At 46.3% G+C, this 116,974-nt stretch overlaps 3 protein-coding genes across 28 annotated transcripts; 2 read left to right on the top strand and 1 right to left on the bottom strand.

Annotated features, from left to right (window-relative positions):
- The first annotated feature begins 256 nt into the window (after positions 1 to 256).
- Positions 257 to 83,170, top strand: FBXW4 (F-box and WD repeat domain containing 4). Of its 18 annotated transcripts, none has more exons than XR_013525090.1 (11): positions 414 to 1,227; positions 17,825 to 17,920; positions 18,163 to 18,228; positions 20,593 to 20,778; positions 21,215 to 21,347; positions 25,921 to 26,015; positions 68,508 to 68,573; positions 78,273 to 78,375; positions 81,396 to 81,536; positions 82,116 to 82,257; positions 82,475 to 83,170. XR_013525090.1 is itself a non-coding variant. In XM_078346339.1 (11 exons), exons 1-11 carry the CDS (start codon positions 422 to 424, stop codon positions 82,592 to 82,594), a joined length of 1,932 nt encoding a protein of 643 aa, XP_078202465.1. In that variant the 5' UTR covers positions 414 to 421; the 3' UTR covers positions 82,595 to 83,170. The 18 variants fall into 18 exon arrangements, 16 of the variants coding, with proteins under 16 accessions (XP_054099237.1, XP_078202465.1, XP_078202466.1 ...); XM_078346339.1 differs by having other exon boundaries at positions 78,295 to 78,375; XM_078346340.1 differs by having other exon boundaries at positions 78,295 to 78,375; positions 82,116 to 82,325.
- An 810-nt stretch (positions 83,171 to 83,980) lies between these two features.
- On the bottom strand, positions 83,981 to 106,394 carry DPCD (deleted in primary ciliary dyskinesia homolog (mouse)). Of its 2 annotated transcripts, XM_035268861.3 has the most exons (6): positions 106,322 to 106,394; positions 99,143 to 99,223; positions 92,665 to 92,789; positions 92,187 to 92,320; positions 84,698 to 84,800; positions 83,981 to 84,277 (listed from the first exon to the last, which is right to left on the bottom strand). In XM_035268861.3, exons 1-6 carry the CDS (start codon positions 106,383 to 106,385, stop codon positions 84,173 to 84,175), a joined length of 612 nt encoding a protein of 203 aa, XP_035124752.1. In that variant the 5' UTR covers positions 106,386 to 106,394; the 3' UTR covers positions 83,981 to 84,172. The 2 variants fall into 2 exon arrangements, with proteins under 2 accessions (XP_035124752.1, XP_009008433.2); XM_009010185.5 differs by lacking the exon at positions 99,143 to 99,223.
- A 79-nt stretch (positions 106,395 to 106,473) lies between these two features.
- POLL (DNA polymerase lambda) lies at positions 106,474 to 116,766 on the top strand. Of its 8 annotated transcripts, none has more exons than XM_035268854.3 (9): positions 106,474 to 106,520; positions 107,356 to 107,492; positions 108,874 to 109,168; positions 109,551 to 109,713; positions 110,100 to 110,417; positions 111,808 to 111,981; positions 112,553 to 112,681; positions 115,065 to 115,233; positions 115,851 to 116,766. In XM_035268854.3, exons 2-9 carry the CDS (start codon positions 107,378 to 107,380, stop codon positions 116,213 to 116,215), a joined length of 1,728 nt encoding a protein of 575 aa, XP_035124745.1. In that variant the 5' UTR covers positions 106,474 to 106,520; positions 107,356 to 107,377; the 3' UTR covers positions 116,216 to 116,766. The 8 variants fall into 8 exon arrangements, with proteins under 8 accessions (XP_035124745.1, XP_009008434.2, XP_035124740.1 ...); XM_009010186.5 differs by having other exon boundaries at positions 107,332 to 107,492; XM_035268849.3 differs by having other exon boundaries at positions 107,288 to 107,492.
- The last annotated feature ends 208 nt before the right edge of the window (positions 116,767 to 116,974 follow it).

The following is a 116,974-nucleotide window of genomic DNA, read 5'->3' as shown; positions in this document are numbered from 1 at the left end:
TCACTCATGCCAGGACTATGCTTCACGGCCTGTGAGAACCTAAGCTATGGAACCTGCCAACTTTTAGGGCTGCAGTGTCGCTGGACCCCCATAGGTGGCCCGTGGTAAGGGGGCATCACTCGAGGAAAAGGAGGGCTCCTAGACGGGGAAGGCCACCCAACTAGGGGCTTCTTGAGGGCCGGTGCTCCAACTGGCCGCTTCCTGAGGGCAGCCGGTCCTCTGGTGGCCTTAGGCAGGGCCTCGAAACGGGGCACACGTGTTTGCAGCACCAACTCTGGTGTTTCCACCAAGCGCTCCCGGGGATGCGGGTATGGTGTCAGCGCCCCGGCCCCAGCCCGCTCCCTGAAGTGGATCCAAGGCCGCAGGTGTGAGGGGCGGGTCCAGGGCTCGGCCCGCGCCGCCCCATGTGACCCGGTCCGACATGGTGTCGCCTCCTCCTGGGGCAGCGGCGGTGGCGGCTCGGGTTGGGCTCCGCGTCGGGCCGGCCCCGCGGCCGCTCATGGGCAGCCAGGGCCGCTCGGGGCCCCCCGGGAACGGCGGGGCAGGCGAGGGCGAGGGCGGAGAGGCGAGGAAGCTGCAGGAAGGGAGGGTCGCGAGGGGGAAGCGAAGGAAAGGGAAGGGGAAGGGAAAAGCGAGCGCAGGGCAAGGCGGAAGAGGAAGCGGGGCAGAAGGGAAGCCCGGGCCGCAGACGGCGAAGGAGGCAGCGGGGCCAAGGGCTGAGGCGGGAGCTAGGGCAGGCCCGAGGGAGGAAGCAGAGGGAGGCGGAAGCGTGGAGGAAGGGGCGAGAGGCATCAGGGGAGATAAGGAGAGCGCAGGGACCGGGAAGGAGGCGCAAGGAAAAGAGTATGGGAAGAAAGAGGAATGGAGGGTCAGGGCTAGGCGGCGGGAGGGCGCCAGGCCGGGAAGAGCACAGGGACGAGGGGGCCAGGCTTGGGCCGACATCGCGGGGACTGGGGCGGCCATGGCGGCGGCTGCCGGGGAGGAGGAGGAAGAGGAGGAGGAGGAAGCTGCTCGGGAGTCCGCTGCCCGCCCGGCCGCGGGGCCTGCGCTCTGGCGCCTGCCGGAGGAGCTGCTGCTGCTCATCTGCTCCTACCTGGACATGCGGGCCCTCGGCCGCCTGGCCCAGGTGTGCCGCTGGCTGCGGCGCTTCACCAGCTGCGACCTGCTCTGGCGCCGGATAGCTCGGGCCTCGCTCAACTCCGGCTTCACGCGGCTCGGCACCGACCTGTAAGCGTCCGCTCGCCCGCCCGCTCCCTGCCCCGGGCCGGCCCAGCATCCCGGGAAAGGGCGGGGCGCCGCGGCCTGGTGGGCCCAGGGTCGTGTCGCACCCCTAGTTCCGAGGCCTACACCTGGCCTCCGCCGACACCCTTTCCCGAGCACTCTCAGGGACCCCACTGCCCCTCCTCCCCAAGGTCTCCATCTGAGGCAGCCTTCCGAGAGCATCCCTCAGTGGGTACCCTCCCCTATGGGCTGTCCTCACAACTAGTCATCTTAGGCACTCTTTACAGCTTTCCGTTGTGTCTTTTTGCAGAGGTTTAACTGCCCTGGCTCCTTAGCCCCAGAGGAGCCAGGTTGGTCTATGTGGTTTCTTCGTGCTTTGGACCACTCCCCCCAGTCCAGGTCTAGGACCCAGGTTCCTTAAGTGGTGTATCATCATATTTTTGTGGACTTTGATCTTCCATCCTCCCTACCCTCTTCTAAAGGTTGTTAAGCTTCAGGTTTCGGACCCTAATGGAAGGCCCTCCGTCCTAGTGTTCAGCCATAGTTTATGACTCCACGCGAAAATGGGGGCCTGCTTGAGGCAGGAGGCTGGAGTTGGTCTAGGCTGTGTACAAGACATGGTATTGCAGTTTGGCCTGTTTTTGGTAGGGTCTGAGACCTGTGAATTAAAAACTTTCCTCAGCCACTTAAACTGTTAAATAGGAAGAAAAAACCTGTAGGGAATTGAGGGAGTGAGCTTTCAGATCGCCACATATTCCACTCATGTTTTTAAAAAGGTAGTTCTTTCTAGCACATTATGACAACATTAGAGAAAGTTTTTAAAAACATAAAAAGCTATAATACCATCACCTCTAGACAATTATTTTCATTTAAAAAACTTTTCAGGTGCAACATAGTTGCTAACTTACCGATCCTAACAGAATAGATGCATAGTAAATGTTTGTGGGCTGTCCCATGAGATTGAACATCCCTCTGCTATTAAACTTACATGTTGTGTTCAGCTTTTTACTATTAGAGATAATGAAATCACGCATTTTTGAGTAACATACTGAAGTATAAGTCACATGTCATACCATACATATTTAAAAAAATTAGTTCCTTAGGATAAAGTCTCATGGAGGCATTATAGCAAAGGTTATGCTTTGCAGAGGTGCTGTACCAAGTTATAGGGGGATCAGTACAGAGTGAAAAAATTTTATGTGAGAATTTAGAAAATCTTTGCTACTTTGGTGGGCATTTAAGGTATCAAAGTTGTGTTATTTTGCATCTCTTTTACCACTGGCCGGGATAAATATTTTCCCAGGTGTTTGTTTCACCTGCGAGACTGTCTGTTTCCACTCTTTGCCCATTTATTACTGGGATCTTTGTGTTTTTCTTATAAGTTTGGAATCTTTGTGGGTCTTAGATGTTAGAATCTAGTCTGCTGTCTTTGATCCAGATAGTTTTCCCAGTCAATTGATTTTACTTTACTGTTTTGCACTTTATTAGGCTCTGTCAGTCTTTTGTGATTTTTTCCCCTCTTTTTCCCCCATAGCTGACAAATTTACAATTCCTCCACAGACCTGATAAATCTGTTTTCCACTGGTTTTCTTATAATTTTATTATTATTTTTTGAGACAGTTTCACTCTTGTCTGGGCATAGGCTGGAGTGCAATGGCATGATTTCAGCTCACCACAACCTCTGCCTCACAGGTTCAAGCAATTCTCCTGCCTCAGCCTCTGGCGTAACTGGGAGTATAGGCATGCACCACCACACCCGGCTAATTTTGTATTTTTAGTAGAGCTGGGGTTTCTCCGTGTTGGTCAGACTGATCTTGAACTCCTGACCTCAGGTGGTCCGCTTGCCTCGGCCTCCCAAAGTGCTGGGATTACAGGTGTGAGCCACCATGCCCGGCCTAATTTAATTTTTTTAATAGTTAACACTTGCATCAATATCACTTTTGGTGCAATAGGTGAATTCAACTTACTATTTTTGTTACATAGCCTCAATGACTACCAAGTTATTACAACTTTGTTAAGTAATTCTCTTTCCTTTGTTTTGGAGAGCTTATTTTGCTATATGATGTTTATATATACGTATATACACACATACATATGTGTGTATATTGGATCTATATCTGAACTTCATTTTGTGTCACTGATATATTTTTCCATTTCCATACCGTTTTAAATATTGTTACTTTTTGGTAGAGTCTAGTATCTGTCAGGGTAAGATTATCCTGTTGGATTTATGTGTGTGTGTCACCTTTACACTTCTGTTCAACTCCCCATCAAAAAAAAAAAACAAAACATTCTGCGCTTTCCCAAGAACTTTTGTGGTTTTCATGATACAGTTCTCACATATCTGTTGTTGCACTTACTCCTGTGTATTTCTAAATATGTTTTGCATTTCATTTTTATTGCAAATATACTCTCTTTGGCATGTTTTCTGGCTGGGTATTGAATATAGAAAGTGTCTATAAGTAAATTTTGGATTTGTGGTTTTTAATTTTATTCTAGGATGATTTTGTTCATGATAATGATTCTTTGGGACTTCTTGGGCATGCAGTCTTGTCACCCGCAGAAATAGTTTGTTATTCTCCTTCAAAGAATATTAGCAGTTGACCTATAAGAGAAGTTGTCTAAAATGACTGGAACTCAAGCCAGCCAAGGCAAAGTTTGGCTTTCTTTCTCTTTACAAAGGGATTGAGTGAATAGCTGGGCGCGGTGGCTCAGGCCTGTAATCCTCGCACTTTGGGAGGCTGAGGTGGGTGGATCGCCTGAGGTCAGGAGTTCAAGACCAGCCTGGCCATCATGGTGAAACCCCATCTTTAAAAAAAAAAAATTGAGTGAATAAATGAAAGAAGTTGTGTTTATTTTCAAATGCTCTAAAAGAGAGATATTGGGAATGAGTCTACATTCTGTAGCAGTAATAACAAAAGAATGAAAATGAATTTATGAATTTATGGTATAAAATGCTTTGAGATTGCCAAATGATATGGCTTTATTATTTGACCCTGGTAACATGTGTGTTTTGATTTCTTGCCTGTGTCCTTGGGTAAGGTGTCCTGGCCTTCTAGGAAGTTGTTTTACCATAGCCCTTGATAAAGAGCAGGGTCACTGCTTGGGTTTTCTGGGTTAAGGGAAGAAGTTATGCGTATTACAGCAGGTGGAGAGAATGTTTACCAGTGTGGTCTGTTTCTGGACAGCTGCAGCGACTTAATAAGCCACTGAGAGAGAGAGGTGGTTGTCATCCCTGGAGGGAGAAGGCATATACCCCAGTCCACTTAGGAAGTCAGCGAACCTGATTCCAAAGTACAGCAAAAGTATGACTGGATGGTGGCAGAGCTGTCGTTCGTGCTTTGGACTAATTAACTGCAGACTAGATAAGTCAGATGAGTTTTTATCAGCATTACACAAAACTTGATTTTATCAGAAGCCACATAACCTCACTGGTCCTAGGTTTTATTATCTGTAAAGAATGGGAATAACCTTGCCTGGTAAAATGAGGCTTAAATGTAGAATGCTGGCTAGTACAGCATTAAGCAAATAGTAAGCACTCAATAAATTGTAAAATGGGACTTTTTAATTGCTTGGCTTCTCCTCTAGTTAGTCTGTATATAGCAGAAGTGGGGCTGATTTGACTTAGAGGTGCTGCCTAAAGACAAAGGGGAAAACACGCACACACACACACCCTGCTTGGTTTCTTTCACCTGTCCTGAATGTCTTTGGAAATATGACAGCAGAACCTGTGGACTTGGGGCCTGTACTCAGGGCTGAAGAGCCCCTTGATTCTCAGAAACACAAACTGCTAAGGTTTACTGACCTTCCGGCCCAGGGCACGTCTTATTCAGTTTGGCTGTTCCTAACTGATCATAGCTTTGTTGAGTAAGATGAACTGCTTTGGTTCTTTGTGATTTGCTAATGGTCTTATACTTGTGCTTGAAGGCATTCTGGACACTTTAAAACCACAAACAAATAATTTGCTTCCCATTAGGCCTCTTGCCTGAACAGTGAACACTGGCAGGTATCCTAAGCTTTTTTTTTTATTTTTTAAGGGACACAAAGATAGTTTGAGTCAGTCATCTGATTTACAATCAGTTTTGTTTGGAGATTTTATGAAGCCTAGGGGAGTAGAAATATCCTGAATATAATAATAAAAACCAAAGAAATGTTTCATACGGCAATCTTTCAAATTTTCCCTAAAGAGTAAGAGGACAAACTAACCTGTTTCAGTTTACAAGAACAAAACAGTACACAGTATGATGGGGGAAGAGCAGGAGTGCTGTCTGCAAATTCTGATACTGAAAATTAACAAACACAAATAATAGAAAAAATATTTCTGTGTAATGTAAAGCTATTTTTAAAAGATACTATTGCCAAGTCTTATGTTAAGGAAAGCTTACTTAATCCTCTTCCTCCTGAATTAAGTGCTACATATTCTCAAACAGGAATTTTATTTGAAATAGCCTTTGAGCAGTTCCTGGGTGCTCTCTTGCATTTGCCTATGATAGATTTGCCTGGAATTAACAATAGGTGTTTAGGGACTGAGGCTCCTGAGGTGTTTGTCCTGGCATGTACATTCATTCCTGTGGAGGGGTCCTATAGCCTTGGAGCTCTTTGAGGCTGGGGGCCTGGGGTATCTATTTCAGTGATGATTAACGTCCAGAGTGGTGAGATAGACACAGATAAGCAGAGTGTGTTTATTTGTTTTAAAATGATTGTGCTTAAGAGCATTTTCTTGACCCAGAAAGCATATAGTTTCCTAATTCTGAATGGAGATGGTATTGCTAACTGGTTACCTTTAAGGCCTAAACTGTGATCTTCAGAAAACAATTAACAACTCAAAGTAGCTTAGGTTTTCTCCAGTTTTCTGCCTTACCCAGGGAGGAGAGTCACCTATTTGTTCTCTAGTTCACTGAATGATTTCATATATGGATGTATTTATTGTCTTTAGCATTTGGAAAGGTCTTATTTTTAATGGTTTCTATGAGTTAATAAAATAGAGTTTAGTTTACAAGTTCAAAATAAAACAGTACACCTGTGGAAGCAGGGCATGCTCTAGTGCAATCACTACCTCCAAATGCAAACTAGAAGAATGGAAGAGGCCTTCTCCTCTAAGACCATGAGAATATAGAAGCTGTTTATATTCTTTCCAGGGGCTGAATTTTCTAGCTTTCAAGGCAGAAACATGGAGAAACCCAGTGTCTTCACAGTCTGTGAGATGAGCAATCTGTAGTGTGAATTCATACTGGAATGAGAACTCTGAAAATATTTCAGTACTCTATACTTTTCAGCTTTTAGCACCTGGAACCTTCATCTAAGGTAAAGATTGTGCTTGAGCTGCTGAAATCCTCAACTGACAGTGAGGTCACTGAGGAAGTATACAGGTTTTTTAAAAAATTATTTTTGAATATGTGACTTAGAAGAATTACTTGTGTGTGACAACTTAACCTTAGCTCTGGGTTGACCCTGGCACTGGATTAATTTTTGGTCCTTACATGTAACCATGGAACAGGGAGAAATTTAGGCAGATTCTTCCCGAGACCAGGCTCCAAAAATATTTGAAAATTAAGATGAGATCAACTGTTTGAAAAAAAAGAGGAGAAAATTGGGTTTTGAATTTTCAGTGAAAATTGGCAGACTTCCCACTTTGATCTGCAGAAGCTGACTTTTGCTAAGCTTCAGAATTTATCTCAGGTGTGTCAACTGAATCAAGGTTGAGAATCCAGAGATTTGGTTTACTCTTGAGGAAAGTCCTTCCTATTCAGCAGTCTTGCTCAGATGGAACTCCAATTGTAATCAGTTGAATCAAGATGGTTTGGTAATTAAGAATATATTGATACACCTTGAATCATGTAAATATGTGAGCTTTCTTTAAAACTGCGTATGAGACTATGTGGAGAAAGAATTTACCTCTTGTTAAGGGTTTGGTTGCCTTGTCTCAATTTTGAGTCAATTCTTCATTTTATCCAAACTGTCCACATTGCCCTCCCTGGAAGTCTGGGCCACCCAATGGGCCCCTGTGCCTGCTGCCCCTCTTTAGCCCACAATTAATTGCCAGCACATTCTTTCTTCTTCCTCTTCTTTTTTGGTATTTGACATGAGCTCAAATTGCTGAGAAAGGTGACAACTGTGAAATGAAGACAGGGCTTGGAGACACCTTAAAAAATACATGCAAAGGCCACTAAATGACAAGAGCAGACTGCCAGCCTCTTTCAAAACATCACCATGTCTGTTGACTTTCCATTCCTTGTCCACAGCACAAAATTGGAGGTCAAAGAATCATAAGAGTTAGAGATGGAAAAGACATTTGGGGTCAGCCAGTTCATCCCTCCGCCTTCTCCTGCCCCGATTCCAAATCATTCCTTACATTATATTTTCTCCCCCAGCTCTTGTACAGTTTTCACGGTCTTCACTCAACCCTGGCTGTCACCTTTGGGGAATGATGCTGGAGGTTCTCTTTAGTTTCTTCTCGGCAAAGAGAGACATTGCCTGTGCCCCCAGTTGACATTCGTGAACTTCTTTGTTGGTGGTCTTAGCTGAGAGGCTGAAGGATAACTGGATGTGTCTCTGTTGCCTGGTGATGGGGCTTTTTTAGACAGAATTGAAGCGCATTTAGTGTATGATGATATTGGGCAAGGGATATTGCGCAAAGCGCTGGAATGTAGGGTAGCCATTGATGAATTTGTTCCTTGACTTTTGTTGTGCGAGTCTCTTGACCTGGAGGAAGATTCGTATTTGTATGAAGTGTGTGGTATTGGGACAGGTGGGCAGAGATAGGAAATTACAGTGAATAGGAGTTTGATAGGAACCCTAACTTGATAGAATAGGTTGATTGATAGATTAAACAAACAAATAAGAAATACTGGTCTTGTGTGGTAGTAGAGGACTATTTTTAATCGCTACATGTTAGGGGAGAAATAGGGTGGTGGTTACTGTACAGAAGCTTCAGTTTAGAGTCATATTGAGGAGAACAGATGTGCTGGAAGTAAGTATTTTGGATTAGGGTACACTGCTGTTTTTGTGATCTCCCCTTTAAGAAAGTAGAGAAAGGGAAGTCTTATGCTTACTGGCTGTGTGGGTTGGAAGGGGGAATGGTCATTTTTAGAGGCAGCTTTGGAGGGATACCCCCAGCTCCCCCGTCTTGTTCCAGCAGCTGTTGGGAGCAGTCCGAAGGGGGTATTATGTTTCTTCTGGTAACTCTGCCAAGAATGAGAGGAAATCCACAATCTGTGGGTTTTGTAGCGGGGATGAGGATGGGGTGGCAGGTGATGGGACAGGGAAATTAAATTGTTTTATAGTAAATATGTTGAGATACTTTTCCTGGAAAGCTGTTTCACTGAAAGGAATGATATTTCCCCTGCTCACTAACCCTGTAATGAGTTCCTTCTCTTTAAAGAAAGGAAAGTAGTCTTTGAGTTCTTCTTTTTCTTTTTTCCCTGTAGTTCCCACTTTGACCTCCCATGTTTCTTTGAGTTTTTCTTTAGAAAATCTACCTTGAAATGTTGAATCAAGGTTCAGATATGGATGGTATGTGTGTTTGTCCCCTCTAGAAGTGAGTTGCTAAGGGAGAACTTCATCCTTATCTTGGGTGCAGTTTGACTTGATCATAATGGCCTAGAAGCTGGAGATGTAGAAACTTTCTGGGTGACGTCTGGTTCGTATTCTCCCTATCCCTTCATTCAGCCTGGAAGGGCACTAGGGATTTTAAAGTCTGGTCACTTGGGTTGAGAACCTGTTTTGATGATTAATATAGAACACAGTTTCATGATTAAAAACAATAAAAACTCTGGGAAGCAGAGCAGTGTAATTGTTTCTCACATTTCAGATAAGGAGTCTAGGGAAAAGTCATTTCGAGGGTATGAGAACAAAGTCTACCTCTTAGTTTGCTAGTGCCTAATTCATGTCTCACTTAGAGGAAGGCCTGTTCACTTACCCTGCCCCTTCTCCCCAAATTGGCATCTTTCTTGCCATTGTTCATTTTTAGAAAGTACTAAATCAGTCTTTCCAAAAGTTGTATTGTGGGATTCTTGAAAAGCTAATTTTGTAATCAAATTAGTGGGGGAAATGCTATGTACCACATTCCCTCTCCTGGGGATCACAATGCCCATTGGAGATTAAAGGCACTGGCAAGTCCTGTGATACAGGGACCTGTTTAATTTTGTTTCAGCCAGCATTTTGCAAATTGTTTTGACCATAACATTCTTTTTTTCACTGCTGAATATCTCTTTAACATCTTGCAGAACACACATACTGATTAAGTGCCGTGCAAATACAGAACCTAACCAATGCCAGGAAGAAAAGGATTGAACACAGTCAAGTTCTGAATCTTAAGCTCGTTCATATAAAGGACCAGTGTTATGCTTAGTGCTTCTGAAACTGTCTAGACATCTTTGACATGTGGTTGCTGTGTTAAGATACTTTATCTGCTCAGATTTCTTTCCTTGAGCCTCTCTAGAATAAGAATTTGGAGGCTTTGGTTGAATTCTTGAAGATGTGGTATGTTACACATTTTGAGAAGGGCCTTTGGAGCTAAGGTATTGTTACAAGTGTGACTTGCCAAAGGGAGAACCACGTTTTGGAAACTCTTGCTTGAGCAGTTCCAAAGCAATATCTATCAAAATACCTATTATGCTAGGACCATGGTTCTCACTTTTTATGTTAAAAACTTAGTTTTGTATGATGTTAGAATTTTTGATAGAGGATTAAAAGTGAATGTCATTTTTTTTTTTAAAAACAAATTTCAGAAAATTGAAAAAGTTGTTCATGATTATTTACACTATGTACTTGTTCACTCTCTGGTGTGTTAGTATTTGAACAGAATTGTTTGTAGCCCTGACCTTGTCTTATATCCTTTGAGGTAAAGTTCATATATGTTCCTCTGAACATGCAATCTTCATTTTATTTTCAGCAAATTGTATCATGGGCAACATTTTGGCTTAGTGTTTGATAGAAATCCCTGTAAAAGTGTGGATTGTCAGTTGAACAAAAATAAATTCTATATATTGTTTAAAATTTGATGGTGCACTTATTCAGGGTTCCTGCTATTCCACTTGTCTGCACAGTGATGGTTGAGAGCCACTTTTAGAAGCATAAAGTGGTTTAAGACTTGATCCTGTGGAATTTATGACTAAATTAGACAAATAAGATGTATAGCTGTGAAAAGCTAGCAATGCCTAGGTGTATGGTAGGTTCCATCTAACAGTTCAGATGATGTGGAGAGGAATGTTTGGAAGAGTCATGGAAGTAGAGGCGCTACCAAGATTTTAAATAATGGATGAATTTGACTAGTCCCCAGAAACATTAGTCAGGGGCAGAGGTAGGCTGGTGCTGACAATGTCAGTGAAAATGTCGATATATGAGTGAACGTGGAAGAAATCGGCTTGGTGGGAGTTCAGTTGCATAGTGTGAAGAATGAAAAGTGAGTTGAATGGGTAAAGTGGGTTGACAATTGGGGGTCTTTCAAGGGAGGTGTGGGTCAGTTCAGTCAGCTCCATGCCCTCTTCATGCATGGTCTTGTCCTCATGCTGGCATGTTTCCTGCAGTCTTCCTTCACTCTGAATTTTGGGGCTATTCTCTATTCCCTGGCTAAAAGGATAAGTAATTTAACATGATATAAAGATTTTTTTTGAACTTTAATTATAAACCTCTGCTACTGAGGCTATTGGAAGATCCAGGCTAATGCAAGCATAAATGAAAAGTTAGAAGGTTCTTGTCTGGGGAGGAACAGCACGGTTGGGGGGAGCGGGGAGGTTGGGGAGGGCTAACACTGGGAGAAATGCCTGATGTAGGTGCCGGGGGTAGGGGGATGGAGACAGCAAACCATGGCATGTGTGTACCTATGCAACAATCCTGCAAGATCAGCACATGTACCCCAGAACTTAAAGTACAATTAAAAAAAAAAAAGAAGATTCTTGTCTTTAGCTACTTAAATACTTTACACTAAAGCCAAGTTCTTAGCATTGATAGGAGAACTGGTGAGTACAGGAGGCAATCTGGGGGAAGATCTGGAGAGGAAGAGGATAGGAGAAATCTAGAGATGGTGTTAATTTAAAATTCCAGGCCCCAAGGCTGGGCGTAGTGGCTCACGCCAGTAATCCCAGCATTTTGGGGCCTGTAATCCCAGCACTTTGGGAGGCTGGAGCAAGTAGATCATTTGAGGTCAGGAGTTCAAGACCAGCCTGGCCAACATGGTGAAACCCTGTCTCTGCTAAAAATACAAAAATTAGCTGGGCGATAATAGCGTGTGCCTGTAATCTCAGCTACTTGGGTGGCTGAGACAGGAGAATTGCTTGAGCCTGGGAGGCGGAGGTTGCACTGAGCCCAGATTGTGCCACTGCACTCTAGTCTGGGTGACAGAGTGAGACCCTGTCTCAAAAAAATTAATTAAAATTTTGTGTAACTCTGTTCTCCCCTCCTTGGCCCATGCCCCTTGACATGGCCTTGCTCTACATTGTGGACACTTTCCTGAATTTCCATCCACATTAGTAGGATGTTATGGAAATCATGCCATCCATGCAGTCGGTCAGCATTAGTGGCTTCCAGGGGAATCAAGCGGCGAGATAGGACAGAAAGGAAAATTGATCTGTGTTCCAGGAGTTTTCTGATCTCGGAGATTATGTAGGTTTAAGACTTCTTCCATATACTTATACTCCCCCTTCCTTCCCTCCAGCCATTTTTCTTCAGAGTAGGTTTTTTTATTTGCTTTTGGTTTTGGGGTGTGAGCAAGGAGAGGGGAAATGAAAGGTCATTCTAGATAACTGCCTAGATTAATTTCTGTCCCTCTGGACTCACTTGCCAAGATTTTAAGGGGCCAGATAGCTTACTGTGGGTGCACGTTGTGTTGTTTTGTTTAAAATAGGTCATGTGCCCAGGAATGCAAACTCTAATGGTTACTCTAATGCAAACTCTAATGGAAAGCTGAGAGGGAGGGGCCTGGTGGAAGAATGAGCCTGAGGCAAGAGAAGGAGGGCTGGGAACATGGCTGTTCAGCCAGGCCCACGGGCCAGGTCCTCCATGTGTTAACCAGGCATTAATTTTTTTGAGAGGAGCACCCTCACTTTACATTAGTAAGCAAGTGGAGAAATAGCCGGCCAGAAGCTGCTTCAAGGCTGGGAGCAAGGGTCCAGGGTGAATTCCAAGGGGCATCTGCTCCTGTCTTCTCAGGTACTTTTCTTCAGCTGCCTTGTTCTACTGACCCCCTTTGACTGGACAGTGACACATTCCCACAGGGAGGGAGGGATACCGGTTTTCAGAGGAAGGAGATATTTTTAAAATTCCTTTAGATTTTTCAGGAGCTGAAGCCAATGAAAATGTAGATATGATTTGGCCAACAGATAGGGAAACTGTAACCATTCAAGATGGTTAGACAAAAGAGATGAAAAATCTGAGTTGTTAAGTTGTTTTTAAAGAAGTAGAGCTTTTTCAAGTCTAAGCCAAAGAGAATTTTTTTTTCAAAGTCTAAATTTGAAGGACTACAGCCAAGTATTTTGATTATGATGTTCATCTTGGGAGAGGATGCTTGCACCCGCTGTTTGGTAGCAGCTTCTAAAGTTCAACTTTGAAAGGTTCTCGGTGCTATGATCAAGCCCTCAGGGGAGTGTTTTGACCCTTAGTAAATTGTCACATGGCAGTTAAGTGACCAGGGAGATGAGAGAAGTGCTGTCCTTATTCTAATTCAGGAAATATGTCCATTCTTTTGCTTTTGTTTTCTCCCTGCTATGATCTAGAATATTCCCTTTTTAGTTTCATCACCACTTATTAATTTTAGACTAAATTCAAGAAAAGAGGTATAACTGTAAGCAGTCTTTTCCTTTATATCTGGGAGGGATTTGCAGATAAGAGTAGACAGGGAAGTCTTTTTTTTTTTTCCATTGAGAGTTCAGTTCCTTTGACCCATCCTGTTAAGTATCTTTTACTGTCCTCAGTAGTTTGGTAGTGTAGGTAGCTCTCTAGTGATTTAAAACCAGGGGCTACCTTCACCCATTAGAAGAATTCAGTAAAAGATTTTAGCCTTAACATGTGTATAGCCAAATCCTAATTGTTCAGCCTGAAAGATAACGAATGTTTGATATTGGAGGAACAATTTCTAATAGTTATAACTAAACTAATTAGAAGAAAAATGAGTGATTATTAGTCATGTTAGTGATGACACCATTAGTGGCTGTTATCTACTACTTATATTTACGTAAAGATAATTAACCTTTTTTGTAGCGATTTATAACATATTCTATACTTTGCTTTAGGTGTCATTTTTAAAAACAATCGTGTGAAATATTATCCTCATTTTGTAGGTGAAGAAATGGATAATTAGAGAAGTTAGTTACCTGTATTGTATAATTAGTAAGCTGTTAAATTGGGATATAGATCCCAGTTTCCTGAGTCTGCCTTCTATGCTTTTTCAATTTTATTTAATCTGCTTTTTAGTTAGAGGTAAATAGGAAGACATACTATCAACAATTATGTGATATATTTTCAACAATTGCTGACTTAGTAAAGTACCATCTATTAATTTCTTTAGACCAGTTATTATTATTTCTTTTTTTGAGACGGAGTTTTTCTCTTGTCACCCAGGCTGGAGTGCAATGGTACAATCTTGGCTCACTGCAACCTCTGCCTCCCCAGCTCAAGCAATTCTCCTGCCTCAGCCTACCAAGTAGCTGGGATTACAGGCACCCACCACCATGCCTGGCTACTTTTTGTATTTTTAGTAGAGACAGGGTTTCACCATGTTGGCCAGGCTGGTCTTGAACTCTTAACCTCAGGTGATCCACCTACTTTGACCTCCCAAAGTGCTGGGATTACAGTCATGAGCCACAGTGCTTGGCCTAGACCTGTTATTTATGGAGACATAATTTTATGTAGTGTCTCCTCACCTCTACCTTTATAAATTTAACTTAGTTTTAAAAATATCATTACTTGCTATAGTTGTTGCCAAAATGTTTTGCAGCCCTTTCATTTGTCATTTCTAATGGCAGTATATTCCATTGCATTGGTATACTATTCTCCCCCACAGACAGACCTTCGGGCTATTTCCAGATTTTAGCTCTAATATATAGCTGCAGCTATAAATACCTTAGTAAAAATTTTTTCTTTTGAATTATTTCTTCATGATACAGTGCTCAAAGTAGAAATGCTAGCACATGAACTGTCACTTAATGAATTTTGTCTTAAGAGAATTCCTTTCTGAAAGACTGTACCAGCTTAATGTGCTATAAGCAACATGTAACCAAATCCACACTCTTCTATCAAATTAAAGCTAGTGTCAGTTTTTTCTGCTTATAGATGTGAGGTGGTACTTTAAAAATTGTTTTAAGGTCCAGGCCTCTAAACTATTCTTGTAGGATGTTTCCTCCAGTGTTTTACCATGAGTGAACACTGTGTGACTGTCCTTATCCTCCGTCAGACATGGATGATAGCTCCCTTAAAGTTTCAGAGATAAAACTTATCTCTATAGTGTTAGTTAAAAATTTTCCCCTACTCTGTTACTCTGTCTTGCTTTTAATCTTTTTTCCCTTTAGGGTAGCATTTCAAATTTAATAGCACTAAACTCAAATACTTTATAATTAATACATTTCTATTGTTTCAATAGAATAATTTCTATTCCATTTCAGTTGGGAAATTATCTCTGCTCTTCATTGAAATATATATATGTTTTGTTTTCTTCTAGTTAAACTTTTCACAATCATATTTTTTGGAATTTATTATATTGTGGTATGAGGTGGCAGTCTAAATCAGTTTTTTGCTCTATTGATATTCAGTTATCAACAGCATTTATTATTACTATTTTAATGAGCATTTGAATATTACTCAGCCATAAAAAGGAATGAAATAATGTCTTTTACAGCAATTTGGATGGAATCGGAGGCCATTATCCTAAATGAAGTAATGCAGGAGTGAAAACCAAATACTGCATGTTCTCACTTATAAGTGGGAGCTAAGCCATGGGTACACACAGGCATACAGAGTGGTGTAATAGACATTGGAGACTCAGAAGGGAGGAAGGTGGGAGTAGGCAGAGTGATGAAAAATCACCTATTGCATACAATGTATGCTATTCAGGTGACTGGCATACCAAAAGTCCAGACTTCACCATTATGTAATTCATCCATGTAACCAAAAACCACTTGTACCCCTAAAGCTATTGAAATTGAAAAATTTGAAAAAAAGAAAATTAGAAAATATGTAAAAGCATAAAGGAAAAAATAGAAACGCTCAAAGTTGGCTATCCACAGTTAACTATGGGTGTTTTATTTTATCCTTTTGGTGTTCTTTCTAGCCATGCATATTATTCCCTCTCTCTTTTCCTTTTAATAAAGTCAGGAACATGCTTTACAAACCTAATAGCACTTATTAAAGTGATTTCTTTCCTTGGTTTACAGTTTTCTGTTTGTTATATCTTAAATTCCTATCAGTTTGGGCCATTTCTTGCTTTCTTTTTTTAAAATCAAAAATAGTTACTTATTGCTTATTTCTGATTGAACAGAATATACTTCCTAGAAATGCACTTATTAGAAATATAATTCCCACCACTTTGGGAGGCTGAGGCAGGCGGATCACGAGCTCAGGAGTTCAAGACCAGCCTAGCCAATATAATGAAACCTAGTCTCTACTAAAAATACAAAAAATTAGCCCGGTGTGTTGGCAGGCGCCTGTAGTCCCAGCTACTTGGGAGGCTGAGGCAGAGAATTGCTAGGCGGAGGTTTCAGGGAGCTGAGATGGTGCTACTGCACTCCAGCCTGGATGACAGAGCAAGACTCTGTCTCAAAAAAAAATATATGTATATATAATTTATATATATATATATATATAAAATTGCCCTTTATCAACACTTATTGATATGCATAAGGTATTGGGCAAATGAAAACAGTGCCTGACATATCGTAAGCACCACATTAAATGTTGGTTAAATAAATTATAATTGGAATCATGATCCAGAGAGATTTATAACATTCTATATCATTTAAAAATAGTATTCAGTTGGCCAGGTGTGGTGACTCATGCCTGTAATGCCAGCACTTTGGGAGGCCAGGGCAGGAGGATTGCTTGAGGCTGGGTGTTGGAGACCAGCCTGGGCAACATGCATGTATACTTATCTACAGTGAATGCATAGTTGCCTCTAGAGAGGGAAAGAGTCTTGGCTGGGGTTTCGAGAGACTCACTTTTGCAGTTGTTAAACTTTCATACTATCTGTGTGTTTTTTTATCCTGTGTATTTATTACTTTATTAACCAAAAATAATTCTATACAAATAAATAACACTGGGGAGGCAGAATATTATTTAGCTAGAAGTAAATTAAGTATCTTCTCTCTGCCTGCCAAAATCATTCTTTCTAACCTGTGTCCGTTAGAATCTTGAAAGCTGGACTTGCTTGCTGGCTTTTAGTAAAAGGTGGTAAATGTGAAGGTATAAGTAGAGGCTGGAAGAAATGAGTGTATCTCTCCCTGGCCAGCGAATTTCCAGGCAGTCATGGCAGTTATCACTCTGTGTCCCAAGCAGTGTACCTTCTTCTCCCTATTGCCTATTAACCCATCCCCAAATGGTGCTATTCCTGCTGCCTGTGTGCTCTCTTCTCCTATTGCTGTTAATTCAGTTCACCCAGAAAGTACTATTGACACTCGCTCTCCAATGTTTTAAAGAATTTAAAACGCGTAGAAAAGTTGAATGAATTGTACCATGAACACTTACATATTCACCACCTAGTTTCTATGATTAATATTTGGCTATATTTGCTTTATCATGCATTTCAAAATAAGTTAAAGATATCAGAATATTTACCCCTAAAGGCTTCAGCGTGCATGTCTATCATTGACTAGAGCATATTAGTTTATGGGTTTTTTTTTAAAGAAAAAAAAATATATATATATACACAATGAATTTATATTCGTGTGAACTGCACAAATCTTTTGTATCTTTTGATGTATTTCTTTTCTCTTTTGTATTTTTAGAGAGGGGGATCTTATTCTGTTTCCTAAGCTGGAGTGCAGTGGTGGAATCACTGCTCACTGTAACCTCAAATTCCTGGGCTCAAGTGATCCTCCCATCTTAGCCTCCCAAAGTGTTGAGATTACAGTTGTGAGCCACCACATCCTTCACGTTTGATGCATTTCTGACAAATGCATATATATTTTTATAACCGAAACCGCTTCAAGACTTAAATATAGAATATTACCTCAGAAAGTTTCCATGTGTTCTTTCCTAGTTAGTCTCCATCCCAACCCTGGTAGTAATCACTGTTCTGATTTTTTCACCATAGGTTAGTTGTCTCTCTGGCAGCTTTATAGTATTAGATTTTAAGTTTATGATCTGTTTTGAATTACTTTTCCTGAAAGGTGTGAGGTAGGGGTCAGGGTTCATTTCATTTTTTTTTCCATCTGGATATTCAGTGGTTCCAGGATTGTCATCCATTCTCCATTAGAATGATTTGGCATCACTGTGTACATTTTTAATAGTTTAAAGGACAGGCTTTTCTCCTTGGCTTTCTTGGTTAGTCAGGTATGGAGAGAGAACAGTTACTCCTTCCTGGTCTCCTAATCTGTTTACTTGTATTCTGAATGCCCTGAATTTTCTGTGTTTGGCAATAAGTTGTAGTGATTGGATTATCTGTTCTGTCTGGACATAGGATGACCAGTGTCCCAGTGAAGGAACGGGTGAAGGTGTCTCAGAACTGGAGACTGGGGCGCTGCCGAGAGGGGATTCTGCTGAAGTGGAGATGCAGGCAAGTAGCCTCTTGACATTTTTAAAGCTACCTGGGACATAAAAGCATAATGGAAAGTAGAAAATCTGGTCGTACCTAGAGGCTAATGGGGCTATCTTGGGTGGTGTGGCACTGGTGAGCCTTTGAACACCACAAAGGGGGCATCAGGACAACTTTTTTTACATTTCAATAAGGGAATATAAGAACTGTACTTTAACAAACAACATTTTTTATGATTATAAATAAATCAATGTTTATTGTAGAAATCTGAAGAAAAAGAAAATTCTAAAGAAGAAAATAAAACTAACCTGTAACTCCACCACTCAGAGGTAACCTCTGTTAACTTATACCATCAAAGGAAATAAATGAAATCAAGGTCCCAATTCATCTTATTTTATGAGTATTTTTCTTTAAATCTTCTACTTTATGGAGTTACTTCTTTATTCTTAGCTTCCTTGAGTCCTCTCCCCTACTATATTAAAAGGAAGGGTAGGATCTAAAGGTTTGGATACATATGTTACAGGAGTTAGAGCTTAGAGCAAGTGTCAGGAAATTTAGAAAATGTCCGTGGCACTGCTAATGCCACCAATTTTTATGCTTCGTTGATGCTAAATGACTTCACAGTTATTATTTGACTCCCTACAAAAAATTACTTCTTGTTGATTGGTTGCAGTGGTTAGGGAAAATTGGGAGTCCACATATCGGCATGACCTGTACCTGTGCTGAAGACACAGGCAGTCCTCCTCATCTGATGAACTTTTCTTTCTTGCTTGTGTCCGGTTTCCACTGGTTTCACTGGCATCAGATGCTGTGAATTGTGTGGTAATGGGTAGTGGTGGTGGTGGTGATGGTAAAGAAACTACAGGAGAGAAAGACGGGTTTTTATGATGACGGTCTTTACCCTCTGCTTCCCACATTTGCCTTTTGGGGCTAGTTTCAAACAGTTTGGCAAATAAACACAGAACAGTTACCAGGCTGCCCTGGGATTCTCCACTGTTCACCTGGCATGAACCTGGTTTCTTGTCCTAGGCAAATGGCTATTTACCAGATGGCTCTAAACACAAAAATTCCCACCCTCTCTGTTTGCTGCCCACCTGAGTGTACCATACACTCACGCAAGGGGGTGTTGAAGAGGAATGTGCATAACGAGTGAGAAAGCAGGCATCTGTACACACTCTACACATGTTCCATGTAATATATGCACACACTTGTAAAAACATCATGAGCAGAAACTCAGTTACTACAAAGTCTAAGCTGCATTTAATGGCCCGTCAAGTCAATTTGCAGAACTTTTCCACATTCCCATGACGCTTGTATTGAGTCTGGGGAAGAAACACAGCCCAGTTTGCTCAGACAGGCTTGGCAATAGGAGATGGTGGCTCTGTTCATGGGGATGAATCAGCTGTCCTTGTACTTTTCTTGGGACCTGGTAACTCCAGGACCCTATGTAGAATAGGATGGGTGGGATGTCCGCCTTGGGAAAGAGGCTTAGTTTCCACCAGAGAGGCTAGTATCTGACAGAGTTTTCTTTCTTCTTAAGGCTCATTCCCTGCCACAGGACTTGCCTGTGGCTTCTAGCCTTTCTTTCTCCTGTCAGATTGTAGAGGGAATCTTTAACTATTTGTGGATTTCTCTTATCAGTTGCCTGTGAGAGCTGACTTTTTCTGTAGCCCCTGAACTGTAGCAGAATGCTCTGGGGCTTTGTTTTTCCATTGCCACACTTACTCTCAAATACAGAAATGTAGATATCCCTGTGAGGATCTGGGTATCTAATCAGTACATTAGCATCCTGTCCTAAATGGCTTTATTCCTTTCACTTATAAATGGCCCTGTAGCTCTAACAGAACAAGAGAGTGGGGCTTCCCAGGGTTTATTCTACTCTTTTCTCCATCATACTTTAACTGATCTATTGTGAAAGAGGTATGTATGGGAGTCCTAGAACCTTGAAACTTCCCACTTACACTTTAAATCAGTGAAGATGCAGAATGAAAGAAAGCTATTTCACCTGGCTAGGAGATTTTTCTTTTCTTTTCTTTTGCGGTAGAGTCTCCCTCTGCTTCCCAGGCTGGAGTGCAGTAGTACCATCTTGGCTCATTGCAAGCTCCGGCTCCCGAGTTCAAGTATTCTCCTGCCTCAGCCTCCTGAGTAGCTTGGATTACAGGTGTGCCATTATGCTCAGCTAATTTTTGTATTTTTAGTAGAGACAGGGTTTCATAATGTTGGTCAGGCTGGTCTCGAACTCCTGATCTCAGGTGATCCACCTGCCTCAGCCTCCCAAAGTTTTAGGATTACAGGCATGAGCCACTGTTCCTGGCTGAATATTTTTTTTTTTTGACTGTTCTTACCCCTTGACCATTGAATTTTGTAAGCTCTGTCTACCCATGAGAAGTCCAGGTAGCCAGTAATTGAAACATTAAGTATTCTCCAATTAAAAGTGGTATTTAGTTGGTCTTTCAATTTTGAGTATCTTTTAGAAAGTCCAAGGAAGATTAGATCACCACAAAACTCAGTTACTCTAGTTTTCTGAGGGTAGCTGAGGGTTAGGTAATTTTGAAGGAGAGTATCAAGTATAGATAATTAGCCTTGTTGGTAATCCTTGCTAAGTTGGGGATTGACTAGTCTGTTCAAAGATTGGAGTTGAGTTTTCATACTGTATCTTGATAACTTTTAAATTTTATTTTCCATCATTTCAGTCAGATGCCTTGGATGCAGCTAGAGGATGATTCTCTGTACATATCTCAGGCTAATTTCATCCTGGCCTACCAGTTCCGTCCAGATGGTGCCAGCTTGAACCGTCGGCCTCTGGGAGTCTTTGCTGGGCATGATGAGGATGTTTGCCACTTTGTGCTGGCCAACTCGCATATTATCAGTGCAGGAGGGTAAGTGCTGCAGGTTTTTCCTTCCACCCTTTTCCATCTTATTCTTCAGGGACATTCTGCCTGCCTCTGACTTTTCTGTCTTAACTCCAAAGAAGTGAGGAGACCAGAAGGGTTTTCCATTTAGAGCAGAGAGATTTTACCAAAAGCAGTTAATAGGGTTAGCTGGAGAAGGAAAACAGTAAGAGCTTCTAATGAAAAGTGAAGCTGGTTTTGATCTTCTCCAGGGGAAAATTTATTTTGTCTTTCAGCTCTGTTCAGCCCCAAGTGTGCTGAAGAAGTAAAGGTATCTAGAAACTCAGCATCTTACTGAGCTGAATTGCCTAATGCTTAGCAAATTTGGATGTCATTGGAGACTTGGGCTGTTTCTGGAGAGTTGTTCTCTTCCTACAGAGAGAATAATTGGTTTTTGGGGGTTGGCTCCTTATTTCTCTCCTAGAGATGGGAAGATTGGCATTCACAAGATTCACAGCACCTTCACTGTCAAGTACTCGGCTCATGAACAGGAGGTGAACTGTGTGGATTGCAAAGGGGGCATCATTGTGAGTGGCTCCAGGGACAGGACGGCCAAGGTAAGGTGGTCTCCCCCTTACATACTATTACTTCCTCCTGTCTATAGGAAGTGGGGTGGATGGAGCCCTGAGTCCCAGGATTGGCTGAGAGCATTGGCTGGGGGCAGGGGAGAAAATGACACAATAAAGGACTCACTTATGTGCCTCTGGCATGCAGCTTGCCATGCCAATCGTCCCTGCCAGCTGGACTGGGAAAGGAGTGGACAGTGGCTGGGAAGGTTGCCACTCACTTGCAATGTGGCGTGAACTCAAAAACAGAGGACCTGGCAGCTTTTCCTCCCTGAGTTGCGTTTCCTCAAGTTTGTGGGTTGAGTTCTGACCCTAATATTTTATTTTAAAATCTCCCTCCTTTTGCTTGCTCTCTGTTTAGGGAGGTTGATTTTTCACCACCTTGTTTATAAGCAATCAGGCTGATAATTAAAATGTGTTTTCACTGCTTCTCTGGAGAGTGATGTGGTCAGTAAGTAGTAGAGACGATGAGAGAGGGGTGGTGTTTGTTGCATCTTTGCCAAATTGCCCGGTCCACAGATATCCACCAAAGCATAAAAGAAAGTGAGGCTGATAAATAGCATGACCCTTACTTCATGGACTCCACTATGTCTGGGTCAGATAGGCTCCCACCTGGGAGACAGAGAAGTCTTTCTCCAGGCCTGAGTCCAACAGCCCTAGCCAGGGCCTGCACCTTTAGGGTTGCTGCAGGAACTTTGCTGACAATTCAGTTGGTGCCGGAGGCCCAATAGTATCTTGTGTATTTCCTAGTATCTAGGTTCCATAGTGCTAACAAGGAGCAAAATGCTTGCTGGTGTGTCAGCAAATGGGCCTCTAAAACACATAGGGAGAGGACTCAGGAGAGGGAAATTGCAATCTTTACTCAGAAACTTATCTGACTACATGTACCCTCTGGTGATTACACATCCATATAGAAATATTGCTAATTTATATAAAAAGAAGGGCTAAATATGTTCCCTTCTTTTTATGGAAGTTTCTCCTCCTTTTACTATTTTCTTCCTTACTTTGTACTCTGTCAGAGAGAATGAACAGAAGCTCAGAAGGCTTGAGAAAAATCCAAATCTTTTGAACTAACACGAAACTGAATTTCCTGTCACTTGCTTCCTATTACCTTTCTTCATACTTAGGCTTCTGATTGATTGGTCACTGTCTTTGTACCATTCCTTGAAAAGATCCTGGCCTAAACCTGTTTTACTGCTTAAAAGTCAATTTGCATAGAAATCTTTTGTGGCATGTGTGACCTAGGTATTCCTGTCTTATTCTAGCATCTTCCTTTCATGGCTTCAGGCTTCCCCAAGGTCCTCCTTTTCAGTGACACCTCTTTCTTCTGTTCTCTGTGGTCTGATACCCAGGGCAGTATAAAACCAAGCTTTATAACCACAGGTAGCAATTTGAGGGCATGGACTGCTTCCAGGTGAAGAATAATAGCAAATTTATTTGAAGTATTGGGTTAGTTTCATGTTTAAGTACTAATTTAGCCCTATTTAGTATCTTAGATTTTTAAAAAGATCTAACATAGATACTTCCTTCTAAAATTGTCACTGCAGTCCATCTTCTTCCTTCTGAGGATTTCTTTTAGGTCAGTGACAGAATCCTCTTCTCTGGTCCTGAAAGCTGGTCAGCTGTTTTGTGGCTCCCCTGTGACCTCTCTGCCAGCTCATCTTTCCTGGCTCTCCAGATGCTGCCTGGGCTTCCCTACTCTCTGTTGTTATCTTTGCATCCAGCCACCTTTGTTATCCTGAGCCATTTTCACATTAGTGTACTCAGTTTGTCTTTTATAACTGAAACATCATTTCTTTTCAGTGACATCTGAAATTCTACAGCTGCTTCTCCAGGCTTCTAATACACCTGAACCTTCATAAGAATTACAATATTTGCCTGTAACCATCTATTTTTGGGGAGTTCCCCGAATATGCACTGTATTTTAGGAAAGAGATTTATTTTATGGGGTAAAGGAAAGTAAAACAATCTCTTTGCAAGACCTCTGAGCTAGGGACTGTTCAGAGAACCCTCTTCCTTCCCCTGTCCACAAGCCCAGTTTCATATTTACTGTGACTTACTTAGCTTGGATTGTGTCTCTGGGCTTTAGTGGGGCCAGCCCCATCTTGAGATATGAACAGTTGGTAACTTATGTTCTTAATGAGCCTGGGCTGGTACTAACCATTCCTTCATTTTCTCCTTTATTTCTCTATTCTTTCTTATGAGTGACTACTGTGTGTGAGGCACCTGGCCTCTTCAGAGGTAAAGAAGACACAGCCTCTTATCCTTAGGGTGAGATGAGATGTGTGTACCTGGCCATGCAGCTGATTGGAAGCTCTAGGGAAGGAGCCAGAAAGTTTAGAGGGTGGAGAGATCAGATTACATCTGGCTTAGAAGGGAAGATTTATTGTAATAAGAACCACCATTATTGTTTGCCTGATACCTACCAAATACGGTGCTGCTGTGCTAGATGCTTTATACTTTTCTCCTCTTTTCCACACTATAACCCTGAGATAGGCATCATTTCCCATTTGACACATGAGGAAACAGGAGCTAAGAAGTTATCCCTAAGATCAAAGATAATAAGTAACAACTAGGGTTCAAATCCAGATTGGTCAGATGCCAAAGCCTATGCATGCTTTCTCTGCAACTGCAGGCTGCAGGTAATATTTTACCATTTAGGTTTTTCTTTGTTTTAGGATTATTTTCTTAGGATAGATTTTCAGCGACAAAATTACTGAGTTAAAGGCTTTGGTCATTTTAAAGCTTGTGATGCATATCACCAGTCTGCTTTTTAAAAGAAATGTACAAATGTCTACTCCCACTGAATCTTTTCTAGGGATGGATCTATTTTGAATTTGGCCATGGAGGGCAAAGATAGGATCAGCATATTGTTGTCATCTCCTGTCCCTCCGGTGCCAGGATGGAATCTCATGTTTCTTGAGGCTGATGTGCTGCTGGGCCAAGCCAGGAGGGCCACTTTCCTAAGATCATGCTCAGAATTGGTGGCATGCTTCCTAAGCCACTCCTGGAGACCAGGAACCTTATTTTGTGGTTTGCAGAATTTAGGAATCAGTCTTCCCTTTCCGTGGAGGACATTAGTGAATTCAGGCCTAGGCCGTCCCCATAGATTTTATAATCGGAGTCCTTAGTGTCTCCTCACCCTTTCAGCAAGAATCTGCCTCCCAGGGAGTTTGTGTCAGGGAAAAGGCAAAGCTCTCTTCTTAGCTGGGCTGCCTAAAAGAGAGTACATTGAAAATGTATCTAGTTATTGCCAAAGGGGACTGACTATGGAGTCCAAAGAGTAGGCCTGAATCGCAGCACCCCGGAACAGTTGTGGTGTTTACCTTTGTTTTCTGCCCCTCCTCATTTAGGATATTCTTGTTACATTTATTTTCTTTTCACTGTGTTGGGAAAAGTAACTCACATAATCCTCCCATCCCCCACCCCATCATACACACAAACTCTAAGAAACACTTTCTCCTTTCATAGGGAAGAGTTATCATGTGACCCTAAGAAGGCAGGACCACCCCTGCTCCATCACCTACCCTTTAAACTTGAGGAATGTTTTCTTTAAAGTTCTTCCATCTAAGGTCCTGCCTGAGTTTTGCGTGTTCCCCTTATAGCACTGCTGGGACCTTAAGAGGTCATTGATCCATCTGGCTGCCTCTGGATCCCTCTGTGGCTGCTGTCTCAGGATACTCCTGTACGTTCGAGGTTTCCTTTCTGTTTGGTTAGAGGCTTATGTCCCTGTGTGTGTCATCTAGGGTAGGGTGAGGTGAGGGGGAGCCCTGTGCTTAATGGGAGATGTCTAAATGCACTGACTGCTGAGAGGGCTCTGTGAGTGTTGATTAGAGTTAAGCCCAGAGTGGCTGCTAATGTACATTCCTGACTGATAGGGACCAGATAATGTGCTCCAAGCAATATTTTTAACCTGTAGGAGATATGGAAGCTTAACAGAGTTAAGCTTTTCTGCTACTTTTGGTGACACTAGGTGCTAAATTCCCTGCTGACGTGAATAGTATTGGATCCTGGGCATTATCAACAAACAAACAACAACATACCACCTTCCCACTTGGAAGTCTCTCTTCTTCCATTCTTTCCTTACCTTGCATCTTTCTTTTTACTTCTCTCTCTAATTCTATTGCTGTCCCCCCAAATTGTGCCTTGATCTTCCACCCTCTCCCTACTTCTCCAGAGTAAAATCTTGGTGAGAGACAGGAGAAAGGAAAATCCACAAATATAGGAAAGCAGCCAAAAGAGGCAAGCCCCACCCACCCACTTCTCAGTCAGGTCTCAGCTGAGGAATGTGGAACTTCTGATTCCCCAATATAAAGTTGGCTGGTAAGTAAGGGCTGTCAGTGGAAGTAAAAGAGGGTTGTTAAGATGGAGAGCTAGGGCTTCTCTGGGTGGGTAGGTGAGCCAGAAGCTGCAGAGGGCCCTCTGCTGATACCTGAGCTCTGTGTGTGCAGGGCAGGAAAGATGCCCCATTTCTCTACCTCCAATAGTCACCCCTCCCAGAGCACCTCTCCTCCCCACTGATCCCAGGCAATGCCAATGAGAGCATCTCCTCTCCTGTTTCCAGGTGTGGCCTTTGGCCTCAGGCCGACTGGGGCAGTGCCTACACACCATCCAGACTGAAGACCGAGTCTGGTCCATTGCTATCAGCCCATTACTCAGGTAAGGGAGACATATTTGGATGTGATTTTCTCTTGTATAATAATGCTTTTATTTTACTAGATCAGATGAGCTAGAAAATCTTCCACTTGTGTATTCTAGGTTGCTTTGAGCCACTGTCTTGGAGATTTTTTAATCCTCCAGAGATTTGAGGTGTTTAGGTCACTTTATATATGCGTGGGATTGAGATAAACTTTTAAATATGAATTTCCTAAGCATCTAACCTCAGAAATATTAAGGAAATAATATAGGAATATATGAGAATATGACAAAGAGTCCAGCTGTTACCAGGAGTGTCCCTTCTGAAACAGTTGTCCTCTGGTGTTGTTCCCAAAGCAGAGGCCTCTTACCACCCCTGGGAGCTGACAGCATCCAACTTGCTCTCACAACTCATATGTCTGCTTTTTTCCCCTTGGAAAATGTCCTCTGGAGTATCCCTTACAGACTTAAGTCATCAGGAGAGGCTTGGGGCCCAGATCCAGCTGTGTCCTCAAACAAACACATGTGTGGAGAAGTAGTGACATTGATTATTGTAGCAGAAGTGTGAGATTTTGATGATGGATTTACCCTAGCCTTTGGCCTGACAGTTATTTCTCTCTCTCTCTCTTTTTTTATTATTTTATTTTTTGAAATGGGGTGTTTCTATGTTGACCAGGCTGGGTTTGAACTCTTGGCCTCAAGTGATCCTCCCATCTCGGCCTCCCAAAGTATATGAACCACTGTACCTGGTCCTGACTGTTAGTTCTCTAACCTTACCTATGAACAAGTTAGGTTTGCATCCGACTTCCACTTTTGAGGCCCTCTGGAACCAAGACAATCCCTCTTCTCCCCAGCGGGGTACATAGACTTTGCTGTACCTGTTCTACCCCAATATTTTCCTAGGGTCTTCATCCACTTCCTTTACCCCTCACTCCCTACTCACATGGAAATGTGAAAGCTGTAGGGCTGCCATCCTCCAACACTAGGTTTAAGTCACTCGCTTATTTTATAAGAGACTTAGCCCTACCCACTTTACTTAGGCCCTTCAGCTTCTTTCTCCTCACCTCATGGAGCCTGCACCCCTCCTCCTGCTCCCTTCCACAACTCCCTTTCAAATTTTTTTCTTCCTAAGAATTAGAGCCGATTAGCCACGTCATTAATTCTTCAATTTGACGGCTGATATAGCAAGACCTGAAACACATTGCTGACCCCAGAGAATGGAGACCCCGTTCCTTAGCATATTGACGATGGGAGAAGTTAATTAAAATTCCACAGAGCAGAGGTGTTGGCTAACCTATAAACCTGTCGCTGTTCAAAACAAATCATTCTAGCAATCGTAGGAAAGAGGGAAGGAAAGACCAGCAGGGAGTGGAGAAGCTAAGTGTGTGGGAGCAGTGGGTGGAAAATGGAGCCATCGAGCTTTGTCTCCTCCTCATTTTCTTCCTAATGCTGCCCTTTTGAAAGCCAATTAGCCAGACCTGGGCATCCATGGGCTGGATAGAAGGAAAGTACTACGGCCAGTGAGAAGTGAAAGGTGTGCTAGTGACTTTGTCTTAATGGTTGCGGTTGCTTGTGGACTTCTGCTGGTTTCGGGAAACTGGAGTGGAGGTGGTGGTTGAGAGCTCTCAGGGCTGGAGATGGTCCATGTGCTTCCTGCATATGGATTGAGGCCAAAGAACACAAACAGGCTCTGCCCTGCACCCCTACCCTACATTTCTCTATTCCAGCCTCCTGATCTGGAATGTTAGGCTACGTCTTAACAGAATAGGGCACAGCAACTATTGAGGATGGTGTCAATTAAAGATTGAGGACAGAGTCTGCCCTCATCATTGGGAAGCATTTATGATCACAGTAAACTAAGCTTGGGTTTTTGGCCACAACTTGGAGACTGGCTTTGGGGAAGGACCTAGCTTTCTAACATTACTACTGCTACTATATGACTGCTGCTACTACTGGCAGCTAACATTTTCATTTGCTCTGTGCCAGACCCTCTGCTAAGTCCTTGATGTGTCTCATCCTTGGTGAAGACCTGGGCTTTATGTTTTCTTCACAATCTTCTTCAGGGTCTTCCTGTCTTCTTCTTGACCCTGGGATTTTTTTTTTTTTTTTTTTTTTTTTTTTTTTTTGAGAGGGATCTCACGATGTTGTCCAGGGTGTTCTTGAACTCCTGGGCTCAAGCAATCTTCCCACCTCAGCCTTGGGATGATTCTTCACTCTGTCAGCTCCTGACTCACAATTATTTAAGATGGCCTTCCCCTAACTCCATAGATGAGATCTTGGACTCTTTTAAAAAATAGTTTGGGTTTGAGATTCTGTCTTTCCACTAGATGACCAGAGTATATGCCAGTGTTATCTCTGCCCCTTTTTCTCTTACCCAAAGAATATACTGGGGTAGGTTTTACCTCATTATTAGGTCCATTTCTTCTCAATGTGACCATGAATTTGAACCTTTCAATAAACTAATCCATTTTCTCAGTCTTTAAAGACACTGCCTCCCAGCCTCAGGGTCTGTTCTTTAGAGCAGTCTAGGAGATGAGTTCTGCTTTGCCTTCAACTAGCAGTGTGGCCTCAGGCAAATCATTCCCTCTCTCAGCCTCAGTTTCTTCATATTAAATATGAATACTCTTTCCTTTACAGACCTTACTAGGTTATTGTGAAGGTGATCTGAAATAATCTATATGAAAATATTAATACTCTGAAAAGCTAATAGGGCTATAATATATGTGTGTTGTGTATATTGAGGCAGGGTTTCACTTTATCACCCAGGCTGGTTACGAACTCCTGGCCTCAAGTGATCTTCCAAAAGGGCTATAACGTAATGTCAGCCAGAATCCTCTCTGGCCTGGTGTAGCATTTGCTTAGTGTCTTCAGCTGCTGTTGAGTCTCTACCCTTTTCCTGGGCTCCTCCTGGCCCCAGGGAGTTTCCCTGCCCTTTTGCAGTCTTCTTGAGGTGGGTACGCAGTAGGATTCTCTCTTCCCTATGTAGTGTTCCTGCCCTCAATGACTGCCTTCAGTTCCCCTCCCTGCTACCATTCCTGTTGAGTATGGTTGTCAGTGTCACTAATGTGATAGGACCCTCAAGTCCTCATGGAGAACATGAGGGAATGTGGGCAGCCGGTGTTCTGGCCCTAGAGCAGTACTTCTGGTTTACCTGCCAATTTCTCAGCCCCTTGTTGCTCCCTTATGCAGTTAGGAGGAACCTGGACAGTTAGGAGACCTAGCACAGCTCTTTTCTCAATTTACCTCTTTCTTCTATTTAAAATAATTTGTCAGACCTATTCATCTTATTTATCTTTGATGCTGGGACTTTTCTACCTTCTCTTCTTATGTATCTACTCAGGTACTTGTGTGAAACATGAAACTTCAATCCAGAGGCTTAATTTGAGGTCCTTGTGACTGAGAGAAAAGCAAGTATCTGTCCTGTGTCCAAATATCTGCTTTCCTTCCTTCCTTGACTTTGAATTCTTGATTTGTAAAGAGTCATGGAGGATGATATTTAATACTGGTTATGTGCTTAGAGCCATGTGTAGATACTCAAAAAACACAAAAGGAGAATCAACATGCTGAAAGGAAAGTGGCAGGCAAGGACCTTTTCTTCTGCCTCCCGCATACTCTGCTACCCATTTTCTTGTTCAACACCGGTAATCTTGTTTTTAAGATTCCTGACTCAGAAAAGAGGAGGTCTCACCTGGAGTTGTTGGTTGACTGATAGAAGGATAGGTTAAGATGGCCCAGGAATGAGATGCGGGGAGTCATGCCTGGGGTGGAGGGGCATATGTCTGAGTCTAATTGTGGGGCAGGAATACCTTCAGCTCACAGGTCTCAGAGATACAATCTTCTGAGGTCACATGGAATTCCAAGCAACTTCCCATGAGTAACACATAAAAGCAGACTTTTTTTTTTTTTTTTGAGACAGTGTCTTGTCTGGAGTACGTGGCACAATTATAGTTCACTGCAGCCTTGAACTGTTGGGCTTAAGTGATCCTCCCAGCTTGGCCTTCTGAAGCGCTGAGATGACAGGTGTGAGGGCTATGTCTGGCCAAAAAGCAGATTTTTAAAAATGTATAATATGTTTTATCGCCATTTAAAAATTATTTCCAGCTGAATACGGTAAATACTAAAGTGTAAGGAAATGTAGAAATAGTAAACACTTAGCTTCATTCCCTTTGACTTTCCCTCTCCCCTTCTCACCCTTTTCACCTCACTCCTTGCGTATTTACTGAACACTTGATACATGGCAGCTTCCCCAAGGATCTTATTCAGTGGTAGGGATACAATAGACACATGGCTGTAATGATTGCCAGACTATATACCAAGTGCCTTAACCTAGACTGTCCCTGGTTGGGGAGGAAGGGGGAGTGTCATTCTCTTCTGGGCAAAGGCAAAAATTCAGGCCCAGGGAAGATCGATGCAGGGCCATATGTGGAATAGGGCAGAAGAGGCAGTAGTTTGTACCCAGGTCTCTAGCCTGTTGCCATGTCCTGTGTGCTGAAGGAGGACCACAAGCAGGCCTCTGGTCATTGCTGTGCCTTATTCACCAGCATCTTGGATGGTAGCTGTGGCCCATGAAAAGCTCTGTGGGGATCTGTGAATATTCTCTCTTCCTGGAGGCCAGAGTTGAGACAGGGAGGAGTGGGAGAAGGCAGCATACAATTGAGGCTTGGACTCACTCAAGTAGATGTGAATGCTCATAAATCTTCAGCTTTCAGGCCCCCTCCAAGCAAGCCACGAGGGCCATGTGGTGAAGTGGATCTGTAGACGTACCTATCCTGTTTGCCTGAGGGGAAGGGAGAGGAGCCCACAGCTTCTCCTTCCTCTGCAGACACCATAGTTATTACCCTCCAAGAAAAAGAAGGTGCTCAGCAGAACCCTTTCCCCATCTCCAAAGGACACTTGCTATCGTGTGAGTGAGTGTGGTCAGGAAGGCTTCCCATGACACTTGGGTTTTAATCTCTTCTCTCCCGCTTCTGTCATTAGGGAAATATATGAGTGGTATAGGTGTAGAAACTTGACTTAGCTGTTATTAAATATACAATATAATTTTGTGTAACTTTGCTTGCTGTGGTGGCCTGTTTGTTTTTGGGGGGATTAGTCCAAGTCTGCATGAAATGTACCGATTCAAATTTGTAAAGTGAGTTGCAGCCTCTGGGGGGTTTTGATGGAGGAGCTGCCCCTTCTTGCTTCATTTCTCCCAGAGGTGAGGGAGAGTCTGGAAGGAAAGCAATCACTGTGTACTGTTTGGTAAGGGGGTGGGTTTTGAGCAAAGGAAGGTATTTGTTCCCAGTAGCGACAGCGTTTACTGTGTGTTGTGTGTGTGGTGGACGCATATTCACCGGCCCGTTGAAATACATCTTTCTTTAGTGAAAGGTAATTGTATCTGGTGTTTTCTCTGACAGAGAGGTTTGAAAGATTGGAAAACGAGGCAGCTAACTTGCAGTTCAGATTTTTTTGGTTCCCAGTGGTGTAGCAGTCCTCTGGCTCTGGACTTTATAACTCACTGAATGCTTCTAGGGGAAGAAGAATCAAAAGTAAAGGTTGTGCCTCTGAGTTTTTCTTTTTCTGGCTGACTGTGGACAGCTGGGTGTAAAAGGGATGCCTGATCTTGATAACCTGAGGAAAGATTCAGGTGGATGATTGTAGTGCTCTGCATTCTAGTTGATCCTCCTGATGGCGTGAACTGTAGCTGACCTGGGACCTCTCTCTTCTCCTTTCCCAGGGTCAGGGCAGAGGGGATAGTTTCTTCTGGATCTTGTCTAGGGAAAGAAGACCTGAAGAGCTAGTCATAGAGTGGCTTGATGTCCCCCTTTGCGAAACTGCAGAGTAGGGGAGGGAGCTTCCTGCCTGTGGTGCCCTGGATGAGAGAGTCATAGGCACAAAGTCACCATGGAGGGCCCCAGGGCTGGTGTGGGGCTAGAAGGGGCTTCACGACACCCAGAGAAAGATGGAAGCTCCAGGTAATTCTAGGTAGGCCAGCTGGTTCAGTTGGCAGCAAGCTAAAACTGGAAAGGGATCAGTGTGGGGATGTCATTGAATTGAAGTCAGGTCCTGCTAAATCTCAGTACAGTGCCCTCCATCTGGAGTTCATTGCTCATGCATATCCCAGCCTCTCAGGCAGTCATACCCACCAGTAGCAAGGACCAAATACCACAGGGGTGGGTTTCAGTTCCTCAAGACCCTGGATTTCTACCATTACAGAGGGCAGGATAGGCACAGGGAGGCTCATGTGCTGAGCTGCTGGCCTGAGACCAGCACCCTCCCAGCTCTGGCTGGCCCAGAACCCATTTGTGGGAGCAGCTCCTTCCTTGGCCAGCACTATTGGCCTACTTGTCAAGAGCTGACTTAAATGAAACCCTACAAGTAGAAACAGAGGCTGCTGCAGACAGCTGAATACTGTGGATACAGAGTCGATATGTCCAGACTTGGCCCCCTGCTAACAAGGATGCATTTCTATCCCTCAGTCTAGTGTTTAAATTCTTTCTTTCTTGGTTTCTGTCTCCCCCTCTCTCTCCTTTCTTCTTTGATACCCACCTTCCTCTCTTTGTCTCTCTCTGTTCAGATACTGCTTAAGCATTACCATGTTCTAGTCACTAGAGAGACAACAGTGAACTAGACAGCATAGTCTGATGGGAGAGACCGACAAGTAAAATGGGTAGTAGAGTGTGGTAAGTTCTCTGATGGGGTTGAGACAGGGCCTTGGGAGCACACTGGACCTGTCAGTCGTCGTTCCCTTCCTCCCACTGCCTACACCTCCTGGCTCCAGTCCCCACCTGCACCACTCTTTCTTCCATTCTTTGCTCATCAGGAAGGGAGAAAGGAATTTTCTTGCTTTAAATGCTGCTGATTTTTCTGGGTTGTGTGTGCAACGCGCCTGTGTTTTTCCACCTTTGATCACTGTTCTGCCAACAGATAATTTAGCAATCACATCCCAAGGTGGAAGCATGGAGTTAATGTTAAAATTAGTTTTCTTTTTTTTTTCTCTCTTTAAATTTCAGTGGGTGATGAGGCAGAGAGGGAGGCAGGAGGGTGAAGGGGAGCCATAAATTCTGTGGCTGGTGTAGCTGTTCTCTGAGCAGCCGGGAAGCCTCTGATGTCTCCATAGCACTTTCATTAACATTTAAATTAAGGGTTTGTTTTTCAGTCTGTTTTATAGGCAGGGACCTTTCATGGCCTGTCACATGCAGCATCCCCCCCAACCCCTTCCCAAGCAAGTGTGTAATTGTAGCCACTGCTCTATCCTAACTGTGTTGCAGCCGGAGGTTCAAAGGGAATTCCTGGAGCTGGAGCTTTGGAGGTACAAGATGGTAATAGTCAGGATGTGGGTGTTACTCCTCAAATGAAGGTGCTGTGTAGGAGATTTTTTTCCTCTTATCTGACCTGTGCTTTCTCAGCTCTTCCAGGGGCACACACTTCAATCTGACTCTGACCCCTCCTACCTTCCCTTCCTTTGGGTGATGGGGCAGGTGGGAAAGGGTACAGTCCATTCAAGTGACTTCTTCTTATCTTGCAAGGTAGAACCAGGGACAGACTATTCTAAGATATGGATTTCCATGCTTATCTTCCTCCCTATGATGATGATGATGATGATGATTATTACTGTATTTTAGCCTCACAAATACTTCCTCCTACTCCACTGACTCTTGGAGAAGTAACAAAATAAATGGGATTACCATCTGAGAAAAATTTATAATACAGTAGGGTCCTTTGGTCCTAAAAAGTGCATTCTAACATGAATATGCATATACATATCATACTTATTCACTAGCTCTGCATGTACCTATATTGGAAATAGCTTACTTATTTAGGAGATAATTTGACAAAGCTATTCTCCCAGATCTATGCATTCAGAAGAAACTCCACTACAACCTCAAGGAGTGAATTTGTTTCTGAGCTTCCTTTCACACAGAGATACCTGGCAGCATTTGGGGATGTTTTGAAAAGATATCCCTGCTCTGGTCTCCTTCCCATCAGTACCCTGTTGATCTGTAGATAACAAGAATGTGTACCAAACACATGAAGCATCTTATTAGTTCATAACCTCTGAGGGCTTAGTTTTCCCACTGCTGGTCTCTAGGTAGCTTTCTTCTCTGGACAATGAAGAGAGGGGCATTGGGACTTGCCTCTCTTTCTGTTCAGAAGCTGAGAGTTTCCTTTCCCTTGGAGCCTGGACTTTACTCCAGGAGTCATTGCATCTTTCCTCCTTCCTCCGCTAAGCCACTCAAACCATCCATGTCTTATCTGCAGGGTTCAAGATGGCTAAGTATTTTGCCCTTCTGTGCCAGGTAACCTGTGAACAGGTGGACACCCTCATGCCGTGGGTCTTGCCCAAGGGGAGTGAGGGAAGTGCTGGGGCAACCCCTCTGCAGGTGCTGCTTGGGCTCAGATTGCAGGCTGGTGTCCAGGCCCCCCGCCTGGTGGTGATTAATCTGGGACACGGGCCGACAGAGGCCCAGCCAGGGCTGCTTTGGTCCCTCACTGTGAAGACCTTTGGCTTGGAGACTGAACTGATCTCTATAGCCTGCTTCGGCTTGGGGTTTGATCTGTCAAGGCTAAAGAGAAACCTGATGGTAGAGCGGAAACTTCTAGCCCTGTCTGACTTATGGCACTGATCCGTTCCAGTGGCCTTGTCATGATAATACTTGTATATTTAAGAAGATTTCCCCACCTGTTAGCTGTAACACTCAGATCAGGCAAAAGGGATCTTTGTGAAAAATCTGTGCTTTTAGTTTTTTGAGCCAATGGAGCTTACTCTTAAAGTAGACTAGGGGCTGTGTGTGTGGGGGGGGGATTCTAATGAGCATGAGTGAAAAAGGCAATAATGATGGTATGGGTGGATTAGTAGCAGAATGTATGTTTTTATGTGAAGGGGGCTCATATCAAAGGTGGAAAGGTCACCCTGTCCTCCTGTAATTAGGATGTTTTCAGGTCACTTGCGGCAGATTTCAGATTTTGGTATTTAGAGTCAAGTCTTACCTTCCTCATTTTCCTTTTCACTTCAAACCATTTTTACCCCCAGAGACAGAGTCTTGCTCTGTCATCCAGGCTGGAGTGCAGTGGTGCCATCTCGACTCAATGCAACCTCTGCCTCCTGGGTTCAAGCAATTCTCCTGCCTCAGTCTCCCAAGTAGCTTGGATTACAGGCAGGTACCACCATGCCTGGCTAATTTTTGTATTTTTAGTAGAGACAAGGTTTCACCATGTTGGCCAGGCTGGTCTTGAACTCCTGACCTCATGATCCACCTGCCTCTGCCTCCCAAAGTGCTGGGATTACAGGCATGAGCTACTGTGCCTGGCCTCAAATCATTTTTTTTTAAATGGGCCTCCCCCTCCCTTTCTACCTACCAGAGTCCTGATCCACAGGACTTCCAGTCAGCAGTCCATGGTGCCAGCTGTATTTCTTCTCTGAGTTCAGGACAATCACACATGACTCCACTTGGTCATGGACTTAAGGCCCAGGAATAGGAATTCTGTTGCCCATGACAGTTTCTCTGAATCAGTGAGTCTTAGTGAGTTTCATCATTACAGTAGTTCCATTTGGCAGTTAGAAGTTTGGGATCAAGAGTTAGGACATTTTCCTCATACCATGGAGAGAGAGAGTAGGCACCATATGTCCACCAGTAGAATATGTTGAAGTTGTTCATGTGGGAAACTGACTGTAAAGACTCTGTAAATCATAAAGGTTGTGCTGATTCTGAATTTTGCTTTGCTGGCTAGAATTTTACACATGATGACAATAAAGAATACGTTTATGCATCAGTAGAACAATGAATATTTTTTGGCTCTTCCTTTAGGCCAATACTGAAAGGTCTCTGTGTGGATTAGACATCTGCTAATCCCTGTGTCTCTCTAGCAGTTTCTGGAACAAGACTCTTCAGAAGTTTCAGATAGTGAGCTTTTTTTTTTTTTTTTTTTTTTTGAGACAGAGTCTCACTCTGTTGCCCAGGCTAGAGTGCAGTGGCGTGATCTTGATCTCAGCTCACCACAACTTCCACCTCCTACAAGCAATTCTCCTGCCTCAGCCTCCCGAGTAGCTGGTACTACAGGTGAGCATCACCACGCCCAGCTAATTTTTGTATTTTTAGCAGAGACGGGGTTTCACCATGTTGGCCAGGGTGGTTTTGAACTCCAGACCTCAGGTGATTCATCTGGCTTGGCCTCTGAAAGTGCTGGGATTACAGGCATGAGCTACTGCACCTGGCCAGATAGTGAGCTTTTGGAAGCAGGGGTTTTATTTCCTGTCTCATGTAAGAGTTATGTGCTTGCATGCGTCAGATGAAACTACTGTGCCTCTGGGGTACCCTAGTAAGAAGATTACCCTAGAACCTTGCCTCATTTCCAAGCTTGTTCTTACTCCTCTCTTGGGCCAGGATGTTTTCCACAGGGAGTAGTGGGTAACATGGTCTTTGGGACCCTGTCAGATAGACTTGGCTCAGGCCTATCTCAGGTGCTGACAAGAGCAGGAGCATTGGAGGGAGGAGGGGAGTGACTATGTGCATGCAGAAGCCATGGTAATTGCAAAAGGAATATTAGTCCAGGAGCTGCTGGCCCAGGAAATTGCTTTCTGTAGAAACCTTCCTTTTCATAGTTTGCAATGCAAATTGAAAACATAAATGGGCACAGAAAAGTGTAGCGGGGACAGGCGGGGTGCCAGTTGGGATGTGATAACATCCAAAATCTTCAGCAGGGTCTTAATTTGCAGAAGAGAATTTCAAGTAACAAGAGAAAATATTTATTTAACATTATTAAATAAAATAATGTTAGAGCATGTTTTGCTGTGACCTCCCACCCCCATCTTTTCCATGTCCTCATGTTCAGGCTCATCTCTGGGCCTGCTCAGCTTCCTCTGCTGCCTCTTCCTCTGCTCCTTCCTGCAGCAAAGCCCTAATCCAGCTTTTAGAACAATGGCCATGGTAGTCATGGTATAGTATTTTGGTTTTCACAGCAGGCTGGAAAACAGTAGCCCCATCCAAAGTCAGTGAATTTTAGAAAATGTGCACATTGGTCCTGGGGACTGGAGCCTCCACATGTGGGCCAAAGAACATGCCTCTTGAAGGCAGGAGCTTGCCTGCTTTGAGAAGGTATTAAAGCCAAGGCTCTTCATTTTATGCATTCTCTCTTAAGATCAGCAGGTAGCCTTGATGAAGTAGAATGTGAGGCCACCAGGCCTTTTTCCTCTCTTAATTTTCCATGCTTCATCTGCCCCTTCTAGAGAGGTGTGGCTTTCTGGTTCCAGGCCAGAGACACTTATGTCTGTGTTGCCTCTGGTTGCTTTGGGGATACTGGCCATGAGGATAAGCATGGGGTGGCCACCACTTTGATTATGTTGGCATAGCAAGTGAGCAGGTGAGAAGCTTCAGACTGGCTTCTTTCTAGCTGCTGAGCTAGACAAGAAGACAAAGGATAAAGTCCTAGGATCAAGAAAAAAAAAAAAAGGAGACAAAGGAGGCTAAAAGGCAGTGTGGAGGGTGAGCTTTTCCAATGTAAATATACCCAAGTAGTAGAGAATACTACATAACTGTGGGGGCTTCTTCACTTCCTCTTTGTGGGGCTTCAGTGCACAGGTGACATGTATTAGCTGAAAAAAGCTGAGATGTGTGGGGTAAAGTGAAATGTACCCTTTCTGTCTGTTACTGCCATGAGTGTTCCTTCCTCGCTTCTTCATTGATTGGGAAATTTTGAAAGCAAAATTAGCTCGAATCTTGCCCTGGGTTTGAGCTGTGGTGCCTGGTCAGAACTTGAGTTTCAGGAGCAGTCTCCCACTAGGATGCTGTCCACATGTAGTCAGCCACCGCTTAGCACATGCTCCTTACCCCAGACTTAGAGCACCATGGCCTTCCAGAGCTGGAAAGGGTCCAGCCCACAGTACAGGACTCACTGTCTCTTTCTCCTGAGGACTAGACTTGTGCAGGATGTTTCCTTCTGCTATTTTCTGCCTTGTTGCAGCTGCAGCTTTAGCTGTCCTAGAGAAGCCTGGGTCTTTCCTCCTGTGCCTGAAAGGGAAGAGACTGAGTGAGTGATTAGGATGAGGTCCTATGGTAAGTGACCCAAGAGAAGGGTCAGCTGGGCATGATGGTGAGATTTGTAACATTTGGCAAAGAGGAAGAGACACATGTGTTAATGCCTTTGAAGTGTTCTTTCCCTGCCAGTTGGACTCTTACTAGTATCCAGGGTGAGCTGTAATTGAGCGTTTTTAAAAAAAATTAATAGGAAAAAACCCACAAATTATTCAAAGGATTCTTCCAGATGTTAGATGTCTTTGGCCTAGAAAATCCTTCTTTGTAGGCTTATAAGGATGAGTTCAAGAATATAAAGAGGAAAAGTCAAGAGTTTTTAAATTACATTAGGTTGGCAATGAGTATCAAAATAAAAACATGAAAACCTTTTGACACAGAAATTCCACTTCTAGGAATTCATCTTAAGGCAATAACTGGACAATTATGCAAGATATAGGTACAAAGACTCATATTAAGAACACATAAATAGACTAGGCATGGTGGCACATACTGTTATCCCAGCACTTTGGGAGGCTGAGGTAGGAGGAACACTTGAAGCCAAGAGTTCAAGACCAGCCTGGGCAATAGAAAGTGAGACACCATTTCTACAAAAAAAGTCTAAAAAACTAGCCAAGCATGGTGACATGCTCCTATAGTCCCAGATACTCAAGAGGCTGGGTGGCAGACTGCATGAGCCCAGGAGATTGAGGCTGGAGTCAGCTGAGATCATGCCACTGCACTCCAGCCTGGGTGACAGAATAAGAGTCTATCTCAAAACACCAACCAATGAACCAACCCAAAAGAAACCATAAATATCCATTAGTAGAGTTCTGGTTAAATATTTTATACTACATTCCTTCAATAAAATGCTATGTAGCCATTAAAAGGATGATACAGATGTACATGTATGGACCCCAAAAGACAAGCAGATTGTGGAATGAAAAAAGGTCACAAAATATTATGATAGTTTATTTAAATATCTCTTCAAGGTTTTTTCTTATATGGTGGATTTCTGTTGCTATTAATTACTTTTTACTTTTTTGTATTTAAATTTTTTATAATCCTGTTTTATAATTAGAAAAAACAAATTACATTTAAATGTCTATTTTAATATCAGGCAGCTATGGAGAGAATACCCCTTTTTTCTCACATAATTTTAAAAATTAAGGATGCATAGACCTTTTCTATTTTTAAACAGCCTTACTGATGTATACGTATCATAAAATTTACCCATTTGTACAACTTAATTGTACAATTGATCATTTTTAGCAAATTTACAAAGTTGTGCAACCATCACCACAATTCTATTTGAGAACATTTCCAACACTTTCAGAAGATTTTTCCTTACATTTGCTTTTGCAGCATTAAACATGGTTTCATGCTTGGGACCTTTTTTGGGGAAAGAAATAAGTAAACATACTAGAATTGTTTTCAAAGGATAATATAAGCTTTGGAAAAAAAAATTTTTTTTGAGACAGTCTTGCTCTGTGGCCAGGTGCCAGGCTGGAGTGCAGTGCCACAATCTCAGCTCATTGCAATCTCCACCTCCTGGGTTCAAGCAATTCTCCTGCCTCAGCCTCCTGAGTAGCTGTGACTACAGGCGTGTGCCACCACGTCCAGCTAATTTTTGTATTTTTTAGTAGAGATGGGGTTTCACCATGTTGGCTAGGATGGTCTCGATCTCTTGACCTCGTGATCTGCCCGCCTCGGCCTCCCAAAGTACTGGGATTACAGGCATGAGCCACCACACCCAATCAGGAAAAATTTTTTTGTAATACGTGTCTCCCAGCACCTGTCTTGTGGATGTTTTGAATGCTGCTGTGTGCAAGATCACGTGGGAAGTATGAAACACAAGAGACTGTTCTTACCGTGTAGGAGCTTATAGTGCAATTGGGGAAACAATGCACGTACTCAAATGACAGTTTATTTGGTTATATATGCAGTGTAAGCGCTAGCAGCTACTGGAGTTATTGAGAGGAGATCAGAGGAAAACTGTAGCCTTCTTATTAAGTCAGAAGAGTTTCCTGGATGACATAGAAATTGAAGTGGGACTTACATGATGCCCGTATTGAAATTGCAGAAGGGAACTTCAAGCAAGGGGACTGGTCTGAGTAAAGGCATACAAAGAGATGGGGAAGCTAAAGGTAGGTTTGAGAGTTCAGAGTGGACAAGTCTGGCTCGCTGTAGGGGAAATTTCAAGTCTAGTTTTGGAGGGTGTTGAAGAGCAGAGTTTGACTTTAACTTGAGGAAAATAGAGAACTATGGACTGTTTTGGGCCAGATTGAAGGAGTTAAATGAGAAGACTGAATTTGTTTTATGGGATAGTCAGGTGGCAGTGGCCAAAGATAGCCCAGGAATGGTTTCGTGGAGCTCAGACATGGGGTTGAGATGTGGAAGGCCTCAGCATAGGACAACAGTTGAAATAATGTGAGGGATTAGCACCAACGAACAACTCAGAAATAAAGACAGCAGAGTAAGAAGAAACAAAGAGGCAAAATGTTCAGTCAGAGGCAGGAGGAAAACTGGGCCTCAAAGAAGAGTAGATCAGCCAGCCAGAGTAGATGGTGGGCAGATGAGTAATTTTGGGGGCAACTCACCTAAATGAATCTCTGCCTTGCTTGTTGTGCCTTCTCCCTATTCTGATTGACAAGATACCACCAATAAGGTAAAAATGCATACCCCTAATATTGATGCATGGAGATTTAAAAGCATTTTCTTTTCCTTGCTTCATTTTAACATTTTGTTTTCAAATTATAATAAATTTGCCTCTTTTTCAAGTTCTTTCCTCTGGCTCTTGTGTTCTCTATTGTCCTACCCTGTGGTGGTTATTTATTTATTTTGAGGGTTGCCTACTTTGGGCTTGTTAATTTTTTTCCCCCTCAGCTCACAAAACCAGTCAGTGGGATTTGGAGGGTCAGCAACTGAGCTAGAGATGCTAAGTGACAAAGCGATGGAATATCATGGATCCCAGTTGTTTCTCCATGTGTACTGGTGTCCAGGGTGAAGCAAGAGAGGCTGATTTAGGATCAAGAAAACAGCTACTGACCACAGATGTTGCCATTTGGAGAGATTTAGCATAAGGGCCATAGGAGCTGCCCAGGTTCTGGGCTTGCTTGGGCAGCTATGGCTGTCTGAAAACTTTTTTTTTTTTTTTTTTTTTTAAAGAGAATTAGCTAAAAACTTACAAGTCCTCAGATTTGGGGGATAGTAATTCCACAGGGTTTGTCATTTGTGTTTGAAGCTGGTGGTGAGGAGGGCGGAGTGAAGAGAAGCGAGGGGGTGGAGATGGGAAGCAAAGAAGGAATCAGAGAGAAAAATTTTATTGAGGGAGAGTTTGCTGGGTTTATGGGAGGGAATCTCTCCCCTCCTCCCCATTCGGATTTGAAAGGGCCGGTGAATCTTTGATTAGGTGCAGGTCAAAAGAATTTACACATTGTGACCTTAATAACTAGAGGTGATTGGCAGGCGGGCTGCAGGGAGAGGGCCGCGGGCCCCTTTCATCTCACTTAGCACAGAGGAGAGACAATGGGCCAGCCGATTTTCCTTGTTGTCCCTTGTTTGAAAAGGTCTGGTGTCTCTACTAGGTACCTGTGACATGGGGGTCTTGATTGGGGTCTCATAAAGGCCCCTGTCAGTATGTCCAAAGGCCAAGACTACAAAAGCAAGCAGTGGGTGGGGGTCTCAGCTGACCACTGAAGAAGGGAGGGGAGGGCCCGGGAGGCAGTGGAGGGAGAAGCAACCCCCGATGGGAGCCCTTATAGAGGGAGGGAAGGAGGGGGGCAGAGAAGGGCCATTTTTGTCCCTAACTCATCAAGCACATCTGCAGAATTGTCCAAGCTGCTGCCTCCCGGTTTCAAAAGAAAAAAATGATCGTTTGATAAACCGTCACCGATTCACCACTTTCTCACAACGGTGGAAGACCCAGCCCTGACCTCTGTATGATTTCTCGTCAGGACTAGGCTTTCTTTTCCCACCCCCAAATTGCTAGAGAAACTTTGAAATGTATCCTGTGGCTTTCTCTCTCCCTTCTTTCACCCCCCACCCATTTCCCACCCTCTCCACCTCACTGGCCTCTGTTTTCTCTCTGGGCGCTCCAGAGTGTAGGCGAGTAATTAGTCCCCTCTTTCTGGGGCACAATGAAGCCAGGGTGTTTGGCGGGCCCCTTCCCACCGCTCACAGAACTGGGGCCTGGGGGGAAGGACCAGGTGGCATGTGCAGTGTGTTCCAGGCCTGTACAATTGCGGGGGGACAGAGCTGGGGGCTCAGGGACTGGTGTGCTCCTGTTTCTTGAAGGAATGTGCAGAGGCGCATGCATTAATGGTCCCCACACAATGCTTGCATTTTTTTCCAGGCAGAGGCATCTTCCCAGTGAAAAGGCTGCCGAACTCTGGGCCCAGGCGGGAGCTTTTGCTGGTGGCGTAGTGGCGTTATTTCCCACCCTGCGCTTAGTCACTTGGAGCTAACATGGGAGACCAACAGGCCGCGTCTCTCGAGAGCCCGATCTTTGTATCTGATGTGTGCTCCCCCTCTGCCCTGTCAGTTTTGTGTGTTCACGGAGTGTTGATTTTAATGCGGGCTTGTCTTGGGCCGCGAGGCCAGGCTGGGGGGCCTCAAGTCTTTGTCTTGCAGGGCTTTTTCTTCTTGGAGGGTCTTCGGCCCTAGAGGCTGGTAGCAGATTTGAGAAGTAGGGTGAGATGCCAACTCTGGCTGGCAAAGGATTCCCCCATCCATGTGTCTGTCACAGACCACTGTGGGGTGCCTAGAAAACAAGAGCACCTTGGGATGTTCGAGCACACGCTTGCTTGGCACCCACCACCCCTTAAGGGGGGGTGGTTAGTTCTACCCCATAGGGCCGCCAGCTTGAAGGGAGTTAAACCCCCCTTGTGACTGGTCTGGCAGGAGCACAGATTGTGAGCCTCAGGGAGCCAGAGCAGGGCCTAGTTGCAGGGCTCTGAGGGAGGTGGGGGCAGGCAGGAGGGGTGCTAGAGTACAGGTCAGCTGCAGAGACTACTCTGCAGTCGTTAAGTTCAGGAGAGAATAGGGACCTGACAGAAAAGAGGCAGAGTGTCTAGGGGAGCTTCAGGAAATCACAACTGCTCATTTCAGGCAGTTGAAAAGGAATGTCCCTAGGAACTAGGGGCTCAGTGGAGGCATTTTCCCCAGTGAGGAGAACTGGGCATGGTCATAGGTAGAGCCACTAAGGACCAATGAGCAGGCTGTCTAATGTCTTTACCACTCACCTTGCTACAATATAGCCTCGTGCCAGGAGCTGGGGCATGGGGTCTGAGTGGGTACCTATCTTGAACCCAGAGTCTTGCTAAGAGACACAATGCCTATGCATGACTCGAGGAGGAGACTCTGGGGAGCCTCAGCCTGGTCTGCTCTGCTTCTGGGGAGAGCAAAACTTTTGAGTACCTGCAATCAGAGAGTCAGTGGATGAAGGCCTCCAGGCCCCCAACCGTGGCCAGGCTGTAGCTCTGGCATCCGTGTGGTCCTGGGGCTGGGGGCCATCATCTGGAATCAGGCTTTTAGAAAGGGGCTGTGTCCTCACCTTCCATATGGATTGGAAGGCAGGGATGCAGGCTGGCTGCTAAGGTGAGGTGGCCCTGGGGAGGCATCCTGCCAAGGTTCACTGAGCACAGGGGCTCCTCTGTGCTGCTGTTGGCACCCTTCAGATTGTCTTGGGAATTGGTGCCAGTCATACTGCCAGGCCTAACAAGCAGAAAGAAGCTGGAGCTCTGAGGTCTTTGAGGTGCCTAAATCTCAAAGGAACCCATCAGTAAGAAGTAGCTCCTGCTTTGGGTCACTCTGTTTCAGAGGACATTTCTTTCATTGGGAAATAGGCGCTCTCAGCAATACCCACCCCTCATTTTTCCTTTTACTGTTTTTTTTCTTAATTTTTCCAAATGCTGTTCCTCCCTTCCCTTCTCTTCCATTTTGTGGACAGCTGATAAAAAGCCTCAGAGAGACAGAGTTTATGTATATGGATGTGATAATGGGGGGTGGGGCATGTCAGAGACCATCAGGCTGGGGCTCCCAGATGGTAGAAAGCACTGTGACTCCCCCAGCTGCCCTGCCAGGGCCTGGCTGGGAGGGCAATGACACATCATAACCTTTAAATGCAAACTTGATAGAGGAGAGAGATGAAATCCTAGAAACAAATTAGTTATATCTATAGGGGGTGTTCAGCTGGAGAAAATGGGCATTTCTTACTAATTGGAGTATAGGGCGCTTCATTATTAGCTTCATTACAAGGGGAAGAGTGCAGCAGTCTCTTTGGGGATTCTCTGGGCTGCCTTTTTCCTTTAAAAAGCATAATTCGATTTATGATTGGGGAAGAAGCAGGAATTGCTCTTAGTAACTTTGAGGAGACCCAGAGATTTAAAGCAGAGTTTGGAGCAAGGTAGAGGAGAGGGAGAGAGAGACTGGTGGGAGGGGACTTAGAAGCCTCATTCCTTGATGATAAAAAGGGGGTGGGAAGAGCTCTGGTGGGGATGGGAGCCTCACTTCTCAGACCAGGATTGAGGAATTGGGAATGACAGGAACAAAACTGATCAGAAAACCTGACTTTCTGGGAGATCTGATATTTGACTATTTTAAAAGGGTAAAATGGTGGAATGCAGATACAGGGTGAGGGTCTGACCAAACTTGTTTTCTAGCATTCACAGGACCTTCTCCTCATGGGCCAGGGAAAGGCTGGGGTGAGTGTGGCCTTAATTGGGCCTGGTCGGATGCATATTAACTTCCATCCGGGCAGGGTCGCTGGTTGTGTCCATGAAGATTATCTGACTGAGATAATGAACTTGCTACCACTGACTCCTTCTCCTATTGCTGCCACTGCTGCAGCCCCAGGGCTCATGTCCAAAGTATAATCAGTCCTCCAGAAAACTCTCCTCCTGGATGCTTCCTCCAGGAAGTGACTTACCTAAGTTCTGTCTAGTCAATCAAATTATCTGGTATTTTGTGTTCTTAGGAATGCTGAGAAAAGTACTATATTGTGATGGGAGAGTTTATACCCAAGAGCAGGCGGTACAAAATCTCAATAATCTTAAATCAATGCTTGTTGAGACTTCATCAAAGGCCCAGAATTTTTGCTTTTTTCCACCCAACCTGTCCTTTGGTTTTACTGTAAGTCTATGCTTAGTCCAACCTTGCTGAGGTACTTGAGACTTTAAATATGCAGGATAAAACCAGAAAAAAAAAAATGCAGTGTATTTTTTTCTGATTGGTAGACCTCATTGTAACGGAGGCCTAATCCTTTTCCCTGGTGGACAGGGACCTCCCTGGTGATTGGGTAACCTGTGATGTAGGAGGTCACTGAGCACCCATAGGCGACAGCTCATTTTTATCTCCCTCCCTGCAGATTCCGAGCAGGTTATCATCAGGGTCTAAGCTCTTTGGCTTTTCCACAGAGAGATAGCAGAATATTGGGGGTGGGATGAGAAGTTGGTTTTCTCTAGAAACTTAGACTTGCGGTACCTCAAGTCAGCAGCTAGCAGATGTCTAGCACCTGCACAGGTACCGTGGAGAAATGAAAGTCTGAAGTAAGGTGGGTCACCCAGCCATTAAATCAGGAAATCTATACCACTGTTAAGTGTATTTGTGAATTTGTGTCCTTTCTTACCATTCTTCTGAAAGGCTTGTATACCATCCCAAGTGGCTTAGTGGCAAAGAAAGGAAGCTTCCAACAAAATGACTTTTTGGTCATTTTTTGGTGTCCTACTATTTTTCCAAAGAGAAAAATCTTCATAGTTTTACAGTTTGGGATTTCAGAAATGCATGACAAAAACATGCCACTGGGGCGGGATTGGGGGGGGAAATCTGTTCCAAAGCAAGTGTTGGTGTGAGTGGGAGGAACCACACTTGAGGTTGGATGGGATGGGCAGGCAGCTGCCTAGGGAAGGGATTCTCAGGCTTAGCAACTCCTTAAGAGCCTATGTGTCAACCTCTCCTACTTCAAAGACTCAGCAAGTAGTTCCTCCCCTCATCTCACCCAAGGAAAGGGCAGGCCAGCATTCTGAGGCCTGGTGGAAAGGAGCCGATGGGGTCAGAACGACCTGTGGGTGAGAGACCCAGTCCCTAGAAATAATGAGGGGAACAGATAAGTTAAGGTCACCATTGGAATCTCCTCACGTTGTAGACGTTCCTGCCTTGGCCTGGGACCCAGAAAACATGATTCTTGAGAATACGTAGGTTCTGGTAGCCTCCATTGGGACAGCCACACATACCCATGACTAGCAGTACTGCATGGGTTTGTGTAGACTTGGGGAACTTGAGGTCCTAGAGTTTTGTGATAGAACTGACTGAAGCCATGCTTGCACCCCATTCTTAACCACCACCACCCCACCCCGCCAGGAGATAGAAAACCTCCCTCTAGCCTCTTGAGACCAACTCTGCCTCCAGTGGGACTTTAAGTCTCAGAAGAGAAATAATGGGTATTAGATGCTGTGGGATCACTGTAGGCTATTTATGATCTAAGTCCTGGGTTTGAAATTAATTGGATTGGAAAACAACTTCCTTTTGTTATTTTTTCAAACCAACTAAATACTCCAAAACCAAAATGTAAAACCCCCAAACCTTTCATCCGTCTCCCTTTCCCTGTGGCTTTATTTGCTGGGTAGTGAAAAGTGCTCTCTCCAGCCTCCTTTGGGTTACCGTGCTGAACAAAGTGAGAAACCCAGGGAAGAAGGAAGCTGGTGCCAAAGGGGCTGGCCACTGCCCCTCCCAGATCTGCATCCCCTGGCCTGCCCAGCCGCCTCACAGTCTGAGGCCCAGCCTAAGCAAGCAAAGGCGCCTTCACCAGCAACAAGCCCCTGCTTTGTTGCTCCTGTGGGGGAAATGCTTTCTGGAGCCCAGGGATCTCCTCTGAGAACACCTGTGCCTCTCGGCCTCCTGCCTAGCCTGGGCCTTCTGGCACAGGGGCCCCTGCATTCCAGCCAGCAGGCTAATTGTAGGGAGTGAGGGGTGGGAGACAGCTAAGGGGGCTGTGGTCAGTTTGAGGGGGCTCAAATTCCAGTCTGCCCCTTTAAGGCCCCTGGTTGGCTCAGAATCTCCTGAGGCCCTGGCCAGGTTAAATTTGTCCAGTCTGTCATCAGCCTTGACAGTAGCTTTCTCAAGTGGTCTGCAGAATAGGGACAGGGAACCCAAGGCCTCACTTCTTACCCCATACTGCAGGGGAATAGTATAGGTTCCCTTTACTGGGCCACTTCCTTGATCAAGAATCCCAAGTGATGCTCTATGGCCTAGCCAGTGACAATGATAACAATAATGACAAGAGTGGTTAGCACTTAGAGTGCCAACAAAATGCCAAGCAGTATGCTGACCACTTCATACTTTATTTAATCCCCCCAGATAGGTACCATCATCATCCTCAATTTACAAAAGGAAACTGAGACCTAAGAGAGGCTAACTAAACTGCCAGTGTCACATCTTTCGTAGCCAGCACACCCGGAGTTGGAGCCCTGGCATCTGACTCCAGAGGTCATGCCTTTTAACTTCCAGGCCACACTGTCTGCTTCCCCCTCATGCACTGAGTTCTCTCATTTGGAATTAGAACTTGTTGATTGTCTTGAATTGTTTCCAACTTAAAAAAACAATGAATTTAAGACTTGATTCTCTGGCTGGACCTTGAGCTGCCTAACAGCAAGCCTATATGAATTTTGTTTGTCTTGAACACCCCAGCATCTCTCACAGAGCTGGCTTGGAGAGCCCCTGGGTACTTGTTGAAGGAGTGAAGTCCTGTCTTTGTTTGTTCCCCACTCAGGGATTGCCCAGGCAAAATCTTGTTTTGTGAAAGGGGTGGTGAGTCCCAGAGAAGTACCTTCCGTTTGTCCCAGGGAGGCAGCCTGTGTGTGTCTGAGGAAAGGTGATGGGGAGAGGGTGTCCTGTACATGTGAGACACAAGACTGAGGCAGGGGCACAAGAAGATGGGAAGACAGAATCCAGGCCAGATGTGACTTGGAAGCCGAGGCAGTTGTTCTGAGCAACCTGTTTCATGAATCTTCATGGGCCTCTCACCTTGCAGGTCTGAATGCCTCAGGCAGGTTGTTGGACTGGACTGCCCCCCAAAGAGAAGAGGCCGTTCTGTGCCACAGGGGTGTGAGGGCAGGGTCTGGCTTCATATCTGAACTGTGGATATTGAGACTAGCCACCCTTATCTTTGTAGATTCTGCTATAGAGAATAACTCTGAAACTCTTTTGCAAAGGCTTGAGGTGGGGGTGAGGGTATGGACAGTAGTTGCTAGCAGCCAGCCCAGGCCATTGTAGGAGAAGACTGGGGTAGCATATCATAGTGCAGTAGTTTTCATGGCTAGATCTCAGTGTTGAGCAAATAGGCAAAAAGTATGACCTGATCACCACCTACAAACCCTGTGCCAAACTGCTCTTACTGCACACGGCCATGGTTGCCCCTGAATATAGCTCACGTAGGCTGTCAGAGACTGTGTGTGGTGAGGTTTTGGGTGGCAAATGGGGGCATGATCTCATTTCTGTTGGCATGACAGGGCTGTAGAGCAGTGGCCTGTGCTGTGGGCAGCTCAGCTGTGTTCCTTTTCATCAGTCCTGCTGGATCATAATGTTAGTAGAGTAGCCTTGGAGAGTGCCTGGTTCTGGAGTATCTAGACAGGGCTCTGAAGATCTGTGGTAAAGGCAGGAAGGTTAGAAGTCACATGGATGAAGCTTGCCCCACTCCCACCCAACCTCTGCTTAACTGGAACAGCTCCCTTCATACCTGTTTTATAAATCTATTATAGATACTTGTTCACCAAAATATTCTGTTGTTTCTTAAACAGTTGACGAACATTGTTCTAGGGTAACTCTCATTTTACAGACAAGGAGTTTGAGGCCCCCTGAGGTTATAGGCTAGCCCAGTTAGTCAGCTTGTGAGCTGGTACTAAGTGTAAGCTGGCTAACACTTAGTTTTTCCCAGTTCCCAGTTTCTCTGTTTTTCCCGGTTCCCAGTGTGCGCCAGTCCTGCTCGCCCTGGGGCCTGCCCTGGCCTTGTGTCTTCACCTGGCAATTATCTCAAGTCCTCATTCTCTCTCTCACCCACGCACAGCTCATTTGTCACCAGGCCTTCTGTTTCCATTTTTCATTGTTGTATTTCTTTTCATGGAGAATTGCTCTCTCTCCTGGTTCTGGAGGTCAGAGCTCTTCTAGGGCTGGTTGTGAGAGGCTTGCTTGCTATTGACTCTGAAGTTACTTTCACTGCTGGAGCCACATTCCAGCCTTTGTACACCTCTGCATTCACCCTAGATAAGCCATGTGCTGTTCCCATTCTGAGGCTCCCTATCTTTGAAGCTACCTCTAAGCAGAGGACTCTTTCCTCTGTTCAGCACTGGGTGGTAGAACTGCTGCGATGGCAGCAATAAAATGCCATAGGAGTCCCCTGAGTCTCTCTCTCTCTGCATTCCCCAGAGAATCTTTTTCCTGAAGCTTCCTGACTCTGAGTTGCCTGTGAAGGCCCAAAATATGATGTGAGCTCCAGCCCCAGGCCCTCTGGGAAGAGCTGAGCCAATTCAGCACTGTGGCCACCCTGCTGCTTAACCACCTCCCTTGGTCCATGGCTGCTAAAGTTCAATTCGACATCATTTTCCTATTCCTTGCTTCATAAATGCAGAGCTGTGGTGCTAAGTACAAGTCAATTGTCTTGAGTGTCTCCACTTCCAGAAAGCTGTTTGGCCTACTGACCCTGATTGGAAGATGCAGACTAGGAGGATGACATTGTAGGTAATAGATGGCAGTACCTTCTTTCCCTTGTCCAGGCCCTAGTCCCAGCTGCCCCCATCAGTCCTGCTCTGGCTCACCACAGGGCCCAATTCAGAGTCCTCTTTTGTTTGACTTGCACAGAGCAGCCCCAGCTCACCGTTCCCACATGCCAAAGTTTCCCCACCATTCACTGGGAAGGCTGAAAAGCCTTCAGCTAATTGAGTTGGGCTGAAAATTACCACTTGCCTGGGTTCCCCTGCTGCTGAGGACATTTGTGTCACTGCTGTATTTAGGGGGAACAAAGGCCCCCTGCGGGGAGAGCCCAGGTACGAATGTGGGATGGGGGGAATAATTGCGGTCTCTCCAGGTGAAAGCCCCTGTTAAACTTCAGTAAGTCAATTAAGCTTTGGGGGGAGGGCAAAGACCCCCACAATAAACTGTTCCCACCAAGCAATTAAAGAAAATCATTTTAGCTTTGAGGAGAGAAACTGCTTATTAGAAATTTTGTGGGCCCCCCCCACTTCCCTACCCCAGGGATGAAACAACAAAACGCCTTCCTCAATAGAAGTGTTCCTCCTCCTTCCACTCATTGTGTGGCCTGAAAGCACTTACCGTGGGAGGGAAGAAGGAGGGACAGAGACTGGCCGAAGGGGGAGAAAACTGCAGGGGCTTAACACCTGGGCTAGTGCAAAATCACAACTGCCCAGTGAGTTTGGGTCAAGAGATCCCTACAGGATCTGTGTGGAGTCTCTTTGCGTGAGACATGTGTGCCCACAGACCGCTATCTGCTCCTCGGCACAAGTGGAGATACAATGCAGTGCGTGCATATGCATGTGGCATCCTGGGTGCCCCTTAACGAAGGGAGCAAACAAGGCTGCATGTATGTGTGTGTGTGCCTTCTCAGCAAAGGATGGCAAGGGCAGGACAACCCAGGGGGCATGTACCTCTTCCCAAGGCTGTGCCTGGGCCCATGTTCTCTCTCTTCCCAGGAGCCAAATCCCAGCACCTGGGAGTTGAGCCACAGCACAGCTTTCTGCCTTGGACAGTTGGCAACTGAAGGCTGAATGGCCATCAGCCACCTACTGGTCCTGGGCTAGGAGTGATGTGTGGAGAGTTGAAGGGTGGACACGCTAATCTTTCCAGTCTTGCTCCATGTTGTTTGGATGAGGTGAGCTGTGGAAACTCAGCAGTAAAGAAATCAGTGGCCTGGGCTGACACATGCCTTCTTGGTCTCTAGTTTGGCTGATGTGGCTCATGAGAGTCTCCTGTTGGCAAAGCCCTGGCTTCTCCTGTTTCTAAGGAGTAACACAAGTTGGAAAGATATGGTGATCTTATATTATTTGAGGAGGATGGCAGGGAGGGAAGTTGATCTGTGCATTAGTAGTCTATAATTTGGTAGTTTATAGATATGTATGTATTTGCATACTCCCAGATCACAGATAGTGTAGGCATCACGCCCAGCCCTGCCCTAAATCTTGGCACTTTAAAGGAGGGCCTGGTGGCACTGATGGTGGGCATGGCATTGATTCAGGCACTGCCCTGGCCCCAGTGCTTCCCTGTGGCTCATGATGTGTTTGGCCTTTATTCCAGTGTTCCAAAGAGGTGAAATTAAACATCGAGGGGCAGACTTTTCCCAGAAAGCAAATATGCTCTGTTATTTGCCTACCAAGGAGGCTTAGGAGGTAGAATTTGGTGCCTACAGACTGGCAGTGGGGTGGTGTGTGGGCTGTTGACAAAGTCCTGAGCAGGAGCATGGCAGGGAGGTCTTATAGAGAGCAAGAGCTGCTTGGAACTTGGAGGCCCTAAAGTGGTATCATAGCCTGAAGAGGAGCAGGAAGGGGCAACTCACTGTGGCAGGCTCTGCACGGTGCCTGCCTTTAAGGAGATGGGGCTTTAGAGGAACCTGAGGCTCAGATACTTACTTTTTCTTAATTTAAAAAAATAGATAGGGTCTTGCCATGTTGGCCAGGTTGGTCTCGAACTCTTCACGTCAAGTAGTCCTCCCACTTCAGCCTCCCAAAATGCTAGGATTATAGACATAAGCCACTGTGCCTGGCCACTTGTGTTTTGCTTTAGTTTTTAAATGTGTATATATTTGTAGATATATACCCTAAACACATACACATGTGTGTCTATTTTATTTTTTTGAGGTGGAATCTCACTCTGTTGCCTAAGCTCAAGTGCAATGGCACAATCTCAGCTCACTGCAACCTCTGCCTCCAAGGTTCAAGCGATTCTCCTGCCTTAGCCTCCCAAGCATTTGGGATTATAGGCATGTGTCACGTCGCCTGGATAATTTTGTAATTTTAGTAGAGATGGGTTTCACCATGTTGGTCAGACTGGTCTCAAACTCCTGACCTCAGGTGAGCCACCTGCCTCGGCCTCCCAAAGTGCTGTGATTACAGGCATGAACCACCATGCCCTGCCACATGTGTGTCTATTGATGTATTATATAGTGATATGTTTATAGAGTTTTTATATGATATATTATGTATTATATACTATAATGTGATTTTCCATAAATAAGCTTTGGTTTCCTCATACTTAATTTCTGATTTACAACTTCAAATGTCTTTCTGATCTGGGGCCAGGTTCATTTAAAAAAAGAGAGTGAGAGGGTTTTGGGGGGGACATACTTAAGGTGTATGTTGTTTTGTTTTTGTTTTTTGAGAAAAAATCTTACATGCACTATGTGAATTTTCTGTTTGGTTCCTCTTGTGTTTTGTGTTTGTGTGCACGTGTCACTCAGAGGGATTCAGAAGTAGAATATTTGAGTTTGCTTCTATAGTCAGATTTATTTTTCCCTTGGTTTTTGGGTCTTCTCCACCAGGTCAGGGTGGAGAAGAGATAAAAGAAGTTGTAACAAAGGCGTTGCTTGGGGTTACAAAGAAAGATCACAGTCAGTTGGTTTTAATTGTGGATGTATATTTTTTAACTTTCATTTTGAAAATTTTCAAAGATAAACATAGAAAAAAATAGTAAAATTAACCGCTTTGTTTAACATCACCATCTTAATTATTTTATGCATGCTTTTTGTTTTCTTTTTTTCTTCCTCAAACGTTCTCCTATCCAATCGTGCATGCTTTTAATTAAAATTAGATGAATACATGGAAAAAATATATAAATTATCTATCTCTCAGATGCCTGGCACTATGGCTGTTAAAAATGGAAGGGTCTAGGTTGGGCAGGATGGCTCACACCTATAATCTCAATACTTTGGGAGGCCAAGGCAGGTGGATCACTTGAGGCTAGGAGTTTGAGACCAGCCAGGAGTTCCACGCCATTTGAGACCAATACAGCAAAACCCTATCTCTACTAAAAAAAAAAGAAAAAAAAAAAAAAAAGAAAAGGTAGCTGGACATGGTAGCACATGCCTGTAATCCCATCTATTTGGGAGGCTGAGGCACAAGAATCGCTTGAACCCAGGAAGTGGAGGTTGCACTCCAGCCTGTGGGCAACAGAGCAAGACTGTCTCAAAATAAAGTAAAGTAAGATTAGATTAGATAAAATAAAATTTGAGAGTAAACCAAACAACTCTGTCCCATTAGAATGAGTCATGTGGTTTCCAGTAGAACATTCAGTCTCATTAGTCCATAAAAAGGGATTCAATGGACCAAATCTCTGACGATCAGGGACTTGTCCCTTGGAGACTATACTTCCATCGCTCAAGCAGCATCCTTCTTATTTTCTGTTGTCCAGACCATCTCCTCACCGCCTACTGGGAGTGGGCAGGTAGATTTTCCCTGGCACTGTTCTTGAGGTATAAGAGAACACCTCCTCTCCTTTCTGAAGTTCCAGCCCAGCCTGGGTGGTTCTGTTTCATCTGCTCTCCTAGAAGACCCACGAGGTATTAATTCTGTGGTTGAAGTATCTGTTCTTAGGCACCAAGGTGTCCAGTAGATGCCTGGCAAAGCCCTTTGCTCATCTCTCAGTGAAGACATTCATTTGGGTGAGAAGCCCAGCAGTTACTGAACAGAGGCTCTATATTACTCAGGACACATTTATTGTAAGTGACAGAAACCAAATTCAAATTCACATAAATAAAACGGAATATTTGGCTCATGAAATCTAAGGGAAAAGGTGAAAAACCAAGCCAAAGGCAGAACTGAATACAGTGGCCTTGGGACTAGCTGGACCCAGAGGCCACAGTGCTGCCACAGCTTTATTCTTTTTGAGTGCTCATCTCTTTCTGGTTCTTAGCTCCTTCGTTTCCCCAAGATGACCAGCTTATTCCATGAAAGAGCTCCTGAGTTTGGCAGTTCATTGCTTAAATCAGAGAGAGTGACTGGCTTTCAAAAATCCCAGGCCTGTTTTGGGTCAGCTGCCCATCTCTTGATTGCCCAACTGTGGCCAGGGAGGGAAAGTCATGTAAGAACATTGTGGATCTCTCAGGAATCACATGTATAGAGGGAGAATGTAGGGCACTCAGAACAATAGGTGTCTACTATTTTCATAAAGGCCAAATTACTCCATGATGTCCAATCCCAAAGTGTCTATGTGAATGGTGACTGAACTCAGAGACCTTGGCTACTAGCTCTTAAACAAAGAGTCCGAAAGGAACTGTTGTACAGCCTTTGACGTCCTCCCCCTCACTTCATTACTAGTCAGCAAATTAAGGATTCCTCCTCTGTAAGCTGTTGATGGTGCCTTTAGCAAAACCCACCATCTTCTAATGTGATATGCACAGAGTAATACCCTGGTTGCGGACACCTGAGGTTGTATGAATGAACGGTGGCCTAGCACCCTCCCAATGGGGCAGAGAGAGACTGGAGCCAAATCCTAGGATGGCACAATTCTGGCCTGCCCAGGCTTCCTCCAAAGGAAAATGACTAGCGGGCTGCATGATTTGGGATTAGACTGCAGGGAGTTGACACGTCCACCAGGGCTTGCTGCTGGCACTCCTCTACAAATAGAGCACTCCTTTCTTGAGGGATAGGCTTTACCTATTATGTACATAGATACAGTAGGTCTTGTTGTCATGGATCCTACTTCTGTAGTCCTGCTGTTTATAACTGATGATGCATAGCATCTCTTTACAAAGAGAGTGATTATGAAGCAGAAGTTTAGGGGAAAGCACTGTCAGAGCTGCAGGGAAACTGTGGAATTCTCAGAGGCAGCTGTTCCCAGGCCTTCACCACTTAGAAAGCCATCCAGGTAAAGGGTTTCTGTCAGTTCCTGGATGGAGCCTATATTACTCCATCCAGGAGTAATATATTGTGTAGTTTTTGCAATAATCAGAATCACATTTAATTTAGTGTGCCACTGATATGCAACCCATCTTTCAGGTAACTTCAAAATGAATATTTTTTTTTTCTTTATTTTAATTGAGACGGAGTTTTGCTCTTGTTACCCAGGCTGGAGTGCAATGGCGCGATCTCGGCTCACTGCAACCTCCTACTCCTGGGTTCAGGCAATTCTCCTGCCTCAGCCTCCCGAGTAGCTGGGATTACAGGCATGCGCCACCATGCCCAGCTAATTTTTTGTATTTTTAGTAGAGACGGGGTTTCACCATGTTGACCTCATGATCCACCCGCCTCAGCCTCCCAACAAAATGAATATTTTAATTACCATTCTCCTTTTCTCAATTTCTATTTTGTTGTTTTCTACCTAAATGATGTATAAATATGTTTTAATTGTAAAAATTCAAACAATATAAAATACATAAAATATAAAGGAGATTTTTTTCCTTTATATTCTATGTATTTTAAATGTTATTCAGGATCTTTTCATTTGAAGCATATAGTAGATACCATATAGTTTCATCAATATGTGTACATATACAGATATATGGTTCTGCTTTGTTTTAGGCTCACATTATACATTTATTCTGCAGCTTGAATTTTTCATCTCCCTATGTGGCTTGGAGGTCCTTTCATGTCAGGGCACGTCATTCTACCATGTGCTTTTTGACTGCAGCATTCTAGTTCCATGCCTTACAAACTAGTTTGTAACTGTCCTTCCACTGATGGACACGTAGGTTGTTTCCAGTGTCTTGCTAACAGTCCTTTCGGAAACATCTGCATCCTTGCCTATTTTTACATATGGTCAGGTATCTTTCTAGGAAAGACACTTAGAAAGAACACGCTGGATTGAGGAGGAGGCGCGGGAAAAGTTTTTATATACCGCCACATTGCCCTCCAGTTAGACCATATCAGGTTCTGTACCCACAAACAGTGTGTACAATTACCCATTTCCTCTTATCAGTCCTGGGTAATACCTGTTTTTTGAAAAATTTTGCCACTCTGATAAGGTAAAAATGATATCTGATTTGGGGAGTGAGTATAAAATTGTGCTTAAGGATGGACTTTGCAGCTTGACATGGCTGGGGTCAAATCATGCATCCCTTTCCTACTAGCCATGTGATTTTGGTGAGTTACCTAACCTCTCTATTCCTCAATTTCCTTATCTGTAAAAAGAGATAATTTTGGCTGTACAAACCTCATAGTGACTTTTTTGTTTTTGTTTTTGAGACAGGATCTTGCTCTGTCATCCAGGCTGAAGTACAGTGGTTCACGTGATCTTGGTTCCCTGCAACCTCTGCCTCCTGCGATTCTCATGCATCAGCCTCATAAGTAGATGGGATTATAGGCACGCACCACCACACCTGATTAATTTTTGTATTTTTAGTAGAGATGGGGTTTCACCATGTTGGCCAGTCTGGTTTTGAACTCCTAGCCTCAAGTGATCTACCTGCCTCAGCCTCCCAAAGTGCTGGGATTACAGGCATGAGCCACCATGCCTAGCTCATAGTTTTATAAAAACGTTTTTATAATGGAAAGTTTAAAAATATACAAAAGTAGAATAGTTACCAACTCTTGGCTAACCTTGCTCCATTAATTCCTATACACTTTCCTTTCCCATATTATTTTGAAGCAACTATCAGACATATAATTTCATCTGTAAATATTTCAGTATGTACTCTAAAAGATGGTGATGCTTTTAAAATATAATAATAGGCTGAGTGTGGTGGCTCACACCTATAATCCCAGCACTTTGGGAGGCTGAGGCAGGTGGATCACCTGAGGTCAGGAGTTCGAGACCAGCCTGATCAACACGGTGAAACCCTGTCTCTACTAAAAACACAAAAAATTAGCCAGACATGGTGGTGGGCACCTGTACTCAGCTACTCAGGAGGCTGGGTCAGGAAAATCACTTGAACCCGGGAGGTAGAGGTTGTAGTGAGCCAAGATCTTGCCATTGCACTCCAACCTGGGCAACAAGAATGAGACATTGTCTCACAAAAAAAGTAATTATAATACCATTATCATACCTAGAAAAATATTATCAAATATGTAGGAATGCCTTGAGGGTTAAGTGAACTAACTGATAGAAATTGCTTAAAACAGCACTTGACACACTAAATACTATATATGTTGGTAATTGTGTTGTTGTTTCTGTAATTTGCAGTTCTTTTTTGTTTTGTTTTGTTTTTTTGGTTCTTTTTTTTGAGACAGAATCTCCATCTGTCACCCAGCTGGAGTGCAGTGGTTCGATCTCAATCTGGGCTTACTTCAACCTCTGCTTCCTGGGTTCAAGTGATTCTCTTGTCTCAGCCACCTGAGTAGCTAGGATTACAGGTTCACATTACCACGCCCATTTACTTTTCTTTTTTGTATTTTTAGTAGAGATGGGGTTTCATCAGGTTGGCCTTGAACTTCTGACCTCAAGTGATCTGCCCACCTCAGCCTTCCAAAGTGCTGGGATTACAGGTGTGAACCATCACCCACGGCCTAATTTGCAATTCTTTTAGAGGTTTAATGTTATTTCCTATGTTATTTGGCCATGTATATTTTTTCTATAAATTACTTGTTCAAGTTTTCACTCATTTATCTATCTTTTTTCCTGTGACTTATAAGATCTTTTTTTCCCCCTCAGGGAAGGGAGGAAGCGGGCTCCAAGGCTGGATGCTGGAGGGGTGCCCCTCCATCTCTCTCTCTTTTTTTTTATTCTGAGACAGGTCTTGCTCTGTTGCCCAGGTTGGAGTGTAGTGGTGCAATCATAACTCACTGCAGCCTTGACCTCCTGGGCCCAAGGGATTGGATCCTCTCACCTCAACCTCCCCTGTAGTTGGGACCAAAGGTGCATGCCACCACACTTGGCTAACTTTTTTCATTTTTTGTAAAGACGGGGTCTTACTTTGTTGCCCAGGCTGGTCTTGAACTCCTGGGCTCAAGTGATCTGCCTGCCTTGGCCTCCCAAAATGCTGAGATTACAGGCATGAGCCACCACTCCTGGCCTCCCCTCACCTCTTTTAATATTCTCAGGATTAATCTTTTGACTATATATCAACAGTCCCTAACCTATTTGGCACCAGGGACTGGTTTCATGGAAGACAGTTTTCAATTTTTCCATAGTGTGGGGGCTGGGAGCACAGGCGGGTCAGAGTTCAGGGTGATTCAAGTACATTTCATTTATTATGCACTTTATTTCTATTATTATTACATTGTAATATATAATAAAATAATTATACAACTCACCATCATGTAGAATCAGTGGGAGACTTCGGCTTGTTTTCATGCAACTAGATGGTCTCATCTGGGGGTGATGGGAGACAGTAACAAATCCTCAGGCATTGGATTCTCATAAGGAGCCACAGCCTAGATCCCTCACATGTACAGTTTACAATAGGGTTTGTGCTCCTGTGAGAATCTACTGCTGCCCCTGATCTGACAGGAGGCGGAGCTCAAGGTGGTAATGCCAGTGATGGGGAGCGGCTCTAAATTGAGTTGAAGCTTGCTTGCCCACCACTCACCTTCTGTTGTGCGTCCTGGTCGTGGACTGGTACAGGTCTGTGGCCCAGGGGTTGGAGATCGCTGCTATATATGGTGATTCCTTTCAGCTTATTGTTTATGATGTCTTCTGTTGTGTAGAAGTTTTTCTTATTTGTAGTTAGGTCTGTCTAATCATTACCTTCATGGCTTCAGAATTTTGTTTGTCTTAAGAATGTCTTTGAAGATTATCAAATGATTTTCCTATGTTTTTTTCTTAGACCTTTATGGGTTTTCATACAGTTTAAAAATGTTTATCTCCTTAATCCATCTGGGACTGATGTCTGCTGGGAGGTAGGGCTCCAATTTTTTTTTCCCAAATGTGTATCCAATGGACCGTATACCATGTATCGATTAGTTCATTCTTTATCTGCTCTCTTTAAAGACCACACTTAGGATCTACTGATTCTCTACAAGTAGATAGCTGTGGCTTTGGATTCTTTATTCTGATCCACTGATCTCTTCACCTATTTTAGCATGAATATCATACTATAGCTTTACACAAAGTATGTTTTGATCTGGTAGAACAACTTCTTTCTTGTTGTTCTTCTTCAGAGATTTCTGGGTTATTCTGGTGTTTTTCTTCTTCAGATGAATTTTAGAATAAATTGATTAAGTAAAAATCTTGTGTAGATGCGACTGTATTGAATGTATAGATTAATTGGGGAGAACTGACAGTTTTATAATCAAGACTTCCCATCTGGGAGCATGATGTTTTTAAATTTATTCAACAATTCTATGTCCTTTAGTAAAGTTTTATTTTATTTGATTTTTCAAATTAATTAATTAATTTGTTTTTTGAGACAGAGTTTTGCTCTTGTTGCCAGGCTGGAGTGCAATGGCGTGATCTCGGCTCACCACAACCTCCACCTCCCAGGTTCAAGCGATTCTCCTGCCTCAGCCTCCTGAGTAGCTGGGATTACAGGCATGTGCCACTATGCCTGGCTAATTTTATATTTTTAGTAGAGATGGGGTTTCTCCATGTTTGTCAGACTGGTCTCCAACTCGTGACCTCAGATGATCTGCCCACCTCAGCCTCCCAAAGTACTGGGATTAAAGGAAGTTTTATATTTTTATATGGATCTTTTCTAGTGATTTTTGTTTATTTGTTCATTTTCTCTTTTTTTGTTGTTGTTGTTAGATTTATTTATTTATTTTTGAGACAGAGTCTTGCTCTGTCATCCAGGCTGGAGTGCAGTTACTTGATCGTGGCCCAGTGCAACCTCTGCCTCCTGAGTTCAAGCGATTCTCCTGCCTCAGCCTCCTGAGTAACTGGGATTACAGGCATGCGCCACCATGCCCAGCTAATTTTTATACTTTTAGTAGAGACAGGGTTTCACCATGTTGGTCAGGCTGTTCTCGAACTACTGACTTCATGATCCTCCTGCCTTGGCCTCCCAAAGTGCTGGGATTACAGGTGTGAACCACCGTGCCTGGCCCTAGTTTTATTCTTAGATATTGTACAGTTTTTAAATTCTTTTCGTTAATGGATTTTTATTTCATTTATTTATTTTTTGAGATGGAGTTTCAATCTGTTGCCCAGGCTGGAGTGCAGTGGTACGATCTCAGTTCACTGCAACCTCTACCTCCCAGGTTCAAGCAGTTCTCCTGCCTCAGCCTCCTGAGTAGCTGGGATCACAGGTGCCTGCTACCTAATCACCCAGCTAATATTTATTTATTTATTTATTTATTTATTTATTTATTTTTTAGTAGAGACAGAGTTACACCATGTTGGACCAGGCTGGTCTCAAACTCCTGACCTCAAGTGATCCATCCACACCTCCCAAAGTGCTGGGATTACAAGCATAAGCCACCATGCCCAGCCTGGGTTTTAAATTACATTTTGGTTATAATTGGTTATTGCTGGTATATAATAACACTTGGTTATTGCCTGTATATAATAATAGCTAACATCCATGAGTGTGTGCTACATGCTATATACTGTTCTAAGCATCTTTTCCCGTATAATTTTTATAACAAGCCAGTGCCTACGTACCATTACTATTTCTGTCTTATGAAGAAGAAACAGGGCTGTAGAGAGGTTGAGTAACTCACTCTGGATCCCATGATTACTAGGTGGCAGGGCCAGGGGCCCACACCTGCACCCCTTTCCACTGTTGCATGCAGCATGCCAGCTACCTCATCCAACCCTGGTATTACTTGTGGTAGTTCTTTGGTTGAGTCTTTTGGGTTTTCTAGGTAGACAATCACGTTGTCTGCAAGTAATTGCCATGTATAGCTCGTCTTTTTGAATGCTTCTTATTGGGTATCTCGTTTTGTGAATATTGTATCATCATTTCTCAGGAAGTCTGAACCGGTAAGTTTTTGCTTTAGCACCGTGAACATGTCATTTCTTTTAGGAGCACACGGAGCAGTTGTTTATGTTTGGGGGCCATGTAGATGGAAATATAGTTTAGAAACTTATCCCTGCAGCTCACAGCACCTTGTTAAATTCAATTGGTTGAATGAACATAGGTTATTTCACTGTACTGAGAGTTTTTGTTTTTTATTTTCTTATTTTTTTTCCCCTCTCTGTTAATTCTGTGCTTCCATTGCTCAAGTTTCTAAGCCTCGGATTCCTGAGTGAAGTGAGTGCATACCTCAGGCTTCCTTTTGTCTAGCCTGGGCCAGGCTCTCCTATCCTTGGTTAGGCTGACCTTGTGCCCTTGGTTAAAATAGAGAATAATCATTTTGTATTTCTCTGTAGGCATTCTCTGGCTGTGGGACCGCACTCCTCCACTGGCCGCAGAAACTCTGCTTTGCTGGCCTTTATTTGTACTGGGAGAGGTGTTCCAGACCTCCACCAGCTGTGGGAGTCTGGAGTCAGTCTTGCTCCCTAGTGGCCACTGCCTATTTGGGAGAAAGAGGCCATTGGTGCACCTCCCTTCTGATCTGGGGCTTCTTGGCCTAACCTTGAGCTACTGCTCAGTCCCATCACTTCAGTGCAAGGGGTGCCAGGGCCATGGTTGCTAACACTAGCTGTCGCTGTAGCAGGTCCTCTCCTTCAGGTTGCCTGCCCCTGGCCCTGAGTCATGGACAGGAGTGTTTAGTTATGTTGCCTTTCTCTTATAAAATGTAAATAATGTGTTTTTCCCTTAAAAAAATAGCACATACTCATTAAATATTTGGAAAATGAAGAAAATTTAAAAGAAAGAATTGCTTATCAGTCTGCTGCCCAAACACAGTCACTTTTTAACGTTTTAGTTTCCTTTTCTCTGCATACGCTCTTTGTTTTTTTTGAATAGTTGTAACAGTGCTGTTTGTACTCTGCTTTTTTCTCTTATAATAGGATATCATAAGTATTTTGCTTGTATTATTTGGGAATATCATTTAAAATGACTGTATAATATTCCATTAAGTAGATGGACCATCATTTATTTAACATGCTTTGGTCTTGACCCCTTGAAGTCAAGGCCTATCCTCCTTTCCTTATTAACCCATTATGGTTCAGTCATCCATGAAGTTGGATAAGCTTCTGAATTTAAATTTTTCGTCTGCACCGTCTCTTTGAAGTCATGGTATGCCAGTTGCTGTGTGAAATGGAACTTCTTTGTATTTGCTTTAAACTTTATTCATTCAAGCTTCAACTAGGCGTCTTGTTCTTATTTGGCTTTAGTTTGATGAAAAAAACAGTGTTTACCTTCCTCTGCCTGGTCTTGCAGCTTCGGTCCTAGGGCCTCCCTTCCTCCTTTCTAAACAGACGTCACTGTGGATGGCAGGCCCCACAAGCATGGCCCTGTCCACTCATCACAGATGTGACTCAAGCAGCCTTCTGGAGCTGCACTCTAGAGAGCATTCAGGTGGCTGTTTCTCCACCTGCAAGGTGGGATGTTTGCTGGACAGAGAACAAGATTTGTCTCTTTTTATCCCCTTCCCATTACATCTATTTCCCTATCCCTTTGGTGACCCAGGGTGCCCTGTTGGCTGGATCCTAGGAACTGGTTGTCTCACACTTTCACCTGTCCCTGCCTGTGTCTTTCCCCTTCCTGACTTCTGTTGACCTCCTCTGTTCCCACTCCACTGGTCCCTCCCTCACAGTGCTGTCACTGCAGCTATGCTCCTGCCTTCCCCTCACCGAGTGAGTTTGTGTGACCTTCGCACTGTATGCATGCTTTGGGACTTACCGCTGTAATGATGTCAGTGGCGGAGGTTAGCAGATGGCGGCAGCAGCAATGAGACCTGACATGTTCTAATGACTCCCTCCTTCCTACCCTTGATGGCTGAGCCAATGGAGGGGCAGGGGTTTCCTTGAGGTATTTAAGGAGGGGACCAAGGGAAATCAGGGGGGCCCCCAGGTGCCGATGAGGCCTGTGACCTTTGCTGCTATAATATCAGTGTTTCACAAGCAGGGCGGTTCGGAAGCCCACTTGCAGCCCATCAAAAATTGATTTAATTGCAATTTTTCCTCCAATTAGGAGCACTGGAGCCTGACTAATTGGAGTAATAGAGAGTAATAAGGCTCAGATAAAAAGCCTTCCTCAGCTGCCTTTGTATCTCGTGTCAGTGCCTGTCAGAGGTCAGAGAGCTTGCATATTCTATTAGGCAGCCTGGCCTTCATTTGTACAAATTAGTTTACCCAACAGTAATTAAAATGCCAATGCGGGTTGAAGAGAACTGAATACACTTGATGGGCATGTTGGTGAATGATGTGACAGCTCTGGTGGCCTCCCTTGCCAAAGTGTGTCAGCGCAGGCTCAGAGGCTGCTGGGGCCTGGGCCAGCTGGGCGGCTCTAGGCCAGCCACGGGGCACAGCTGCTGAGCACGCCACTTCTGCTGCCCTGCCTCAGAGCCACTCAGTTGCTGCTTTCTTCTTCCAGGTGGAGTCATTTGTTCATTTGTCATTCATTCATTCAATAACCATTGAGTTTTTAGTATGTGTCAGGCATTATACTTGATGCTGAAGATTCAAACAAGACTAACTCTTGAAATGTAGCCCAAATGAGAGCTTATGGTTGAGGGGTGATATAATAACTTGGGCCTGGAATCAAGACCGACTGGGTTCCAAATCCAGTCCACTAGTTGCTACCTGTGTGAGCTAGAGCAAATTAATTACCTCTCAGAGCCTCAGTCTCCTCATCTATAAAATAGGGAAAGTGGGGCTGGGCATGGTGGCTAATGCCTGCAATTCCAGCACTTTGGGAGGCCAACGTGGGTGGATCATGTGAGATCAGGAGTTTGAGACCAGCCTGGTCAACAGGAGGAAACCCTGTCTTTACTAAAAGCACATAAATAGCTGGGCATGGTGGCACGCACCTGTAATCCCAGCTACTAGGTGGGCTCTGAGGCAGGAGAATTGCTTGAACCTGGGAGGCAGAAGTTGCAATGAGCCTAGATGAAGCCACTGTACTTCAGCCTGGGCAACAGAGACTCTGTCTCAAAAAATATAAATGAATGAATGAATGAATGAAAAGTGGCACCCACTGCATAGTGTTATGAAGATTAGATAGGTTAATGCTTTTGAAACATGTGCTCAGCACCTGGTACATAGTAAGTGCTCAGTCAATTACTAGTGTTATTCTTTAAGAGGGCCTAAACTAATACAGAAGCAGCAAGAATCTACCTGCCTTTCAGACTGCCCATGCCCAACTAATTTCCCTTCTAACTTTGCCCTCCTCTTTTCTATGTCTTGTTATTTTTAGTTTCTCAACTTGAATACGCAAGCCTTAATTCCCTGACATCTTCCTCTGGTGAGGCAGCTCCGATGATGTCTGCTTCTTGAGTCTGAGGACAGTCTGTACGATGCCAGCTTTGCCTGAGCTAGGGCCGGGAGATAAGTAAGGCAGGTTGAAGATCTGGTTAAGGTCTGGGGCAGGGTGAGAAATTGTAGAAGGCTGGCTTCTGGTAAGGGCTTTCTGGTCCCAAAAGAGTAGAACTTATGGAGTCAGAATGACTGTTAGACCCTCCAGCTAAGAGAGGATGTGTGTACTTGTACAAGTGTGTCTGAGTGTGTATGTTTTAACATTAATTTTTAACTAATGGTCCCAAAAGAGTAGAGCTTATGGAGTCAGAATGACTGTTAGACCCTCCGGATGTGTGTACTTATACAAGTGTGTCTGAGTGTGTATGTTTTAACATTAATTTTTAGGTGTTGGGCTGGATGCGGTGGCTCATGCCTATAATCCCAGCACTTTGGGAGGCCAAGATGGGCGGATCACCTGAAGTCGGGAGTTTGACACCAGCCTGACCAACATGGAGAAACCCTGTCTCTACTAAAAATATAAAATTAGCTGGGTGTGGTGGCACATGCCTGTAATCCCAGCTACTTGGGAGGCTGAGACAGGAGAATCATTTGAACCTGGGAGGTGGAGGTTGCGGTGAGCTGAGAGGGCGCCATTGCACTCCAGTCTAGGCAACAGGATGGAAACTCCGTCTCAAAAAAAAAAAAAAAAAAAAATTCTGTGTTGGTACTTCTCATCTCTTACCTGGTTGTGGTGCTTAGACGGGACTTCTCACTCCACTAATAATGTATGCCTGTGTCATGTGTCATTCAGGTTTGAGCCTTTAATATTTGGGAATTCTTTCTTTAGGAAGCAGAGGGACCAACTTCACATCCTACAGGACTAGATTTCCCAGCTATGCTCGCTTTGGGCTCTGCAAGGCCCTCTCAGTTCAGTTCCACAAATTTGTCTTGAGTGCCTCCTCTGGGCCAGGCACTGTGCTAGGCACTACGGTACCCAAGAGCCTCTAAAGGGTTCTGATCTCAAAGGGGAGATGGGAAGATAAACCAAAAATGCCATTTGTCCCATGAATATGGAAGGGACTTGGAGGATGGTCAGCCTACCTGGGGAGCCACCAGCTCTTGCCTCCGCCTGTTGAGCACAGATTTGATGTCCTTGTCCCTGGAATACTCCTGAGGGAAGAGATGGGACTGAGGGCAAAAGCCATTTGAATTTTCTTTCTTTTCTGAGCAGAGCTGGCTTTTCATCAGTTTTAAACCCCAAACTGAAGTTACAGCAAAGGCCTTTAGTGGAGAAAATTCACTGAGTAATCCCTTGGGAGGACTATGGAGGGAATGGTGCATGTTTTCATTTCCTCAACCTCCAAGTATTTATTGAGAGCCTTTGACATGTCTAGCACAGGAGCCAGCATGCTGAGGGATGTGGCGAGAATCTGGTTGAAGATGTCTAGCGGATTCAAATTGAACAGGTTATCAGAGCACGGTATTTTGTTTGGGTTAGAGAACTGAGGGCAGGGAGGCTGCCTGTGATGCACAGATCCCACCCCACCAGCCCCTTTTCAAAGCACTTCATCCCATGAGTCTCGTGGGAGGAGTCTGAATATGGGGGTAACAGGTCCTGTGTTTAGCCATAGCATTTTAAGTCCATTCATGGAAGCTTGGCCTTTGCTTTATATTCACTGTCTGCACAATGGGAATAATAATTTCTATCTTGTGGCCTCCTTGTGGGATGTGACACACTCTTTGGGTGTTGGAGAGTAGTGAATTCCTTCTTCCTCTGCTCCCTGTGTCTGTTGTACCCTGAGATTGCACGTGGGCATACCCTTTCTCGTCTTCTGACTTTGAGTGTGGCTCATCTGTAGCTTTTGCCTCATCATTCCTAATGACCATGGGAATAAGGGAGAGGGTAGGGGCAAGAATGGCTGCGAGTAGTGGGGAATAGTTCAAGGTGTACAGGACTGTGTCTGCAGCCAGCCTGACCCCCAGGAGTCCTGGGCAAGCCCCGTGGTTTGGGTATGAGTCCTGATGAATGTTTGCTCAACATTTGCTTGAGTGTTCAGATGGTTTTTTACTGAGTGTTAAATTTGATTAAACTCTTAGGTCCTCCTCAGTGCCAGGAAGATACTCTACTTTCTCTCCCTCTTTTCCTCCTTGATTCACAGTGGTTAGGCGAGGGAAAAGGGCAGCTTTTAGAAAGAAACATCTATGGATGTCACACCCAGGCAGTTAAGAAAGCTCTTCACAGGAGGCTGGCCACCAGTGGTTCATGCCTGTAATCCTAGCACTTTGGGAGGCTGAGGCAGGTGGATCATTTGAGCCCAGGAGTTCAAGACCAGCCTGGGTAACATAGTGAGACCCCTGTCTCTATTAAAAAAAAAAAAAAAAAAGCCCTATATATATATATTTTTTAATAGAGACAGGTGAGGGGCACTCCTGGCAGCAAATGATCAGGGACAGATGTGGGTGGGCCAGAATAGAGGAGGATAGGAGTCCCTGGGAAGTGGGTTTGCATTACCACCCCACCCTCATCCCTGCCACTCCCACAGCTCTAACCTCCCAGCAGGATTAAAGTTCCAGGTTGCTCCCCTCTCCCTCTATTGACTTACCTTGATGCTATCACCCTGATGCCAATTTAGGCCTGTGGCCAGTCAGAGGCCTGCCATAGGCCTTCTTGAGATGCCTGTGTCTATGCTGGTGCCCTTCACCTGGCCCCCACTCCTCAAGTCTGGAGAGTCCAATTGCCTGTTCGAATGATTTCCAAGTGGCTATTATGTTTCTAGCCCAAGGTAATTGGCTTTACTAGTTATTAATGGATTACCCTAAAGAGAAAAATGTTGGGGGAGGGAGGTGAGGGCAACACCTCCTAACTTTGTAGTTTGATTCTTCAGTATCCACTGGCTGCTTCCCAGGCTGGCAGTCACTTGGGGCATGGCAGGAGTGGCTGTTTGGCACAACCACTCTATAGTTTAGTGGCTGCTGGCAGCCTTGAAGAAGCTAGGATGATGGGGCATGTCCCTGGAGGAAGTCTTGGCTGGAGTCATGAAAGGCCCAGGATCGCTCATATGGCCTTTTTATCAGCCTAGGGTTAGAGCAGACACCTGCCTTACAATTTTGATTGTAAGTCAGTGGTTTGGCCAGTGCCTGCCTAACATCCGCCCATCAGCAACTGGCAGGCCAACCTCCCCACCCTAGCCAAAGCCACTGGCTTCTCCAGGGCCCTCTCTGTGGAAATCCATCTCCTCACTGACATGCTTGGGATCAGAGAGCCACAGGTGCTGGGCCGGGCCACAGTGGATGGTCTGTTTCCCTCACATTGCTAATGTGTTATTAGTAGGTCCAGTCTTCCTTCTCCCCATGAAAGACATGTAGGGACATGGCCCATTCCTGCCCCAGGGCTCCTGAGTAACACCACTCCTTTCAACTCTCTTGCTTGCTGTTTAAGTTTTCAAGCGCAGGTTTCCTGAAGGCTTCCCCTCTCTACCTTACCAAATCCTCTAACAAAAGAGTTTTCTGGCTCACAGGTTCAAGTTCTAGGCCAGTACTACAGCCAGCCTGGCCACTGCATGAATCCCTTACACCAGGCTTGTGCCTCTGTTTAAAGTGAGACTCTGCAGATTGTATATGTTGAGGTTTTTAGGGCTCTAAGGGACACTCTGGGCAACAGGGTCAGCCTGCTCCGTCTCATGTGCCTCTTGGCGTTGGTATTAGCCTCAGAGGACTCTGCCGGACTCCCATCCCACTCTGCAGAAGCTGCCTGGCTCCTCTCATTCCCCACTCTGCCCCACCTATGGACTAGCATATACTTATCCATGGGATTCACTCAGCTTTCATATTTTTTCCTTTTCTCATTTTGGTGCCTTTATACCTGCTCTGTGCCTGTACCACATTACCAGATTCTCCCAACTCATAGAACCTTCAGGAATTCCCCCCAGCTGCCCCTACTTCTGACCAGGGCATGACATTCCAGCCCCAGCAACCTGTTCCTTGGACCCCTATTCTGTGCCCTGCCATTATGCTCTTGGGGTTCCTACAACTGGAGTCTGACAGGCTCGCTCTCCCTTGGGCTCAGACTTGTTGTATCTACAGATTTGTTTTTATAGTGTGCAGAGACCACTCAACCCAGCCTCTGCAGCAGGCCCAGCTGTGGTTGAACCTGTGGGTCTTCTGGCTGGGGAGCTTTGGGGGGGGGGCCACACCCTCACAGTCTTCCAAGATGTCTTCCCACAGCTCCTCTGATGGTTCCCTTGGCCACTTCTCTCATTCTGGCTTAACCCCACAGTCCCTTGGGAATGAGCATGGCATTTCCAATTGTTAGCTATTTCTACTGCAGGTTCTGACAAGCCAGATCTGACTCTGCTTTCCTTTTGTTTGGCAGCTCTTTTGTGACAGGGACGGCTTGTTGCGGTCACTTCTCACCCCTGAGAATCTGGGACCTCAACAGGTAAGAGATTCCTGAGCCCACCCTGGCTTCCAGCCCAGGAGGCAAAGGAAAGCTTGCTAAGCCAGCTTCTGCCTCGATTGGCTGAGTGGTCCAGGAGGAGGCTGGGAAGTGGTCTAGTGCTGTGGTGCCTTCTCACATAGAATCATTTGGGGTTAGCTGGAGGAGACTGTTGAAGTAATTGTTTCATGTAGAATTTATGATAACAACAACAATTTGGATTTATGATACTCTTTCTCTGAGGCATGCCTATGTGGCTATATAATATCCCATCTATCCCCAGGGATGATTTTGCTAAAATAAAGAAATTTTGAAGGTGGCCTACAGACCTATAAAAGGAATTATACAGAACAGTTAAAATACGTGCTGGTTTTATTCACAATTCTCTGCCTTGGCAGGCTTTACCATATTCCCATCTGATTATCTACCATTCTGGTTTTTTTTTTTTTTTAACTTTTAACTTTTGAAATAATTATAGATTCATAGGAAGTTACAAAAATAAGATGGAAAGGTGTTTGTGTAACATCTTACATAATAAATAATATAATATAATTAATATAAATCAAACCAGGAAGTAGACCCTGGTACCAATGGACCTTTATTCAGATTGCACTGTGTGTGTGTGTGTGTGTGGGTAGGTAGGTAGGTAGTCCTATGCAGTTTTATCACATGTAGATTCAGATAACCATCACAACAATTGAGGTAATTAACTCTTTGTTCCATCAGCACAAAGATTCCTCATATACCCCTTGGTAGTCATACCCATTCTTATCCTCTCCTCTTCTTCCCCAAGTCCTCTGAGGCCAGCGGGCCAGGCTGGCTGTAGTACTGGACTTAGTTTCTGGCAACTTCTTTTTTTTTTTTTTTTTTTTTGAGACGGAGTTTCGCTCTTGTTACCCACGCTGGAGTGCAATGGCGCAATCTCGGCTCACCGCAACCTCCGCCTCCTGGGCTCAGGCAATTCTCCTGCCTCAGCCTCCCGAGTAGCTGGGATTACAGGCACGCGCCACCATGCCCAGCTAATTTTTTGTATTTTTAGTAGAGACGGGGTTTCACCATGTTGACCTGGATGGTCTCAATCTCTTGACCTTGTGATCCACCTGCCTCGGCCTCCCAAAGTGCTGGGATTACAGGCGTGAGCCACCGCGCCCAGCCCGTTTCTGGCAACTTCTTATGTGTTCACCATCTCTATAATTTTGTCATTTTTAAAATGTTATATAAATGGATCATACCGTATGTTACTGTTTGAGACTGGCTTTTTAAAAACTCAGCATAATTTCCTTGAGACCCATAGATTGCATGTATCTACTCCTCTTTATTGTTGAGTAGTATTCCATGATATGGATATACCAAAGTTTCTTTCCCCATTGAAGGACATTTGGGCAGTTTTTAATTTTTTGATTATTGCAACTAAAGCTATTACCAGCATTTGTGTACAGGTTTTTATGTGGGCATACATTTTAATTTCTCTGGGATAAATGCCAAGGAGTACAATTGCTGGATTGTTTGGTAAGTATATGCTTAGTTTTTTACCTGCCAAGCTATTTTTTGGAGTATCTTTATCATTTTACATTCCTACCAGCAATGTACGAGAGATCTTAATTTCTTCACATCCTCACTAGCATTTGGTATTTCAGTATTTTTTTCTTTTTTTCAATTTTTATTTATTTTTTTTTATAGAGATACAGGGTCTCATTATATTGCTCAGGCTGGTCTTGAAATTCTGGCCTTAAGGGATCCTCCCACCTCAGCCTCCCTCGTAGCTGGAACTATAGGCGTGTACCACCATGTCCAGCTAATTTTTTGTGTGTTTTTTGAAGAGATGGGTTTGCCATGGTACCCAGGCTAGTCCTGGGCTCAAGTTGATCCACCTGCCTAGGCCTCCCAAAGTGCTAGGATTACAGGCGTGAGCCACGATGACTGGATTCACTACTTTCTATTTTTTAACTATTCTAAAGGTTTTATATTTCATCATGTTTTAATTTGAATTTCCCTAATAGCTAATGATGTTGGACGTATTGTCATGTGTTTATTTGCCATAGATGTCATATATGAATATTCTCTTTGGAGAATGTCTGTTCATGTCTTTTGCTTGCTAGCTTTTTTTTAATGGAACACTTTATGAATTTGCCATGCCAGTCTTCTCTGTATCATTTCCATTTTGGGATATGTGCTGTGGAGGCAAGCAGTTTGCTTTTTTTTTTTTTTTTTTTTAACCATTGAGTGTTGACAGTTATTTCTGTATTCTAGATATTAGTCCTTTGTCAAATGTGTGGTTTGCAAATATCTACCCCCAATCTGTACCTTGTCTTTTTATCCTGATAACAGGGTCTTTTGAAGAGCAAATGTTAAACATTTTGATGGAATCTAAATTACTGACTTTTCTTCTATTGACCATGCCTTTGGTGTCAAGTCTAAGAACTCTTCACCTGGCCCTAGGCCCCACAGTCTGTGTCTTCAGTGTCACAATTGACAGCACTGGTGAAGATGCTCTTCTCAGCTGCTTCCTCAGTTGCTCTAGCTTTGTCTTCTCCATATTTCTCCAACTCCCTAGGAAAGCATTAGCCATAGCCTTTTTTTTTTTTAAATCCATTCTATAGTCAGTCTTTCCAAAAATTTTTAAAATAACATGAGATGTTTTAATCAATGAATCATGGTTTTTTCCTTCAACATTCTCTTTTGATGGTCATCCAAGAACAGGGATGGGAAACTCCCTACTTCCCCAAACAACCATTCTGATAGCTCTGTGAGTAAGAATGCCCACCCTTTATCATGGATTGATTTGCTCCCTGAAGCTGTGATCCTGGGCAAGAAGCAAGCAAGTTGAACCTCTTTCCTGAAGAACAGACTTTAAACGTCTGAAAACCTTGGTTCTGCTCTTCTAGGGCCTCCTCTGCTCCAGGCCAAAAGTTCTAGGTCCTCATTAACACAGTAGATAAGTTAGCCATAGCCTTCGGCTGTTAGTAACAAAGACCTAATTCAAAGTGGCTCAAACAGGCTGGGTGCATTGGCCCATACATCACAGCACTCCAGGCTGGGCAACAGAGTGAGACAGTCTCCAAAACCAAAAAACAAAAAAGTGGGTCAAACAACAATGGTATGTATTATTACTATCTTAGATGACAAGGAGCCCAGAAGTTAGGTGGTTGGGTGGTTCCAGGGTTGATCGTTCAGTAGCTCAGTGAAACCATGAGGGCCCAGATTCTCTTACTTTGTGCTTTGCCACCCTGGTCAAGGTGGCTTTTGCTCTCAGATTTGTGTAGAGCTTGCTCTACCAGCTCGCCAGGCAACACTCACAGGGAAATAGGAATAGCCATATGTCCTTGTCTGGGACCCTTTTTAATATGAGGAAGCCTTTCTTAGGAGTTTCCAAGCAGACTTCTCACATCTAATAGTCAAAATTGTATTCCAGTATACTTAACCCTAAACCAAACCCTGGCAAGGGGAATGGAATGACCAGTCAAGATTCACTTCCTGGGCCAGGGGAAGAACTCAGCTTCCGCCCCTGCCCCTACACATTAGTAGCAAAAGGTGGGGGGTGGTACAGAAGCAGGGTTTGTTTGGCTAGAAAGAATATGAGGAATGTCTATATAGGTGACCTGTATAGTGTTGGTCTCATAGTGGTTTCAGGACCATTCTCACCTGACGGTTTCTCTATTTGGTTTTATCCCTCTTGAAATGACGTGTTCCTAACTGACTACTGAATAGACCAGGTGTGGTCTGACAAGTGGTAGATGCTGGCACCTCCTTCATTTTAAATCTCTACTTTTGTTAGTATAGCCAATAGTTGTACCCTACTGTTGCTAGCCTAGCTGAAACTTCCCAGGACTCCTCTGCTGTTTAGCCCCTGGGATTTTGGAGCTCCTACAGTCTGTGAAACTTGCTCCCCATGAGCTCACCCTGCCAAACTCCTGCCATTGGCCCTCCTTCCTTCTGAATGGGGCTGGGGCAGAGGCAGCCCCTCCCCTGGTGCCAGGGCCAGTGTGATGGGAGGCTGTCAGGAGCTCTGGAGGGAGCACTGGCTGTGTGGCCAGACAGACCTGGCTTCCAGAACTACTGTGCCTCCTGCTGTGATCTGGGGCCCTTTGAGCTTCAGTTTCCACTTTTGTAAAGTGGAAATTAATTATCCCTACCTAACAGAACTGGGATGAACAAAATTATTGTGAAAAAGTCTCCCACATAGTGCCTTTCACCTTAGAGGCATTCGACCAGTGCAGGCTCTTTCCCGCTCTTCCTTCTCACCCACACTAGTACCTTGGAGTTTGTGGAGGCTTCTTTTCTTGAGAGCAGGGACTTGCTCTGTCACCCAGGCTGGAGTGCAGTGGCTACATCATGGCTCACTGCAGCCTTGACCTCCTGGGCTCAAATGGTCCTTCTGCCTCAGCCTCCTGAGTAGCTAGGACTATAGACATGTGCCACCATGCTTGGCTAATTTTTAAATTTTTTTTATAGAGACAAGGTCTCGCTATGTTGCCCAGGCTGGTCTTGAACTCATCGGCTCAAGTGATCCTCCTGCCTTGGCCTCCTAAAGTGCTGGGATTATAGGTGTGAGCCACTCTGCCTAGCCTGTGGAGGCTTTTAATTCTCAAAATATCTGTGTCTTAGTGACTAGTGGAGGAGATGAATCTGCTGACCTCCTGGCACAGAGCAGGCTCTTGACAGTGGGCTTTGGTCACAAAGATGGGCATTCTGATGAAAGTTTGTACTTGGTCATATAGCTGGGCCTTGTGTTTGGCATCATCACCTGCCTGGGCCCAGGATGGCACACAAGCTGGGTACACCACCATGACCCAGCATCATCTCAAAGGTTGAGTAATCTTTGAATGGCCTCTTCTGCCTATGGTTGCCTTGGTGAATCGTACTCCTTGGTATAGATTTATGGTCAGGATGGAGTTCTAAGGCACTATTTCTTTGACTGTCATTCTCTCATGAAACCCCTAGATCTCACTAACTCCAAACACCGAGTCTTTATTGAAACCAGAATGGACCCTAATGAGAATGGGTACGAGACAGCAATAAGCCTGGCAGGGTGGCTCATGCTTGTAATCCCAGCACTTTGAGAGGCTGAGGCAGGAGGATCACTTGAGCTCAGGAGTTTGTGAGTAGCCTGGGCAATATAGCGAGAACTTGTTTCTTACCAAAAAAAAGGTAAAAACAACAACAACAAAAAAACAGCTATGGCCTCAGTCCTTCCTGGAGCCTGAGAAGAAACAGCCCTGCCCCCTCTGGCCAGCCTGTGGGCTCTGCTTCTTGTGGCAGGGCTGCCCTGGGCATCACTTGGCAGTGCCTTCTCTCCAGCCCCCAGGTTCACCTACTGGGAGGTTTTTGTTTAAATGTCTGTCCTGTCCCCAAGAGAAGCTTGGAGGACCAAGTGGTACAGCAGTTGAGGAAAGATGCCCTGGTGGAGGCATTTACTTTTGGTGGGAGGAAATGGATGGACAAGATGACTCTCTAGAGCTGTCTTTCCCAGAGAAGCCCAAGTAGATAATAAAGCCATGTAGAAAATAGGATTAAGGTAATGAACAGGCAGGACAAAGTTTGATCTTTCAATAACACCAAAGCCTGACTGACAGGCCAATCTGAGAGGTGGAGCAGCATTGCCGGCAGGACTTGGGACTGGGCGGTGGGCAACGCTGGATGGATTCTTTGCTTTTAACTTGTCACTGCTGAAACTTGAGGAGCGCCTGGATTTTCTCTTTTATGTATGTGCTGGGGCTTGGGTGAAGGGGGGGAGTACTCGAGGGGCAATTTGCTCTAAACATTGCTATACCCTGGATGATGGTGGGGGCTAGGACACTCAAAGCTGTAGCTACCCATTGGGCACCAGTGTTCCCATCAGGGGAGCCATCACCCACGTCTATGTGCGTCTCTCAGCTATGCACCCTCAGGTAGCCGTTGCTGCTTCGCACAAAGCCTGGATCCCTTTCAAGATCACCATCGTTCCCTCAGCCCCTCATTCTGTCAAGACCTTTAGAGACTCTCCTTGCAGGCTGGGCTGGAACAGGGTTGGAGGGGGAATTGCTAGCAGGAGCACATAGGTCAGAGGGCAGCCACAGGCACACAGCCGTTGCCTGTGGCAAAGAGCTTGGCTGTCCTCCTCTCCCTTCCTCTTTTTCTGCCTTTTGGTTTCCTGGAGCTGGGCACCATAGGGTTAGGCCCAAGGACAGGGGATTCCCATCTAAACGAGAAAGAGTCCTTCACCCAACCTCAAGGTACCAGAATCTTCCTGCTTCTGACAGTAGGTAGTCTTCAAGCCCATTCCCTAACTCCCAAGTGCCAGGAATTCCGTACCTTCATCTTGACTGACCAACCACTGAAGTATCCCTAGCTGGGCCCTGAGATCCCATCAGGCCTTGAGGAACTATGCCAAAGCCATCCTGCCCGAGCCTGGGGTCTGGAGGAATTAAAGCTCATCTTGCATTCTCTGTCTGCATTTGAACAAGACCCTTCTTTGGCTAGGCCCCAGGGAAGGTGCCATGTGTTGGCTGTGTGGGGGGGGCATAGCTCTTGGTGGCTGGAAGGCCCAGGTGGGTCTGAGTGGCCTACCATCACATATACCTTCCCCCATGGGCTGCTGCTTGCTGTGGGTTTTTTTTCTGCCAAGGGGCATTTGAGCTGGATCTAGCACTGGTGCCCTGAGCACAGGGCACAGCTGGGCCCCTGGTAGCTGTAGGCAGGTGGGCTTCAGGATGGAGAGCCTTAATCCCAGACCTGAAGGTGTCATAATAGGTCCAGCCACAGCCCTAAGCCCTGCTGGGATTGTGGGGTGGGAAAGGGGGTGGGGAGGTGGCTGGTGACCTGGCTGCTCCTAGGGTATTGAGTCCTTGGCCAGGCTCTATGCTGCCCTGTATGTGTGGTCATAGGCAAGCCCTGCACACATCCCATTGATTCCCCTTCCCCTTTGGGCCAGGGTCATCCCTGGTCCCCTGTTACACCTCTACTTCCACCTCAAAGTTCCTGAGTTCCCCTTTTCTCAACAAAGGCAGGGGCAGAATACGCTTCTCACCCATCCTAACAGATGCCCTAGATTTTCCCCCTCTGAGCTTGTGCTCAAGCCAATGCCATGCCCAGAATACCCACTCTGTGCCTAATGAAACCTTGCTTGGTCTTCAGCATAAATAGCACCTCCACCACAAAGCTCTCCTGATCCTGACCCCTGTGGCTAGAGTTGGTGGCCCTTTCCTCTGAACACAGTGTTGGAGCACTGATAAGGGCCACCTGGTCAGCCATGGCTGTGGCCTAGTATAACTCTTCCTCTTAGCTGGGAACTGACCTTGGTTGCCTGCACTGAACACAGGAGATGAATGAGTATCAGGGCATCTAATGACATTTGGAATGGTAAGGGACACCTGGCTGGAGCCCATTCTGTCTGGAGAAGGAAGCTGTGTCTTGTACACGGGCTGGGCAACTCTGGGGGCACTTAGTGCCCATCCTGCCCAGGTGTGGCTTTCTCTCTGCCCCGGCCCTCTGCCCCCACCCTGTGCAGGGGCCTGGCCCACAGTCAGGGTGATTACGGGAACTGCCCCTCTTTAAAGTATCTGCCTTCTCCTTTGAAAGTATTACTGACAGCTTTTTTTCATTCTCTTTTTTCTTTACCTCTTTAAGGAACCCTGTAATTTCTTTCTTTCTTTCTCCCCTCTTAACTTTTCTTTCTTGTCCCCTCTGTCCCCCTGAACCCTTTGAAATTGGCTCTCTGCCTGCTGACACCAAACTGATACTTTGCGTTTCACTTCTCCTTATCCCTTTATGGCAACAGATGTTGAAATTTTGTATCCTTTTATCTGCCTGGCTGCCCCTTCCTGTAATTACGGCCCCCTTGTTAGCAGTACAAAGTGGGCTGCCCGGCTGCCTGGCCTTTGAGCCATTGTGTCTGAACACATGTGCGCGGGTGGGTGCTGGGGGTGCGCACACAGACACATGCATGTGAGAGGCTGTGTGCTTGAGAGGGCCCTTCCTTCTCACCTGATGGGGCTGAGGCAAGCAAAGCTTCCACAAGCTTCTCACCTCTGTTCCTCCATTGTTAACCTTTAGAACCTTTTGATTCTCTCACTACCCCACCAGAGGGCAAGCCTCTGGGCATCTATGAGGTGGAAAGGCCTGCAAAGAGCTAGAAAGGGCTGGAGGTGGCCCTGGGTAACTCTTAGGATAGGTAGAGGGTGTTAAAGGGCCAGCAAGAGAGTGGCTGCATTGTCTGTGAAGGTGGGGAGCGCCAGCACCCAGAGCATATAGACCTGATCTAACATTGGGTGTGCGATCCCTGAGCTTTCATTTTCTCATCTGTAAAGTGGTGTTAAGAAACTTACCTCCAAAGTCTGTTGAACTGATATGACTAAAACACTCAGCATGTCGCCTGGTGCACAGTATGGACTCAAGTTATATGAGCTTTTGCTGTGGTGGCTACTCTGCCACTAGGTAACCTTCACAGTCATCTCATCTGGCTCCAGCAGACACAAAGAGAACAGGCCCTTCTGTCTTCCTGAAAGCTGCTACCAGACTGGATTTCCAGGAGCTCTGCCTTTATCAGGGATTCAGGCTCTGCCCTTCCTTGCTCTATGACATTAAGTCACTTTTCCTCTGTGACTCTTGGTTTCCTTATCTACAATCAGGGGCCTGGACTAGGACAATAACTGTCTGTTCAAAAGCCTCATGGCTCTCTGCCACTAGTTTGTGCTAGGTGAGGGATATGCACCCTAAGGCCCACTGTGGCCTGGAGGCCAGACCCTGCCAGCACACTCCCAAGCCTCCAACCAAACCAGATTGCCAGCTGCCGCCAAAACAGCCTGTTTACCCTAGCACTGCACCTTTGTTGTTCCTGCCATCTGGGCCATCTCCTGTCATTGCCTATGACAGCCCTGTCCCTCAGTGAAGAATCAGTCGACACCCCCAGCCAGAAACGCTCCCTTATCTACCCACTTATAGAACTTTTTGTTGTTCTCTGTGGTACCTACCAACTCACACCTTGTTGGTTGGATACACGTTGCAGACTTCTCTCCTTGGATTGAATACTCCTTAAAGGCAGCAGCAGTCTCCTTGATAGCCACAGCTTCCATCTCCCTGTAGTTTCCATTAAGCACAATGCTTTGTATCCAGAAGATGCTCAATTAATGGTTGCTGATTGAAGGAAAGAGGAGATAGAAAGGAGGGGAAAACCTCCCATTCTCTTTGCGACTATGTTGGGCCCAGCTTATACCTTCAAGCCATCTGTCCCCCAGGCAGCAGAGGAGATGGAAGAAGGTAAATGCCGTCACCCTTCCATCTCCTCTCTCCAAAAGCCATTGTTGGATTTCAAGGTACCACACGACAAACAGGTGCACAGGTAAGCATAGACCCAAACAGATGCAGGAATGAGTATCCATAGGGTCTCCAGGGAACAGTATCTGGAACCCAGTATTTTTTAAATGACTGGAAAATGATGTGGGAGCCATGGGCATGCTGAACTGTGGGCTGGGACGTGGTGACTCAGGAGCACTGTGGGGAAGGCTGAGAGAAGGGCAGCAGGGCACCAGGCTTTCTAGCTCTGCAGACTGTGGGGGCAGGGGTGTAGGGTGCCAGGGACTGCCCCCTGTGCCCAGTCTAGCACTCAGGGCTTCTCCCAGATGGACCATCCTTTAGGGCCAGCCCCTACTAGCAGTTAGCTCTCCCCACAAAGAGGGTGATGGGTATCAGCGTTTCATGTAAATGTCCCTCCTCTCTGACTGGCAGGAAGTTCTCTGTCTCCCTCCAGCTGCAGTGGAGACACCTGGGCAGCAGGATGGGTTGACCTCTCAGGGATGTGGCCACACACTGCTTGCTTCTTCCTCTCCAGGTATGAGGGTTCCCAGAAGCCTGCACATGGCCAGAGCCAAGGGAACAGGTCTCCCTCAGGCTGCTGCTCCTCAGCCTGTGTTTCATTCATCAGGCTCACATGGGCGGCCCCATCTGTCTTTATGTTTCCCTGAGTTGAGAGAGAATTGCTGGGCTTGGGCTCGGGGGAGGCTGGGGTATAGAGGCCCCCAGCCCTCAGTGGCTCCTGGAGGCCTGGGCTTTGTCCATGGGAGTTGGAAGGGAATGGGCTTTTTGTCTGGCCCTCTATAGTGATGGGCTGGCCCTTGCTCCTGTCTTGGCCCGGGGCTCTGAGCAGCAGCCCTGTTCCCAAACAAGCTGTGCAACAGCCAAGGCTCTGCACCCCCTCACCCCCCACAGTGAGAGGCTGAGAAGCATTCTTAACATTCTTTCCAGAGAAAAGGGGTGAAATGTCTGAATTTGGGGGGTCACCACGTTATACAAATTGCAATCTAATCGTTTTTACAAGAACACACTTGCAGTAAGAAAAGGAGCCCAGGAGGAGGGGATGAGGAGACAGACAGCTTGTTTTGTCCCCTTTTCCCCCAAAGTTTGGGGCTATTGTCGGGCCAATCTCTCCCTCCACCAGAGCAGTTGAGCTAGAGTTTTCTAGTTAAATAGGTCTTGGGGTGGGGGCCGAGAAGGGCCCACGGTGCCATTTCTGTTTGTTTTCCCAAATCAAAGCCGCAGCAGGGCCCCTGTGGCACTGCTGGGCCGCTGTTTGAAGAGATGGGCCTTTTCCCAGACCCTGGTGTGTCAGTTTATGCTCTGAACTTAACCTCACGGGCACCACACAACAGAGCCTTGAGGGTCCTGGGCCCAGGGGCAAAAGAAATTGTATCTTTTTATTGGCCCATTTAAAGCGTGTGTGGCCATTTTAGAGAACCAGAGAACAGTGCAGCAGAAATAAACATCTCAGCCCTTGGCCAGGCTGTGTAGGCAGACAAGGGGCTCTTGGGGTTTGTGCTGGCCCCCAGGGTGTGGTGCTTACTTGGGCTCTTGAGTCTCCCCCCGAGGGTAGGGACCCCTTGGGCTGTTCTGTATTTCTTACTGCGGATACTTATGGCCATGACATTTTCCAGTGGTGGCTTGAATGCTGGGGTAGGGCCCAGGTGGGCTGCCCATTCTGGTTGGGCGCTGTCCCTGTGCGGCTCCATGAGTGCCCAGCTCTCCTTCCCTCTGAACCCAGGGACCAGAGTGGGCAGGTAGAGCCATGCTGGGCTTCAGTCCTCCCAACCCCCATTGCCTTTCATCTTCTATTTCAAACAAACATGAAATTACTTCTATAGATTAAAGGGGAGAGCTCCTCAATCATTCCTTAAGGCCTCACTAATGGAGGGGGCAGGGCCCCCAAATCTGGAAGAGGGAGGAGAACCATGGAGCTAAACAGTCCCTACCCACCGTGCACCCAGTATACCTGAGAAAGAGACTGATCCCCTATGGGTCTGAATCTTGGCTGGTGGCCCATCTGGGAGGGCAGGGCTTCTCTGGGAGCCAAGGTTAGCAGTCTCTATGGGATGCAGATCTGGGGAGAGGGCCTTCTGCATGATCCCTCTCAGGAGCCCCCCAACAGAGGCTTGTCATCATCTCCCCTCAGGCCCAGCTCTGGGCTACTGAGAGGAAGACCAGAACTTCCCTGAGGAGGCTGCAGGCAGGGGTCGCTCACTGGGGCTTAATCCCCCACTAGTGGCAGCAGTGCTTCTGGCCAGGGCTTACTGTCTGGGGCTCAAAGGGAAAGGTGGAGAGGACAGAAAGGAACCCCCAGTCTCCTCCTATGACTCCTTCAGCCTTCAGGGAAGATGGCAGCTCTGTCGGGGAGAAAAGAGGTTGTGGGTCAGAGTCTGAATGAGGTGGAGGGACGGGAGCTGCCATCTGCAGTCAGACATGTGGTTGGCTGCCTTGTCTGCCTCAAGCCCTTTGCTGAAATACTGCTTGGGCCAAGCTGGGCTGGTGAGCCATGAATTCCCCTCACTCCATGCCAGGGCCTCTTACCTGGACATCACTGTGAAGTGTCCATGGCCTTGTTTCTCCTGTCATGGCATGGGGAGAGCCCAGCATCTCATGGGTAAAGGAAGCTGAGGCATCAGGCCTGGAGGGTGCCCCTTCTCCTTCATTCCCCCTGGTCATTCTGTGGAAACTCAATACTTCTACCCATCCCCTGGCCGCAGGGATTAGCAGATGCACTTGATGTTGAGGGGTAGTTGCTAGGGACAGGAGGCCCCCCTACATGGTTGCTAGGGGTCTGGCATCAGGGCAAAGGGTCTGCCCACTGCCGCGGTCACGGAGGGAATTACACAGTCACAAAGAAATTGTTCTTCTCAGTAATCTGCTCTCAGCCACCGTGTGGGGTGAGGGTGAGGGTCGGGGGAGCAGGCTGGAGCCCCGCAGGCTGGGGGCTGTGATCACAGAGGCATGCTAGCCCCGGGCTGGGGGCCAGCTAGGCCAGGAACACCAGGGACAGCCTGCTAAGCTGCTTTCTCAGCGATTTCTCTCCCCAGACACAAAGGTGTTTACTTGTTTTAACATCTCCTAGGACTCCCCTTCTCCCTTTGTGTGGTCTTTATCCCCAGTGAGGTTTGAGCCCCAGATTACAGGCAGGAATTAAGGCATTGGACTCAGGCAGCTCAAAACTGCATGACCTGCAGGATCAAGAAGTATAAAGCAACCGTGTGCGTGTGTGTGTGTGTAAAAGGAGGGCCAACTCCTTCAGCAAGGGCCATTCATCGTCCTGAGGAGGAGTGGCTGCGTGGCAGGCAGCCGGCAGGCAGGTGTGATGGAGGGGCTGCTGGGGGAGGGGTGGGGCCCAGGACTTGTTGCAGAGGCCTCATGGTGGGGGTGAGGTGTGTAGGAATCAGGCATCTCCTCCCTTGGCCCCCTTCCTTGAGTCTCATTCTGGCAGAGGAAAGAGAACCACATTTGCCCAAGTTCTGATGCCCTCTGAAGGCTGAACGAATTTGTATGGCCCACGTGAAACAGCCTCTCACTCTGTCCTTCCCTTTCCAGTGGGCAGCTGATGACACACTTGGGTAGTGACTTTCCCCCAGGGGCTGGGGTGCTGGATGTCATGTATGAGTCCCCTTTCACACTGCTGTCCTGTGGCTATGACACCTACGTTCGCTACTGGGACCTCCGCACCAGTGTCCGGTGAGTGTGCTGGGCAGGGTGGACAGGTGGCGGGGGCCCTGTGCCAAACCCGGTCCTTCCTCCAGTCCTGGGTCGGCCCATGGGAGAGGGAACAGAGACTCCATGTTGGGGCTGGGAAGGAAGAGGCCTGCAAGGTCATGCCAAGATTAGACTTCCTACACTTGGGCAGCCCTGGTCCCAGTGGCTTGGGAAACTGTAGCCAACAGGCCCTGACAAAGGCAGGCGTTTCTTAGAGCCTCTGGAGCCATCAGGGTACTGCCCCTCAACATCTGTCCCAGCCTTTCTTGAGGCCTGTGTTGCTTCTCCCCTTCATGAGTCCAGTGACAAGTAGCTGGCCATGTGAAAACACGTGCAGGCACCATCTGCTCTGTGGTCTGGGCCATGGCGAGAGCCCTCTACAGAAGGTGCTTTCTCCCATGAAGTTTAGTGTTTGACAAATCTGATGATGATGGAGGCTTCTCTCTCTTCTATCCCGGAATGGCTCCTTAACACTCTCCTCAGCCACTCTAGGCTCAAGAAAGCTGGGGTGGAAGTGGAGGGCACCCTAAACCTCCCTCTGCATCTCCTCTTCCTGGACAGGAAATGTGTCATGGAGTGGGAGGAGCCCCACGACAGCACCCTGTACTGCCTGCAGACAGATGGCAACCACCTGCTGGCCACAGGTTCCTCCTACTATGGTGTTGTACGACTGTGGGACCGGCGCCAAAGGGCCTGCCTGCACGTAAGTGTGCTGCCCACCTCTTCTCCAGGATGCCAGGACTCATGATTATGGGCTGCATCTGGGAGAAGGTGAGGTAGCCAAGGATGTGCCTAGAAAGGGTTGGAAGAAGCCTACAGTGGCACATGTGCCTATCTCCCTGGGCCTGGGGATCCTGGGTTAGGGCATACCCACGTCCCACTTAGAAAGCTTTTACCACTTCCTGTGCCCTCCTTTCCAGGCCTTCCCGCTGACGTCAACCCCCCTCAGCAGCCCTGTGTACTGCCTGCGTCTCACCACCAAGCATCTCTATGCTGCACTGTCTTACAACCTCCATGTCCTGGATTTTCAAAACCCATGACCATCAGGGCCACCCCTGCCTACGGGCCAGGGAAACCAGCTACTCAGGGACCTCTCGTTTGGAGGATGCAGTGATAACTCTCCCACTGCCCCACTATGCTCCTGGACCTGTGACCCCAGTGCTTGGGCACCTTGCCCTAGAATCTCTGACTCCTGGGGCTTGGGAGCTTACCAGAGATGCAGTCCCTCCCAGGAATCTGTTAGAGAGGCAGGACCTGCTGCTTTAGAGGAGTACGGCTGAACCGGGGCCTTGCGTTCTGGAGAGGCCCATCTTACACCCCTTATTAGAGCCATGACAGCCTGCAGAGGTGAGGAGCTCCCACCTTCCCAAATGGTTCCTTTCTGCCCCTTCATAGACGGAAAGGTGAGGCTGCCAATAGCCCCCTGGCACCAGCCAGACTTCACCCTTGACCATCCTCTCGGGGCTGGGGGTTCATTCCTGGGGCACTGTGGCCTGGTTTTGCTTTGAAACCAAGAAAGGGCGGTTCTGATTGAGTTCTGAGCCAGCCCTACCTCAGGCTGGCTGTGGAGACATGCTACAATTTTCATTTTTGTAAAAATAAAGCTTGACTGTTAATCTGGTTCTTCACTGACTGAGTAGTTCTAGGAGGCCCCAGGAGAAGGGAACCGCAGACCCCAGCTCAAGGTTGTGTGTGCTGCTGAAATGGCAAGACCAGCCTCATGTCTCTGTGTCCCAAAGGTTTCTTTTTCAGGAAGACTTCCCATGGACAACCTACCCCATAGCATTTGGGGTGTGGAAAGGGTCCAGGCTGCTGGGAGCTTAGTTGTTACCTGTGGTGACCCCTACCCCAACACACACCCTTGGCAACACTATGACCCTTATTTTGGCTTTTTACCCACAATGCCTTAACATCCTATGTTCTATTTCCAAGGTTTCTGCATTTTTTGTTTTGAGATGAAGTTTCACTCTGTTGCCCAGGCTAGAGTGTGCAGTGGCACGATCTTGGCTCACTGCAACCTCCACCTCCCAGGCTGAGGTGATTCTCCTGCCTCAGCCTCCCAAAGTGCTAGGATTACAGGCTTGAACCACTGCGCCCAGCCAGTTTCTGCATTTTTAAAACTTCTCCCTTGGCGGCATATATCTATCTTCAGGAGTTTCCTCTGAGCCACTTCTGCAAACTAGGGTAGCACAAGGTCCCTCCAGACTGGTCTTCCTCTGAGTTTGTGTCAACAGGTTGTGGGGAAAGGCCAGCCCTGCCCTGCTAGGGTCATGTGCTCCCACCCTATTCTCCTCCCTTTTTGTGGAAGGCTTTATGTTGATGATCCCTGGGTTAGAAAAGGGAATGTCATCACCACCCCCTCCTGAGGAAGGCCAGTGGGGTCTGGGGCCAGGCAGCATACAGAGGTGGACAAGAGGCAGTCCCTGTGCAGTTCGTAGCTCATAATGATTTTACTCAGAAAAGAAGACCATGACTCACTGGCTGGGAATGCCCCAGGGCCCAGTTCTTATAGACCCTTGATAGCTCCTAGGAGAGAGAAGGCTGCCATGGCCAAGAAGGGCCAAGCCTTGAAGTCTCATGGCACCCCCATGCTAGAGGTGTTAAGGCTCAGGGGCTAACTACTGGGTCTTGCAGTCCCCGTTGTTGCCATGGGCTGTCTTTACCTTCTTTAGCTCCTTCTGTAGCTCAGACTCAGCCACCACAACCTCCTTTGGCTTCTGGTACTATAGATGGAGCCAGGAAAAAGAAAATAATTCAGTCACTGTCCCTTCTCCCTCTGCACACACTTGGGGCCCCTTCTGATCCCCTTATTTGCACTAGAAAATTGAGCCCTATATGGTTGAATGATTTGCTCAAGGTCATGTGCCTGGGTAGGAGCAGACCTTGGACCAGTACCCAAGTTCAGCAATTTCCTACGCTCCCCCTTCAGCCGCTACCCTCGTCTAGCTGTGAATTATATGGTCAGGCTCCTCCCTGAGCCCCCTCCTTGCTCTCCCCCATGCTGAATCAGAGATACCTATTATCCCACAAGCATACCCTAGGCCTTGGGGCTAGAACTGGGGACTCTTATGGGATGGAAAGTGGGCAGGGAAAGAGGAAGACTCTTGCTGATGCAGTGTCCAAGAAGTCTAGGTGAATCTTACAGAGATGATCAGGGTGCAGTTGGCGTGGGCAAAGCTCAGCAAGGCATCATCCAGAGGTAGCTGGTGTCTATCTAGGTCAGGAATGGAGAACTTCTTGTAGTACCTGTGGGGACACCGAGAGACCATTGGGGCACTCCACAAGGTGACTCAGCTGCTAGGCATCAGGCCCTCTGCCACCTAGCTGCTACCCAGTTCTCCCACACACGCAAAGAGGGAGAAGGGAACCAGTTATAACACCAGTATTTTAGAGCTCAGTGGCCCAAGAAAACATAGGATGAAAGCCTTATGTCCAGTCCAATGTCAGAAGAGCAGAACCAGTCATAACTCTGTGATTAGACCAGGTTATAGTCTAATCACACCTCAGAGCTGGGTCTCCCAAAGACAAGCAGAAGAAACCTGGAACACACAAACAGCGCAAGCAGCTTGGGACTCCTCTACACCCAAAGCCTCATGGACACACCAGAAAACAGGACGTGTTCCAACAAAGGACAGAATAAGGACATTTAGATCTGTCTCCCAAAGCTGGGGCCCTACTGTTACGATTTACATGGACCATCCACTGAAGGCCTCGACTACTACTGCTACTTTGGGGCCTTTCAAGGCCTTGTTAGCCTGACTCTACTTGTAGGCCAGAGGGAAAAGTATATCCAGTAGGAGAAATCTCCTTGAGAGGACAAACCATGCTCCTCATGATGGAAGCTGGACCTCTGGACTACTTGGCTGGCCCCAAGATAACACTCCACATCACACATGGTCCTTATCATCTGCAGGTGCCAGTTCAGAGATTAATGATGCCTATTTTAAAAAAAAAAAAAAACAGATAGCAACACCCAGTCCATAATGTGTAAAACTAGACTTTGCAGGAAATTTGACCCCCCCTTACCAAAAAGAGAACTCAGGCTCAGAGAGATGAAATGCCTTGCCTGGTTTCACAGCCAGTTGTCAGTAGGGATGGGAGTCAAGATTAGAGTAAGGTTCCTTATCCTTGGTCTGATGCTTACTACACCAAGGCACAATGAATGGCCTCCTCACTCACAGTAGACCAGTTCAGCATTTTCCTTGGTGGAAATGTAACTTAGGCTCTAGCCAGGGGCTGCCAAACCAGTCACTCGGGCAAGGCATCACTTTCTGCTGCAGAGGTTGTATGGGCTGTGAAGGGAAACACCTCAGGCAGGTACAAACAAACTCAAGTGACAGGCCTGGGGAGGATGGGGCTTTTAGTACTTCAGAGGGGCCTGGTCCTTGTGACAGCTACACTGAGTCCACTTCAAAAGCCCCTATGCCCTGGGGACTCAGAGAGTTGACATCAATGCAGCACTTCTGCCCCCATCCTACCTGCCCAAATCCCTTGGTTCAACAGAGACTCTCAGGGCCCCTCTCCTCCCAGGTTCCCCACTCCCCACCAAGGTACTGGGACCCATGGCAGGAAAAGAATGTTTACTTAAAGGCTGACAGTTCAAAAGGAGTGGGGGCTGGGGGATCCTAATGGCACTGTAAGTTGCTTTATTTTCCAAAGCTCTGCCCCAGGGAAAGGCGATCCATCTGCCTGCAAACCGAGGATGGAATGCCTGCCTCATCCTCTTCCTAGCCAGCTCAGGCTGAGGGCTCTTCCTGGGGCCTTTGGTCTGGCCAGCAAAGGTGGCAGACACTGATAATAGGGGAGAGTCAAAGGTTAAACAGCAGAGATTACATGAACACAAAGGCTTGTTAGGAAGTGTTAACATCTTCCCTGCAAATATACACAAAAAGCAGAACCATTCCCCCCAGGCTGGGGCAGTGGGACTGGAAAACGAATCCCAAGACTTGGCCACAACATCAAGGACAGGATCAGAGGGAACTTAAGGTGTATAGCTCACACTCACCTTCCTTGAACTACTCCTCTCACCAGGCTAGGGGAATGGAGGCAGAGCAGGTGGAGGCTCAGCTTTGTTTTGAGTCTATTGGAACGGATTTAGTTTATTGGTTGAGGTTAAATAACTTCTTAGAAGCTCCTGATAGTCAGGCTCAAAGAAGTAGGGGTCACCTGCCTTTTCTCCTCCTGGGGTAGCCCACCTCCTTCCCCCAGACATGGGGTTTTTCCATAGTGGGTACTACACTTGAGTTTCTTACCAGCACCTGGACAAGAGAGAGACCCACTGTGCTTCTGGAAGAGTCATAATGTTCAGCCTTAGTCAGCTGTAGGTAGGTGGCAGACATTTATTGGTCATCAACCATGTCCCAGGCCTTGAGCTGTGAGTTGGGAATTTAAGGATGAAGAGGGCAGGCCTGGTGGCTCATGCCTGTAATACCAGCACTTTGGGAAGCTAAGGCAAAAGGATCACTTGAGGCCAGGAGTTCATGACCAGTCTGGGCAGCACAGCGAGACCCTGTCTCTAAACTTTAAAGAAATAAAAGGATGAAGAAAAAACAAGGCCTCCAGATGCTGTGGCTCACGCCTGTAATACCAGCACATCTCAAGGCAGATGGATCACTTGAGGCCAGGAGTTCAAAACCAGCCTGGCCAACATGGTGAAACCCTGTCTCTACTAAAAATACAAAACTTAACCAGGCATGGTGATGGATGCTTGTAGTCCCAGCTACTCAGGAGGCTAAAGCAGGAGAATCACTTGAACCCAGGGGGCAAAGGTTGCAGTGAGCTGAGATCATGACACTGCACTCCCGCCTGGGCAACAGAGCCAGACTCCATCTCAAAAAAAGAAAAACAAGGCCATATCCCTGCTCATCAGACCTTGTTTTGTTTCTGCTAAAAGCTGAACCCTTACAGCAGGATAGTTCCCTGGCTTCCTGCAGATGCCCCGCTTCCCCCTCCCTTCAGTGTTCTATCTCAGCCATACAATCAAAGATGACATTTTAAAAAATTCATGCTTATTCTGTGCCAGGTTCTAAACATATTTAATCATCAAAACCACTCCCTAAGGTTGGTTACTTCTATTATCCACTTTTACACAAAAGGAAACTGAGGCCCAGAAAAGTTAGGTATCTTGCCCAACTCACAAATCTGGTAAACAGAGAGGCCTGTATTAAAGTGAGAATTCCCCAAATCTCCTAACCCCTCCATGTCTCCACATTCTTACTACAAGGTAATAGCCCACCACAGTTTAGATTCTTTGCATTTATCCAAGGATGGGGCAGATAATTGGGATGGGAGGTGGGGATGTTCAACAATGAACAGGTTGTCTTCCCTGAGTGCAGCCACTCTGACAGTCCCCTGGGTACTCTCTCCAAAACATCTGTGACCTTCCTTTCCGAAAGTCAAAAGACTTCAAAAGACGTATGGGGAAGTAAAGACTTGTAGCAGAACTCCTGGCCCTGCGCTATGATCCTGGGCAGGCCACTTAATTTCTGGGCCTCAGTTTCCACATTCCTTCTTTGAATAAAAGAGCTGCACTAGATGAAGTCATTGTCAAAGGGCCCAGAACAGGCCAACTCTGTACCTATCTTCTCCCTGTTCCACAGACAACTCCTCCATTTTGGCTATTTCAGAAATGACCTACTGCCTCCCATCACCCTCTACTGTATCCCCTCCCCAATTCCCAGCCCTTCTCCAATCCAAAAGGGCACCAGAGGCCAGGCCCTCAGAGGGAGAGAGACTCTGGAGGCTGAAGGCAGGAGCAGGGCTGCTGTGGACGATCACTCGGTCATGCCTCACATGCCTCAGAGGAGGCGCCGTGCACACCTGCAGATCACATGGCCAGAGGGGTCCAGGGAAGCCTCCAACCAGCAGCAGGCAAATCTTCTTAAACATCAAGGCACTGGGCAAACTCAGCACCCCCACCCACAGTTGCCCCCTGCTAGAGAGTCACAATGCACACACACATACTAAAGGCTCTGAGTCCCACCAAAGAGAAACCTGTTTAATCCAGAGTTTCTTCAACTTATTTGACCACAGAATCCTTTTTTCTAGCGAAGCCTATTAACACCTCCCACAGTGTTAGTATCACTGATGTCAGATCAGCCAGGCTCTCTTCCTATTCCAATTTCCAAAGAACTGTTGAGGACCTGCTTCAGGCCAGCCATTGTGCCTGATTGAAACACAGTTTCATCAGATTCCCCAAAATCTGTGAAGTAGTTGTGAGTGTTCTCTATGAGAGGTGAGGAAACCTTGCCCAAATTCTATAGCTGATATGTGACAGAGGCCAGATTTAACCCAACAACTCCTGCACCCTGGCTCATTCCACCTACAGCGGCCAACTTCCAGGCTGAGGCTAGGAGCCTTCTTTCTGCACAAACATTATCAGAACGAGATGGTCCAACACTGGGATCCTGGAAAAGCACTTCCTTCCTTCCTTGATTCATCCCTCACTAATATGTGAGACCAAGGACACAATACACTAAAATCAATTCCTTTAAGTAAAGTCGCCAACCCAGCTCTTCAGAGACAAGGCAGGTATGGGTGAAGGAACTTTGGCTTTGGTCAGTAACCACATTCCAGTGTATTAGAACCAAGGCAGATATGGACCTTCCAGATAAAGGAAGAGGTCAGTCAAATCAGAGAGAAATGATGTGGTAGAAACCGCAGATGCCTGGGCATCAAGAGAGAAGGTCACTAACTTTCCCTTCAGCAGGCTGGTTCATCATGCTGACTTTATATATACGTTTATGTAATAATCTATAACATAAGAATAAAAGTATGGATTCTGCCCACCTCCAGAAAGCATGTTGATCAGAAAAGAGATTTTAAAAGTACTGTATCCTTAAAAAGCTAAATACTGTACGAGGGAATAGCCATTGAATTTTTGGCTTCTGGCCAGAGGCCAAACTTCCCAGCCTCCCGGAATGGCCAACCTGGTCGGGGTATGGTGGCTCATGCCTGTAATCTCAGCACTTTAGGAGGTCAAGGCAGGCGGATCACTTGAGCCCAGAATTTTGAGAGCAGCTTGGGCAAAATGGAGAGAACCTCATCTCTACAAAGAAAATTTTCAACGTAGCCAGGTGTGGTGGTATGCACCTAAAATCCCAGCTTCTTGGGAGGATGACGCGGGAGGATCCCTTGAGCCCAGGAGTTCGAAGCTGCAGTCAACTATGATTGTGCAAGTGCACTCTAGCCTGGGCAACAGAGTAAGACTCCATCTCTTAAAAATAAAAATAATAATGTCTATGCAGGCTGTAACCCTTGATGAGAAATAAATCTCTCCCTTCCAAATTAAAAAAAAAAAAAGAAATAGCCATTGAGTTCTGTAAAATTAATGGGAGTAAAGGTATACAACACATTCCTTCAGGTAGAAGGTAAAAATGCCACTAGGAGGCCAGGCGCAACGGCTCATGCCTGTAATCCCACTACTTTGGGAGGCCGAAATGGGCAGATCACAAGGCCAAAAGGTCGAGATCATCCTGGCCAACATGGCAAAACACCGCTGCTTTTAAAAAGGCAAAAATTAGCCATATGTGGTGGCGTGCACCTATAATCCCAGCTACTTGGGAGGCTAAGGCAGGAGAATCACTTGAACTTGGGAGGCAGAGGTTGTGGTGAGCCTAGATCGTGCCATTGCACATTGCACTCCATCCTGGGTGCCAAGAGCGAAAATTCTGTCTAAAAAAAAAAAAAAAAAAAGCCACTAGGTTCAGGAACCATCTGGCTAAGGGTACAGCAGCCTCTGCAGGCTACCTCCCAGCGGAGAGACCTGAGCATGATGAGCCAGGCTGGGACACTGGACCAGAGAGGCTCAGTGTGAGTTCCAAAGTGGGCCCTGAAACACTCCTCTCTCCTCTATGGGAATCCAACCCTCAGCCCTGCCCCTCCTGGGGCATCGCTCCCACCCCACTGGCCTTACTCATCATTTCAAAAATGTCCAACAACCACTGCTTGCCTTTAGAACTGGCAAGGGCCTCTAGCCATGGAGCTCCTGGCCAACAGCGCCACCTATGGCTGGATGCACGCAGAAGATAGGACCCAGAGGATCTGGCCGCAGATGAATTTTTTGGTGAGCTAGCTAGCCTCTCTTCCCTCACTCCCTGTAATCACATTTCTGTCTGATACCTGTATTCGACAGTGACCTCTGGGGGACAAAAAAGAGGCAGCAGCCAGCTTCACAAAGTGCTAAGCTGCAGATTCAAGTGCTATCAGAAGCACTTTTGTTCCCAGTTTGGACCCAAGGCATCTTCCACCAGGGAATGCTTGCTGAAGCATGGAGTTTGTTTTCCTACAGGCAATTTCTCTGTTGTCTGAAATTGCTAAATTCCATTTTAGGCAGTGACTCCTGTTAACGATGAGAACAATAACGGGAATAAACTGCCTCTTATCTGAGGGCTTCAAAGTGCTTTATAAACACAAACCCTTATTATTATGACTTTATATTTATAGACAAGGCCCACTGTAGGGGCTGCTGGCTGCATGTACAGCAATAATCCTGAAATTAATTCATCCATCTCCACCCTTTCCCCTGTCCTCTTAACCCTACCAAAGTAATGGGATATGGGGGTCACAAGAGGGTGCAGCACCCAGAGCTGGCTGCAATGGGGGAGTCTAGGAGCTCCCCTGCTTCCCTGTGGGCCTTGTGGGCCTAAGGGAGATGGAAGGGAAGACTGGCACCATATCACCTGAGGAGATGCACAAGGAGCTGGGTCCCCATTACTGCATGCAAAGCAGGAGATGGGTGGGCCATCCCCATGAGGCATGTTGAATGGCTTCACAGCTTGCGGACAGGTAACTCATGAAACCTCCCACATCGATGCCCAAATCTGTTTTGTGGGAGTTGGCCCTAAACTGTATTATCTCTGGCCCAGGTCAAGACTGATACAGTTCAGGGCCATTCCCTTCAGGCCTCACAATAGGGCATTTCTCTTCTCCTGTAGTCAGTCAGGGCTCCTGAAACCCAAATGAGATCAATGCATTTCCATTTTGGAAATGCACTGTGGCCACCTTCTGTCCTTTCAACCCCTGCAGTTTGCCTCCCCTCTAGGGGACCACAAAGGGAAGCTGAGTACCCCTTTTGAAGCATTACACAAGAGACTGCCAAGCAGCCAAAGCATCTGCCCTACTGTCACCAGTCTGGGGAGGGATTAGGTTTACTGCTGTCCGGTCTGCTTTAAACTACTGTCAAGCACTGCTTTAAAGGACCGTCACTGCCACCTCAGACAGGTGTGCCTTCCAGGCTATGGATCCCTGCCAGCTCTGACAGTGATGTCACCAGGCCACCCTTTCCAAAGACTGGATCCAGCCAGGAAACCAAGGTCACCTTTCCGCAGAACCACCTGAGATCACAAGTTAATGGTTGTGTGATTTCCCTCATCATCTCATTCATTCAACAAATATTGAGCCCCAGTCTATGCCAGGTACTATACCAGACACTCATTCAAGTTTCCCTTACTCGATGGAGCTGATTACATTATTCAGGCTGGTCCCGCAGAGAGGAAGCCCTTCCAGTACCTGGAAGCAGAAGGCTTTCTCTCTTTGCTACCAGCCTGAATAATGACCCTAACCTAACCCACATCAAACCCCATCCTACACCCTGCTCATACACAAGCAGATGGGTGCCCTCCAGCTACTCACTTCTTGTTGGTCGTTCTGACAATGATGCAGCGCTCCTTCTGGTCCACATAGACACTATAGACATCCTTAGGGTAGGGGAGGTTTCGAATCCGCCACTGGAAACTCATCTTGGTGTCCTTGCGCATGAAGATAGGCTGCAGAAGGCAAATCCAACTCGAAGACTGTTCCTTGGGGAAGGGAAGGCTCCCACCCTCATCAGAGCTGTACCCCGGGGCACAACAGGAGACCCTCAACTCTTCTCCACTGCTCCCCTCTGATGCTGCTGTTGCTACAGCACTCCAGGCCCTGAGCACCCGCCCTGGGATGATCAAGCCAAAATGTCTGTATTCATTCAAACATACATTTCTAGAGTGCTGTGTCCAGGTGGCACACTAGAGGTGAGGAGGTGAACAAGACTTGGTCCCTGCCCTCAAGAGCCAGCAGCCCACAGCCCACCCCCACCTCAGCCCCTGCAAGACACCTGGATAGATGGACGTACATTGGCATTGCTTTCCTTGATGAGTTCAGGCCCCAGATTCCCTGCTCCTAGGGGCGCTGGCTCTCCCACTTCAAGCTGCCACTGGCCCATGGCTCCCAGGGCACTTTTCACACGCCACTTTCTCACTGGGGAGAGAAGCAAGCATCGGGATGAGAGTGAAGAGAGAGTCTCTGCTCTTTGCCGAATCACCAGCACCACACTAGGTAAGCAGCATGAGATAAAGTGGAAGTGCTGGGCCGTTACTCTCGGCTTTGTTCATCTGAGGAGGGACCTCACAACTTCTGAAATTTCAAGAGAGCATTTCAACGTTAGACAACCTGCAAAGCGCATCTCGTGGGTGCTCAGGCAAAAGGAATTAGAACAAAGCTCTTAGAGGAGACAGGTGGAGTCAAGAAACCCTCAGGTGTGGCTTCCAGCAAGGAGAAGATGTGAAGATTAGGAAAAGCGTTGTTTCTGGCAGTGGAGAAAATCTGGATCCCAAAAAGGAATTGAAGTACATTTTTTTCCCTTAAAAACATACAGAGGAAAAAGAATTAAGAGGGTAAAAGCTGTTGGGCAGGTCTGTATCATGATTCAGAAAGTCCAAATATGGAAATTCACTCATTTCAGGTATACCTTGTTTAAAACAAAACAAAAAAAAAACCGGCCCCAAAGCTGCATTTAAACAAAATCCTAGGCACATGCCATATTTTAAATGCACTGTTTATAAAACATCTAATGTGAATTTTTTGTAAAGTGGAATCCTTTTAGAATGCAAAGAACCATCTCTGTTCTACCTTGTTTCACAGCCCAGATGCTTGCTTAAGATTTTAAGGCACATATATTATGAAAATTATAAATCAAGAAACTAGTTGAGCGGACAGTACCTGAAAACCCCTGCTGAGATTTTCATTTTCAGGAACCATGCAGTCCGTCACTGCAGGGGGATTTTTTCTGAGCCATGACCTCCCACCCCCTAGTTCCTTTCCCTTCCTGCTGCATTTGGAATCCCGGGGCTGCCCGCTATGGTATTATCCTCCAGCCTGTGCAGCCCAGCTGGTGCTAAAGACCAGCAGCCTCTGTAGCTGTTTAAGGAGCTAAACAACTCAAAAAGTGCCTCGTGCTCGGCCACAGGTGTTTCTGTGTCTTTTTCCAGGCAGGAGTTGATAGCTAGAGTCAGCATCTCAGCATTAGGCAGGCTGGCAGTTTAACTTTAGCCCTTTGAGCAGCTGCATCAAATCCAAACGCCCTCACTGCTATAAGTAAGGCACACAAGCTGAACACAAAAGTGTGCTGTAAAATTAGAATTTTCCCTTGAATATGTGCTTTTATAAGGTCTGCTGCATTCTGCAGTGTGATTTTATTACCTCTTAGGGCCAAAAATTCTCCCTAGAAACACATTTCCAAGTTTATAATGAAAATTAATAAGGAAGAGTAAAACTTGGAAATATGCTTTATAGGCAACTTTTTTCCCCCAGAAATACTTCTCTCTTAAGTGAATGGACTGTGACCAGGAGTATATCCAAATCTATTCAGTGTTAATACCTCACTTCAGCAGCCTTCTGGGGCCTCTGTCACAGTCGCAAACTCAGAAGTGACAAATGCCTCCAAGCAGCAGCTTATTGTGAAAAGATCCATGTACCCTAATCTATACTATAGGAAAGACCTCTCTCAGATTCTTGCTGAGACTAGGTATAAAATGCTACATGTAGAATAAGGCAAGAAATTACTTTTTTTCTCAGGCATAGTGACAATGGTATCTGGAACAGCTCACATTGGACAGCAATGTCAGAAGCACATAAGCACTTGGGACCATTTAGTGTAAGGGCAAACAAGCACCCTTAGACTCCAATGGTACCACTTTATAATAAAACACGATCTTCACAGATTTTAAAGGTGGAAGTTCCTTCAGAAAGCATCTACTCCACCGGGCATGGTGGCTCATGCCTGTAATCCCAGCACTCTGGGAAGCCAAGGCAGGCGGATCACTAGGTCAAGAGATTAAGACCATCCTGGCCAACATGGTGAAACCCCATCTCTACTAAAAATACAAAAATTAGCTGGGCATGGTGGCGCACACCTGTAGTCCCAGGTACATGGAAGGCTGAGGCAGGATAATTGCTTGAGCCCAGGAAGTGGATGTTGCAGTGAGCTCAGACTGCACCACTACACTCCAGCCTGGGCAACAAGAGCTAAACTCTGTCTCAAAAAAAAAAAAAAAAGAAAAAGACAGCATCTACTCCAATGTCTGTATTTTTTTAAATTTTTTAATTTTATTTTTTACTTTTTCTTTTCTTTTTTTTTTAATCCTTCAAGGCTGAAAATCAACCATTGTCTGCATTTTTAAAATGAGAAATAGCATTTCTTCCCTGGCTGCTCTTTTTCAATCCTTGCCACTACTCTCCAGGAAACAAAGGATGAAGAATTACCGAGGCTCCAGGAGACCATCTTACAAATGCCATTGCTGAACTCCAGGTCTCCTAACTCCAAATCCAGAATTTGAATTATTAATACAATCTTATTCTGAAAGTGTTCAATAAGTATACATAACATTTTGAAAGGTTTCTGTTCTTTGAAGTAGCTCAATTTATTTTGTACATTTGGCCTTTAAAGGGTAAGCTTTGATTACCTGAAAAAGTAAATTATGAGGACTACCTCACTACCAGAGGCTGGATAAGTGAGGTGCCCCTGTAAGTCATAGGCCTTGCTAAATTGGGTGTCTTAACATATAATACAGCACCAGGGGGGTCCGGAGGGGCAATAACCACCCCAGGATTTTCTGTACACTCTTACACCAAGAAATTTCGAGTTTTACACAGAAAACTTCCCAAAAAATATTCAAAGAACGAAGAAAGTCAGCTGCTAGTTTCCTTACCTCTGACCTTAAAAGCCACTCAGGGAACTTGACACCTCTGGCCGCTTCACCTTTATTTTTTGTTATTTTTTGTTATTCTTCAACACCTTGAGAATTAAATTTTGTTACAATGCAGAAGAAAGTCTCCCTTCTCATTCCCTCTAGAGATAAGACCCAGTAAAAGATTTTGATGAAGTCCTTATTTTTCCCATGCACAAACACATGGGCAGGAATGCCTATGTGCAAATGCATGCTTTGTCTTGTCTTCCTTGTCCCCATCTTTGTTCCTGAACTCAAGGACAGCTCCTGCGGCAACAGAAGTGTTTCCACCTGCTGTCACTCTGATTTGATTACATGTTAAACCCAAACTGGTGTGTGTGAGGCAGCTCCCCGGGACACTGTCATATCTTCCCAGCTAAGCCCCCGCCAGACCTTGGAAAGGAGACTTTCAACCCTGGTGAAGGGTCTGATGGGGCATATATAAAGGAGGTGGCGCCTGGGGGCTTTTTCCTAAATCAGCAGGAAGCAGGCTGATGTCCCAGACTGCTGAGAGGAGGCCCCATCTTTCAGGTGAGCTGGAAAGTAGAAGTCCTAAAGGCCTCTTTCCCCAAAGCTCCAAGCCTGGCCCACTTCCAATGTGGATAATTACATTCCCCTTCCCTAAATACTCCCTGCAGCTTAAACTGGATGCAGGATTCTTCTTTTCTGCCCTAAAACACTGCAACATTGCTATTTGGCTATTAAACAGCTGCCATGTCCCATCCCAGAGGAGGCTGAAGGGAATCGAGTGGGTCATTTATAAAGCCAGTGAAGTGCTTGGGGATGAAAGTGCTCAATATCCTCCAAATGCAGCCTGGGGTGGTTAGGCTGGCGGTCAAATACCAAAGCAGATTAAGTCAGTAATCCGAATGTAATCGCTGGGGGATGGCCTGCCCTTCAGCCTCAGCCCCCTTGGACATGCTGTGTTCTTCTCAGGCTGGTTTGATGTTCCGATCATTGTCATGGGGCCTTCAGTTTTTCCTCTATGAATACATATAGCAATCATTGTGGGGGGTGGGAATGAATAGCACTGAGAGGGTAGGAAAAGAATACAACACTAACACTGACTGGAAGAACTCTGTCTCAGACTAACACATACCTATTGGCAATTCTTCCTCTGTAAATTACTTTTGAGTTTTTCTAACAGAAAACCTCAATTAGTTTGGCTAATTATCAAATTTGTATAATTAGCTGGAAAAATGGAAACTATTCCTATTTATTGCCACAAAAACTATGTCCCTATTTTACTTCATAGAATGCACAAGCAAAAGCCAGCTCAAGCCCTGGGATTATTTATACTTAAAAATTAATAGTGAACAGTATTTTGCCAGGGCAGCTGGGGTGATGGACAGGAAAAAGACTAAGAAAAAGATCTGCTGAGGCTGGGCATGATGCCTCATGCCTGTAATCCCAGCACATTGGGAGGCTGAGGTGGGTGGATCAGGAGTTTGAGACCAGCCTGACCAAAACGGTAAAACCCCGTCTCTCTCTACTAAAAATACAAAGCTTGCTGGGTGTGATGGTGCACACCTGTAATCCCAGCTACTTGGGAGGCTGAGGCAGGAGAACTGCTTGAACCTGGGAGGCAGAGGTTGCAGTTAGCCAAGATCATGCCACTGCACTCCAGCCTGGTGGTAGAGTGAGACTCTGGCTCAAAAAAAAAAAAAAAAAAAAAAAAAAAAAAAAATCTGCTGTTCTAAAGCTGGGGCCCAGTGGCTCAAGTGAGGTCCTCCTGTCTGCTCATCAGTCCCCACTCTGGCCATTCTGGGGAAAGAAAAATGTAGTCAGAAGAAAAGAAAGTTGGACTAAGTCTTCTCTGCTCCCAACACTATGTTGTTGAGGACTTCACTGAGGACTAAAGCATGGGCTCTTAACTGGGCAAAGCTAGGCTTAAATCCTGGCTTAGAAACTAGCTACATACTTCTGAACAAGGTGCTTAACCTCTTTGAGCTTCCATTTTTTCCAAGTGTAAAATGGAGACAAGAGTATCTACCTCATAGGGCTTTAATGAGGATGAGTAAATGAGGTAATTCATGTAGAGCACTTAGCATGGTGCCCAGTAAGAATCACAATATTAATATCACTATTAGGTAAACTTTAGCCAAACAGTGTTCTCCTGTGAACAGTCTTCTCCTCCATTTCTGCTTTTAAGAAAGATGAGTTTGGAAGCCATGATCTATTCCCCACCTGCCACCAGGAGAAGTGACAAGTAAATGTGGGATGTCGGGCACACAGTGCTACAAATGAAGAAACCTATATTTGTTTTTAATTTCAGTTTCATGTCCAAGCACAACAAAGACGTCTGGGTTTTGTTTGTTTTTACAGCTATAGCTGTTTTATTTGCCCTGTGTGGAGAAGAGAAGTGGCACGGGGGCTGGGGGTGAGGAGCTACGGCTACTCTCTGGCCTGGCTGTGGTGGTGACTAGTCCACGTGACCTCTGCTTTCATAAGTTCTCCCCTGTTAGGCATTCCAAGCCTGTCATCCCCTGGGAGCACTATAAATTACAGTGCTTTGTGAGGATATTACTACTGTATTGGTTTCCACCGAATCAGTGTCATATGCTAAACACATCAAGATTTTTAATAGCACCAGACTAAACCAATTGGGACTGGAGCCCAAGCAGCTCATAATAGGGAGGGATCAACACTTCACTGTGTGACTGAACATGCGCAGGACAAACATTTTAAGACTGGAGACTGAGGGAATGCAAGCCAGTGTAATCCATGTTGTCGGTTCTAGACATTTATGAGCTGTCAGAAAAAGGGAAAAAGAAATTCCCTCACCAATACTACCTGTCGATCAGGCCCAGGAAGAAATTAAAGCCAAGAATAATGACAAGAAAATAACCCGGCCCCTGATTCCATCATTGGTCTTAGCATTTCAGATGGAACTTAATAAAGAGACCAACTCCCACTGCTGACAGCCTTGGTCCCGGGTCAAAGAGCCAGCCACCTAGCTCCAGGAAGCTGGTTAATGCTGATGTACACACCTGGGAACAGAGAGTGGACAAATCAAATAATTCCCAGAAATTGAGCTGGAGCCCCTCCCCATGAGGCTGTTCTTAGAGGAAAGGGGCTGCAGGAATGAGAATGACCAGGCTACAAAATCACTGTTTGAACCTCTTTCACTCAGATGCTCTTCAAGATGAGGACTATTTTAGTGCTGCCTTCGAGGCAAGGTCAGAACTCAGCCTCTGATACTTGCTTACTTCTGGTGTGGCTTCAGAAAGCAAAACAAAAAAAACAAGGAAAAAAAATTATGGTGAAAGCCTACCCTTAACCCTCATCCCTCCTCAACCTACAAGACTCACTTCTAACACCACCTGCTGTGTAAAGTTCTTTCCCAGTTGTTTCTCTACATCTTATAATTACTCACTCTCTCATTTGTCTGGGGCAAGGGGTGGGGATGTCTTTTACTGGTCAAAAGGACCTCCATTCCACTTTTGGTGCCTAGATTCTCAGGAACATTCTTGTCTCAAGGGCTCAGTCTCTCCCAGCTTCTACATTTGATCTGGGCTCCTCCCTCAAGCCTAGGGCTAAGAGTGTTCTGTGCTTACGTCAGCCCCAGGTATTCCCAAAGGCCCACTGGGAGCCTCCGTCACTTACCAAGTAGTTCACTTGTCTTCTCGTCATATTCTTCAGCCATTTCCTTGCCATCTGGGAACAAATAGTGCACCTTCCTTCTCCCTATGCACAAAACAGAGAGCCCCTTACCTCAAAGCCTCCTCTTATCCTGTTCCTTGCAGATCAAGGGGCCTACCTGGGAAATGGCACCAGCCCTGGGAGTACTGAGGAACCCACCAGGGCCTCCCCAAACTCCTTGCTAACCATCACCCAACATTACTTTAAAACATGTCTGGAGACACTCCCCCTTTCTGAAGCTTTCCTTGAACGTATCTTTGCTCTGCTGTTTCCTCTACTAGCAACAGTTCCTCTTCCTATCTGTGGAACTCTTCTTTGCCCTTCAAAACACAGCTCAAATGTCACTTTCACTGGGAAGTTCTCCTCCACTATCTCCAGCCACCCTGGCAGGATTAATCACATCCTCACGTGTGCCTCCCTCATGCTTTATTCATATCCATAGTAGAGCATTTACTACATACCGTGATACTTTTTTTTTGAGACAGTTTCGCTCTTGTCGAACAGGGGAGTGCAATGACTCAATCTCGGCTCACTGAAACCTCCACCTCCTGAGTTCAAATGATTCTCCTGCCTCAGCCTCCTGAAGTAGCTGGGATTACAGGCACCCACCACCAGGCCCGGCTAATTTTTTTTGTATTTTTAGTTGAGACAAAGTTTCACTATGTTGACCAAGCTGGTCTTGAACTCCTGACCTCAGGTGATCCATCCACTTTGGCCTCCCAAAGTGCTGGGATTAGAGGCATGAGCCACTATGACCCGCCCCATGATATTCTCCAAAGCATTTGTCTTCCCATGAATGACACCATATTTACCTTTCTCTCTCCATTTCCTAAAACCAAGCCTATGTATTCAGGACACTGGATTGGGTTTCCTGACCAAGCACTCCCTTCAGCCATGCCAGTGCTCTGCCTTCTGCACATCTCCAGGCGATTCCTATCACACAGTGACATGATGTTAAGTCCCCATGTACTTTCTTCATGGCATTTACTTTGGTTATGATTTTACATCTACTTATGTGACTCTGATTATCGCCTGTCTTTTCTACTAGATAGGAGGGGTTTTATCCCCATGCCTATGGTTTCCTAAAGACCAAATGTGGCTCCTGGCATATATGAGGAGTTCAACTATATACTGATTGAAAGAATGAATAAACATTGATGCACTATCCACTGAAAGAACCGAAGAAACTAAGGGGGTCTCCTAGCCCAGTTCCTCTACCCATGGAGCATTTGCTTAAGAGTGGCTATGTAATTTCCCCTTTCTTTTTATAGACAGGGAAGTAGATACAGGCAGACTCCTCAGTAAACTAGTAGCAGAGCACGAATGTCCAGTAGACAAGTATCCTACATATGCTGGATGAATAAGAGCGCCAGGGTGCCTTTTTCCTGTCCAGTTCACTTCTCTGGGATACAGTTCCCTTGAGCCATTCCTAATCTGTATTCTGGATAAACTCATCCCTAAATTTGTAGCGCCTCTCAGCAGGGCCCTAGGTTATACCACCCTTAATCATTAGAATGGCTCACAGGCACTAGAAAGGGCTCTCCTGTCTGAAGCAGAGTCCAAGGTACTGCCTGGGAGGAGCTGAGGGGGTCTTGCTTGACCATCACCTCCCCTTGACATCCAGCCTCGAGTCTAGGCAGGATGCCGCATTTACTAAACCCACCAGGCACTTCACGTTTATCAAATTTAATTCTCCTAATAATCCTATGTGTCTTCATTACCTGTATGTTATAGATGAGGAAAACTAAACTAAGGCTTTTTTTTTTTTCTTTGAGACAGAGTCTCACTCTGTTGCCGAGGCTGGAGTGCAATGGTGTGATCTCAGCTTACTGCAACCTCTGTCTCCTGGGCTCAAGTGATCCTTCACCTCAGCCTCTCAAGTAGCTGGGACTACAGTCGCACACCACCATTTCCAGCTAATTAAAAAAAATTTTTTTTAAAGACAGGGTGTTACTATGTTACCCAGACTGATCTCAAACTCCTGAGCTCAAGTGATCCTCCCACCTTGGCCTCTCAAAATGTTGGGATTACAGGTGTGAGCCACCACACCTGGCTCTTAACTTTGTTTAAAAGTGGGTTTTCCCAAACAAGTGTTTTTGTTTTTTAAGAGTGTCTTGCTAAGTTCCCTAGGCTGGAGTGCAGTGGCTATTCACAGGCCATGACTTTAGCACACTACAGCCTCAAACTTCTGGGCTCAAGTGATCTTCCTGCCTCAGTTTCCCCAGTAGCTGGGATTACGGTGTCCAACACAAGTGTTTAGTTTTTATAAAATCAACTATTATATTTTCTTCCTTTGTGGCTACTGCCTTAGAAGTTGCACTTAGAGCATCCTCCCTTACCCAATGATTATGAGATACTTATCTGCTCTTTAAATAGTATATTTAGTTTAGAAATATGTGTATATATAAATTCTTGAGAATATTAGTATGATATTTTTATAAAAGAAAAAACATCTTTGAGTGTACACATGGAATAATATAGAAGTTTATGTATAAAAATGTAAATTATGGGGGCCAGGCACAGTGGCTCACACCTGTAATCCTAGCACTTTGGGAGGCCCAAGCAGGTGGATCACAAGGTCAGGAGTTCAAGACCATCCTGGCTAACAGGGTGAAACCCCGTCTCTATTAAAAATACAAAAAATTAGCTGGGCATGGTGGCAAGCACCTATAATCCAAGTTACTTGGGAGGTTGACGCAGAATTGCTTGAACCCAGGAGGAGGAGGTTACAGTGAGCGGAGACTGCACCACTGCACTTCAGCCTGGGGGACAGAGCGAGACTCTGTCTCAAAAAAAAAAAAAAAAAAGTAAATTATGGGCTAGGTGCAGTGGCTCACACCTGTAATCCCAGCCTTTTGGGATGCTGAGGTAGGCAGATCACCTGAGGTCAGGAGTTTGAGACCAGCCTGGCTAACATAGTGAAACCCTGTTTCTCCTAAAAATACCAAAAAATGAGCCAGCTGTCACGGCACAGGCCTGTAGTCCCAGCTGCTCAGGAGGCTGTTGCAGGAGCATCACTTGAACCCAGGAGGCGGAGGCTGCAGTGAGCTGAGATCGTGCCACTGCACTGCAGCTTGGGCAACAAAAGTGATAGTGGCTCATGCCTATAATCTCAGCACTTTGGGAGGCTGAGGTGGTTGGATCACCTGAGATCGAGAATTCAAGACCAGCCTGGCCAACATGGTGAAAACTTGTCTCTACTAAAAATACAAAAAAATTAGCTGGGCATATGACACATGCCTGTAATTCCAGTTACTTGGGAGACTGAGACAGGTGAATTGCTTGAACCCAGAAGGCAGAGGTTGCAGTCAGCCACAATCACACCACTGCACACTACAGCGTGGGTGACAGATCGAGACTCTGTTTAAAAAAAAAAAAAAAGTAAATTATGATTATCTGGGTGGTAGTATTAAACTTTATTTTATCTTTATTTTTCATATTTCCACAATGAACGTAATTATTTCTTAAAAAAAAAATTATGTCCAAAATGTGGTCAGTCTTGGTAAAAAAAAAAAAAACAGTCAAAAGTAGGTCAGGTGCAGTGGCTCAAACCTGTAATGCCAGCACTTTGGGAGGCTGAGGTGGGTGGATCACGAGGTCAAGAGATCAAGACCAGCCTGGCTAATATGGTGAAACCCCATCTCTACAAAAATACAAAAATTAACCGGGTGTGGTAGCAGGTGCCTATAATCCCAGCTACTTGGGAGGCTGAGGCAGGAGAAACACTTGAATCTGGGAGGTGGAGGTTGCAGCGAGCTGAGATCACGCCATTGCATTCTATCCTGGGCGACACAGCAAGACTCTGTCTCAAGAAAAAAAAAAATCAAAAGTAAATTGGATTATCATCATCCAATCCAAGATATCAACAGCCATGATTCTTGGTGGAAGGGAGTCACACCCCCACTCTCCACACCTCTTCTACACACCTGGGCTTAAGTCTGCAAGTTTGACAAGGCCTATCTACATAAGCAATACTAGATTGTTTTTCAGTTTGGGGGTAGGGTGGAACCTAACAACATCATTTTGTGATGCTACTAACAAAAGAATTTCACAAAATCCAGGCTGATAAAACATTTGTTTAAACACTGCTGTGGCCAGAAAGAGTGAAAGCAGGGAGTGGAGTGGATATTTGTAGACTCATGTTCAGAGCAGCATTATTCACAATTCCCAAAAGGTGGAAGCAACCCAGATGTCCATCAACGATGAATGAATAAGCAGAACACAGTATAGACATACAATGGGGTATCAGCCTTCAAAAGGAGTGAAATTTTGACACATGCTACAATATCCATACCCCTGTGCCCACCTCTTCCAGGCACAGCCCTTGGTCCTTGCTGCATCTCCCTTAAAAACACAGGGAACATACAGAGGTTTACTTTACAAAGAATATCACAGCCAGAAAGGACCCCAGACATAACAATGGTAGCCCATCCACTTCATTTTAGAGATGAGGAAAGTGAGGTCCAAACAGGTAAAGGGCTGCCTGCAGAGCCCGTGGTGAAGCATCCAACTGTGGCAACATGGATGAACCTGAAGCATTATGCTAAGTGAAATATGCCAGTTACACAAGGACAAATACGGTATGATTCCACTTAGATGAGGTTCCTAGAGTAGTCAAATTCATAGAGACAGAAAGTAGAATGGTGGTTGCCGGGAGATGGGGGGGAGGGAATGAGGACTTGGCATTTGATGGGTACCGAGTTTCACTTGAGCTAGGTGTAGTGGCACATGCTTGTAGTCCCAGCTATTTAAGAGGCTGAGGTGGGAGTATTACATGAGCCTAGGAGTTCAAGCTAAGATTGCACCAGCCTGGGTGACAGAGTAAGTCCCTGTCTCCAAAAAACAAAAAACAGAACTTCAGTTGAGAAAGATTAAAAAGTTCTGGAGCTGGATGGTGGTGATAGTTGTACAACAATGTGAATGTGCTTAATGCCACAGAACTGTACACTTAAAAATGATTAAATGCTAAATTCTGTTACGTATCTGTTACCACAATAAAAACAAAAACCACTGTCCTATGAAAAAATGTCCTAAATCTTTAGCAAGGCATAAGAGATCTATCACAATATGTCACAATCTATCACAATTTATCTGTAATCTCTCTTCATTTCCTACAACTTCCCCTCGTTGCTGCTTGAGAAAAGGGAACTTTTTATTCTCCCTTCTATCTTGTCACCTAGAATAGTACCTGACATAGTTACAGGTGGTTTATTCTGACTGAGTGACTGCTTTAACATCACTAAACGTTCTGTTATTCCTCTAGTAATCATCTATGTACCTTCACATATGGGCCTTTATATGTGAGTCATTCTTCCTTGAATAACTATCCGCTTCTTCACTCAGCAAACACCTATTAATTCTTTTTTTTTCTTCTGTATTTTGAGACAGGGTCTCGCTCTGTCACCCAAGCTGGAGTGCAGTGGCATGACCTTGGCTCACTGCTGCATCTACCTCCCGGCTCAAGTGATCCTCTGGCCTTAGCCACCACAAGTAGCTGGAACTACAGGCATGTGCCATGACACCCACCTAATTTTTATTTTTTGTTTGAGACAGAGTCTCACTTACTCTGTTACCCAGGCTGGAATGCAGTGGTGTGATCTCAGCTCACTGCAACCTCCGTCTCCTGGGTTCAAGTGATTCTCCTGCTTTAGCCTCTGGAGTAGCTGGAATTACAGGCATACACCTCCATGCCTGGCTAATTTTTGTATTTTTAGTAGAGATGGGGTTTCACCGTGTTGGCCAGGCTGGTCCCGAACTCCTCAGGTGGCCTCAAGTGATCCACCTACCTTGGCCTCCCAAAGTGCTGGGATTGCAGGCATGAGCCACCACCCCCAGCCATAATTTTTGTATTTTTTGTAGAGACAAAGTTGCTCAGGCTGGTCTCAAACTCCTGAGCTCAAATGATCCGCCTGCCTTGGCCTCCCAGAGTGTTGGAATTATGGGCATGAGCCACTGTGCCTGCCCTTATTAATTATTTAGGACCCAGAAACATCATCACTTCTCTTGGGTCTTTCCCCAAAGAGGTATCATATACACTTTCATTATTTCCTACCATTTTATACAAGATTACACCTCTATTTAGCACATCTTATTATTTGCATACATGTTTTTCCCAACCACTGTAAGTCCTGGGACAACATATCTTTTTCTTTCAGTTCAAGTTTAGAGCTTGGCACATAGTAAAAGCCTCCCTAAATGTTGCACTAAAGGGCAAATGATTTTAATTTCCACCAACTTTAGGCTGCCTTGACTGGCCTCTACCTGTGAATGTGAATCACCTGCTGTTATCTTCGAAACCTCAGGAACTTCAGACCCAATTCAACCTGGCTCCCCAGTGGGTCCAGAAAGGACCCAAGTGCACAGAGGGGCGACATCGGCCAATCCTAGGGTGGCAAAAAGTTAGGTATCCATGCCCCTGTGCCCACCTCTTCCAGGCACAGCCCTTGGTCCTTGCTCTAGCTCTCCTAAAGACACAGAAAACATTAAGAGGTTCACTTTAGGCCGGGAGTAGTGGCTCACGCCTGTAATCCAAGCACTTTGGAGGCCAAGACGGGCGGATCACCTGAGGTCGGGAGTTCAATACCAGACTGACCAACATGGTGAAACCCCGTCTTTAAAAAAAAAAAAAGACGTTCACTTTACAAAAATATTACAGCTGGAAAGGGCCTCAGTGGTAGCCCATCCACTTCATTTTACAGACGATGAAAGTGAGGTCCAAACAAATTAAAGGGCTGAAGAGCCCGTGGTGAATTAATGGCAGAGTCGGAACTACAGCCCAGGCCTCTTTCCTCTCTAAAGTCTGAAGCATTCTTGGAGTTCAGTTTCCTCTTCTGTAAAACGGGGTGAAAAATTAACCTCTCAGGACAGTGGTGAGGAGCAAATGAGATAATGAATGTGAAAGAAATTATTATATTAGCAACAAACTCAAAGCAGAGCGAGTTGGTGTAGAGGAATCTAATCGGTGTCCGGAGACCTGTGTTCCAGTCACGTCATCTCTGAGCCTCAGTCTCCTCATCTACAAATGCAGGGACCTGGCCCAGCTGACTGCCGAGACCCTTTCAGCTCTGCAGACCCTGAGGCCTTTCCTGTGGGGTGGACCCTGGGGGGAAAAAACGAGGGAGCTCGCGAGGGCTCTCGAGTTACCATCCTGCAGCAGCGCAGTCTTCTCGGCCGTCCGCAGACTCTCCAACCATCCCGTCACCGCCATCTTTCCTCTGCCAAGCAGCGCGCCCGGCCGCTGCCATGGCAACCGTTCCACTGAGGGTCACTTCCGGCTGACTCGGAAGCTATTCTGGGCATTTGCTCGCTTTTCCCCCTTCGTCCGCTCTCATTGGCTCTCCTGGTAAGTGATTTATTCCTGCCCACCTGCGAATGATCAGCTTGGCCAGTTGTCTAACCCACCCGGGGACCGACTTCGGGGGTTGGAGAGGGACTCTTGGAGCCTGGGTCGGGCGCTGCAGCTTTCCTCTAGCCCGGAGCTGGGATTCCCCGGCCTGCGCCAGCTGCGTACGCGTCGGGTACAGCACACCTGCCCGGGTCTTCTCCATCCCCAGCTGCGAGACTGAGACTCCTCCAATCCGGAGGGTGCCTCACACCTGCTGCGGCCGTGCCCTATCTCCCCGCAGCTGTGGGGCTGAGCACCCCCGTGCCGAGAGGCTGAGACCAGGGCAGGTGCAGGGCGTTCCCACTCACCCCCGAAAGTCCCCCTCCTTAGGTTTTCCTCTGCAACTGTGTTGAAGGTAGAGAAAGATTATGTGGGGTTTATGGTGCAGGTTCTCCCCAGTCTCCGCTCCACTCCCTAGCCCAGTATCCCATTTTGGTAAAGCCCTTCAGAAGGGGGCTGCAGCAGTAGGGCTGTGCTGAATCTTTAGAGCAACCCCAGTGAGGAATGGTGTTGTTTCCTGCTCCTCAAAAGTACCCCCAATGGTCCCAGTCTTCTCATTTCCCCCTAATACTCCGAAAGACTAATACTTTGAAAGGCTGGGGAGTGGGAAGCTAGGCTACACCAGTGAAGTTTAATGGGGTTTGAGGAGACCCCCCCCCAGCACTGTCTCCCCGAACTGGGCTGCTATCCCTAAGGCCTAGTCAGGGAACACCCTACCTCCACAGGCAAATAGGTTGGAGAGCATGAATTTTGAATTTCCACATGACAGCTGCCCTGGTCAACCCTCTGACAGACCGAGATCTAGCCGTACTTCAATGGATCCCAGGGGTATCTTGAAGGCATTTCCCAAGCGGAAGAAAATTCATGCCGATGCATCATCAAAAGTACTTGCAAAGATTCCCAGGAGGGAAGAGGGAGAAGAAGCAGAAGGTGAGTTAACCGACCCTCAGAACCCTCATTCCCTTGAACCCTCAGCCTTCATGTGCTTCAGCCCTACGTTGTTCATGTCCAGAATCAGATATTGGAGCTGACTTTGCCTGTCCAGGGCTTGCAGGTCTGTTTGTACCTGCTTTGTACTAAGCTTGGTCCTGGGTCTTGGACAGGCCATTTGCTGTGTTATCTTCTTTTCTACCCAAAGACCTCTATAAATCAGAAAGGACTCCCTGGACTCTCAGGGAATGACCAGTAGAATTTTTGCCTTGGGGGACAAGCAGAAATCCCCTCCATTACCCAGGTTTGATGTTAGTTGTTTTGCAGGCAAATTGACAAATAAATGGCAGAGGCTTTGGGGACAGGATTGTCAGGTCTGGCAGACTGTAAGGGCAAGAAACATGTAATGGCAAGAAATATGTGCTTTGTTGAAAGAATAAATGGTAAGGGATTCAAAGTAAGGAGGGAAGCGGAGTGTGGCGGCTCATGCATGTAATCCCAGCACTTTGGGAGGCTGAGGCAGGCAGATCACCCGAGCTCAGGAGTGTGAGACCAGCCTGGGCAACATGGCAAAATCCCGTCTCTGCTAAAAATACAAAAAATTAGCCAGGTATGGTGGCACACACCTGTAATCCCAGCTACTTGGGAGGCCAAGGCACGAGAATTGCTTGAACCTGGAAGATGGAGGTTGCAGTGAGCTGAGATCATGCTACTGCATGCACTCCTGCCTGGGCGACAGAGTGAGCCTATCTCAAAAAAAACAAAAACAAACAAAGTAAGACGGGAGGAGGCATTAATTCAACAGATATTTGCAGGTTACTTACAATGTGCCAGACACTTCTAGGTTGCACCAGGAAACAGGATGTATCCTTGTCCCGGGTGGGCGAGGTGGCTCATGCCTGTAATCCCAATACTTTGGAAGATCAAGGTGGGCAGATCATGAGGTCAAGAGATCGAGACCACCCTGGCCAACATGGTGAAACCCCGTCTCTACTAAAAATACAAAAATTAGCTAGGCATGGTGGTGCATGCCTGTAATCCCAGCTACTCGGGAGGCTGAGGCAGGAGAATCACTTGAACCCAGGAGGCGGAGGTTGCACTGAGCTGAGATCACACCATTGCATTCCAGGCTGGGCAACAGAGTGAGACTCCATCTCAAAAAAAAAAAATTTTTTTTTTTGTCTCTTACATTCAAGTGCTGGCCTGTGAGAAAATTTGCTATATGTAGAAGGGAAACTGGATGGAAGGGAAATGCTTATTTTCAGGGTAGGAGACTGTAAACACTTCATTCAGATCATGTTAGATGTTATGTTGTAGCCAGGGGGTGGCAGATAAAAATAAAAATGTTACGACAGTAGTCATCTGGATATTCCTTCCACAGAGTGGCTGAGCTCCCTTCGGGCCCATGTTGTACGCACTGGCATTGGACGAGCACGGGCAGAACTCTTTGAGAAGCAGATTGTCCAGCATGGTGGCCAGCTATGCCCTGCCCAGGCCCCAGGTGTCACTCACATTGTGGTGGATGATGGCATGGACTATGAGCGGGCCCTCCGCCTTCTTAGATTACCCCAGCTGCCCCAGGGTGCTCAACTGGTGAAGTCAGCCTGGCTGAGCTTGTGCCTTCAGGAGAGGAGGCTGGTGGATGTAGCTGGATTCAGCATCTTCATCCCTAGTAGGTGGGCTGATCCCAGTCTTTTTTTCAAATGTTTCTAGTAGCATCTTGAGCTCTCTTCTTAAATTGTTAAAAATAACTACCATTAATTAAAAAATTAGCCAGGCATGGTAGTGTGTGCCTGTAGTCCCAGCTACAAGAGGCTAGGGTGGGAGGACTGATTGAGCCCAGGAGGTTGGAGCTGCACTGAGCCTTGATTGCACCACCCCACTCCACCCTGGGTGACAGAGCAAGACCCTGTCTCAAAAGAAATCCCAAACACCTCAAGAAACTCATTGTTTTAATTGGGCACACTGGGAAACCAAGTCTTTCAGAGTACAGAAGGACTGGGGACAGATATAGGGTGAGACCTTCGGTGTCTTAACTACCTATCACCATCCCCATAGGTACTTGGACCAGCCACAGCCCAGCAAGACAGAGCAGGATTCTTCTATTCCTTCTGGCGCCCATGAGGCCCTGCTTCAGACAGCACTTTCTCCTCCTCCTTCTCCCACCAGACCTGTGTCTCCTCCCCAAAAGGCAAAAGAGGCTCCAAACACCCAAGCCCAGGTCAGGAGCCTCCCATCCCTTAGAGCTAGCGGATCACAGAAATGGGGAAGGCCTCGTGGCTGTTCAGAAAGTCGCAGGCCCCTGAGAGAGGAGCGCTATTGTGAAGCCACTTAGCTCTTCCTAACACTCGTCACTGCCGCATTCATCTAGGCGGCATCTACCACACACCACTGGGGATCCTAGGGCTAGGCACTGGGGGGAGCTTAAGGGAATGTGGCCCCACACTCAAGGAGATCCGAGTCTGATGCAGAAGGCCCGCCCCATTCTTAGGCCTGACTAGAAGACCCTCCCCCTGACAAAGAAGATAACCCCATGACCCCCACCTTCAAGGATCCCTTCTCCTGGAGAGTAAGAATTCATTGTTTCCTTTCCTTCTCTACCCCAAGCCCATCTCTGATGATGAAACCAGTGATGGGGAAGAAACCCAGGTTAGCGCAGCTGATCTGGAAGCCCTCATCAGTGGCCACTACCCCACCTCCATTGAGGGAGACTGTGAGCCTCGCCTAGCCCCTGAGGTCCTGGATAAGTGGGTGTGTGCACAGCCCTCAAGCCAGAAGGTGACCAACCACAACCTCCATATCACAGAGAAGCTGGAAGTTCTGGCCAAAGCCTACAGTGTCCAGGGGGACAAGTGGAGGGCCCTGGGCTATGCCAAGGCCATAAATGCCCTCAAGAGCTTCCACAAGCCTGTCACCTCGTACCAGGTACCCAGGGGCTAGGGTGGGAAGAGGGGTCTTTTCTTTACTAGCCAGGAGTTAGTGAAGGCGCTGCCAGTCACCAGTGGGGTTCTGGTACAATGGTGAAGATTCTATGGTGTCTAGGACTTGCACATCCTTGTTTTTCTAAAAGGAAAATTGATGAAAGCAGGTTGGCAAAATCTTGATAGTTGTTGAGGCTGGGAGATGGGTACTTGGGGGTTTGTTATACTGATCCTTCTACTTTTGAATTTTTTTTTTTTTTGAGACGGAGTTTCGCTGTTGTTACCCAGACGGGAGTGCAATAACACGATCTCGGCTCACCGCAACCTCCGCCTTCTGGGTTCAAGCAATTCTCCTGCCTCAGCCTCCCGAGTAGCTGGGACTACAGGTGTGCGCTACCATGCCCAGCTAATTTTTGTATTTTTAGTAGAGACGGGGTTTCACCTTGTTGACCAGGATGGTCGCGATCTCTTGACCTCCCAAAGTGCTGGGATTATAGGCGTGAGCCACAGCGCCTGGCCTTGAATTTTTTAACATAATAAAAAGTTTTTTTAAATTAGCTGGGCATGGTGGCATGTGCCTGTAATCCCAGCTACTCAGCAGGCTGAGGCAGGAGAATTGCCTGAACCCAGGAGGCGGAGGTTGCGGTGAGCTGAGACCGCGCCATTGCACTCCAGCCTGGGTAACAAGAGCAAAACTCCGTCTCAAAAAAAAAAAAAGTTTTTTATTTTTCATTTTGTTTATTTATTTATTTAGTAGAGATGGGGTTTCGCCATGTTACCCAGGCTGGTCTCAAACTCCTGGGCTCCAGCGATCCACCTTCCTTAGCCCTGCAAAGTGCTGGGATTATAGGCATGAACCACTGTGCCCAGCCTAAAAGGTTTTTAAAAAGAAGTTTAGACTCATACGCCTAACAGACCAGGGTTCGAATTCTGGTTCCTGTCACTCACTCACTGTGTGACTCCAGGCAAGTTACTTAAACTCTCATAGCATCAGTTTTCTCATTAGTAAAAAGGGGCTACTATTCAATGAAATGAAACCTGTACCACAGGACCTGATGTACAGCAATTACGCCCTCAGTAAATGTTTGCTCTTGCTGTGGGAACGATGATGATGATGATGATGGTGGTGGTGGTGGTGGTGGTGGTGGTAACTAATGTCATCATTATTTTCTACTTCTTACTGCTGATCTCCAAAAAACAAATTATCCAGCCCTCATTCTATCCAAAATTCTTATCTTTATCTACAACCCAAGCTTTACACAGCCACACAGTTGCCAAGCAGCCAGGCTGGGTTTTCCACCAGCATCTGCTAGAGGAGTCAGCTTCCTTTCCACTGGTTCTACCTCCTCCATCTCCTCACTCTTCTTTCTTGCCTCTGCCTCCTCCTCCTCTAGGAGGCCTGCAGTATCCCTGGAATTGGGAAGCGGATGGCTGAGAAAATCGTAGAGATCCTGGAGAGTGGGCATCTGCGAAAGCTGGACCATATCAGTGACAGCGTACCTGTCTTGGAGCTCTTCTCCAACATCTGGGGAGCTGGAAGCAAGACTGCCCAGATGTGGTACCAACAGGTCACATACTAGCCCAGCCCCTACTTCAGTTTTGTTGTGTCTCAGAGTTCTCTACCCTTTTCTCTGATGGGAATGCACCCACAGTATAGGGAGACCATTTTTTCGAGGGAACCAGGACTCATATAGACCCCTTAGCTCCCAGAGCAGCCTTGTTGCTTGGTATCCTTAAGAAGGAGTAGGCAGAGACAAGAAGAATGTTTCTCTGTCTTGCCAGACCAGCAAGGGCCTTCCTAAGGAGGCCAGGCCTTGACACTGCATGTCTAGTGCAGTGGTTCCCAATCCTGGCTCTACTCACAATCACCTTGGTAACGATGAAGATGCCCAGGCCCATCCTCAGACTGATGGAATCGTGAACCAGTATTTTAGGATAGTGGCAAGGCTGGATTATGGCATGTTTTCCATACCCCCTGCCTTTCCCATGTCCTGCTGAGTACAGACTAACCACCCCTAGGACAGTCCTGCCCCTAGCCTTCCCTAGAGTTTGGGGCAATAGGAGCCTCGTGTGTGCTCACTCATACCTCTTCATTGGTCTTGGAGCCTCACATCTTCCCATCTGGCTGCTTTTTTCCAGGGCTTCCGAAGTCTGGAAGAAATCCGCAGCCAGGCCTCCCTGACAACCCAGCAGGCCATTGGCCTGAAGCATTACGATGACTTCCTGGAACGCATGCCCAGAGAGGAGGCTACAGAGATTGAGCAGACAGTAAGCAGGTGTCCCAGAGCAGTGAGGACAGCCAGGTCCTGCTGTAAGGTCTTGGGTCAAAGCCAAGAACCCCTGACTCCTCAGCTGGGGAGCACAGCAGGCAGAGGAAACTGTGGGTCACCGGAGGTTGAGGAGAGAGCAAGTTGAAACTGAAGCTCCAGGCCCAGAGGCGGGGGTGGGTGGCTTTGGGAGGAAAGAGCTGTAACATCAGCCCTCTGGATTCTAGTTCTCAGTAGTCAGACCTATTAGGATTGGATTCGATTATTGTCTGGTTGGTGTTAGGATTGGGTTAATGTTAGGGTTAGATTACAGGCGGATTATATCTGTATTACTTGAGGTTAGGGTAGATCAGGACAGAGGTTTTTAATGTTTTTTAAATTTTATTTTATTTTTATTTCACCAACTTCTTGAGAACCTGATGAAAACTGTGGGCTGTTTTCTCCCCAAAATGCACAAATGTGCAAAGGTTTCTGTTTTTTCTGGATGTATGGACCACCCAAAACCAGGTGGATCTGGGGCAGAATTGGTGTAGGAGCACAGTGCCAGTAGGATTCGGTGTGGGGCTGGAAGAAAGCTCCATCAAGATCGAGTTAAGACCAGGCGCCGTGGCTCGCACCTTTAATCCCAGCACTTTGGGAGAGGCCAGGGTGGGTGGATCATGAGCTCAGGAGTTCAAGACCAGCCTGGCCAATATGGTGAGACCCTGTCTCTATAAAACATACAAAAATTTCCAGCCTGGCCAACATGGCAAAACCTTGTCTCTACTGAAAATACAAAAAAGTTAGCCGGGTGCTGTGGCTCATGCCTATAATCCCAGTTACTTGGGAGGCTGAGGTGGGAGATTTGCTTGAACCTGGGAGGCAGAGGTTGCAGTGTGCCAAGATCGTGCCACTCTACTCTAACTTGGGCAATAGAGTTCTCAGAGTTCCATACCCTGTTCTCTGACTCTGTCTAAAAAAAACAAAACAAAACAAAAAAAACCCCACAAAAACAAACAAACAAACATTGAGTTAAAGTTAGGCTTTAGTTAGGCGTAGGATTTTCTTAATGCTGGTTGCTTTTAAGTTTGGTACTTGTCCAAGACATAGTTTGGTTTAGAGTTGTGTTAGTGATTAGGTTCATCTGAAACCTAGATGAGAGACAGACTAGACTGCATTTGGGGCTCAGTGTGTCATTTGTTCAGTGGGCATTAGGATTAGGAGCTGCTTGTGAGAGGCAAGGTTGCTCACTTTTGTCGGGGATTCTGATAGAGTGGGATCCCATGGGGACTGGCCCAGTCTGCTTGAAATCAGCCTCCAGCTCCATTCCAGGCCACAGGGCTGTGAGGCTGGTGTGAGATGGATGGACAGGCCTCTTTGTCTGCCCATCACCAGGCCTTGGTGCTAGTGATGACACCGTCACTCAGCCATGGTGTCACTCAGCCATGGTGTCCGGGCATGGAGAATGCTGCAGTTAGTCCCCAGCCTGTTGGAACAAAAGAGGCTTCCCACCTGGCCTCCCGTGCCCCCATGTAAGGGCTCCAGCCATAGGAGTTTTGATGGGATTACTCACGTGGACCTCCTCCTTCCATTCTCTTGGGAGGCTCAAGAAGGGAGTAAGGAGATTAGCAGAGCCCTCCTGTCAGGAGACTTGAGGTATCGGCCCCAGAATTCTCAGTGTCCTGGGGTGGAGGCGGGAGGCCATCTGCATATGAAAGAACTTCACTGTCTCAGGGGTGGAGGCTAACAGGTTTATTTTTCCTCTGAGAGGGGCAATTCTTCAGCTGACAGTTGCTGTCTCAGCTCCCTCCCCACCAAGAAAGGATGTGGTGTGGGTTCAGAACTGTCCCCTCTTTGCTTTCTTTCCTCTGCTTTCCCATAGGTGCAGCTGGATTTCTGTGCTTCGCTTTCTCCCAGGCCTGGGCCTGGGCCCTGCTGCCAGCCAGCTGCTCAGACACCGAGCCCCAGCTCACACATTCCACCTCTAACTCCAAATCAGTAGATATCTGGGGCTGCCTAGACCTGGCTGAGGGCTTTCAGCACCTGGCCCCTTGTCCTAAGTGGAGTTTCACAGACATGGGCATGTGGGCTGGGGTAGAGAGAGCCTGTGTTTCCCTACCCTTAAAGAGCTCCACAGGGCAAGCTCAGTGCCCACTCTCAGAAGCAGAGCTGGCACCTTCACCCATCTCTCCTCAGGCTTGCCTCCTGCACAGTGAGCTGCTTCGCTTCTGTCCTAGCGAAGGGAAAGAACAGCAGCTTCTCAGGGTCGATTACCCAGGGCTGGCAGCAGGCATCTGAAAATGGGCGTAAGCTGAGGGTGTGGGCCCGAGTCAGGGAAGGCCCTTGTGCTGCTGTAGGAGAGGAGCTCCCCACAGCCGCTCACCTGTCATTGCTCTCTTTCATAGGTCCAGAAAGCAGCCCAGGCCTTTAACCCCAGGCTGCTCTGTGTGGCATGTGGCTCATACCGACGCGGAAAGGCAACCTGTGGTGATGTGGATGTGCTCATCACTCACCCAGATGGCCGGTCCCACAAGGGTATCTTCAGCCGCCTCCTTGACAGCCTTCGACAGCAAGGTATTAGCTCCATCTCTGGGTGAGCAGGTTGATGGAGGGCAGCACAGGGCTGGGGGCCCCCCCGCCCGAGAGGGAGAACCTCAGAGTTCCAGTCCCGAGGCAGGAAGCAGGGGAGCAGCTCCCTGCCAGCATCCCGCCTCTCTCTCGGGGCTGGGATCCTCTCAAGGGAGGGATGAAGCAGCCCTGCCACACCTGTGTGGAGGTGCTCAGTGAATGCTGCAGGCCGAGGATCTCATCTGATCTCCCTGCCACACCTGTGTGGAGGTGCTCAGTGAATGCTGAAGGCCGAGGATCTCATCTGATCTCCCTGCCACACCTGTGTGGAGGTGCTCAGTGAATGCTGAAGGCCAAGGATCTCATCTGATTTCCCTGCCACACCTGTGTGGAGGTGCTCAGTGACTCCTCAAGGCCGAGGATCTCATCTGGTCTTTCTGTGACACTATGGGTGAGATGGGAATTACTATCCATGTTTTATAGAAAAGGAGAAGAGCCCAGAGAGGGTAGTGATCCCAGCTAATGCCTGGGCAAGCCCCAGCTTAGAGATCAGGAGAGACCTGGGAGGCTGGGATAGCCCAGGCCTGGCTCCCTGCCTCCCAATGTCCCATCTGTTGGGCCAGGGTTCCTCACAGATGACTTGGTGAGCCAAGAGGAGAATGGTCAGCAACAGAAGTACTTGGGGGTGTGCCAGCTCCCCGGGCCAGGGCGGCGGCACCGGCGCCTGGACATCATCGTGGTGCCCTACAGTGAGTTTGCCTGTGCCCTGCTCTACTTCACCGGCTCTGCACACTTCAACCGCTCCATGCGGGCCCTGGCCAAGACCAAGGGCATGAGTCTGTCAGAACATGCCCTCACCACTGCTGTGGTCCGGAACCCCCAAGGCTGCAAGGTGGGGCCTGGCCAAGTGCTGCCTACTCCCACTGAGAAGGATGTCTTCAGGCTCTTAGGCCTCCCCTACCGAGAACCTGCTGAGCGGGACTGGTGACCCCTCGCTGGGGGTGCTGAGGAGAGCCAGGTTGGACTGGCTGCCCCTCCTGGCCACCAGTACTCCCTCCAGCCTCAGCTGGCTGAACCTCACTGCTCCAAACACCAGCTTCCTCAGGGAGCTGGGCCCAGGGCTCAGGGCCTGAAGGCGAGAGCCAGCCTGGCTCCCAGGGTCTGCCTTGCCCTCTCCCAGGCAGGAGCTGGCTGCCATCCCTTCTACCTCTCCACTGCCCTCGAAGAATTTTGCAAGTGGCCCCTTGTCCCATTTTAAGCAGGAGCCGGTGGCTAGTTTGAAGCCCCAGGTGTCCCCCTTCCCTGCTATGGAAAGGCCGAGCTGCTGGGTGGGGCCAGAAGCTGCAGGGGAGGGAAGCGGCCGGGCTGTCGGCACTATCCAGGACCCTCTACAGTAGGTCAGCTGTTCCACATGTGTTCCCTCTACTCACCCTGCTTTCTGGGCAGCGCAGCTGGTGGTACTGGAAAGGGGGTGCCCCAGGCTCGGTGGGGACAGTGTCGGAAGGCCCAGGGGCCCAGTAAAGTGCATTTAACATTGAACCTGCCTGATGTCTATGAGCTGCTGCAGCCTTTGCCTGCCTTCTTCCACTCAGGCAGGGACAGGATGGGAACTGAAAGGAAGAGCCCAGAAAGACTGTGTTAACTGCCCTCCAGACAGGTCTGGCCTGAGTCAGCTCCTAAACTCACAGCAAAGACAGCAGTGCTGTGACCAGGGAGAATCGTGGAGTCAGGCACCAGGAGCGCCTAT

This window comes from Callithrix jacchus, chromosome 12, assembly GCF_049354715.1.
Source record: "Callithrix jacchus isolate 240 chromosome 12, calJac240_pri, whole genome shotgun sequence".
In the NCBI taxonomy this organism is placed as follows: Eukaryota; Metazoa; Chordata; class Mammalia; order Primates; family Cebidae; genus Callithrix; species Callithrix jacchus.
This window is presented reverse-complemented; position numbering and strand designations above follow the sequence as displayed.

Excerpts from the sequence above, each read along its gene's own strand:
- FBXW4 (XM_078346339.1), top strand. The coding sequence starts at position 422 with ATGGTGTCGCCTCCTCCTGGGGCAGCGGCGGTGGCGGCTCGGGTTGGG. Across the intron at positions 1,228-17,824 it reads ACGCGGCTCGGCACCGACCT|GATGACCAGTGTCCCAGTGA; the intron begins GTAAGCGTCCGC and ends GTCTGGACATAG. Across the intron at positions 68,574-78,294 it reads AGAATCTGGGACCTCAACAG|CTGCAGTGGAGACACCTGGG; the intron begins GTAAGAGATTCC and ends GTCTCCCTCCAG.
- DPCD (XM_035268861.3), bottom strand. The coding sequence starts at position 106,385 with ATGGCGGTGACGGGATGGTTGGAGAGTCTGCGGACGGCCGAGAAGACT. Across the intron at positions 99,224-106,321 it reads GACTGCGCTGCTGCAGGATG|GGAGAAGGAAGGTGCACTAT; the intron begins GTAACTCGAGAG and ends TTTTGTGCATAG. Across the intron at positions 84,278-84,697 it reads ACTGCACCCTGATCATCTCT|TACCAGAAGCCAAAGGAGGT; the intron begins GTAAGATTCACC and ends CTCCATCTATAG.
- POLL (XM_035268847.2), top strand. The coding sequence starts at position 106,550 with ATGATCAGCTTGGCCAGTTGTCTAACCCACCCGGGGACCGACTTCGGG. Across the intron at positions 106,696-107,331 it reads GCCAGCTGCGTACGCGTCGG|CTGCCCTGGTCAACCCTCTG; the intron begins GTACAGCACACC and ends TCCACATGACAG. Across the intron at positions 109,714-110,099 it reads CTCCAAACACCCAAGCCCAG|CCCATCTCTGATGATGAAAC; the intron begins GTCAGGAGCCTC and ends CTCTACCCCAAG.